Here is a 104736-nt window from a genome sequence, read left to right on the forward strand (position 1 = left end):
CATTTCCGGGTAGGGGTGCGTGTGAGGTGCACACGCACCCTACCCGCGCTGCCATTTGCGGCTGCCAATCACCCGGTCCGGGATGTTGATTACTTGCTGGCGCCCAGTGATTGCCTTGTATCTCCGACGGGGAGGAGAACTGTTTGTAAACAGAACAGTTCTCCTCCCTGTCAGTTCGTGCACACTGCTTTGCATGGCTGTGCACAGCACAGCCATACAAAGCAGTGTGCTTACAGTAAACCACACAGACACATCGCCCCATTGTGTTTTAACACACCCAGCACACAGCTAACCCTTTGATCTCACTTCATGTTAACTCCTTCCTGCCCAGTGCCATTAGTACAGTGTCAGGGTTTTTTTTAGCACTGATCACTGTATTGGTGTCACTGGGGATGTCAGTGGCACCAAGTCAATACCCCCCAGTGTCAGAATGCCCGCCGCAGTCCTGCAGTCCTGCTATAAGTCGCTGATCGCCACCATTACTAGTAAAAATAAAAAGTACAAAAAAATTCCAGCGTATATATACCTCCATTTGTAAACGCTCTAGCTGTCACATAAACCAATTAATTTACACGTATTAGGATTTTTTTTTAGCAAAGACCTTTAGCAGAATACATTTTGGCCTAAATTTATGAGGAAATTTGATTTTTGACTGGACATGTTTAGTAGCAAAAAGTCAAAAATATAGTTTTTTTCTCAAAATTGTCAGAATTTTTTTTTTATAGCATAAAAAATAAAAAATGCAGAGGTGATCAAATACCACCGAAAGAAAGCTCTATTAGTGGGAAAAAAGGATGTAAATTTCATTTGGGTGCAGTGTTGCATGACCGCGCAATTGTCAGTTAAAGTAACGCAGCAACGTAATGCAAAAAAATGGCCTGGTCAGGAAGGGGGGTAAATCCTCTGGAGGGCAAGTGGTTAAAAGACAGCAGTGTGATCTGCAGTTAAGTCTGTGGAATCTTGTCAGTTGCTAAATATCTTAGAAAATGGCACATTGATTTCATCGGGTCATGGTACATATCTGTTATTTGTTCTAGCATTATATAACCTCATTAAATTGTGTATTTTCATGTTTGCCCAGTTTCTGTTCAAGCTCCATTCAAAGGGGGAAGCTCCACTTGTCTGCCTCTTCCCTCCTCCACTGCCACATTTGGCACTTTTTAGGGGGGGGGGCGGGTACCTGTTTTTGACAGGTACCCGGTTTTAACAGGTACCTACCCCCACTTCCAAGCTTAAAGTTCAGCCACCCTCCTCCCCCCTGCAGTCTTCTGGGATACTTCACAAGTCCCAGAAGACTGCAGGACCAATCTCAAGGCGCAGCACGACTCGTGCTTTCAGTTTCCCTCACGGGTGACGATGGCTCTGGATCCCTGGACAGGTAAGTGTCCTTATATTAAAAGTCAGCAGCTACAGTATTTGTAGCTGCTGACTTTTAATCTTTTTGGGGGAGCCTGGACCTCCTTTAAGGCCCAACTCTAAGCACATGAACCCACCCAGAGTAAAGCAGTTAAAGTGTACAAGCCATTAACACAAAAGCACCCCACAGATGTGTCTTCGCCTCCTGCTCCTGCTGGCCATTTAAAAAATGAAGCCTGAGACAGTGCATTTTGTGAATGGCTATTAGGAGCAGGAGGCAGAGACATGACCATAGCATTCGAGTCTATGATACGGGCCAGAAGCTTGAGTTGTACTAATCCTGGTTTCTAAACAGACAGATTTTCCAGATGTAGAATAAAGCCAGCATCACGGGGGTTGCTTTTGTGGCAACAGATTTATAACTACTTTAATCCAGGTTACATTATTCTATTTGTATGATTTTTATTATTACAATAATCTGCCAAATCTCCTACAATTAAATGATAACTCCCTCAACACCATTCACATGGTTTCTTGGCAAGCAGCAATTGTAGATCTGGTTCTGGAGAGTCCCCTCTGCATAGCCAATAATATTATCTTACAACAACATATTGGATTTTAATAGTATATATCAATATTCAGCTAGTATGAGAAATTAGAACCCGTTAGCTCTTTTGTGATAATCAGGGAGCTCAGTATTGTGCAGTTTTGAATTCCTAATATTTGACTTTACTTTTGTCTACAGGCATACAAGAGCAATGAGTATTGAGCCCAGTTAAAAAAAACAAAACATAAAGTTGATTTTTTAGAACACAGTTAGACCTTTGGGACAAAAGATAAAAAAACAACAGTTTATACTTTTGCAAAACTCTATCTTTGTACATTTTAGCCATACTGTGTTGTTTGAGCAATTAAAGGAAACCTGCCATGACAGAAATATGGAGTCTGCCATCGCTGAATGGTCCTTCTGAAAATGCTAGCCTCCTGGCTGTGATGATGTTCCTCATGCTTCAATATTCCTAACCAGTGACCATGAACAAGAATGCAGGTTAGGACTTCTGACATTTCTTTGACATTCATATTCTACAGAATTATTGACTTTTTTTATTGTGCTGGGCAGCACTTCCTTATTTCTCACCTAGTAGAGAATGATGTTGCGCACGCACTCACAGATGTGCTGTAAGGCTGTGGTAGGCTTTGGGGCCTGGCATAAACCTTTGCCACATCAGCACGTGTGTGGTTTTCCATGTAAAAGAATGCAAGAACAGTGATTTGAAAGAGGTCCAATACACCTTTTTCTTCTCATGCATTAGCAAAGCTTGGTTCATGCTTAGATCCAATGCTGGGCTCTGCCAGGTTCCAAAGGTCAGCCAATGCCCTTCAGCACATCTGCTAACATGGCAGACAATCAGAAATGGTGGCACTGGTGGAGGGGCAGAGCCACAATCAAGGGGACTAAAGTTCCTCTTTAAGCCAGTGGATTAGCATAGCAGACACACAACTAGCATGGTTTATGTCACTTGTCTCCAGACTCATGGAGAGACAGAAATAATTGTGGGTCCCAATATAACCCATAATGGATTTGGTAATTCAAAGTCTAATGATGGATTTCCATTATTAATACAATTGATATAAGCTGGGGCACTCCGGTATTCTCATACTGATCTTTATACACAATTGGCAACTAATGTGGCACCTCCACTAGCTATGTTTTGGCATTGTGAATACACCAAAACTGCATTTATAGATGTATCTAAATTTGACCATCAATGGAATAAAACTTGGTTGGATCAGTAGAGACTGGCTGAAATTCGATCCATGTGAGGGTATCCTTGTTTGACAGAAGTTGATCACTGTAAATGTTGGAAAACTTTTGTTCTTCAGCTGCAGCCTGTAGGCAGATGCAGTCTCTTTTCTCCACTGCAGGTGGTGCTCAACCGCAGTGGCATTGGAGAGGGACATGCTCCTCAATGATTTTCTGGGTCACTGGGGAAGAGATCTGGTTGAATGCTGCCACCCCATGTGACTCCGATGGCCATTTTGGGGCAGGCAGAGTCTATTGAAGACCTTGATTCCCAGGTTTGGTGCACATTTCACAAGTGGACAGTGTAAGGACAGGTCACCAATCTGTCAGGGAAAGTGAACAGCTGTAGGTAAAGGTTCCAGTTGAGCAGAGACTGGATAGGGACAAACTATGCTTCTGGGATTCCTCCCATTTGGGCAGAGACTGGCCAACCCTCATTCCACCCTCAGGGACAGATGCTGTCAGCACATCTGAGACTCAACTATGGCCAGTTTAAGACTTGTCAAGACTCCATATAGGGCCTACATGATGCTAAAAGTAAAACTTCCATGTAGATATACAGTTGTGTTCAAAATAATAGCAGTCAGACATCACTAACTTGATCAATCACTGTTTTTGGTAGAAATGATATTTCTACATGGCAAATAATTTACTAGCAGGTGTAGTAGAGTAATAGAAATCCAACAGACCCAACAGTCATGACATGCATGCTGCTGATTCTGTGTAATTGAATCACTCATTGAAAGGGGCATGTTCAAAATAATAGCAGTGTGGAGTTCTATTAGTGAGGTCATTCATTCTTTGAAAAACAGGTGGCAATTATTGCCCTTATTTAACCGTTTCAATACCGTGCAATTTTACACCTTCCTGCCCAGGCCATTTTTCAGGTTTCAGCGCTCTCACACTTTGAATGACAATTGCGCGGTCATACAACACTGTACCCAAACTAAAATTTTATTATTTTCTTCACACAACTAGAGCTTTCTTTTGGTGGTATTTAATCACCGCTGGGGTTTTTATTTTTTGCTAAATTAACAAACAAAGACCAAAAATTTTGAAAAAAAAACATTTTTCTTTGTTTCTGTTATAAAAGTTTACAAATAAATAATTGTTCTTCATAAATTTAGGCCGAGATGTATTCTGCTACATGTCTTTGGTGAAAATAACCCAAATTAGGATGTATTTTTTAGTTTGTAGGAAAGTTATAGAGTTCACAAACTATGGTATAGATCTGAATATTGATCAATCCTGAAGTACTGACAGCCAATCTAATTTCTTGAGGTCCAAGAATGTCAGAATAGTACAGATATCCCCAAATGACCCCTTTTTGCAGAGTAGACAGTCCGACGTACTTCATAAGAGGCATCGCGAGTTTTTTGAAGTTGTATTTTTTTGTCATAATTTTTCGGAAAATGAAAAAATGTAAAAAATTATTTTCACTATTTTTTTTTTTACATACTGTCACCAGTGCAGTACAGCGTCATCATATAACTGGCTTTTTTTTCATATTTTACTATGACCAAAGTAGTACAATGTTACCATAGTAACATTGTACTACTTTGGGGAAGTGATCAGTATTTTTTTTTTTTTTTTACACAATTCGCTTATAGCAAAGAATTACTTTGCTATAAGCAAGCATTTACCTGAATGAAATCGATTCATTCAGCTTTTTTTTTTTTTTTTGTGCTTAGCTGTGATTTGGTCACAGCTAATCACATGACATGTGCATGTGATTAGCTGTGACCATTCACAGCTAGGCACTAGTATACAATGGATGGCATCATGAATGAAGCCATCCATTGTATACAACTGTCATGTGACCTGCTGTGATTGGTCACAGCAGGTCACATGGTACCAGCAATGGGAGCCGGTACTCGGATCTGTCATCGGCCGTGTTCGAGGTGCATGGCCGGTGTCAGATCGCACTGCTGCGCCGCTCTGCATTAGCGCAAACGGCACATGTGCGGGAGCACGCCAAATGGTGTGCACCCGGAGTGGAGAGACACTTCTGAAGCCGCCAAACAGCCATTGGCCGGGCGGCTAATGGTTAAGGAAGGAAGGCAGCAAATGTTGTACATGCTGGTTACAGTGCATTTCTCTCTGAAATTCTGAGGAAAATGGGTCGTTACAGACATTGTTCAGAAGAGCAGCGTATCTTGATTAAAAAGTTGATTGGAGAGGGGAAAACATATAAAGAAGTGCAGAAAATGATAGGCTGCTCAGCTAAAATGCTCACAAATGCTTTAAAATGGCAACCAAAACCTGAAAGACGTGGAAGAAAGTGAAAAACTACCATTCGAATGGATAGAAGAATAGCCAAAATGGCAAGGACTCAGCCAACAATCAGCTCCAGGAAGATCAAAGAAGGTCTAAAGTTACCTATGAGTACTGTTACAATTAGAAGACGCCTATGTGAAGCCAAGCTATCTGCAAGAAGCCCCCGCAAAGTCCCACTGTTGAATAAAAGACATATGCTGAAGAGGTTACAATTTGCCAAAGAGCACATTGACTGGCCTAAATAGAAATGGCGCAACATTTTGTGGACTGATGAAAGTAAGATTGTTCTTTTTGGGTCTAGTGGCCGGAGACAGTTTGTCAGACGACCCCCAAACACTGAATTCAAGCCACAGTACACTGTGAAGACAGTGAAGCACGGTTGCGCAAGCATCATGATATGGGGATGTTTCTCATACTACGGTATTGGGCCTATTTATCGCATACCAATGATCATGGATCAGTTTGAATACTTGGAGAGGTCATGCTGCCTTATGCTGAAGAGGAAATGCCCTTGAAATGGGTGTTCCAACAAGACAACGACCCCAAACACACCAGTAAACGTGCAACATCTTGGTTCCAGACCAACAAGATTGACGTTCTGGAGTGGCCAGCCCAATCTCCCGATCTTAATCCAATAGAAAACTTGTGGGGTGACATCAAAAATGCAGTTTCTGAGGCAAAACCAAGAAATAGAGAAGAACTGTGGAATGTAGTCCAATCATCCTGGGCTGTTCACAGGTGCCAGAAGTTGGTTGACTCCATGCAACACAGATGTACAGCAGTTCTCAGAAACAGTGCTTATACAACTAAATATTCATTAAGGGATTCAAAGGAAATTTCAAAATATTCAAACATTAGTGTTTCCAATGCATTTGTGTGTATGGAAATAAAAGCTATTAGAAGGATTTTGAGCTTTATTCACTTTTTTCAACATACTGCTATTATTTTGAACACAACTGTATAAACAGAAATTAAAGAAGCTTTGTAATCATCAATACATCATTACATTTTTTTTTAATTCAAGCAGTGTAAATACCTGAAATTTACTTGATACCAACCTTTTGTAATCTGCACAGCAGATCTCAGAGAAGGGGAGGCAAAGCAACGCAAGATGCCAAATAGGTATGAAACAGTGCAAGAAGCATGCAGAGTAACAGAGAGACAAGCTCCCATTTTCCAGTCCCAGAGTGGATACGGGGAGGAGACCTGTAAGTGAAACTGAAACTGCACCAGAGAAATATCAGGTCCTCTCCCTCACCAGAGCAGGGCTGTGTAGTATAAATCTCAGGCAGGGGCGGACTGACCATTTGGAAACTCGGGCACTGCCCGAGGGCCCGGGTCAGTAAGGGGCCCCATAAGATGCCCCTGGTACCTTTTTCATAGGCTTTTTGAGTTTGGGCAAGGACACAGGGGCCCCATGATCCCCTATTGCCCGGGGGCCCCATGAGTTGTCAGTCCACCCCTGATCTCAGGTATTGATGAACAGATATGCAAACCTAATAGGAAAATATATAATTTATGTATTTCATCTATGCACTTAGTTGTTTGCTTGAAATTCAGTTTTAAGCCCTGCTTCACACTGATGTGGTGCGGAATTCACAGCATTTTCTGTGCATTAGAATTGCACCCTGTTCATGCGAACCGCTGCGGGTGTGTATGTTAAGTTAACAACACCCTGAAAGCAGTCCGCAAAATGTGCAGAATTGGATCACATAGGTGTGAATACCCATGTGATCCGATTCTAGTGCGGACCCAAGAAAGGGTTCTGCACCTTTTTGGTGTGGGTGCAGTGTGACTAGAGCCATACAAAATGTGATTTGCACAGGAATGCGGTGCGGTTCCTGTGCGATATACCGCACCGCTTGTATGTGAACCCAGGCTAAATGTTCATTCTGCCTTGAATAGGTTTAAATAGTTCTGGATGAAGCCATGCTAAATACTGCATTTATATAAGCAGAAATCTTAGCATAAATATGGAAGATGTTTGTTTTATATTTGTGGAAAATACAATGTATACAAGGACTATCAATAACATGGATATGTCAGTTTTTCCTTGCTCTTAAATAATATATAATTCAAGTGTCACAGACAAAATATAGAATAAACATTTAATTTACTCAAGTACAAAGTTAAGAAAATCTACAAACCAACATTTATAAATATAGCGTAGTTATCAAAATGAATACGATGTTCAGGTCAACACATATACACACAAAATTTGCCATCATGACATATTCCATTTCTTGTACATGTATTCAATTAACATATTATTATTATTATTGTGTTTAATATTAATCAGATTAGCAGAAAAATGTTGTATTTTCTGTAGAGGTTAATTATATTGATGACTATTAATGATGAAGAAGAACAGTAGTGATAAAAAAAGATTATTTTGCTATGGTGTGAATGACTGCGCTATTCTGGACAAATGTCCCAGATAAACATGAAATGTTGTTGTATTATAAAAATCCAGAGCATACTATTTGTTTTTAATGAGAGCACCAGTCTAGGTTTTAGGAAGCCGATAGGCATACCACTCATAAATATTTTATAGTACAGGAAGTCCAGAGAACACTTTGCAAAGTTGGCCATGGGTCTTTGTTAGTTTCACATTTCCATTGCAGGAAATAAGAAGATATGTTTGTGTAACTTAATCTTACATTGCTTAGCACTTGTGTGTTCTGAACGTCCATGGCTATGTCAGTAAGGGGAACAATAAACAAAATTAATAACATTTTTTTCTGGATGTGCAAAATGTCAACTGTTTTTATGTCTAAAGCCACATATGTATATATATACAGAATATATGCGTGCACACACACTTAGAGATGTATACAAATCATCTGCTTCCATTGTGGCTGCTTTGAACGTGAAGACTCTCAATTGCAAAACCTTGCCTCTTCCATTGTGCAGATCTGAATAGCCTAATGCATGACTTATGCAAACATGATCTTTTTTGGCCTTCAGACTGTATGCTGAAAGAAACAATTAAAAAGAAATCATTAAGAGACATTTACAGCCTGAATACATTAACTAAGGTCATAACACTTACAAAATTGCTATCCTTTTGCTAGATGTTTTAATAATGAAGTGATCACAGCACTCCACATAAATAGGAAAGGTTTGCTGTAAGTTGAATGGCTTTAAAAAATTTTCCCTGTGTTTTAATTGCATTGAAGATATTAAACTACAAATATAATCTCATGAACATTATATTGTAAATTTACAGATGATAAAATTGACAATAAGCCTATCATTACTATTCTCTCTTTGATTCCAGGCTCCTACAATCAAATTAAACGGGGCATACTCAGGCATGTTTTAGTATCTGCACATACTCCTATTGCTAGGTACAGGTGCAGCATGGAACCTCCACCGTTTTTGGAGTTGGTGTGGGAAATTGACTTGCTGGACCAGCTCTGAAAGGTAGCCAATCAGCTTCTAACTCCAATAAATAAATAACAAGCTATATAGTGAGCGCTCAGAATATGTAGCAGCTATTGCACTAAAGGTGACCATAATACCTCCATAGTAACATCAAAATTCAAAGAAGTGCAGCGCTTAAGATAAGTTCCATCAATAAATATATAAAAGTTCAACGAATAGCAATAGACCCTTATAAGGCTGGTATCTCAGTACTTCAAATGCTGGTATAAACAGCTGACCAAAATAGCAGAAATGCGCACTCACCGGAAGCGCATATTAACAGCGCATGTAGTAGAGGGGAGGCCTCCCCTCTGATGATGTGCTTTTAGCATGAAAGGCCTTAGGAAGGAGGAGCTGTACAGAGCGTGATGTTTTATGCCACTGGAGCCACGAGGAGGCTCGGCGGCCATCTTTAAAGGGGTCAGTATTGCAATTTTTTGTAACTGATATATGATGCATACTGCCCTATGTTTGTTTTATGCTTCAATAAATTTTTCTGAAATACTACACCATTGGGCACCTGTTCTTTGAGCTCCTATGCGAGCTATTACATCTGCAGGAAATCCCTGTGATATCCAGTATCCAGAGAGGGGAGCCCTTTCCAAAGCAGAATACCTGTCCATCCTAAGGGGGACCTCTGGACCAGGGAGATTCTCACTACTCTCCAAGGCTTGATGATCAGAGAGGCAGCCCACCACCTATCATTTATTACTACATGCACTGTTAATATGCGCTTCCGGTGAGTGCGCATTTCTGCTATTTTGGTCGGCTGTTTATACCAGCATTTGTTAGTACTGAGATACCTGCCTTATAAGGGTCTATTGCTATTCGTTGAACTTTTATATATTTATTGATGGAACTTATCTTAAGCGCTGCACTTCTTTCAATTTTGAAGCTTCTACCTCCAGCTTGTTCAATAAAGCTTTGACAGAATACCCTGGGAGCTGATTGGTTTCTATGTAGAACTGCACCAGATCTTGCACTCTCCAGCTTTAGTAAATCAACTCAGATAGATCAAATGGCATTAATACTCTCACAAGGCAGATATACAATAGACAAATATAATATTTCTTCGTCCATCTGGCCTAATTCAGACGCTCTGTGAATTTTCTCTGATACCGTATCTATGAACATACCTAGTTCAATTCACTTTCAATTGAATGGATACCTTAGAGCAGGGGTATCCAAACTTCCTAAAGAAAGGGCCAGTTTACTGTCCTTCCAACTTTAGTATGGCCGAACTGTGGTCAACAGCAGTAGCAAATATCCTGGTGTCAGTGGGAGTAAACAATACCCCATGTTTGATATTAGAGGGAGGAATAGTGCCCCATCATTGGTGTCAGTGTAAGGAATAGCGCCCCATTATTGGTGTCAGTGGGAGGAATAGTGCCCCATCATTGGTGTTGGTGGGAGGAATAGTGCCCCATCATTGGTGTCAGTGGGAGGATTAGTGCCCCATCATTGGTGTCAGTGGGAGGAATAGTGCCCCATCATTGGTGTCAGTGGGAAGAATAATGCCCTATCATTGGTGCCAGTGGAAGGAATAGTGCCCCATCTTTGGTGTAAATGGGAGGAATAGTGCCCCATCATTGGCATCAGTAGGAGGAATAGTGCCCCATCATTGGTGTCAGTGGGAGTAATAGTGCCCCATCATTGGCATCAGTAGGAGGAATAGTACCTCATCATTGGTGTCAGTGAGAGTAATAGTGCCTCATCATTGTGTTAGTGGGAGCAATAGTGCGTCATCATTGGTGTCAGTGGAAGGAATAGTGCCCCATCATTGTTGTCAGTGGGATGAATAGTGGCTCATTATTGGTGTCAGTGGCAGGAACTATGCCCCAAGGGCCAGGTAAAAGCAAGCAAAGGGCCACTTCTGGCCCTCTGGCTGCAGTTAGGAGACCCATGCCTTAGAGACTGACATGATTAAACGTGTAGTTTGTTTAGTTCTGAATCGAATTTCGGACACATTTTTCATTATCTGAAGGTTTGGATGTATCCAAATTTCTGAATTACAATAGTAATGAATCTGAAATAGCAAAACTAAATTTCATCCAACATTCAGATTCAAATTTGAAAACAATTTTGAATATTGCCAATTTCCTTCAAAGAATGTGTGTATTAGTGTTAGAATATACTGTAGATGTCTTCAGAAATTTGAATTGCGAAAAGAATAGAATTAGAATAGAATAAAACAGAATAGAAAAGAATATTAAAGAATAGAATAGAATAGAAAATGAAAGAATAAAATAGAATACAAAATGAAATAACAGAATAAAATAGAATAGAAAATAAAGGAATAGAATAGAAAAAATAGAATACATTTGAATAGAATAGAATAGGATAAAATAGAGATTAAAGGAATAGAATAGAAAGAAATAGAATAGAATGAAACAGAATAGAATATAAAAGAATAGAATATAATACAACAGAAAGTAAAGGAAACGAATACAATAGAAAATAAGGGAATAGAAAGTAATAGAATAGAATACTAAATAAACAAATAGAAAATAATAAAGCCGTAAAGCAGATCAGAATAGAATAGAAAATAAAATTCAAATTCAAATATTGCTGATTTCCTTCACATATTGTGTTTACAAGTGTTAGAATACAACCGTCTTCCGAAATTCAAATTTCAAAAAGCATAAAATAGAATAAAATTGAATAGAATAGAAAATAAATGAAAAGAATAGAATAAATAGAATAGAGCAGAATAGATTAGAATAGAATAGAAAATAACAGAATAGAATAGAAAAGAATAGAATAGCAAAAACAACAGAATAAAATATAATAGAAATAAGATAACTGTCTTCCAAAATTCGAAGAGAATAAATTCAAATTTGAATACAATAGATTAGAATAGAAAAGAATAGAATAGAGCAGAATAGAAGAGAAGAGAAAAATAAAATAGTAGGATAGGAAAGAATAGAATAGAATAGAATAGAAAAAAAACAATAGAATAGAATAAATTAGAATATAACTATCTTCTGAAATTCAATGCTCAATGCTGATTCAAATTTTTCGAATAAGGTCGATTTGAATTCCCCCTTACAACCCATTCATTCTCTGATACCTTGATCTTATTCACTACCCTGATATATCTCTTCCTCTAGATTTTACCTTCAGATTTGATCCTCAAAGTTCTGATCCTTTACTGTCATGTGACTCTCAATGCATAATAACTCATTACGTATGGAGCATAGCAGATGTATTTAAGAAATTATTCTAGAAACGATAATCAAGATGAAAACCCTCAAATGTCAAACTCTACTGACATCTATGTGCATCCATTAACAATGGTGATCCACTACTTGTAGAATTGTTGTAATGACCTTCCCCACCAGGGGCTGACTGACCATTTGGAAATTCGGGCACTGCCCGAGGGCCTGGAGCCAGTAGGGGGCCCCATGAGATGCCCCTGGTACCTTTTTCATAGGCTTTTTTGAGTTTGGGCAAGGACACAGGGGCCCCATGATCCCCTATTGCCTGGGGGCCCCATGAGTTGTCAGTCCGCCCCTGTTCCCCACTCTACACAATATTCAGTGTACCCAATGTAATCTGTTGGATTTGCATGTACTACCTGCTTGAGAGATACTCTTACCCTAGGTTCACACCTAAGCGTTTTCTGCAGCGTTTTGCAGTACAGTCCATTTAACATGATTTCCTATGGGACACGTTCACATTTCCGCGTTTTAACCTGGTGCGTTTTTTGGAAAGGGTCAGTGACTTTTTTGAATGCAAAATGTTGCGTTTTTGGTTCTATAGACTTCAATGGGAACGCTACAGAAAAGCATGTATTGCTTTTTTGCTGCATTTTGTGTTTAAAATCTGCCTAGCAACAAGAAAAATGGAAAAAAAAAGCAAAACGTGGCAAAAAACGCAAGTGAAAATAACAGCTTAAACACAATCTTCTGAACTATGCAGATATAACAAAAACTAAATACACAAATGGAAACTCAGATTGAATTTTAAACGAGAAAAAAAACATATGTGTGCCCAGTATTAGCTATTAGTAACATGTAGCCTGGCTTATAGCTAGGATATTTGATGGCTGCAGATTCAACACTCGCCTAACAGAACATTTTCAGTTCAAGCTGTGATAGAAAACATGTAAAGAATCAAAGTTAGTATAATTTATTTAATCTGGGTCTAAGAGAGATATAATAGTTCACTAGGAATGATGCAGACCTCTAGCACACCAATAATGCTGAAGCCACAGAATTATGTGCTTAAAGGGTAACTCCACTTTTGTGGGAAGAAAATACAGTAAATAATAAAAAATATAGCATATACAATTACAACACAAGTCACATTGTAATTGAACATTAATAAAAATTGCCTTTCCTTTTCAATCTGCAGCACTGTAATTTGCTGTGAAATGCAATGCAGTATGAAAACCTGGAGGCCTTCTGTACACATTTAGTGTATGGAACACCCCCAGAAATATAACTTCTTGGTTGTCTGTTTAGCTCACTGATTTCTCCCAGAAGTCGGCACAAATATACAAGTCAAATCTTAGGCATCCTCTAAAACAAAAATGTCAGTTTTGGTGTGATGCTCCTAAAGGGTTAATCGTTCTAAAGGGATGCAGACCCTGTCATTTTCCTCATTAGTGCGCAGCAGGTTCATCAGCTGATCACTAGGTGACTTTGTCATTCAGAATAAGCATCCAAAAAACATAGAAGAGCAAACAGATTTTTCTTCATAGAAGAAACAGGTAGGACTTTGCAACAAAGCTTGTTAAAATCCTTGCAATGTACATAGATCGCCCAGAGGGGAATATTTTTTTCTCAGCAAACGTGAAATTAAGATGTGCAAGCAGAATTTAGCAGTATTCCTAAACCTTTGAGGAAAGTTAGGAGCACATTTTGGACAGAGAGGATGATGCATGAAAAAGGCCATCTACCACCCCCAAACAGGGGAAGCCACACGTCACCCACATATAATGCCATTCTAACATTTTTCAGTGAAGAGCTATTCACCCCGAGGTCATCACAGAGGACAAGGGGGCACTCTTTACATCTGGAGGAAAAGAAATGTAATCTCCAAACATGGAAAGGTTTCTTCACAGCGGGGCCGGATCTAGCCTATCTGGTCTGGGGGTGCAGTGAAAAAAAGTCAGGGGTCAAAATGCCAATACTGTGTGTGAATCACTGAGTCTGTCACACAGTGTCATGACCTGGGAAACACTAGTATGTATCAGGCTGACACAGAACCTGCCCTCCTTATATCAGATGTCCCTCTGAGAGTTCCTCTTTAAATCAGGAGTCCTCATCAGAGGCCTCCTTTACATTGAGTTCCCATCAGGTATCCCCATGAGAGTGCCTCCATCAGAGTCCCCCTTACATCAACTGTCCCCAACAGAGTGCCCCCTTACATCAGGTGTCCCCATCAGAGTGGCCCTTTACATCAGGTGTCCCATCAGAGTCCCCATAAAAGTGCCCCCTTACATCAGGTACCCTATCAGAGATCCCATCAGAGTGCCCCCTTACATCAGGTGTCCCCATCAGAGTGCTCCCCTTACATGGATTGTACCTATCTGTGTGCCTCCTTACATCAACTGTCTGCATCAGATTGGATCATGGATTAGTGGATGCATTTTCAGAGACCTGGGGGGGCACAGCTAAAATCTGTGTGGGCACAGCCTACCCCAGCACCCCCCTAGATCCGGCCCTGCTTCACAGTGAGAGCTGTGAAAATGTGGAATAGACTCCCTCAAGAGTTGGTTCTGGCCAGCTCAGTGGATTGCTTTAAAAAAGGCCTGGATTCTTTCTTAGATACACCAAATATAACTGGATACTAACATTTATAGGTAATGGTGATCCAGGGAATATCCAATTGCCTCTTGGGGGATCAGGAAGAAATTTTTTCCTCTGCAGGAGCAAATTGGATCATGCTTTGTTGGTTTTTTTGCCTTCCTCTGGATCAACTGTGGGTATAGGATTATAACTTTTTTTTTTAACGGTTGAACTGGATGGACTTTTGTCTTTTTTCAGCCTGACTAGACTATGTAACTATGTATGTAACATCTCTATCCTGAAAATCTTTCATAATGATTAACACCATCAGCAATGTGACTAACGGTTAACACCTGTTCCAGACTTCATGACACTGTGTTGGCTATATAAGTTAGAGCTGTGTGATTTCAAACTTTCACACCCCTTCCATGTTCTTCAACAATCAACATCTGCTTTGACACATTTCATGACACCATGGCGAATTGATTAACGTGATGTATCCATGTGGCTGGGGTATGTCTGTCAGGGATTGCCGCGGCGCTGGTCCCGGCGCATGCGCATTAGGCCTTCTCATACAGGGATGCGGGCGCTAGGTCCCGGCCCGCCGCGGCGACGGAGTTCGCGCATGCGCACTGGCGTTCACGGGTGCGCGCCTGGAACCAATGACAGCGCAGAGCGCGATATTTAAATCGCCCTGTGCTGTCACTGGTTGCCGAATGGTCTTCCTGCAATTCCTGTTCCCTGAAACCTGTGACTGTGAGTACTATTGACCCGGATTGTCTGACCTTTGCTGCCTTCTCCTGTCCTGACCCTTGGCTTGCCTGACCTCGCTCCTGAATGTCCCTATTTAGATCTGATCTCCTGTTATTGACCTGGCGTGTGACCCGACCATTCTTTGCCTGCTGCTTTGTACCGCACCGGCCCCCCGGCTACCGACTTGGCTTGTCTGACCTAGCTTTAGCTCATCCATCTCACTGGGACCCCCCGGTCCTCTCACATCAGACTCTTACTCTGCGGGAGCCTCTGGCGGACTCTTCTACCACCGGTGGGTATACCCGGTAGGCGCGACCTGGTCTCGGAGCGCTCCAAGTCCATCCCCACCATCAGGGGCCCTGGTGAACAAGTGCTCCGGAACTTAGACTCCGCGCTCTGGGGAAGCCTGACCAGTGGGTTGCTAGAGGTGCTGTCAGGTGGTCCGTTACAATGTCCTTGGCACTCATTAGAAGCGAAGAAGCCTCTTGGATTAGTGGTAGAAAAAAAAAATCCAACATTACAGAAGCCCAGCTGAAAGTGACTAACTCATACACATCTGATATAAAAGGTAATTAACCCCTTGGTGCCAGCGCCTCCCAGCCCTTTAAGGAGTTTGTGATGCTGGGAGGCGGGGTGGGGTTTAGGGTCATGTAACTGCCATGATTGGCTGTAACAGCGGTCACAAGATTGGAAAGGTCCAGATTCCAAGTAGTGATTGGGACCTTTCCATGAGGCACCGGTAAACGTGCTAGGGGCATGCAGGGCACGCTCTCGGCACGTCTGTTTACTTTTGGTACACAAATATGCGGCCGCGCAGCATCAAGGCCCTGCCGCCCAAAAGGTGTACAGGTTAAATGACAAAAAGAAAACTGTAAGCTGTTTGTTTTTCATGCGGAGCTGCACCAGATGTTGCACTCTATAGTTTTAGTAAATGAACCCCACTGTATATTTATCCTTGTCATTTAGAGCATGCATAAAATAAAATACATGTGGTTAGCTTGGAATAAAAGGCTATTAATCTCTGTTAGTTAAGCCAGCTATACATGGATCGAAATTCAGCCAGTTCAGCAGTCGAACATTCAAACCTAACAAAAGTTCGACCGCAAACTTCGAACAGGGACAATTCGCTCTGGGTATGTGGTAAAATACCACACAGCTACTAAAATACAGCATATTATTTATATTTATATTTTTAAGTAATACAGTATTTTAGTAGTGAAAACATTATTTACTGTTTTAGCTGTCAGCAGGGTTCCCCGCTGACAGCTGAATATAAAAAGAATTGCAGGCATTGCCCAGCAATTCATTTTTGTGTTTTAAAAACGGCATGGGGTCCCCCCCATTCATGCCAAGGCCTTCGGGTCTGGTATGGATTTTGAGGAGAACCCCCAAGCAAAAATTTAAAAAATTGGCATGGAGGTCCCCTCCAAAATCTTTACCAGACCCTTATATGAGCATGCAGCCTGGCAGGTCCAGAAACGGGTTGGGCAAGCAAGTGCCTCCCTCCTCCTGAACTATACCAGGCCACATGCCCTCAACATGGAGTGTGCTTTGGGGCATGGGGGCTCCCCCTAAAACACCTTGTCCCTGTGTTGATGGGGACAAGGTCTCTTCCCCACAATGTGGCCGGTGGTTGTGGGGGTCTTTAGGCAAAGGGATTATCGGAATCTGGAAGCCCCCTTTAACAAGGGGGCCCCAGATCCCGCCCCCCCATGTGTATGGGGTACATGGTATCGCTACTCATTCACAAAAAAAAAGTGTAGTGTAAAAAATTACAGAAGACAGTCTTTGAAAAGTCCTTTATTAAAAACAAAAATAAAAAACATTTCCCCCAAACTAACATCAATCACAATCCCCACCGCCAAACGCTGAGCCAAAAAAAAGAAAAGAAAAACTGCTCCGCTCTTGATGCTGGCTCCCGCCGTCTGACAGTTGCGCCGGGATGACAGTTCTGACAAATACTGTGATGACATCACAAGGGGGCAGGGCCACTCCACCCTCTTGTGACATCATCATGTGTTGTGATTGGCCAAAGCATTGCACCTGACCTGTGGTCAGGTGCATTGCATTGGCCAATCACAATGCACTGTCAGGGCGTGACGGGCGAACAGCTTGCTAAAAAGCCCTTCTGGTTCGTGTGGTCATCGAACACACGAACAGCCGATGTTCAAGTCGAACTTATGTTCGACTCGAACATCTAGCCCAACCCTATTCAGCAGAGACTGTACGAATTTCATAATGTCGATCCATGTATGGACAGGGAGGTTGTACAAAAGTCAACCTACTGATCAACTTCTGTACAGGCACCCTGTTGGATTTTCCCTACTCAGTCAGCGTTAGAGACTATAGCCTGCAATGTAGATCAATGTAATCTGCTGGCTGGAAGGTCTCCCTTCTGTTGGAATACAATAGCTCAGTAGGGAGAATTCCCCCATCCAGCTCGAATGTTTGGATAGGGGAATCAAGTCAGTTTTTTTGTTCAACCCACTGGTTGAATGAAAAAACTGACTAATCAATGGGCTGCCTTAGTCCCCTGAATACAATTGTCTCTTTTGTCTAATCCAGGGGTCCTCTGACTTTTTAAACAAAGGGCAAGGTCACTGCTCATTTCATTGTTTGGTGATCAGACCTTATTTAGTAGGAGTAAGAAAATATGTCTTATTAACTGGCATCCATTTTACATAATGCCTCCATTTCTAGATGTGTGAAGTTAGTTTTGCTTGTAACTTCTCCCTCGTTTGCTGAGAATAGTTTCATTTCACTGTAAACGGAACTACCTTATATGGTATCCCTCAGATATTTGCCGTTTCTGTTCTTCACGTAACTATATTGATAAGAATGGAATGTTTCACTGGTCATCCTAAGATTAAGCAACGCCTACTGAGTTCTGTATAACAGTTCTTGTCATGCATTCAACTTTCAGAGATTTAACTTGCACACTTTGGTGTCTAGAGCTTTATTTCTCCCAGGTCTGGTGGGGAAAATATTCGAGGACATTTTTTAGGCTGCAGATAGAAATTGATCTTTTCAGTATCAGGAAAAAAAATGCACGTGTGTGGAAGGTCAACAGAAGTTAAAAAAAAGGCTGTTGCATCAGTCATTAATGACAGTACAAAATGTCCCAGTGTTGCTGATCAGTGGGAGTAAAAAATGATGCTGCATCAGTGGTTAATAGGTGTAATAAATGCCCTGCGTCGATGACCAGCGGAAGGCGTGAATGTCCCCGTACAGGGCTGGTGCTAGACTATTTTGCGCCCTAGTCAAGACCATCTACTTGTGCCCCTCCTTCCCAAATTTTTTTTAAAAACAGTAGAAAATATTAAATCAACAAAACATGAAACTGCTACATTTTTTTTAATTTGCAAAAATAAGTGCCATAAGATGCCACCAGCACCAATATTACAGACAAAATCAGTGTCATGTACGGACTGTATCTGTGGCTATCAGTGCAGGGTGACAGTTGCAGGGAGTGGAGGATGATGGATCCACACTCTGACAGATCCCAGGCTGGAATTCCTCAGGCAATGGGGGGAGATAAAACGCTGTGACAGCAGGAAGCTTAGCTCACACACACAGAGAACACCTGAACTGAGCAATTCCACACAGTGACAGATCCAGCACAACACATCACCACCAACACCAGCACAGATCAGCAGGCCCAGCAGGCACTAGAAGAGCAGGCCTTTCGATCATGATGATGTCATCACTCACTGACACATTGCACATGTGATGGATGGCCAGCTGGCAGGGTGACACTCACACAAACATGAGACTTCAGAGTCAGATATTACCTTCCTCCGCAGGCACAGCTCCTCCTCCACCGATGAAATGGCTTGTAGCAAGGGACTTAGTCTGAGAGGAATACTGGAAGGAACAGCAGCTCAGCTGTTACACTGGCCCCAGACAGAGAGAGTGCCAGCATGTGCTGTGCCCAGGTGCCCCTAGGTGGCAGTGTGCCCTAAGTGACCGCCTAGTTTGTCTAGTGAAAGCACCGACCCTGTCCCCGTGTCAGTGGTCAGTAGGAGTAATGTTCCTGAAAGCCCTGCAAGTGGCCCTGCAAGTTCAGTCCTGTCTATGGCTACCAGCAGACCGTAACTGCAGATCAGAATTTGGGGACCACTGTTTTAATCACTGGCCAACTTGAAAAGTATACAGCAAATCAGAACATGCCTTTGGTGTCTTCCGTAAATGTAACCAAGAAGCTGATATACCTATTACATAACTTGCCATAGTCTGGTAAAATAATCCCAGTTACAGCACAGAAAATGTAAGACCTAATGATCTGTATTGCAACATATTATTCATATTCACCACTCTCACAAATTCTTACATATTATTGCAGTCATATAATGTTTTTATTTATGGCTCTGCTCCTGTTTAAGCATGCAGTGTAATCCAATGAGCCTGTATCTAGATCTAGATAGAGGAACATCTATTTTGAGTCCCATAACTTTTACAGGACACGGTGACAGTCGTGATGTCATATTAAAGCGGAACTTCACTCTCTCAATCAACACTGACTATTTTGATTCCTTATGCTGCTAGCATTAGTAAACAGATCGGAAATTATATCATATTTACTTGTTTTACATTTTTTCTTTACATTTCTTTAGTTACTTCCTGGTTTACAGGCAGAGGCAAATGATGTCATACATCCCAGGAGTCTTCAGGAGGGGAAGAGGGTTTTCTCAAATAAACACACGCAGGCCTGCATGCCTGAGCTAAGGGCATATGGATTCCAGGATGTAAATGCCACATGAATCATCTGCCCTTACCCAAGAAGGCTATGACCAGAAGTGCTATGTGTGTTTTTTTTCAAAGTGATTACAAAATAAAATAAAGCAAAGAGACATTAATGGAAGTTTGCTTTGAATATAGAAAATTAATTAAATGTGCTCAGATGTGAATTAAATGTGCTCTGCATTTTGCCCCGCCCACTGGGGCTTGGTCACAGAGGTACCTCTGTGACCAAGCCCCCGGTGGGTGGGGCTAAATACATCAGAAGGTGTGGCCAGTACGCAGCTGAGGCCATTCCTCAACATTGGACTCCTGGGTTCGGTTGAGCAGCGTCCATCCTTTCATTTGTATCAGGTGAATGGGATGTCCCTTTCTTTAGTATGATTATGTCCCATTCAGGTCTTAGGAAATTAGTGCACAGGTATCTGCAGCCCAAGACTAGACTTTTACCGGTAGGTGGCCGCAGCTGTTGGTTGAGGTAAGTATAGGCTTGTGGGGAGGAGGGTACAAGTAGCAGTATTGAGGAGGATAAGGAGGGGGACTGGGAGATTTTTTTAATGGGTGAACCTACACTTTAATTGTTAACTGAGCTTTATAAAAGAGCTTGATACACAGTTGAAAAACATATAAATAATCTGTTTTGGCTACAAAAAGAATTGTAATTCTCTTTAGAATGATAGTAAAGCTTTTAATTTTATTTTCCTAAAATACCAAACATGTCATACTTACCTGCCTGATCCCCCTCTGGCACTGTTTGCTCTTCCTCCTTGCAGAGTGCCCCCTTAGCAAGCAGCCATCCAGAGACGGCTCTGTGTGTCCATTGACACACAGGACACGGCTCGGCCCCACCCCCGACTCAATGCTCACTGACTGTGATTGACAGCAACAGGAGCCAATGGCTTCTGCTGCTACCTCTCTGTACAATGAGGAGAGAGTCGACAGAGCCACTCACTGCACATCGCTAGATCGAGATTGGGCTCAGGTAGCTTTTAGGGAGGGACAGCACTCTGAAGGTTCTTTATCTTAATGCGATAAGGTAAAAAACCTCCAGGCTTTTGAACCACTTTAACCACTCTCATTTTTCCCAAACTCAATGCTGTGCTGCATAGATAGCTGAATATCATTACCTTTCTATGTTACTGATAAGCAATATAACTTGATCACCTACCTACTCATAAAACTCACAGTGCTCTCTTCCCTCTCTCATTCTGTGTTATTAAAAATGTCTCCCCAAGTGGGTGCATAAGTACAGTCGTCAGGACTCTCCTCTGTGCCTCAGATGTTCTGACACTGGTAATTTGAAACACGTGCTTTGGTGGTGTCCCAAATTGTTTAGATACTGGCATGATGTTGTGGATCTCATTAATCTCACTTTTGTTACATGTATTGAATTAGACTCAATGATTTGCAATGATTTGCAACTTGGGCTTGTTGGAAATACCTACAGTAAGGAATACCATTTACCATAAGTAGCCGTAAGTAGATTATTGTATTTAGCCTGGAAACTTATATCCATGAAATGGCTCTCATTTACCCCTCTGACAGTTGCCCACTGGATTAGGGTAGTTAATGCTACACTCAGTTTAGAGAAGATGACTTACAAAAAAAGGGGTTGTCTGAACAAGTTTGATAAAATGTGGGAGGCTTGGATGTGAACCCCTAGTGTACATAAAGCAGCCTTTCAGTACAATAGACTGTTGCCTTGATGTAGCCAAGCGGCTTTCCTTAGTCTGTGTTCTTTCTGAGGTATAGTCAACCCTTTATTTGGTCACCATTTTATCTCCTCTACTTTTTGAGGACACAGCCACAGCCTAATATTATCTACTGGTTAGGTTTATGTCTTATGCACTCATGCACGGTGATAAATTGTTTACTATGTTTGGGAGTTTTCTCCCTTAATGCTATTCTTTTATTTATTTTTTTCATTTCCTCTTTTCCTGTTTTTTTTTTATAATTGTTTCTGCACTTAAAGACATACACGTGGGAATGTTTTTATACACATCTTGAGGTGTAATGTTTGCACTGTAATATGTGACACCGATACTTGAAGTTTCAAGTCTTGTGCTATATTGCCTTACTACACCATATGATATTTTGTATGCTTTTTACTCTATGTGAATCCCTTTTTTGTGTGCTGTAAACAAAAATTCAATTTTTAATAAAAATGATCTGATTAAACAATATTAAAAAATTTATTTAACAAATACATAATTGGGTTAGAGGAAACTCTCTTAGCTGATAGATACATTTCTGCCAGAAATGATTCCCTTTTACTTCCATTCCTGTCGACACAGCATAAATTGAGAGAAAAACTCTCAAAAAAAATTTTCTGAGAGTCTCAGAAAAACTCTCAGAAAAATTTCCCCCTCTAATCTTGTCCTGGTGACAACTCAGAATTTTTAATTTTCTCTAATTTTTTCCATCCTGCTGACAGCTCTTAACTGGGACGCATATAGAGGGTAAATCTCCCTAATAGGGACACAGGTAGCATTAAACACCTTTCCACACTTTGTACTTTCATAGGCCATCCAGAACTAATAAATAAAAAGTTTAGATAGACTTTAAATATCAGTTTTTAGTGGACTGTCTGTAGTCTGTATTAGTAGAAAATTTTAGAAAACAATTATTTATAAACCTTATATTTAAACATACATAAAAATGAAAAAACATTTCCTTATGTCAATACCAACCAGCTGGATTCTATGACGTGTAGTTGCTATACTGTTTCGTAATTGCTTTTTTTTAATCCAATATTTTTTATTTGAAACGCCAAAGAAAAGAACTGTATAGCAAGCAGTTTAAATTCTGTAAACATCATTATTGATCATCCTAATAGAATGCTAGGCATTTAACATCAGTAATACTAAGGGTCATGACACATAGAAAGAAAATCTTGTTGCTACAGACACTAAGTGCGCTGTTATCTATTTTATCTTAGACAATTTAGTCATCCTATTGTTATGCACATGTGGTATTGCAATGGTTGGACATTGTCCCAACACAGCTAAAGCATAGGCCATTGTGATATTATACTTTACGTTTGGTGTGTAGGCTTGTGGAACTAAGGGTATTAGTGGGGATTAACCCCTTGTTTATTTCACTGCAATTGTCTATTTGGCAAATGAGTAGGGGGCAGGAGTGTACTGGAGTCAGGGGCGGACTGACAACTCATGGGGCCCCCGGGCAATAGGGGATCATGGGGCCCCTGTGTCCTTGCCCAAACTAAAAAAAGCCTATGAAAAAGGTACCAGGGGCATCTCATGGGGCCCCCTACTGACCACGGGCCCTCGGACAGTGCCCGAGTTTCCAAATGGTCAGTCCGCCCCTGACTGGAGTTTAGCCATTCTGCCCAGGGTTTGTAGAATTTTTGAGGGAACACTCTGTGCTGTTATGTAAGTTTTCCCCTCTCCAAGATGGAAGTGACAAATTTTTTTCCACTGAATAAAGATGGCACGGTAAAAAGAGAGAGAACCATTTTTGCTAAAACAGTTAATCTTGTAACAGGTAGTTTCAAGGATTCAAGAACAATTGATTCAGGACGGATACCCAAAATGGCTATAAGAGGGTCTAATGGTAATAAATATAATATATTCAAAGTTGTAAAAATGGTTTCCCAGTTTATCTGTCTTGTAGAACAGCAAAGAATGGGCTACTTTTAACATTACATTATGTGATTGTATTTGTAATGCATGGCAAAGCTGTAGGTATTGGAAATTGTATGCTTAGTAAAATAATTCTTCCTCTAAGGCTTGGTGAGTTTTCAGGGTATCTCCCTGGTAAAGCTGGTGTAAAAAGTAAATATTCACTTTTTTCAGTACTGAAAGCAACTTAGCTTTATGAATTCTGGAACATGTATTTCATTTCAGATTGGTGTAAATTGTTTGTGGCCCATATGTTTGATATTAGTCTTTGCAGTAGGCCATAGTTTGCATTAAAGACTGTTGTGAGCCTTTTGAAAATGCCCTGCCTCTAAAAGTGATAGACATCATAGACACATAGCATAAGCACACTTAGAATTACACCCTAAACATCATTCTGCTATGCCTCCTGAGTATGGGGATACCACATGTGTGAGTCATTTTCACAGCCTAGATGCATAGAAGGGCCCAAAATCCAAGGAGCACCGTCAAGCTTTCAAGGAGCATAAATTGTGCTAATCTAATTTCCTGACTACCTATCGCATTTTTGAAAGCCCTGGAGCACAAAGACAGTGGAAACACCCACAAAATGACCCAATTTTGGAAAGTAAATGCTCCAAGGTATTTTCTAAGAGGTTAGTCTTTTGATAATGTAATTTTTGCCACTTTTTGGAAAATGCAGGAAAGAAAATGAAAATAATTTTTTTTACACAAAGTGGTCAGTTAATAAGATATTTCTAATACACAAGCATACTTATAATTACACATTCTGCTACTCCTCCCAAGTATGGAGATACCACATGTGTGAGACTTTTTCACAGCTTAGCCACACAGAGTGGCCCAAAATCCAAGGAGCAACTTCAGGCTTTCTAGGGTCACCAGTTCAGCTCAGGAGAAGGCAAAGACATCATCAGCAAACAGACAAAGGATTGGTCCATGCAACATTCAGAAACATGGTCAATAAACAGGCCAGGATTAGTGCATGCTGTGGCTGCGATGCTTTTCTTCACAGCTGTGGCAGGAATTATACCCTCTGAATTCCCGCTGATTGTGACCCATTCAAGGGAATAGGGCTGCTTGTACAGGGACCAACGGGTTAAAGCAGATGGCGAAGAGGCAATACAGTGCCTCCTCAATGCCTGTCAAATGCTCTTTGAAGAGCGATCTAAATATGGATGGCTCTTCAGAGAGAACTGCATATGTGAACAAATTCTTATGGTGACACTGTGACTGTTGTGTCAGTGATCAGGTACAGTGTAAGTGGTGTGGCAATGATCAAGGACACTGTAACTAATGTGGCAATGATTGTAAATGCATCTGACTGCATCAAGGCTCAGACATCTGTCCCTATCTGCAGCTAACTGCTCTGTGTGTGGCTACATGTGAATAGCAGTGGCCGCTGATCGCATAACCCAGTCATTTCAGCATCAAGAATCTGCAGATTCTTGCCACAGGAATCCGGCAGCCTCACCAACCCAGCCATATGAAAGGGGCCTAACTGTTGTGGCAGGGACACTGCGACTGGTATGGCTAGTCGACACTGAGTGGGTGGTGGTGATTAGGGAGTGGTGACAGTATGTAAAAAAAATATATAATTTTTTTTTTCTTAAAATCTCTATTCTTTTTACAAATTTTTTTACATACTGTCACCAGAGCAAAGCAGTGTCATCATAGTGTACTACTCTTGGAAGGTGACCAGGATTTTTTTTTTACACTGTGATTGCTTGATACAGTGATGATCACTGTAACAGTAATCATTTTAATAGGCATGAAAGGCTTTCATTCACAACACTTGTTTTTTACTATTGAGATGCTGTAATTGGTCATAGCGATCACATGCTACAGGAGCTTCTGTTATTGGCCCTGTATACCATGTGATCACTGTAACCAATCACAGCATGACAATAGTAGATAATGAATAACCAATGGTTGCCATTCATGACAATTATTTACTTGGTGAGTATGTAATCACTGTGATTGGTCACAGCAATCACATGGTAACTGTGATGATCACAGTGTCCTAGTATCGAACGCTCAGTTAGGCACATGCCTGGGAGGACGTCATCTGACATCCACCTGGGATAGAAAAGTTCCCATCATTTTTACTATAGGTGAAGCAGGAAGTGGTTAATGCAACATGCTGAGGTGACAGCCAACTGCTTGGTTTTGCAGTTGTATTTTAGAAAAAAAAAGCATACAGGAGGCATCAGAATTGCCTCCTAAACTGACAGCAGCTGCTAAGCTGCGCTCTTAAAAGAGATCAGCTCTTAAAAGAGATCAGCTCTTAAAAGCGAATCTCTTTTCATGCTTTTCAGAACTAGTGTGCACCTAGCCTGTAAATGTTTACTCTCACCAGCCACTTTATTAGGTACACCTATTCAACTGCTTTGCAACACAAATTGCTAATCAGCCAATCAGCAACTCAAAATCCCAGTAGATCAGCAGTTTTTGAAATACTCAGACCAGCCTGTCTGGCACCAACAATCATGCCATGTTCACAGTCACTTAAATCCCCTTTCTTCTCCATTCTGGTGCTCGGTTTCAAATTCAGCAACTCACCAGATCTAGATGCCTAAATGCTGCCATGTGATTGGCTGATTAGAAATTTGTGTTTCCAAACAATTGAACAGATGTACCTAATTAAGTCATCGGTGAGTGTCTGTTAAGCTGTATGACTGGATGGGGCATGAGCTGTGTCACTTGTACATAGATAGTTCATTTGATGTGGGCTCATGCACACAACACATATTGAAATTCTTGACATTTAAAATATCATGATGGCAGATGCAGTGTAGTGTGTAATGTTGTAATGTGCTGTGTTGTGCCATGCTGTTGATGTAGCAGTTTGTTGTTGCCTTTATCATTGGTATTTCTTTGGAATAACAGACTTCTTACAAATAGCACCACACATGTTACAATCTGATTGTACAATCTATTTTAGATTTTAGAATTATGTAATGCATGGTCCTGAATGATTGGATACAGATTAATTGGATGGTTTAGGTAGGTGATCATATTACATAGCTTTGGTAAATTTAAAGTTGATTGCACAAAGATTATATGGTCAGATTGTATTGTGTATGGTGACCCCAAATATACTGTAGTTAATCCATCAGTGTGACTGTACCCTGAAAGATAAATTAAAGCTGAACTGAAATAGAAATTTTAAATTGCTGGTAAATATATTTCAGTAACAAGCCTGCTTCAAGCATATAATTTATTCAAAAGTGACAGTCAGTCAACCGTCTTCAGAATGAAGGGTTTATGAGAGAGAGAACACCCTGCACCTAAGTACACTTTTGTAATTGTTACCACTATCTTTTCATTAAAGTTATTCTATGTTTTAGGCTTTGAGGTCTTAGCAGGCAGCATAGTTTGAAACACATGACTATTCCCACACAGCCGGAATCAGCAAATTCATTTATTTGATCCTCACACCATTAAATATTAGAAAGAAGAAATTGAAAGCCATTTTTTATACAGTTACAATAAAAATAACACATACCGTCGTAAAATGAACAACACAGTACGTTGCGATAACTGCTAGACCAATGATTATTGACGCAATCGCAACATACATGGCATTACGTCCCAACCTCCTCGATCCTTCGATATCTCCATCATTATAGCTGTTTAAGGCCTGCAGTAGTAAAATGTACAAAATTAGTTTATCTTTTTATATCAGAATGTGTTTTTTTTCTTAATAACTAGGATATAATTTTGTCATACTTTTTTCCTGTTAGTACAGAAAAAAAAAATAAAAATAATATTTTAGTGGCACGTAAATTTTTATTAATATTATTACAGAGACTTATATAGCTCCATCAATTTACGCAGCGTTTTACATGTGTGTATATATACATATTTATTTTGTACATTCACATCAGTCCCTAACCATCAAGGGGTGTACAATCTAAGGTCCCTAACTCAGTGGTGTATATACCACAAGGCATTTGCCTAGGGTGGCATTTTTCAGGGGGGCAGCACTGCCCCTTGGAAGAAGGGACGGAAGAAGGGACACTCCAGGCATGGGGACCTGGTGGTTTCCGAGAGATGCTGAGGGTTTCATGACCATGTATGCACAGCCCAACTCTCGTTCCCGGGGATGTCCGGAGATGTGAAGGTGTCTCTCTCACCATGGAGGATGGTGGCTAGCTGGCAGTGGTAGGCTCTCTCGGGTGGGAGGCAGGGGTGTTGTTGGTCAATGTCAGGCTCTCTCTGTGGGGGGTGCCGGTTTTTGTGTTGCCTAGGGCAGCACAACTCCTAAATACACCCGTGCCCTAACTCACATTCATACATACACATACTAATGAATTGCATAACTTTATTTAAAGGATAACACTACTTTCAAACAAAGTAAAGTGGCTATATAGTCAAGGCACAGCGGCTAAATGGTTAGCACTTCCACCAGCAGCACTAGGGTCATTGGTTTGAATCCCAACCATGGCACCACCTGCCTGGAGTTTGCTTGTTGTGCCTGTGTGGGTTTCCTCCAGGTACTCCAGTTTCCTCCCACACCTCAAAGACATGCTGGTAGCTAAATTGTCCCTAGTATGTGTATGTATGAATGTGAGTTAGAGACCTTAGAATGTATGCCCCTTGAGGGTTAGGGACTGATGTGAATATATATATATATACATATATATATACACATGTGAAGTGCTGCATAAATTGATATATATATACACACATGTGAAGTGCTGCATAAATTGATGGTGCTATGTACCTATAATAGTAGGTATCTGTAATAAAATAAAAAATATATTCAGTATATGTATTTCCACATAGTATTTTAATTATTTCTAACCCACACCTATTAATCTGAATGATCCTAAAGTTTGTAAACTAACTTTGTGGAGTTATACTATACTATACTCAGACAAAAAAAATTAACAACCCCCCCCCAAAAGAAAACAAAACAAAAACAAAAACACAACGGACAGACTCGATGGATCACTCGGTCATTTTCTGCTGTCCCTCTTCTAAGTTCCCCACACATTTACTTCCTTGTGAACCATAATCACTATGCCCTGTGAGTAGACCCTGCTGTGTCACACATTTCACAGAGCCTGCCTTCTGAACTACAGAGGTGCTGAGCGGAGGAGCTTCAGGAGGCGGAGTCAGTACAGGAATTACAGTTTGCAGGCAGCAAGGTACTATGGGATTAGTAATCCTTAGAAATGGAATGTAAACAGAGGAAAAGCTGCAGAGCATGTAGGGAGTCCAGGCAGTTGTGGAATGAGATGTCTAGTAGGCAGGTGGAACTCATGACATGAAAGGAAATTTTTCAAGTAAGCTCATAGTGGATTGTCAAAAATAACTATTGTTTGTATTACTATTACAATGCTGATGTTTTATTATGAAAATGTATGCTGTGATCATAGAACTCCTTTAAAGGGCAACTGGAGTTTTGTAGTTTTAACTTATTTTAATAGTTAAAATATTTTGTATATTTTAACTTATGCACCCCCCACCACCATCAAAGATCTATACCCACCCTATACTGCTTATGCTCCTATCCAGGGGCGGACTGACCATTTGGAAACTCGGCACTGCCCGAGGGCCTGAGGTCAGTAGGGGGCCCCATGAGATGCCCCTGGTACTTTTTTCATAGGCTTTTTTGAGTTTGGGCAAGGACACAGGGGCCCCATGATCCCCTATTGCCCGGGGGCCCCATGAGTTGTCAGTCCGCCCCTGCTCCTATCTGCCCATCTGTGCAGAATTTACACAGGATCTCTAAGCTCTGAAAAGCAGGGGGCATGGAGCCAAAGTTACATCAGTGAGGGGAGCTCTCAGAACTGATTGGAGGGAAGAGACACACTCCTTTTCACGCAGCACATAAGAACAGGGATAAGACTTGTCAATCACGACTATACCCTCTCCTGTCACCATTTTTCCCTTGGTGTCAGGAAAACCCATCAGAAGTAACTCATGCAGATAGCAGAGCAATGAGGCAGCAGACAGAAATGACAGTGCTCTGGAATGAGACAAGCACACACTATAGAGGGATATGCTTTCTTCATATTTCATGTCTGAGGTTTACAACCACTTTAAAGGATAGTAAAGAACCACTTTAACAGAATGTAAAGAATCTGTATTTTCTTTATTTTTTTTATAGTCAGAAAGTGCATTTTAATCACGTACTGTATGTATGAAATATTCTCTAAAATATCATAGTCTTGTATCTAGCCAGACGTTTGAACCCAGGCTCCTTTTCACATACTCCAGTGTCTCATTATCAGGGTGTTGTAAAAAGCATACTGTTTACAATATTTCTTTCTGAATGATTTACTAAAGGAGAAGACACTGTGAATGTTCCCTTAGCTTCGTGAACATAGTGAAACTATATTAATCAAAATCATCCAATCAGATGCAAGCAAAAAAAACAGTTTTTTTTTACTTTCTCTTGCACTCCAGACTCTGGGGTGGATCCCGACTTTAAAGTCGGGATCTTTCCCCAGCCTGGACTGGCTGAGTGATGTCAGCTGACAACCCCAATGAGAAAAAAAAAACTTTATTCCTTCAGGTTACTCTCACACACAAAAACACTTGGGTATTTGTACAGGCAGCTGCAGTGCCACTTCTGGAATATGTGGCCTTGCTTCCAGTGAACCTGTGTCTAGACTATGCACACTTATGTATTTTCATATTCAGAAAAGGTGCTTTAAAACAAGCCCTTTTTCACCTTCCTATCTATAGACATCGTGCTGAAATTTTTCCATAAGATTTACAACAGATGCACTAAAATCTTAGTTTTTGTGTAATAATTTCTTTTGCAGCAGAATGCTCTTAAAGTGTTACTAAACCCAGTTCCCTGCATTCACTATATCTGGTCTCCCACAGTACACACAACATGGAAACGCAATTATTTTACTAAATATAAACTGCTAAATACCTTTTCTCATCAGAAGTTAGAGCAGTCTTGTGGCTTCAATCAGTGTTCAGCCAAGCACTATCTAAAGCTTGTAGGTGTTTTCTTTCTGCTCTAGGAAGATGCAAAATCCCTAATCTCAGCAGTATATAGCAGTCTTGTGACTTCTATCAGTGTCCAGCAGAGCATTGGTTAAAGCTTGTAGGAGGAGTTTTATTCTATCCTGATTGTCCAATGAGGCTGCTTAACCCCTGACTCTCTGTCTGGACAGTGCTGATTGGACCTGTGCTGATCACATGCACTCTCCCAAGAAAAAAAAACGCTCTAGCAATACACACCAAACTGAGCATGTGCATCTGGCCCCCAAGGTTCTGTTCTATCAGCAGCTGGATTGGGGACAGTAGAGAAAGAGGAGGATCCCAAAAGACAGGATTAAACATCCTTTTCACACAAGGCAAAGGAATCACCCCTTAGGTTCCACAGTGAGTATAACAAGCATGCTTTACTGCATATATAGACTGATTTTACTGTTGTGGGTTTAGTATCATTTTAAGCTATTGAAAACCAATTGGTGGTCTTATAAGTGATCTTTGATGATCTTTGAGAATGAATCACTTGACATTACAAGCGGCTAGAAAAGTCAGGTATGCTGCAAGAATATGTCAATAATTTCATCTGCATCTTCTGCACACAGCACACTTTAACTGGGCCAAAAGGTTCCATGCCAGGGCCCTTTCTGTGCTGAGTTTTATTCCATGTCTGCAAGGGTTTCCCCTGTGTGCATTGGTCTCTACCCAGATACACAGTTGTAGGTTAATCAGTTTTCTAAGTGTGATGGCCATAGAGCAGGCGTTAGATTGTAAAGTCCACAGGTCAATGATTGATGGGAATCATTCTTGTACTTTGTAAAGCACTGCATAATATCATGATGTTATAAAGATCTAGGTAAATAAAGTAAGTAGGCAAAGAGTTGACTATTGGATACATCAAGGATCTGCCTGGTAGGTGTAGACAATCACAATTCTATCTTTTCCTATACAGTATAAGGCAGCTCAGTTCATATATATATATAGGTATTGGCTGTATATATAGTGAAGAAACTAGTTTAAATACAAAGCAAGAAAAAAAAATAAAATAAAAATATGCATTCAAAATACGTATGTATAAATATATGTAACACCCCGATGATGTGCTAATTCAGATGGATTAAAAGAGTTGCTCTGCTCTTTATGGGATTTTCAACTCCATTGAACATTTTATGAATTATTCATTTTAAATTTATTTATTTTTATTAATTAATAATGATTATTTTTACCAATTAATATCAATTATTTTTTAGATTATTTATTTAATTTATTTTTTTTTATGTATATTAATGAGTTGCACATTTTTATATATTTTTATATTTGGAGAAATTAAGGGTAATTATTTATAAATTGTAGTATTATTTGTTAAAAATTTATTTTATTTATTTATTCAAGGTTCTAATTTAAGGGCGCAGCACCATTATCCTTTTTAATTTGTTACTTTTTGTATATCCAATGAGAATATAGCTAGGAGCTTGCGAACTTACCCTAGAACCTAGATTTATAGTGGCTCATAGGATATTTTTACCTTATGTGCTCTGCTGTTTACCTCTCGAGCCATGCTTGTGTTTTTGTGGACCATGTTGTACGTCTTGAGTCTACCAATAATGTTCTAAGCGAGCATGTAGGCTGCATGTAAGAATGTATTGATTCAGTTTTATGTGACTGTCTGAGCCAATACAGCGTGTTGTATCAGTGAGACTATGGACTATGGATAGCTTGATCACTGACGAAATGCTGGCACAGCCTGTGAGAGCTGGAGATCGATATAAGCATTGGGGGTGTACGGTATAACATATGGACCAGTCATAGTTTCTGGCTGCTAGAAATGAAATAAATGCCTAATTGACTTGTCCAAACTACTGTTCTATTTGTAGCATTTGACATTTAACACTACAGATGGACTGGACAGTTTGTTATACATTCTTGTGTACAATTTTCCACATTGACCTACATCTATCTGTATTAGTTTACATTATGGTTTACGTATATCTTTTGCAGCAATAGATGTAAAAGACACAATGTACATTCTTCAAGTCTTTTTTCCAAGAGAGATGAACTACTATAAATTGGCTACTTTGCTTACTTATTTCAAGGGATATAGAATTCTAATTCTTGAAGTGGGATTATTTGTTTACAGACAATGTCATGTTTTTAAACACTTGCTCTGCAGAGGATTTACCGCCCTTCTTGACCAGGCCATTTTTTGTGATACATCGCTACGTTACTTTAACTGACAATTGTGCGGTCATGCAACACTGCACCCAAATGAAATTTATGTCCTTTTTGTCCTCACAAATTATTTTTCACACAAATAGAGCTTTCTTTTGGTGGTATTTGTGCGTTTTTTATTTTTTGCGCTATAAAAAAAAGGCTGACAATTTTGAGAAAAAAAAACTATATTTTGGACTATTTGCTATCAAACATGTCCAGTAAAAAAAATGTAAAAATCAAATTTCGTAATAAATTTTGGCCAAAATGCATTCTGCGACATGTCTTTGCTAAAAAAACCCCCAATACGTGTAAATTAATTGGTTTACGTGAAAGTTATAGCGTTTACAAATGGCGGGAAAGATACTGGGATTTTTCATTTTTTTTATACTAATAATGGCGGTGATCAGCGACTTATGGTGGCAATCAGCTACTTATGGCGGGACTGCGGGACTGCGGCGGACATTCTGACACTGGGGGGGAACTGACTTGGGGTCACTGACATCCCCAGTGACACCAATACAGTGATCAGTGCAAAAAAAAAAAAACACTGACACTGTATTAATGGAACTGGAGAGGAAGGGGTTAACGTTTTTATTTACTGAAAGGGTTAACTGTGTGAGGGGAGTGTTTTACTAGGGGTCGGGGGTGTGTGCTGCACGGGGGGGGGGGGGGGGGGCAAGCTGATCTGGAGAGATAAACTCTTCTCTCAGCATGTCAGGAGCTGTCAGGAGCTGACAGGGAACTGACAGAAAGCAGAGCTACTGCAGCCCTGCTCTCTGTCAGTGATTTCCGCTAATCGACAGGACACAGCCGATAACGACCGGCTGTGACCTGGCGATTGACATCCACGGCCGTGATCGGTGGGACAGGTAGGGCGGTGGTGCGCCTCGCGCGCGCCCCCTACCTGTTTTGCAAACACACTTTTTAAAACGTGGTTTTGCCCAGCCGTGCCGCCCTGCCGCCGTATTTCTACAGTGGCTGGGCGGCATGTGGTTAATAGCAAAAAGTCAAAAATATTGTTTTTTTTTTCTCAAAATTGGCGGTCTTTTTTTTTATACTGCAAAAAATTTAAAATGCACAGGTAATCAAATACCACCGAAAGAAAGCTCAACTCGTGGGAAAAAAGGATGTAAATCTCATTTGGGTGCACAATTGTCAGTTAAAAAAACAGAGTGCCATAACACAAAACATGGCCTGGTCAGAAAGGGGGGGGGGGTAAATCCTCAGGAGGGAAAGTGGTTAAACATGTCCAGTAAAAAAATTAAAAAAAATCAAATTTCATCATAAATTTAGGCCAAAATGTATTCTGCTACATGTCTTTGCTAAAAAAAATCCCAATACGTGTACATTTATTGCTTTATGTGAAAGTTACATGGAATTTTTTTTTCTACTAGTAATGGCGGCAATCAGAAACTTATAGCGGGACTGCGGTGGGCATTCTGACACTAGGAGGGAACTGACTAACTGCCACTGACATCCTCAGTGACACTAATACAGTGATCAGTGCTAATAAAAAGCACTGACACTGTACTCATGACACTGAGCAAGAAGGGGTTAACATCTAGGGCAATCAAAGGGTTAACTGTGTGCTGTTTTACTGTGTGCTCTGTGTGTTTTACTGTGTAAGCACGCTGCTTTGTATTGCTCTGCTATGCAAAGCAATACAAAGCAGCATGCTGGAGCTGACAAAGGAGAGATCTGTATTGTTTGCATACAGACCTCTCTCTCGTCCTCAGCGATTGCCGGGTGCTGGCGGGGAATCTCCGGCTGGGACACAGTGATCAACAGCTGAAGGGTAGGGCGTGAGCGCACACTCTACCACGTATATATATATATATATATATATGTGATTTTGCGCAGCCCTGTCACCCTGTAGCAGTAGTTCTGCTATAGGACGGTCGGGTTGTGGTTAAATGGTTTGGGGGGGGGGGAGCTCCTAATGTCCTGTAGTGAGCAGACAACAAACTCTGGGAAATTCATAAAGAGTGTCTAAGATACTCTTTAGAATTCTGATTTGCCTCCGAAAAAAAAATGTTGGTGTGGGTGACAGATTGGTACAACGTACATGATAGTGGAGCATGCCACCCTATACAGACACTCTATCTTCAGTGCAACATCAGGTCCACTCCTGTTATTGGCTACTGGCTATAGAATCTGCCCACTGCTGTCAAATTCCAAGCAAGAGCAGACCTGATAGGGAACTATTGTCTCAACTTCCCCATTAGGCTCAACCCACCGCAGCACCACTGATTGATAGAAGGCTTTTGACTGTGAAGAACAGCATCCTTAATAACCAGCAACAGGGAGACGGTAGCAGTGGCAAATATTCTACTCTGCTACACTGTATACAGGGACAGACATTCTGCCTGTCTCTGTACATCAAGTTAGAGTAAGTCTTAATGATCTCCAGTTTTGTTATCTGTGAACTGGAGGTAATTCATTTTTATTTTGGTGCATTATTAGTACCACTTTGTAAAAGTAGCACTATTAAAAACTAACTGAATCTGCTGCACGTGACAATAAAGTTACTGGGCGGAAGGGATTTTTTATTCTGGCACAGGCCATTTTATAGGGCCATAGTGCCAGAATACTGTTGGTAGTATCAATGTTGCACTGAAATCTCAAACAATGTTTTAAACTCTTTGAAGAACTACAGAACACCCCTATATGTTATGAGAATTAGGGAGAGGGTGTGCTGCCCTGTAGTTCTAACACATTTCCTGATTGTGGGTAACAATGCTGTTCCTTCATTGATACAGTACAGGGAGTGAGTGAATGAATTAATAAATGAGTAAGGACAGTAAGTGTTGTACTGGTGGGATAACCAGGAAAAATAAAAGGAAACAGCCTTGCAAAAGAGAACTAATTCAGGCACCTCATCTAAGGATGGTGAGCTGCAATATACAGTATTAAAGCGATACTAAAGGTTCTTTTTTTTTTTTAATACCAAACATGTCTATACTTACCTGCTCTGTGCAGTGGTTTTGCACAGAGCAGCCTGGATTCTCCTCTTCTCAGGTCCCCTGACGGTGCTCCTGGCTCCTTCTTTCTGTTGGGTGCCCCCATAGCAAGCAGCTTACAATGGGGGCACCCGAGCAGGCATGTTCCTGAGCCACTGCTCCGTGTGTCCATTCACACATGGAGCTGCGGCTTGGCCTCGCACCTTTTGTGTCCTCATTGGCTGACTGGCTGTGATTGACAGCAGCAGGAGCCAATGGCTCCTGCTTGCTGTCTCAGCCAATGAGGAAGAAGAGACCCGGGACAGCCGAGACTGTCGTGCACATCACTGGTTTGTGATAGGGCTCAGGTAAGTATTGAGCGGGCTGGCGGCACTGATGCAAAACAGAAGGTTTTTTACCATTAACATAGAATGCATGAAGGTAAAAAACCTTGAACCTTTACAACCACTTTAAGCTGAATAAACTGATTAAACTGCAAGACTGAGAGAAAGAAAAAAAAAGAAAACTAAATCAAACAGGGGCACTGAGGACACTTTTAAAAAGATAATAGCTAGCATCTTGTCTTGTTTTAGGCTAGTTAACATACAGTACTGTATATGCAGGTGCAAGAATGGGTATATAACGCACACATTCCCTCACCCTCAGGCAAAACGTGCTGCTTCCACGCCTCTCCACGCATCTAAAATGCAGTGAATTTTCGAGTACGGGAAACATAATGGTGCAAAAGCAATTGATAAATAGTGCTGGACCATTTGCCTGCATTTCCTGCAGGCACAGAAATCCATTCGAGTGAAAGGGCTGCTGTGCCCCTGCTAATGCGGTTTGCAACAACTGCATATGTGAACCTAGGCTTAGGCAGAGTTTCTACTTTTATAGGGGTGAAATGAAGCATAGTTTAAATTTAATAAACTGCAAGCAGAATAGATCTCAATGTTAAATACCATTTATGTGGGGAGAAGAAGTAATTCTAGAAGTTGGAAGTCAAGTGAAAACTGTAAAGATAACAGAACAAGACTAAAGGGTGTATTAAAAAAAACACAGCATAGCAGTTCACCCAGTGAGAATCATGCACATTTGCTCTATGTGAGTGGGGCAAAAAACTAACATTATTAGGCTCTTTCCTATGCTGGGCAAATGTTTTTAATTGATTTAAAATGCAAAATGCTGCACTTGGCCACTAGATGGTGCTAAGTATAATTTCCCATTTGTCCAGCACAGGATATAGCCCATTAATATTTGTTTTTTGCCCCATTTGCACAGAATGAACGTACATACACTTTCACTGGGCAAACTGCAATGCACATTTTTAAAAATACATTCCTATGTAGTCTATCATTTTTAATACACATTTTTGCCTAAATATAAACCCATGGTTGGACCTCAAACCAGGTTGGACTTCACACTAATCTTTCTTTTATCTCCAATACATGGGTGATGGGGGATTAGTAATATACAGAAAGAGGATTACATAATTTGTGTTTTCAGTTCAGCTGACAGGAAATCGCATGGGCACTGCATTTCTGGCCAGATTACCAGGTATTTTCTATAAATGATATTAGCCTGAAATACTAAACTGCTGCAGTCACCACATATAAGGACTGATCAGTTGCAATATATTACATTTTTGTTCTTGGGTTTAGATATCCTTTAAAGGATTAATAAAGTATGATTAAAAAAACAAATTACAGAATTACATTTTTTTCAACAAAACAAAACACCCTCTGCCCCCCCCCCCCAAAAAAACCCAACAACAACAAAACAGTCTATAGAGAAAATATGTCAAATGTAAATGATTTTTTACACTTTCTTAGTAAATTATGGCAAACCTGTAGCAAAATAAATGAAAATCCTGAAGTAGAAATTGGAACAATTCTACCAGGGGTGGACTGACAACTCATGGGGCCCCCGGGCAATAGGGGATCATGGGGCCCCTGTGTCCTTGCCCAAACTCAAAAAAGCCTATGAAAAAGGTACCAGGGGCATCTCATGGGGCCCACTACTGACCCCGGGCCCTTGAGTTTCCAAATAGTCAGTCCACCTCTGTATTCTACAGATGTCCACTGTTCAGTGTTTTGTACAACAGTATGTTTTACTTAGAATCTAGCATTAAGAATCTAGCATTAAGGACAAAATTACTAGAAAAAGAACAGTTTATACATTTATCAAAACAATGCAGATAATTATTTTAGGATTATATTTTCAGTATTTATAAACCACTGACTATTGGTGTGGTGCTATTTTTAAAGCAATGAACTTGCTTATTCAAGTTTAGAAGTGTTAAGGGCATAAATTGTCATACGGTGTGCTGACATGTGAGCAGGTTGGATGTAAAGTGGTAATATCATTGAGGAGAGGGAGTTACATAATCCTCACTAAAAAAGATATTTTTTCCAGTGATTAGAATAGAAGAGATATTAAAGCTAAATGGCAAGTAGATATAAAAGATACAATTTAATGCAGTTATACTTTTTAATAAAAAAAATTAAATGCATTTTGAATACAAGTATCCTCAATTTCCTGTAATCCCCTTTGGATTATTTATTTCAGGTACTTATATAGCGCTGTCAATTTACACCGTGCTTTACATATATATTGTACATTCACATCAGTCCCTAACCCTCAAGGGGTGTACAAGCTAAGGTCCCTAACATGCATTCATACATACATGGGCCAATTTACACAGGATCCAATTACCTCCCAGCATGTCTTTGGAGTGTGGGAGGAAACTGGCATACCTAGAGGAAACCCACTCAGGCACAGGGAGAACATGCAAACTCCAGGCAGGTGGTGCTGTGGTTGGGATTACAAACCAATGACCCTTATACTGCCAGGCAGAAGTGTTAACCATTTAGCCACTGTGCTGCCCAGTAGAACACAAACTGAGAAATGGAGGACCAGGAGTAGGCGCATATGAGACACATGTACGGATATCGAAATTGTTAACAGGTAAAGATAGATGACTTCTTGCGTTTTCTGTTTCAATAATTTTTATTGAGTAGTAGCATAGAGACATTCAAATATGGTGGAGGAGAAATTCCTCAACAGTAAGTAGCTTTCAATAACCTGAGTATGGTTAGAACATCTTATTTCCTAGAATATTCCTAAGTAATATATATAGAGATATCATAATCGTCTAATTAGCAAACATTTCAAGCATTTAGATAGCTGGTACACCTCTCCTTAAGACAGGAAAAGTGTCTCAATTAAAGGGGGGAGTTAGGGGAAGGAGAGGGCTAAGAGGCAGGAGGGAGCATGGAAAAGGAGAGGGGAAATATGCTATTAAGAAGGTAGAGGCAAATTAATATCCAGCTACACAGAAAAAAATTGTCAAATTTGCTTCAGGCTCCGTTTGGTGTGGGCAGGTAACAGGTGTATATAAACATAAACCAAATTGTAGATAGTGTATCATGACAGTGAGATGCATCTATCATCTAGTAACCAATTGGACCAATGTTTAGCAAATATGTCTCCTGGTAAATGTGTTTTAGCAAAAAAGGAATTCCATGTAACAGTTATCATTAATTGTGGAAATAATGTTTGAGGTTGTCAGGGGAAGAGGGTCCTTCCATGCACGTGCTATGGACAAACATGCTGCAATCAGTATGTGTGTGATAATAGGGTGAAATTTAGAAGGCCAGGCAGAGAAGCCCAAACCAAAGAGAGCCATTTGCAGTGTCAGAGTATGGGCAATTTAGGTAATTTCACAAAGAAGTGTAGAGATGTTTCTCCAACAGTTGGTAATAAAAGGACAGTCCCACCAGATGTGGAAGATAGTTCCATCATTATTGCAGTACCTACAGCACTTAGGGGAGTGAGATGGGAATATGTGAGTAAGCCTTACGGGTGTATAGTGCCACCTGTAGTAAATCTTCATTAGAGTTTCCCAATGAGTCACATTTTTAGAAAAAAAGGGCAGGGGCCTGTAAGGCTTGATACCATAAATCAGGGGATACCTTGATTTGTAGGCTTGACTCCCAGGAGACCATGTATGTTGGTTTTGGATCAGAGGCTGGGGGGGGATATGATATTATAGATGTACAAGATCTCTTTAGAACTGGCAGCACAGTAGCTAAATGGTTAGCACTTCCGCCTGGCAGTATAAGGGTCGTTGGTTCGAATCCCAACCACGGCACCACCTGCCTGGAGTTTGCATGTTGTGCCTGTGTGGCTTTCCTCCAGGTACTCCAGTTTCCTCCCACACTCCAAAAGACATGCTGGTAGGTGAATTGGCTCCTGCCTAAATTGGCCCTAGTATATGAATGTGAGTTAGGGACCTTAGATTGTACACCCCTTGAGGGTTAGGGACTGATGTGAATATACAATATATATGTAAAAGTGCTGTGTAAATTGACAGCACTATATAAGCACCTGAAATAAATAAATAATTTGGGGGATGTCTAGATAAAGAAAGAGAGCAGATCTTTGGAAATAGTATCTGTGATTATGGATACAGATGATATGATATGATGTATTCTGAGGTATATGTAAAAGTCTATATTGGAGAAATGATATAAGGCTGAATGTTGCTGAAAACATCTAAGGTTTTGGTGATGGAATAAGTCTCCAATTTTCTGGATACCAGCCAAGAACCAGTGAAACAGAGGGAGATCTTCTTGCTTTTTCACTGCCCAGTCACAAATGGGCAGGAAAAAAAACTGGCTTTGCTGTATGGCAGAGCCATTTAAATCTCAGTACTGGATGGCCAAAACTACAAATGCTTTAGCAGGCAATTCTTATATGTACAGTATATGTGTAAAGATTTTAACGCAAAACCGCACTCTCTCAATCAACACTGACTATTTGTATTCCTTATGATGCTAGCATTAGTAAATACATGGTCAGATATATTATATTTACTTGTTTTAAACTTTTTTTTTTACATTTCTTCAGTTTCTTCCTGGTGTGCAGGCCTAAGCGAATGATGTCATACATCCCAGAAGTCTTAGGAGGGGAGGAGGGTTTTTCTCAGCTAAGTACACCCTCCTGCCTGCAGGCCTGAGTTAAGGGCAGACTGATTGCAAGCTACATGAACCATCTGCCTTTACTCAAGATGGACGTAGCTTGAAATGCTGGGGGAATGTTTTTCAAAATGATTTCTCAACAAAAAAAATGTAAACCTGGATGGATGGTTAGGTTTGCTTTAAACCACTTGACCAGGCCATTTTTTTGCTTTTTAACACTGCACTATTTAACTGGCAATTACGCTGTCATGCAATGCAGTACCCAAATTAAATTTATATAATGTTTACACCCAAATAGAGCTTTCTTTTGTTGGTATTTAATCACCACTGGTTATATAAATTTAAAAAAAATGACATTTTGAAAAAAAACCCAATATGTTTACTTTCTGCTATAAAACATATCCAATAAAAACATTCTAATTCTCATATATTTAGGCCAAAATGTATTCTGCTACATGTCTTTGGTAAAAAAAAAAAATCCCAATACGTGAATATTAACCACTTGACCTCCAGAGGATTTACCCCCCTTAATGACCAGGCCTCTTTTTGCTATTCGGCGCTGCACTAATTCAAATGATAATTGCGCGGTCATGCAACGCTGCACCCAAACAAAATTTACGTCCTTTTTTTCACACAAATAGAGCTTTCTTTCGGTGGTATTTGATCACCTGTGCGCTTTTTATTTTTCACGCCATAAACATAAAAAGGCCAAAAATTTTGAAGAAAAACAATATTTTTTACTTTCAGCTATAAAAAATATATAGTAAACTCAAAGTTGGTTATAAATTTAGGCCAAAATGTATTCTGCTACATGTTTTTGGTAAAAAAAATCCCAATAAGTGTATATAGATTGCTTTGTGTGAAAGTTATAGCGTCTACAAACTATGGTATAGATACTGCAATTTACGCCATTTTTTTGCTATACAGCGCTGCGCTAGTTTAATGGACAATTGCGCGGTCATGCAATATGGTACATAAATGAAATTTACATACTTTTTTTTCCCACAAATTGAGCTTTCTTTCGGTGGTATTTGATCGCCTGTGCGGTTTTTATTTTTTGCACTATAAAAAAAAAGGCTGACAATTTTGAGGAAAAAAAAACAATATTTTGGACTTTTTGCTATAAAACATGTCCAGTAAAAAAAAAAATGTAAAAATCAAATTTAGTCATAAATTTCTGCCAAAATGCATTCTGCGACATGTCTTTGCTAAAACAAAAACTCAATACGTGTAAATTAATTGGTTTACGTGAAAGTTATAGCGTTTACAAATGGCGGGAAAGATACTGGGATTTTTAGTTTTTTTTTATACTAATAATGGCGGCAATCAGAGACTTATGGTGGCGATCAGGGACTTATGGCGGCGATCAGCGACTTATGGCGGGACTGTGGGACTGCGGCGGACATTCTGACATTGGGGGGTACTGACTTGGGGTCACTGACATCCCCAGTGACACCAATACAGTGATCAGTGCAAAAAACAAAAACACTGACACTGTACTAATGGCACTGGGGAGGAAGGGGTTAAGTTTATTTTTCAGGGAAGGGTTATCTGTGGGAGGGGAGTGTTTTACTAGGGGGCGGGGGTGTGTACTGCAGGGGACACCACTGATCGGGAGAGAGAAACTCTTCTGTCTTGTTCAGCTTGTCCTGGAGCTGTCAGGGAACTGACAGAAAGCACAGCTACTGCAGCTGTGCTCTCTGTCAGCTATTGCCGCCGATCGCCGGGACATAGCCGTAACGATCGGCTGTGACCCGGCGACTGACATCCGTGGCTGTGATCGGCGGGACAGGTAGGGCGGCGGCGCGCCTCGCGCGCGCCCCCTACCTGTTTACAAAACACACTTTTTTTTGGTTTTGCCTGCCCGTGCCGCCCTGCCGCCGTAATTCTACAGTGGCTGGGCGGCATGTGGTTAATTTTTTTGTGTGAAAATTATAGCGTCTACAAACTATGGTACATACAGTATACTGGAATGTTTATTTATTTATTATACTAGTAATAGCAGTGATCAGCCACTTATAGTGGGAGTGTGATTGTGCAGCGGGCACTAACTGACTAGGTTCTCTGTGTAGGTGCGCTACCCTATTTCATAATCAGATATGAGAATTACTTCACAGATATACCATCAAAACATTAATTCCTTTACATATGTCAACAAAAGTTATTCAATATAAAGTGTATCAATAATAACAATAGAAATACTGTATGTATCTATACATGAGAATCCAAAACAGTGCTCAGTGTAAAGGTACTCAGTCCATATATATCCAAGTATCTCTGGTGAAAAAGCTTCTCAACATTCAAGCGTTGTCCCAGTTAATCCATCACCACAATTACTGAACCAGTTGATCCCAAAACAATCAATATGTGCTTGGATGTATGTTTTTATGCAACACTGGTCATGCTGTCATGCACTAGGTAAGAAGTAAGCTTCTTCCTCCAACAGTTGCCACAATAGAATATCCCTCCAAAGAGAAACCAAAGCAGCCGCAAATTATTTATTTATTATTTATTACAGATACTTATACGCCATCAATTTACGCAGCGCTTTACATATATATTGTACATTCACATCAGTCCCTAACCCTCAAGGGGCGTACAATCTACGGCAACTGACCTATCTGCATGTTTTTGGAGTGTGGGAAATAGTGTTATACCTTAAAAACGTCTTTTATTAAAACAGACAGGTATGTACAAAGTCAACAGGTACAAGAGCACACAGCAGATACAAACTCTGAGATCCCAGTCTCAGCATACATGCAATGTCACCAGCTAAGCTTTGCCATGTGACATCACAGTGCTAGGCCCCACTGACTAACTAGCTTGTGTGCTCCCTGAACACGGAAGAGGGTTTCGATGTACAGGTAAGTGATTGTGCCATACGAGCACCCCTCCCGAAGTAAAAGTACTCTCAGATGCTGTGTAGTTCAGCTTTAACTGTCTGTAGTCTAGCGTTAACTTATGACTGTCAAGAACCTGTTCCAGACTTTTTGGCTGTACTCATTTTACATATGCAGTGTACATGTGCATTACATTATGGCAATCCAAGGGTCAAAAGAAGTAAAAGCTGCACAGATGCCCAATTAAGAAAAAATGAATGTGGCAGTTTTGCAAAAATATACCCTACACTTGAATTAAAATATGTTTTAGAATCTAATGATCAATGCTTCCCCATATTTTTTCCCCTCTACTTTTTAATTGTTAGACTGACCACCATTCATGCAGGTTTTTTTAAGGCTCACTCCTAGACCCAGTGTTCATAGTTTGTTCTCAAACTATACTAACAAATTGTACACTGTTATTCCTAGATTGTTTCATTGGCCAAATATTGCAGCCACTCTACTGTTAACCGTATTCTTGTATTAAAAAAAAAAATAATAAAAAAGGGCATTGCTAGAAACGTGCGTGGAGGTGATAAAGGGAGTGGTAACAAGTATTACTGTTTCAACAGTTTGAATAACACTTGCACATAAAAAGAAGTAGAATCCTGAAGAGTTGCTTTATAGGGTAAAAGTATTAGATTCTAGGGTTGTACAGGGGAAGCATCCAGCTCTCATCTTTTGCAAATTTCCATGATGGCTTCTTGTTCCCACTCCCAGGTATGTTGGGGGGAGGGGTGGGGTAGTGTTTGTCTCTTTTAGGTATCCAAAATTCCAACCTGACAGCATCAAAATCTGCAGGCAGTGCAACGTGCAGATGTCACTTCATTGGCCACTTTTTTTTACTCAAATTGACCTCTTTTGGTCCAATATCATAAAAACATATGATCCGATCCAGCTATGTGCATGAGAGTATCTGCTATAGCCGCTGTCTCCCTCCTCATTGGGCAGATTGATAGCAGCTCCCGCTGCAGTCAATCACATGCTGTGTCAAGGGGGGGGGGGTGGCAGGGCTGAGCCGTCCATTCTCTGTCAATGGAAACAGACAGTGTGGCTTGCTCGTGAACCCGCACGGGTGCCCCCATAGAAAGTGGCTCTTCATGGGGGCACCCACCAAAGAGCAGGGACCTGGAGCACTGGTGGGAGACCCCAGAAGAGGAGGATCGGGGCTGCTCTGTGCAAAAGCATTGCACAGGTACACAGAGCAGGTACGTATAATATGTTTATTATTTTAATTTAAAAAAAACAAAACAAAAAACAAAGGTTTGATATCACTTTAAGTAACGGGTCTCTAGAATAAAACATTAAAAGTGCTGCTTTTAAAAGAAAGAAATAATACCTTACATTTCCTGCTGTCTGCACCAATGACTTCCATTCTCTTGAGGAGCTAAAATTGAGTCTTCAGTTGTGTGGTTCTCCATTAAGCACTGTGGCTTCATCCACCCCCATCCTCTATGTCTCTACTCTGTCTTGCAGTTTCATTGGGCATGATACACAGAGGGGGACCAGGCACCTGAAGCTCTGAAGATTGTTCTGCTGCAGTAGCTTCTCAAGAGAGCAAGGACTAGTGACAGGCCATTTGAGCATGTTGGAATATAGTGCTTATGTACAGTATTTTATGCAACAACTACTTCAGTATTTAGTAGAGATATATTCTTTTACCAGTAGATGGCAGTGTTTACAAGTGTGTAGCTGCATGTATGGCACTGTAAACTGTATTTCTTTTCTCTGAATAAAGTTTTCTGTTTGCAATGAAGCAGCAGAAAAGCACGTGTGGACTGTGCGCCGTCTGTTCTGTAGGGCTATATACAGAATTTCTAACAGGTTATTGGTCCAGAAGCACAGAAATTCCAGTCATAGACAGCTACAGCAAACAAGTTCAAGATACAGCAACAGAAAGAAGACTGCAACATAATTAAATAAAATGGCCAGTAATGCAGCTACAACAAAGCTTTCATTTGCAAATCTGACAAACCAGAGCTACCAGTCTTGCAAATTCATGATGTAAATGCTGCTAATAAGAGAAGGTAAGTAGAAATGTAATAAATTAAGTCAGGCCAGAACACCCTTCAGATGAGTGGATAGAGAAAGTTTAGAAAGCTCAGAGCACAATCTCTCTTAGCATAAAAGATGATCAAATCATACATATATGTAAGTAGGTGTGAAACTGCTAAAGAAATATGGGAAGAATTACAAAAGATGCATGAAAGAGCTAATCTCAGCAATAAACTGAATTTGACTAGGAAGCTATACCAAACCAAACTGATGAAAGACCAGGATATGCAGGAATACATAGGGCACACCTTGGAAATGTTTGTACTCCTGAGAGATAGGAGAAGAAATAAAAGATTTTCATGTTGCAGCACTATTACTTAGTGGTTTACCAGAAAGTTATGAAACGCTTGTCACAGCACTTAATGCATGTCCAGATGACGAACTTACTGTACATTGAAATATGTCACGGCCAAGCTTGTGGATGAATATAAGCCTAAGAAAGCATAAATAGCTATGGTATTTCTATCGCAGACTCTGCTTTAAAGAAAACAGGAATGAAAACAGTAACATGCAACAATAAACACGTGAATGCTTTTGTGCAAGAAACAAGGCCATTTAAAAGCAGATTGCAGAATCTAGGAAGCTAGAATGCAAAAACAAACTAAATTACAAGAGGTCAAATGTGTGAAGGAAAAAACTGATTTTCTTCAGATAATGAATATATTTTTCAATGCAAAAGTTGCACCTCATCTTTGCAGGCATGATGTGTTGATTCAGGAGCTAAGAGTCACATGACAAATGACAGAAATGTTTATATTCACCTTGACCAGAGTAAAACAGAAAAAATCACCACAGCTAATGGGCAACTAATAGAATCAGAAGGGATAGGAGATGGTTTTCTTTACTGTCCTATTTCCCAGAGTGTCACCAGAAAGATACCTGTGAAAAATGTTCTGTATGTCTTTGCTCTTGAAACTAATCGTTTGTCAGTGAAGAAGCTCACAAAACAAGGCAATGTAGTAACCTTCCAAGGAGACAGTTGTGCCATCACAAAAGGGGATATCTTACTTGCAAAGGCTAAAATTACAGATGAGATGTGGTTAACACTGCCAAAGAGGAAAAACTACAGTGACACATGGCATAAATGACTGGGGAACAGAAGTCTTGAGATAATAAATAAATTAACTGAGAATGACTATGCAAATGACTAAAAATGAGTCTATGTTATCAAATAATGAAATGCACCAGCTGTATAAAAGGAAAAAATGACACGAAAAGAGCTCCCAAAGCAGAGTAACAGCAGAGCTAAAAAATCCTCTGGACTTAATTCAGATCTTTGAGGTCCAATGGAAAAATTTACTCTAGGAAAGAAGAGGTCTTTTCTTACTTTTATAGATGATTACTTCAGGTATACTACATAATATCTGTTACACAACAAAAGTGAAGTACCAGAGAGAGTTGAACAGTATTTGGCTCAAGTAAGCAACAGATTTTGCAAAATGCAGAGTGTATTGCGCACAGACAATTGAACTGAATATACAGGTGATAACACATGGGCGATTCTCAGAAAGCATGGCATAATATTTCAAATTATTGTACCATACAACCCAGAACAATACAGGGTTGCAAAAAGAATGAACCGTACTCTATGTGAGAGTGGAAAAACCATGCTGTTTGATGCAGATATACCAACCACACACTGGGGGGAGGCAATTATGACCACATGCTATCTCCAAAATCGACTACCAGGTAAATCAACTGAGAAAACTCAATATGAACTGTGGAATGTAAAAGCCCCGAATTTGATCCATCTTAAAATTTTTAGAAGCAAAACCTATGTGCACATCCCAAAAGAAAAACATACAAAATTGGATGCTTGCAAAAAGGAAGGTTTACTTGTGGGGTACAGTGAATCTCAAAAGGGATACAGAAGTCTACACCAAGAAACAAACAAGCTAACCATCAGTAGAAGTGTAATTGTCGATGAAACTTCAGTGTGTTCAAAATTTCATGAACTAACACAACCGCTTCAAACTGAGGGAAATTCCACATCAGTGTCACATAAAGATAAGCAACAAAGTGACACAGAAATAGAAATGAACGCAGACAATCCAAATACTGTAAAAGAAAGAAACCAGGCCACATGAGTTTTAAATCAAGAAATCCACCAGAAGCAATAAAGGCATCCCAGCCAAACGTCTGTCCAATGATGCTAGTGTAGCATTAAAACCAGAGCCAGATTAATGGGATGAAATACAGACTTCCAACCCATGAGAAACAAAAATGAATAAGAAAAAAAAAATGGATCAGAGTTGCTGATGAAGAGATTACATTTCTTATTGAACTGAAAAAGATTTATAGTACTCAGTTTGGAAATGGGACTAATATAAGGAGTAGTTGTTGAGTTGGAGTGTTGGAATACAGTGTTCATGTATTTTATGCAACAACTACATCAGTATTCAGTAGAAATATATTCTTCAACCAGTAGATGGCAGTGTTTATAAATTATATAAGTTTGTAGATGCATCTATTATTATCTATTTTCTCTGAATAAAGTTTCCTGTTTGCAGTGAAGAAGCAGAAAAGCACATGCTTACTGTGCACTATGTGTGTTCTTTAGGGCTACATACAGAATTTCTAAGAGAGCATTGATCTTTTTCTTTACAGGAAGAACTTATTTTCAAGGTTTTAACTAGCGGTAAAGTCATTTTAATTCTGGCACCTTCCTGCATAATGAAGAATTGCGGGCAGAGTAAAAGGCCAGTTAAAAGAATGTCTTGTTAAAAAGGTTATATTTTAGTAAGAGCTACAATCCACAGATAGTAATTGGATATGGGGCTTAAAGAAGAGGTCGAAGTTGTGCATGACATCTAGAACACAGGTATGGGAGGTAAAATAATGGTGTGCTGTTCTGCCATATGAAAAAACAGTTATGTGGCCATAAATTATGCTGTAAGGTAGAGAAAAGGCTAGCATTGTGATTGTTGACAGATAGAAATATCTTAAATTTACAGAGCTAAATAAACTTTATATTATTAGACCATATAGTATACAGTGTACCTTTACTTTGTGAAAAATATAATAAAAAAGAGGAGTGTGCCTGGCTTACAAATTGTAAAGTAAATGTATATTAAACTTGAATGGTAACTAAATCCAAGAACAAAAATGTGATATAGAGCAGCATACTGGTCCTGAGTTGTAGCGACTGTGTTATTTTTCTTTTTCAGGCAAATAAAACTTTCAGCAAGCACAGAAAATACCCATTGAGCTTGCCAGAAATGCAATATCCTTTCTACTTAACCACATCCCGCCGCCCTATAGCCCTATAGCTGATATACTGCTACAAGGCGGCAGGGGTGTGCAAAATCACGTAAATATACGTGATTTGGCTTTTCCGGGTAGGGGGTGCGCGCACGCCCTACCCGCACCACCATTCACGCCCGTGGCTGTCAAGCACCGCCGGGTCTTGGTCTGTGATTACCCGCCGGCGCCCGGAGATTACCGAGGATCTCCGACAGGAAGGAGGACTGCTTTATTTACTAACCGCCCTCCTATCTGTCGGCTTGGGCACACTGCTGTGGATGGCTGTGCACAGCACAGCCATCCAAAGCAGTGTGCTTACAGTGAAGCATCAACACACGGCCCCCCCCCCCAGTAAAACACTCCCAGCACACAGTTAACCCTTTGATCACCCCTCATGTTAACCCCTTCCTGTCCAGTGCCATTATTACAGCGTCAGTGCTTTTTGTTTAGCACTGATCTCTGTATTGGTGTCACTGGGGATGTCAGTGACACCAAGTCAGTTCCCCCCAGTGTTGGAATGCCCGCAGTCCCACTATAAGTCGCTGATCGCCGCCATTATTAGTAAAAAAAAAAAAAAAATTCCAGTATATATACCGCCATTTGTAAACGCTATAACTTTCATGTAAACCATGTAAACCAATTAATTTATTGGGATTTTTTTTTAGCAAAGACATGTAGCAGAATACATTTTGGACTAAATTTATGACAAAATTAGATTTTTTAAAATTTTTTATTGGACATGCTCAATAGCAAGAAGTCAAAAATATTGTTTTTTTTTTCAAAATTGTCGGTATTTTTTTTTTATAGCACAAAAAAATAAAAACTCGCACAGGCCATCAAATACCACCAAAAGAAAGCTCTATTGATGGGAAAAAAGTAAATTTCTTTTGGGTGCAGCGTTGCACGACCGTGCAATTGTCAGTTAAAGTAACATAGTGCTGTAATGCAAAAAATGGCCTGGTTAGGAAGGGGGGTAAATCCTCAGGAAGGCATGTGGTTAATGAAGTTTTTATTTATTTATTTCAGGTACTTATATAGCGCCGTCATTTTATGCAGTGCTTTACATATATATATATATATATTGTACATTCACATCAGTCCCTAACCCTCAAGGGGTGTACAATCTAAAGTCCCTAACTCACATTCATACATACACATACTAGGGACAATTTTTAGACAGGAGCCAATTAACCTACCAGCATGCCTTTGAAGTGTGGGAGGAAACTGGAGTACCCAGAGGAAACCCACGCAGTCACAGGGAGAGCATGCAAACTCCAAGCAGGTGGTGCCATGGCTGGGATTCAAACCAACGACCCTAGTACTGCCAGGTGGAAGTGCTAACCACTTAGCCAGTGTGCTGCCCTAAAGCTCTTCTTTAAGGTAGGCTTAGAGAGAGTATTATCTATTTGTCTATATATTATGTGCAGAAAAGTATATGTAATGGAAGAGTTTCATTTTTGTAGAAATTAGAGCTGGGAAAGATGGGGGGGGGGGGGGGATTTATGCAGAGATGTAAGCTGGGAAGTGGGGGGAAATGTGTGCAAGTGAGAGATTTGGAAAAGGAGGGGGACATTTGTTCACAGATGATATCTGGGAAAGGGGGGGATTTGTACAGACATGAGAGCTGGGAAAGGGTGGGGGTGTTGTGCAGAGGTGAGAGCTGGGAAGGGGAGAGAGATCTGTGCAGATGAAAGAGCTGGGAAAGAGGGGAGATTTATGCAGAGATAAAAGCTGGTAAGGTGGGAGAAATGTGTGCAGATGACAGTGCTGGGAAGGAAGGGGGAACTCGTACAGAGGTGAGAGCTGAGAAAGGAGGGGGATTTGTGCAGAGATGAGATCTGGGAAGGGGGAAAGATTTGTGCAGATGAGAGACCTGGGAAGAGGAGGAGAGGAAATTTGTGCAGATGAGAGAGCTGAGAAAGGGGGGGGATTTATGCAGAGATGAAAGGTGGGAAGGGGGGATAGATTTGTACGGATGAGAGAGTTGGGGGGGGGGGATTTGTACAGACATGAGAGCTGGGAAAGGGGGGGGGGGGTTGTGCAGATGAGAGAGGTGGGAAAGAGGGGGGATTTATGCAGAGGTAAAAGCTGGTAAGGTGGGAGAAATTTGTGTAGATGAGAGAGCTGGGAAGGGAGGGGAAAAATATGTGCAGAGATAATAGTTGGGAAAGGGTGGGGGGATTTGTACAGAGGTGAGAGCTGGGAAAGGAGGGGGATTTGTGCAGAGATGAGAGCTGGGAAAGGGGAGAGTTTTGTGCAGATGAGAGAGCTGGGAAGGGGGAAGGGAATTTGTGCAGATGAGAGAGCTGAGAAAGGGGGGGGGATTTATGCAGAGATGAAAGCCGGGAAGGGGAGCGATATTTGTGCGGATGAGAGAGTTGGGAGGGGGGGGGGGATTTGTGCAGAGATAAGAGCGTGAAAGGGGGTAATTTTTGCAAGGATGACAGCTGGAAAGGGGGGGGGGGGGTTGTGGAGGTGAGAAAGCTGGGAAGGGAGAAAATTGGTGCAGAGATGAGAGGTGTGAAGGGGGGGGAGGCATTTATGCATTTAATGTACAGCAGTACAGAGTGCACTGGCAATCAGTATGTAATATACAAGCTAGTATAAAGAGAGCAGTGGTCACGGTTATGTAATGTATAGCACAGTATACAGGGTAGTGATCAGGAGAGTGCATCATACACTACAGCATGCAGATTGCAGCAGACAGGATTATGTACATAAATTACACAATACATACTCCTGACCATACTTTCTATGCAGTGTTGTGTGGCACATATATTTCACTGTTGTATCCTACATGTTTATGGCCGCTGCATCCCTGCACTATATATGCTATATTGTAATTACACACTGCTGACCAAACTGTTTATTGTCTCAACAGTTTCCAGTTGTTAAATAGTCTTTGCCCAATAGCAGAAATACTGCTACAGGGTGGCAGAGCTGCATGAAATCATGTACAGTATATATACGTGATTTTGTATTCCCGGGTAGGGAGCAGGTGTGCCCTACCTGCACCGCCATTGCCAGCCTCTGCTGTCGATCATAGGGTCCTGGACAGTGATTCCCTACAGTCACCTGTCGATCACCGAGCATCACTGATGGGGAAGAGATTTCTATGTAAACAATACAGATCTCTCCCCTGTCAGCTCATTCACACTGCTTTGTATGGCTCTGCATAGCAGAGTCATACAAAGCAGTGTGCTTACACAGTGAAACACTCACACACAGCACACAGTAAAACAACACAGAGTTAACCCTTTGATCGCCCCAGATGTTAACCCCTTCCTGCCCAGCGTCATTAGTACAGTGTCAATGCTGTTTATTAGCACTGATCACTTTATTGGTGTCATTGGGGATGTCAGTGACAGTTAGTCAGTTGCCTCCCAGTGTCAGAATGCCTGCCGCAGTCCCGTTATAAGTCGATGATCTCCGTCATTACTAGTATTAAAAAAATAAAATTGCAGTATATATATATATATATACCGCCATTTGTGGATGCTATAACTTTCATGTAAAACAATTATTTACACGTATTGGGATTTTTTTTTGTAGCAAAGACATTTAGCAGAATACATTTTGGCCAAAATTTATGACGAAATTTTATTTTTTAAATTTTTTTACTGGACATGTTTAATAGCCAAAAGTCAAAAATATTGTTTTTTTTAATCAAAATTGTCTGCCTTTTTTTGTTTACAGCGCAAAAAATAAAAAATGCACAGGCGATCAAATATCACCAAAAGAAAGCTCCATTTGTGGGAAAAAGGGACAAATTTCATTTGGGTGCAGCATTGCATGACCGCGCAATTGTCAGTTAAAGTAACGCAGCGCCGTATTGCAAAAAATGGCCTGGTCAGGAAGGGGAGGACATCCTCTGGAGGGCAAGTGGTTAAAATGCAAGGCACTGTATACTTTTTTTGTTTTGCTCTGTTTTTTTTTTAACTTTATTGAAGTTTCACAAAGTGACAGTGAAAAGCATTGATGGATGGAGACTTCAGAAAAGCTGACATGTCAGTTACTCACAACTCTCCACTTGGCAACCCTCTGTTTCATTGTAATATGATCGGGGTGCATACATTTTGCTTTTTGCACATATTTTCTGTATGCCCGTGCAGAGACCTGAGCTTTTCAAGTGCAGAAAAATGCAGGTCTCTGCACAGAGTGTGAACAAGCCCTGGAACATTATGTTCTTATGGAAGGACTGACAGTTAAATAAGGTGTAGTTTAGCAGTTTAGCAAAGGCATTTCAGTGAAAAACTCTCTAGTAAAGTGAACAGTAGGTGCTCCACTAGGTCACTGTATAAGATTGGATTCTGGCCAGGTGGGTTTGAATGCAAAGGGAATTTGTTTTCTGGTTGAATGATATTATGTAACAGAGATAAATGAAATGGTATATGGGTACAGCACATTTTCTTTCAGTACAAGAGGCTCTCTATTTCACAAAATAGCTTTTGCTCGTTGGTTAAATTAATAATATTTTGATGGATGAATCATTTGTTAAAGTTTAAATAGAATGTCAGTGTATGCCCACCAGTGGAAAAATAGTCACCGATGCAGCAAAAGAGGTGAATTCTGCCTGACTTGCGGTAATGAGAGTGAGTTTTAATTGCACATTATTAGGAGATTAATCTTAAAAATGAAATCTTGTTGACCTGCCACACAGGAAATTTTTAATTACCTAGAAGCTTAATGATCTTGTTTAGTTGTGAAGTTCTTTACATTAATTATAATGTATAAACTTCACAGTGCTACTTGCAGTCATATATTTTACAAGATAATAACCAGTCCTCCCAAGATATATATATATATACATATATATTTATATATATATATATATATATATATATATGTGTGTGTGTGTATGTGTATATATATCTATCTATATATATATCTATATATATATATAGATATATATATAGATATATATTTCTTTTACGGCTGTATATATATATATATATTTCTTTTACGGCTGTGGGAAATCTTTATATAACCCGAGAGGTATCAGTAAATATGAAGAAGACACAAGATATATGAGAAAAATCTTATCTGAGTTTTTTTTTTATACCAGAAACCTAACTTGGCAGCCATTTATTTCTAGCATTTGGCAGAAGAGCTTTTTTTCTCTGAAACTGACACTGAACTGCCAGAAAACAGCTAAATACACTGCTGAAATATACATGTAAGCTGTCTACCTGCCCACAAAAAAAAGTAATTATGTCCATCCAGTCCAATTTTTACACAGCTCTGCCACATATCACGTTCCTGTCTAGCAGATCTGATTTATCTCTGCTGCAGTTAAGTAACACTTTCAGGTCTCCCGCCTCCCCCTTCATCTGTGTATGGACGATAAAAAAACCAAAACAGCACACTAATGAACTCATCTGTATGTCACTCTGCTTTCTCCTATCAGTATGCTCCTTTTTAGCATATAAGTATTGCAACACAACTGTCTCCCTGTGTTCTTCCCCTCTCCTAGTCTGGGTTTTGCTGTACAGGTATTGAGGCAGACTAATAATACTTCAAATTCAGGTGCTTACCCTGCTAACATTAAAAAAATTACATTTTATGATGTCTGCTGGATGCTGCTTCCCATTTTGCACATTAAGGGCCAGTTCACACTACATGCATTTCTGCATCCAAAACGCACAGAAAGTAGGTTATATGGTTGTCAATGTCCTAGTTCCCATCAGGGATTGCAGTTCCAGTGCGTTCCAGTTGCAGAAAAAAGTAGGCTGCATTTTTCCTGCACAGAACTGCACTGGAACATGGTAAAACACATGCAAAATGTGCTGTAATGAACCAAAACACTCCAATAACGCACTTGAATGCACATGTCCCTACTTAAATTGAAGAAAAAGAGATGGGGAAAAAAATGAACTGGAAAGTATCAAAAACGTCCCAGATCGCCCCAAAAAGCGTCAAAAACACGCATGCAGTAATGCATTTGAAATGCATCTGGACTGCGTTTCTATGGTGTAAACTGGCCCTAAATGACAAACTCAACGGTGCTATTTTTTGCATGCACTTTAGAGATGTGAAAGTCTTTGACAGATTTGTAGTTGGTAGTAGTAGATGATTTCTACCTTTACTGTTAGGGCCACAGATTAAAGGAAGATCATAGCGGCCACTGCAGCCATTAGCTTGTTTAACCCTTCGGTTGCCATGACATCTAGGTTGCATAGACAGCATACAGACAGGAGTCCAAGATGTAATTGATATGAGCTGCTCTAGTCTGCTTAGCCTCCCTAAACCCCGTTTTAGATAATTAGCACTGTTAGAAGAATAAGAGTAATATTTATTAAATGTGAAATCTAATTTTCTGTAATTTTAGACTTTTGCCAAAAAATCTCTTAGTTGGCCTAAACTCTGTTCTTTGAAAAATAAACCTGAAAACCATAGTTACAGTTAAGCCAAACTTTGGAGACGTTTGGGAATATGAATATGAAATTAATTTTTTTTCTCTTGTGCTGCTTCCCCCCAGTCTTTGGTAATGTTCACATATGTAGCATGGGGCTCCCAAGCTACAGTTCAACCCCATTCTAGAACCCCACAGCAGGAGTAATATGTAGTAATATGCATGAACACCTCAGCATACAAAAAAAATATCCCGATCATTAGTCACACTGCATTTTTAGCAAAGTCGGTGCGCCCACACCTCTGCACTGGCAGATACATAAAGGCATAGGGTCAAACTGAAAAAGATGTAACCTCAATGTATAACCTCCTAATAGGTTTGTACCAATTTGTCTTTTATAAGTTTAACTGCTCCCTTTTCTATCTCAGTTGTATTTGTTTTAAAGTGTCGTAAGTGAATATATTTTCATATCTTCAGAGCACAGACTAATGACATTCCCACAGAAACATTAATAAAAGGGGAGATAAAGGAAACTGAGAGTGTTGCCCCCAGCAAGAAAAAGTAAAATCAAATATGACATATCTGATGTAGTTTGCCAGTAACATTAGCACAGCAGTCTTTATATTTCTGAGTACTTTCTGTAACTTAGTTATTTTATCTGTTAAATAGAAATAAAGATAGAATAGGTAGGCGCTATATATATATGGGTGTATATATATATATATATATATATATATATATACCAAAATCAGAAAACAGTATAGAAGGGATGTGTATATACAAATAATCCCTATAACTAATCACTAATCACTCTATATAGCGTAAGGCCCCCAAAACCTGGGCCAACTGTTGTGACCCTAGACAAATCTGGGTTTATTTGCTAAAGCTGGAGAGTCCAAAATCAGACTCCCTTCTGCATAGAAACCAATCAGCTTCCAGGTTTCATTGCCAAAGCTTCATTGAACAAGCTGAGGTTAGAAGCTGATTGGTTTCTATGCAGAAGGGAGTCTGATTTTGGACTCTCCAGCTTTAGTAAATAAACCCCATCTTGTCTCAGTGTTGTTCTAGTCTAATCTGTTGATCCTGCTGTTAAAGTGGAACTAAACTATCCTATCATTTTCAACCAAGAAGGCTGCCATCTTAGGCTCTGCTTGATCTTCAACTGCCATGATGCTATACATGTGATCAGTTATGACACCATACATTTCATTGTTTGACAGCTTGGTTGAGAGCACAAGCAAATGTGACACTTACATTCCCCGAACATACCAAGAATGTAACTGTTTTTTGATGGGTTTAGATCTGCTTTAATTTTCAATTTCCTATAACAAAGCAAGCAAACGTGGCAAATTGATGGTGGAGATAAACCATTTAACACTTTCAGGGGTGCTTGCAATGATTAGCTTTTATTCATCTAAGTAAAACTTTTATCCCAAAAGGAAAAGAAAGTTTCTATAAATACTTATAATGTGTTTGCTAAAGTTAGGCTTTAATCTGTTACTTCTGTAAAGTCCATTTAAATCTATTAGTGCATCTAACATAACCCTCTCCGGACAATGCTGCTGTCTAAGGGTGTCTCCTTTTTGTTCTTTCATAGATAAAGGAGACACCCTAATTATTATTATTATTTATTATACAGGATTTATATAGCGCCAACAGTTTGCGCAGCACTTTACAAAATGAATGCTGACCTATACTTGTAGAACATTCATACAAGAAAGTATAAAAATCACTTGTCCAATCGTTCAATGGTGCCTTCATGTACTCAGCTGATTTCAAATGACTTTTCATTCAAGTACCATGTCAATATCTTGATTTTTGTAGAATAAACATTTCACTTGTTTAACTTTGACAAGTTCATGTGCATAAGACTAGTTAGTTGTGTTCTTGGCTGGGAGTGAATTGAACGTTTAAAATTTTTTTATTTCCTTTAGATTCGACAAGATATTTCCATCCTTGTCCTTTTTGCTCGCATTGGTCGAAACAGATTTTCAGATTGCCCTCTTCAAACTCTTAGTTAATCAAACAAACATTATGAAAACAGTTATTTTTAATGAAATTCTACAGGTGTAAGGCCAGCTTAAGACAGGAGGTGTTTTACTGGCTGGATCACCAGGTGAAATTAAAGGGGAAAACCCTAAAAAACAGAAAACTATTGCAGCCACCACATCTAAGGATTGGGAAACTGCAAAATGTAAAATTTAAAATTTTGGTTTTAGTTGGCTTTAAGAATAAATCTGATTGTTATCAGCAACCATCTTAGGTTTTCTTTGCTTTAGTTTTCATTAACTACCCAGCAGTTGTCGCTGCAGGTCAGTCATTTTCTTAATGACAGCCGCTGCTCACATGATGATGTACTTCTAATGCGTAATTGGTATTTCTGGAAGAGATAATATACAACCATTTGTAGAATTGTAAATTACTTCAAGATTGCCCATTACTTTACCACCAACACTCATGCCCTGTCTAATGGACAAATGTCCTTCTGGAGATTAATAGTCTTAATAACTTTAATATCAAGGACACTTTGCCTTTATTTTATGGCCGCCACTTAATATTTTTTACAATCAGTATAAAGCATATTGAGAATCGCTTTAACTCCTATTCACATAAATTGGATATTAGACAGGAAAGACATTAGCAAACCATTATCATATTAGCATTATTTAATTATATTAAAGCTACATGAATGCCATTATGAGATATACATAAATTCTGCAGCTACAAAATGTACATCAGGCAATAAATAGCGATAACAGTCAAGGATTTATCCTCACTGATCTTTCCACGGTGGTACTGCTAGCTTTGACTTGGACTCTCTTCTGTCACATACTGGACCTTCTATATTTGTAAAATGAGTCAACGGACAGGAGATAAATCACAAATAGCTTTAAATTACAAGTTTGTTATTTTTTTTTTAATTCTATTTAACACAAGGTTTATATAAACTGTCCAAATATAATCATAATATATATATATATTTATATATATATATATATATATATATATAAAAATGATATTATTTTTAAAATGAATGCAATGTTTAAAGTGTAGCAACCCATATCACCCAGTAAGCAACTCATATCACCCAGTAAGCAACCCATATCACCCAGTAAGCAATCCATATCACCCAATAAGCAATCCATATCACCCAATAAGCAATCCATATCACCCAGTAGACCGATTAAAGATGGCATCTAATTGGTTGCCGGGAGTTACTGCACTTTGCACATCATCACTGCTCTGTGTGCTCCTTAGCAAACAGGCTGGCGTGCCTAATTCCTGGAGCATCCATTATCAAAAAAGTAAATGTTTATTACTTACCATTATAGAGAAAACAAATGCAACAATGTTTATAGGATATGCAGGGCAGAAACAGGCGAATATCGATAAGATCAAGTAATTGCTGGGCATGGGAGGTGGCGCGGATTCATTGTCAATGTTAGTCTCTGGGCTCTCTTCTAAAGCCCTTTTGATTTCTGGACTGGAAGGAGTTTGAGACATGGAAAATTCAGTGCACAGAAAGGGGTCTATCCAGAAAGGTTCAGCTGTCTTCTTTGAGGCTGAGGGGCGGCTATGAAACCCAAGTTGGGATTTAAGGAAGAAGTGATCTCATCTCGGCTGATGCCTGATCAGCAACGGTGCAGCAGCCAGGGTGCTAGTGAAAGAAGGCAGACACAAAGACTTGCATATAGTCCTCAGATGTGAAATGCAGATCTCTATCCTTGTCTCTTAAAACTTGGTACTGCTATTTGATGCCTAGTGCAGACCAGTTTTATCTTGGACAGAGCTATTGCTGTTTATCATGTGTGGGGAACTTCCCTGATGACCTGGAAATCCCTTTTTAAAACACAGCTATGATAAATAACTAAAACTAACAAGCATTATAGGACTTTTAATTACATAGTTACATAGTTAGTCTGGCTGAAAAAAGACAAAAGTCCATCCAATTAATATCTCACAGTCACATAGGTTGCAGTGCAGCACTACCATAAATTCCCAGATATAATGCAGTAAATTTGCTAAAGGCAAATAGACTGATCACTTTGTAAGGAATTTGCCTTAGAGATTAGTGAATGAGGTGAAGCTCTGCTGGCTTCCATCATCCAATCGTGTGCAAGCAAAATGCTGTTTTTTATTTTCTTTAAACATGATTGGGTATTTGCATACTGAAACTTCACATGGAATTGGCAGCAGTTGGGTACCTTGCTATCCTAACTGTAGTCCATGCATACCATGGAGGCTCCATAAGATGCTGCAAGAGAAAGGAGTCACCCTGAAAAAAGAAACCTGGGAAAACAGTCATGTGGTGGGCTTTTGCACCTCTTGTCTGCACATACTTGAATAAATAAACCTTTATTCTTTAAACAAACACAGAGCTTGGTAATAATGCACTAGATACGGTTCATTATAGGTAATACACAGAAAAGGGAGGAAGCAAGGGGGTTAACGTAAAAGTCAGATACAGTGGCAAGATGGAGATGAGGGAGTTAACGCGCAGATGTGCAGAATAAGAGAGGAGAAGGGGTTAATTCACAAGTCACTTACAGAGACAGGCTGGAGATCAGATGTGTAGAGGGGGAGTGGTGAAAGGGTTGAAAACCTCACAATTAGTAATAATTAATGACTGGATTAGCATCTGCTGCTAATGCATTAATGCATTTCCCATTTATTGGTTACTACTATTACCCTCCTTCCTCTGTTGTAATGGAGAGGGGAGGATTCAACAATCTAAACAGCAGTGTGTTTACCTTTGTGGTCCCTGTGATTGGTCATCACAGTGATCACATGATACAGAGCCACTTGGACCAGCTCTCTCAGTGAACCAAGCCACCTGAGAACAACTCAGTTCACAGCTATTAACAGGTGCAATGGCCACCTGAGTATGAATTCTCCAGCTCCATTGGTAATTGCACTGGGGAAATAACAGTTCTACCATTCATAAACATACCGCTGAAGTGTAGAGGTTAAAATGCTTCTAAAGGCTCAAGGTTTTTTACCTTCATGTATTCTATGCATGAAGGTAAAAAACCTTCTGTGTGCAGTGGCCCCCTCAGCCCCCCCAAACCTTACCTGAGCCCCCTCCAATCCAGCGACGTTCACAATAGCTTCGGCTGTATGGGGACTCTCTCTCCTTACTGGCTGAGACAGCAGTGGGAGCCCATTGGCTCCCACTGTTGTCAATCACAGCCAGTGAGCCAATAAAGAGAGAGTGGGAGGGCAGGGCCAAGCCACGGCTCTATGTGTCTATGTGTCTAAGCAGTCCCTGGGAGCACTGATTGAGGAGGAGGGGGAGCCAGAGTGCTGGCGGGGGTCCTGAAAAGAGCAGGATTGAGGCAGCTGTGTGCAAAACTACTGTACATAGCAGGTAAGTATGAAATGTTATTTTATTTAAAAAAAAACAAACAAAGCTTTAATATCACTTTCACCACTTGCACTCCGGAGGATTTACCCCACTTAATGACAAGGTCTCTTTTTGCTACTCGACGCTGCACTAATTCAACTGATAATTGCGCGGTCATGCAATGCTGCACCCAAACGAAATTTACGTCCTTTTTTTCACACAAATAGAGCTTTCTTTTGGTGGTATTTGATCACCTCTGCGGTTTTTATTTTTCACGTTATAAATAAAAAAAGACCAAAAATTTTGAAGAAAACAATATTTTTTACTTTCAGCTATAAAAAATATATAGTAAACTCAAAGTTAGTTATAAATTTAGGCCAAAATGTATTCTGCTCCATGTTTTTGGTAAAAAAAATCCCAATAAGTGTGTATTAATTGCTTTGTGTGAAAGTTATAGCATCTACAAACTATGGTATAGATACTGCAATTTACGCCATTTCTTTGCTATACAACGCTGCGCTAGTTTAACGGACAATTGTGCGATCATGCAATACGGTACATAAATTAAATGTATGTCCTTTTTTTCACACAAATAGAGCTTTCTTTCGGTGGTATTTAATCACCTGTGCACTTTTTCTTTTTGACGCTATAAACGAATACATTTTTGAAGAAAAATTTTAAAAAAACAATATTTTCTTATTTTAGTCATAAAAAATATCCAAAAAAACTAAAATTTCATCATACATTTAGGCCAAAATGTATTCTGCTACATGCTTTTGGTTAACAAAATCCCAGTAAGTGTATATTTATTGCTTTGTGTGAAAGTTATAGTGTCTACAAACTATGGTATAGATAATGGAATTTACACAGCTTTTACTTTCTGACTGCTCATCACATTTCTTGAGGTGCTAAAATACCAGGATAGAACAAACACCCTCAAATGATGATTTTTGGAAAGTAGACACTCTAAGCTATCTGCTGAGAGGCATATTGAGTCCATGGAAGAGGCTGAATCTATGCGGCTAATTAGCCGTTTAATCACTTTTTTGTGTGGTGGAAGGGGGTCTCTTCCGCCACCTTCAGCCACCTTCCCCGGCTCTCCCATCCCACCAGGATTCCACCAGCTGACCATAGAGATGATCAAGGACCAGAACATCCCTGATTATCTCTATGGTCTAAGAAACTCGAAGTTGGCTAATGTAAACAGTTTGTTACCAGCCTGTGAAAGCATCAGATCAAACCGATCTGGGTTTGATCTGATGCTTTGAAGGGCAGAGGAGAAATCTGGCATCTAAAACATGTGGACAATATATACTGTATATAATTTATCTTTTCACCAGATGGATCATAAGTCTCCTTTAACCGAGGTTTCCAGTTTCTCCAGAGTGCTACAGCTGAAATTTAAATTGACACATACGTTGGGAGAGTGAGAGAATTGACCCTTAAACCCCCTGTTTCCATACAAATGAGGTTTCAATCAGAAACTTTCTTTAGAAACATAGCACTCTGGGAAATTATTAAAATGTCATTAATAACCACTTCAATACTTATACCACCTTCCTGCCCAGGCCAATTGTCAGGTTTCAGCTCTCTCACACTTTAAATGACAATTGCACAGACATGCAACACTGTACCCAAACTAAATTTTTATAATTTTGTTCACACAAATAGAGCTTTCTTTGGTGGTATTTAATCATCACGGGGGTTTTTATTTTTGTGCTAATTTTGAAAAAAAAAAACATGTTTTTCTTTGTTTCTGTTATAAAAGTTTGCAAATAAATAATTGTTCTTCCTAAATTTAGGCCAAGATGTATTCTGCTACATGTCTTTGATGAAAATAACCCAAATCAGTATTTATTATTTAGTCTGTAGGAAAGTTATCCCCCAAATGACTCCTTTTTGCAAAGTAGACAGTCTAACGTATTTCATAAGAGACATGGCGCGTTTTTTGAAGTTGTAATTTCTTTTGTCATAATTTTTTGGAAAATTAAAAAATTTAAAAACTTTTCACTCATTTTTGTTTTACATACTGTCACCAGTACAGTACAGTGTCCTCATATAACTGGTGTGTTGGTGATCAGGGACACTGACTGGCTAATCACATGACACAGATGGGCTGTGATTGGTCCAGCTTGTGCATGTGATCACTGTGACCATTCACAGCTAGACACACTTGTATACAATGGATGGCATGAAAGGAAGTCATCCATTGTATACAACTGTCATGTGACCTGCTCTGATTGGTCACAGCAGGTCACATGGTACTGGCAACGGGGCCGGTACACAGATCTGTCATCGGCTGTGTCCGAGGTACACAGCCGGAGACAGATCTAGCCACAGCGCGGCCCTGAGGGCACACGAAAGGCGCGATCCGGGAAGGACGTCATATGACGAGAGAGTCCCACCCGGACAGCTGTTATTTTACTATTGGCTGGGCAGGAAGTGGTTAAGTGTTTGTTTGTAATGCATAAAATATACTGTAAACTCACCAGAGCACTACATCATGCACAACTGGGAATAATAGAGTCACTTTATAATCAGTGAAAGATTTGATGTTTATTTGAACTCTGATCACATCCATTTGAACTTTCACTTTCTCCATATATTATCATCAGAACAATTCTTTTTACGCACATATTTGGATTAATAATTGGACGGCCTTTTTGATTTATTTTATCCTTGGTATTTTTAATGCTGCACAATTATCTTATTTATTTCTCTGAAGGCATATGGTTTTCCTTTTAGTGCATTAGCTGCTTCTTTTATTAAGCACTCGCTTAATATATATATATATAAGTCTTTATATAAATATAAATGGCTAAATACCTTTTCTCATCAGCAGTTAGAGCAGTCTTGTGACTTCTATCAGTGTCCAGCTGAGCGCTGGTTTAAGCTTATAGGAGGTGTTTCCATTCTACTCTGACTGCCCTATGAGATTGCATAACCCTTGACTCTCTGTCTGGACAGTGCTGATTGGCCCTGTGCTGATCACATTCACCCTCTCAAGAAAAAGCTATCTAGTAGTACACACCAAACTGAGCATGTGCAGAGAGTCCCAGAGGCTGTGTTCTTTCAGGAAATGAATGGTGAATGTGGAAGAAGGGGAGGATCAGAGAAAAGAGGATCAAACATTCCTTTTTGCAAAATGTGGAGGATTAACCCCTTAGATTCCACAGGGGTTCTGCTTTAAGGAGTTTTGGTGCACTTTCAGAAAGTGCACCAAACCCGCAAGATATAATAGAAGTCTATAGCTAAGCACAGAAAATCCTCAAGATATAATGGAAGTCTATGGCTAAGTGCAGCAAACCCACAGTAAAGCTGCAGGTACACTGCACTGTACCCACGGTGTGGGTAAACTACAGAGCATCAGTGTGAAAGCAGTCGTATACTATTATGCCCAGTGTATTGCTTCACACTGACCTGAAGATCTCTTCTTTCCTGCTGCTGGCACCACTCTGGAGATGGCTAACTGTGATTAGAGGTGGAGTGCAGTTGGTATCAGTCCGCATGAGACAGGAGCCAACACTACAGAGGAGGCATTGGCTTATGTGGCTCTTGCTTCCTACTAGAGCTACAACTTTACAATTAGTCTCTCTGCATTACTCTCTATTTGATACTCTGGGATGGTGGGTCAGCAAGTCCAGACCGAGATCTACTGGTTGATCGTGCTCTACTGGTTGCTGACCCCTGCCCTAGGCAACAGGGATCTGTGACTAACGACAACAGTTCTGAAGTCTCCTGATGTCAGTTCTCTTCTTGATTGGAAATATCAAAGGGCATAGGTCATTTTCAGCAACCATTTCTGCAATCCATTATGATACAGTGCTGCATTTGTGTTATCTTCACAAGCACACAGATGTTTTATGTTTATATTGCCTAGGCAGCCTCCCCTTTAATGCCTAATGGGACCTCCTCCACTCCCAAGACCCAGAGTAGCTGCATGGACTACAATGGCTATGTTACATCACTGAGGCTGGCCCAATACTTTTGACAATATAGTGTACTTGTGCAAATGCTCTGATACCTGAAACCAATACCTTTGCTGTGCAATTTGAGCCCATACAAAATGGATGGGCTCAAATCGCATTGCATGTGATTTGAACTGAAATTGTACTACTTCAGCTAAAGTAGCAGTGCGATTCTGATCCAAATCACTTGCAGTTTCCTTGCAGGTGTAGTGCAAGTTGAGCTAGTCATTTTGTATTGCACCATACCCATAGGGAATCCGCATGTGATTTGGACAGGGGTATGGGCTCAAATTGCATCTCAAAGGTTCCGGTAATCAGTATCGGCAAGTACTTGAGCACAAGTATCGGTACTTGTACTCGCCAATAAAAAAACCATATCTGTGCAACCCTACTTATAGTGGTAGCTTGATGATGAATTCTATGGTTTCTGTGCTGAAACTATATCTCCATTGGCTGGCAAATCCATCTGTCCTGGTTGTTGATCAATGCACCAGCCCGTGATGATTTCATAGTACTGGTGCTGGCATGGACCCCATTGCCAGAGCCTGTGGCATGGGTAAGTAACCAGTGACAGCACCCACTGGCCACCAGTGTATGGCAGTCAGTGGTAAAGTCACCCTGTGCATTGGTGGTCAGTGGTTACTTACCGGACCACTAGTCCCATGCCTCTACCTCTGTCTAAAGAGTGACAGAAATATCTCTTCTTAAATATACTAAATATCCTGCCACTCCCCATTGCCATGTCTGCAGTGAAAGCAACCTATGCCTTGTCTCAGGCATTGTCGCAAGGAGGGAGCAGAATAGGCAATGATTATGCAAATAGTGGCTTTGCATAGCTGATTTGAGAGGGCCCCAGTGGCTTTGTAGTTAAAGATGTCTACTGGTATGTGCTGAGAGCTAATGTTGTAAGCTACATTTTCCTGCCCTTAGTTTTGAAAATGTGTTTTATCCACAGATTCACTTGTAAGTGCGTTGTTGTATAAAAAAAAATCTACATTATTACATGATACTGTTTTGCAAATACATGGCCTTTAAAATGTTTGCAGTGTTGTGTCAGATTCCCATGAAGCAAATAGTAATTTACTGACATCTTGTGGTGACAGATTTAATTCAGCATCTATTACAAAAATATATTTCCACAGTCTGCTTTAGCAACAAGTCACATGGAAATACCTGCAGCACATGGTGTAAAGGGTGGCTGCTATTTTTTAAACAGCACATAATGTATCATGACCCTTATGTTTGGACACTCAATAAAATTGATTGATACATTTCTATATTTGTGTACCAATTCAGCTGTTTTAGATAAACACAAAGGCAATAAAATTATTTATTTATTGATTTGGAGGGACAGTCCAAGGCTTTGAATTTTGTTCCTGGAAATGTTCGTCTATTTACATTTCCTTTTGTTACGGCATATCTCATGCTTGTGAAAAGAAAGAAAGAAAGAAAGAAAGAAAGAAAGAAAAGGTGAGCGCTACCATTAGTCCTGTGTCATGCCAACAGTAAAGCATCCTGAAACCGTTCATGTGTGGGGTTACTTCTCAGTAGTGGAGTGGATTCACTCACAATTTTGCCATGAATAAAGAATGGTGGAAAAACCTCCGAGAGCAACTTCTCTCATTCATCCAAGAACAGTTTGGTGATGAACAATGCCTTTCCCAGCATGATGGAGCACCTTGCCATAAAGCAAAAGTGATAACTAAGTGGCTTGGGGAACTAAACATCGAAATTTTGGGTCCATGGCCAAGAAACTCCCCAGACCTTAATCCCATTGAGAACTTGTGGTCAATCCTCAAGAGGCAGGTGAACAAAAAAACTCCCATACAAATTCTGACAAACTCCAACCATTGATTACGCAAGAATGGTCTGCCATCAGTCAAGTTGTGGCCCAAAAGTTGATTGACCGCATGCTAGGACGAATTGCAGAGGTCTTGAAAAAGTGGGTCAACACTGCAAATATTGACTCTTTGCATGAACATAATGTAATTGTCAATAAAAGCCTTTGACACTTATGAAATGCTTGTAATTATACTTCAGTATACCATAGTAACATTTGACAAAAAGATCTAAAAACACTGAAGCAGCAGACTTTGTGAAAATTAATCTTTGTGTCATTCTCAAAACTTTTAGCCAGGGTTATACACTAGCTATATGTTTGTTTTAGCTCAAGGACTTCCTTTCCCCCTTATATTGAACTGTATTGTTGCTGTATTGTCTCCCGTTATATTGTAAAGCACTGAGCAAACTGTTGGCGCTATATAAATCCTGTATAATAATAATAATAATGACTTAAAAAGAATTGAGGCCAGAGGCACAAAGGTCAGCAATGGTAGCTTCTGTATTTCTCTCAGTAGAGGTTTTCTTTAATGCTTAACTCACAATAAAAATAAATATGAAATGCCTTCAACACTACATTTCCCCAATGAAGAATCAGTAGCACTTCAACAGCTGGAGGGCCTGCTCTAGAGGGATCCCGACTTTAATGGGATCAACCCAGATTCCTGACTGGCTGTTGGCTCAGCCTCTCAGCATGCCGCCTCCTCCACAGCCCAGAGCTCCAGTAGGCACTGAAGGGGCAGAGTAGAGAGCCAGTGACTGACAGTCACTGACTCTCTGCTCACTGAAGATCGAGAACTGAGTGATCAGTGATCTTCGGCCACTTGATTCTCAGGTTTAAAGGAGACAGATGCAGAATTGTACTGATGCTGCATCCACCTACGTGAGAACAAAAGTTTGTACACTTTTCTTTTAAAGAGGTTTTGTAAGTTGAACTTGTGGTCACATTTGTTTATGTCACTGTATAACTTTTGAATTGTACATAAAATACATGATTACACAAATTATTTTTTTAAAATCCAAACAACTTTTTCTGTCAAAATAATAGAGAAGATGGAACTGTACTTACAGAATCCACAATAACATTACTACATCAGCAGGATTACACATAAATAGAGCAATGTGGATACACAGATCCCGTAATGGACAGAATAAAAGAAATAATAGAAATAATAATCAAACAAAACAGAGACCACAAGGATCTAAAACATTCTTGACAATACCTTGCTTTTTCCGTTTTACTTTTTATTCCTTCCCATCCAGAGGTAAACAGAAATGGGGGAAAGGAACAAAGCCTAAAACATGCCTTCAAACAATAAAAAAAACCACATCAACAATAACCTCTGGTTCACCCGAGACGTCTCATCAGAAAAAATGGGAGATGGAAATGACCTCCCCCAAGGGGAGGAGTGGAGCCACACACCTGATATAAAATGTCACACCTGCAAAAGTCGGTCCACTATCAATTGAGGAGGGGCGAGCCGAGGTGTATCCAGCCAACCCTGCTATACCCGCTGGAATTTACGATAAGCATTGTGATGTTGGTACGTGAGTTTCTCCCGCGGGAGTAAAGAATTAACATAATCTATCCATTGCTTACTAGTCAGGGGAACCAATGATAACCAGTACCTTGCTATCAACTCCCCAGCCAGGTATAAAAGTCTAGATACCACATTATACATTCCTAGTTGGAACACTTCTTGGTCCAGTGCCCCCAGCAGACAATGCAAGGCATCCTGGGGAACATTATATTGCGATACTAGAGAAATAAATTGGAGAACCTCACTCCAATATCTATGTAACATGGGGCAATGCCAGAGCATATGAATGAAATCGCCCTGTTGGACCCTACACCTTGTACAATCGGGTGAATCACGCCTGCCTCACCGATACAGTTGCACAGAGATCCTATAAGCCCGATGGAGAAAAAACAATTGAGACAATTTATGAGAGGGAGAAAGAGAAGTCACCAGAACAGATTCCATGGCAGCATCCCAGACATCTCCAGCAAACTCTCCAATATCTCAGGACCACTGCTCCCTACCCCAGAGACTAGCTTGATCCTGTACTGTGGACAACAGCTGGGAGTATACCCGAGAAATCATGCCCTTCTTATGGGTTGCCTGAGTTGCATCCTTAAGAAAAACTGAGTCTGTCAATGTGAGATTAGAGAGCGAAGACTGAGCCTGTATCGCATGGCGTAGCTGAAGATAATGATAAAAATGCTTATGTGTAAATGTAAATTCCATTTGCAGTTGTGAAAAGGATTGCCCCCGAATACAGCTGAGATACAAATTTCAGGCCTCGATCCCTCCAGTTGTGAAAACTCTCCAGTTTAGCCAGTTCTATATATTGCAGATTATTCCACAAGGGAGTACAGGAAAGAAATCCGGTAATATGAAAGGACACTTTTACCATACTCCAAACGTGCCTCAAGAGGTCAGCGGTTGCTGCCGTGGATGGAAGGATCGGTAGAGCCATCTCAAGATGAGAAAGAGCTGAAATGGCGGAATCAGGAAGGGAAATCAAACTTATAATGGGATCAGTATTATCAGGTGAATCCCAGCCAACCAGTTGCTGCAATTGGGCCGCCAAAAAATAAAGTCTGGGGTCAGGAACCACCAGCCCCCCCGACTCCTTGCCATATTGCAACGTAGACAATTTTATCCTAGCCGCCTGTTTTAAAAGATTGATTTATTACATTACTTAGTGTTGGATACCTTAAACGTCTGCTAATTGGATGGCGGTGGACTGGACCCCCAATTGTCAAGGGTTTATCGAGTAAAGTAAGCATAACTGTGTGCTAACCCATACCCCAGAATAACAAATTAGTGATTATTTATTATTGTTAACCGCTTTCCCACCGCCCTATAGCAGAAATACTACTACAATGTGGCAGGGGTGTGCAAAATCATGTACATATACATGATTTTGCATTTCCGGGAAGGGGGCTCACACGCCCTACCCTTGGCGCTATTTGCAGCCTCAGCTGTCAATCACCGGGTCCCGGTCAGTGATTACACACTAGCACTCGGTGATCGCTTAGTATTACCGATGGGGGGAGAGAACAGTATGTATGCATAGCAGAGTCATAAAAAGCAGTGTGCTTACAGTTCAAAACACACATATTACTGTGATACAGCACACAGCACACAGTAAACCCTTTGATCGCCCCACATGTTAACCAATTCCTGCCCAGTGCCATTAGTACAGTGTCAGTGCTTTGTATTAGCACTGATCACTGTATTGGTGTCATTGGGGATGTCAGTGATACCAAGTCAGTTCCCCCCAGTGTCAGAATGCCTGCTGCAGTCCTGCTATAAGTCACTGATCGCTGTCATTACTAGTAAAATAAAAAAATATTTGAGTATCTATACTGCCATTTGTAAACGTTATAATTTACATGTATTGAGATTTTTTTTTAGCAAAGACATATAGCAGAATGCATTTTGGCCTAAATTTATGATGAAATTTGATTTTTAAAATTTTTTTACTGGACAAGTTTAATAGCAAAAAGTCAAAAATATTGTTTTTTTTAAAATTGCCTTTTTTTTTTGTTCATAGCGAAAAAAATTAAAAAAGCATAGGCAATCAAATACCACTGAAAGAAATCTCTGTTTTCGTGGGAAAAAAGGACATCAATTTCATTTGGGTGCAGCATTGCATGACCGTGCAATTGTCAGTAAAGTAACGCAGCGCTGTAACGCAAAAAGTGGCCTGGTCAGGAAGGGGGGTAAATCCTCAGGAGGGCAAGTGGTTAATGTGCGCTCAGATAGACTTTAAGCATCTATGCCATTTATGTGATTGGTTATATTTTTATACATTCATTTTTCGATTATTTTTAAGAGAGACATTAGATAGTATGGGAGTGATGTGTGCATGCTTTGAGGGGAGGGCACCATTAGAGAGGAAGAGATTGAAGATGTGAGTGAGGGAGCATAGGATAGAAGAAAAGGGTGACCGTAGTAGTTGTGAGGGGACAGGATCCAGGGGGCAGGTAGTGAGACGGGCTTCTGAGAAAACCTTAGTGACCTCTTTGGTAGTAGCAAGGTCAAAAGAGGAAAGTGTTGAGGGAGGTTTAGTATGCTAAGGTATGCTAAGTGGGATAGATGTCTGTGTAGCAGAAATGCCCCTACGAATTGCATCAATCTTGTTTTTGAAATGATTGGCAATCTTGTAAGCAGTGAGTGAATTACTGGGTGGAGGTGGAGAAAGTAGAGAGTTAACAGTAGAGAAGAGATGACGAGGATTGGATGACAAAGTATTAATAAGAGTGACAAAGTAGGCTTGCTTGGCAGCATGAAGGGAGGAATTGTATGTTAAGAAAGCAGATTTATATCGGGTGAATGTTTGTTGGGATTTGGTTTTATGCCACAATCTCCAGTGCACGACTATGTCGCCTAAGATTTCTGGTGTCGTCAGTCTGCCAAGGTTGTAATGCTCGTGGCCTGATTCTTTGTGTAGTTAGAGGAGCAAGTGCGTCTAATGTGGATGAAAGCGAACTGTTGTAGACAGCAGTGGCCAGGTCAGGGCAGGACAGGGGATAGATTCTGTCATAGAGTTGGTCAGTTGCAGAGTGGAAAGGAGCAGGGTTCAAGTTGTGAAGGTTTCTGCGGGTAATTGTTTGCTGCTTGGAGGGATATTTGTTTGAAGATGAAGACACTGTGAAGGTGATGAGATTGTGATCAGAGAGAAGAAAGGGGGTGTTTGTGAGGTTGTAGGGAGTGCAAAGATGGGAGAAAACAAGGTCTAAGTTACATTGTGTTCAGGCAAAAGATGAGGTTAGGTTGAAGAGTTGGGATGTAGCTGGATTGTTAACATTAATGGGGATGTTAATAATAATGAGTAAACACCCAAATAAAAATACATTATTATTATTATTAATAATAATATTATTAAAAAAAAAAAGTTATTTTATAACTTTTTTTAGGTGGTTAAGGTTATGGGTTAATGATTATTAATTTATTATTACAAGTATTTATGTATGATTATTTTTATTTATTTGTGTATTTATTTTACATGTATTTATTATTATTATTATTATTATTATTATTAATAATATAATAATAATAAAAAATAATATATTGTTTAAGGTTTAGGGGGTTAAGGTTAGGGGTTAATTATTATTTATTTATTATTACATAGTATTTATTTATGATTATTTTTATTTACTTGTGTAGTTATTTTACATTTATTTATTAATTTATTATTATTATTATTATTATTATTATTATTACCCTAACAATAAATAAATATTAAATTAATAAAATAATTAATACATTATTAATATTATATTAATATAATAATAATAATAATAATAATAAAAAAAAAGAAATAAAAGCTGATGGAAAAGCTGAAGCAGAAAAACCTAGCAACAAATGATGCAATAGATGATATTTTTCTCTATTGGCTAACAAAAAAAATGCCAAAGCTCAAAACGGCTGAAAACGCTGTATGAAAATGTGCAAAAACATTTAAAATATGCATGAAAAATCATGCAAAAAATGTTGAAAAACGCTATGTTCAAACTGACCTTAATGCACTGTTTAATTGGGCAACTATGTGGCAAATGAGGTTTAATATTGATAAATGTAAGGTTCTGCACTTGGGGGCTAAGAATATGCATGCATCATACATGCTAGGGGGGGTACAACTGGGGGAATCAATGGTGGAGAAGGATCTGGGAATTCTGGTAGATCACAAGCTGCGGTTTCTACAGTGAGAAAAATCCTCTCGTGTTAAAAGAGGTATAGACTCCAGAGAAAGAGAGATATCATATTACCCCTGTACAAATCATTAGTAAGACCTCATCTGGAATATGCAGTTAAATTGTGGGCACCAATTCACAAAAAGAACATTGGGGAACTGGAGAAAGTACAGAGAAGGACAGCCAAACTGATACAAGGCATGGAGGAGATCAGCTATGAGGAAAGATTAGAGGAACTGAATGTATTCTCTTGAGAAGAGGAGATTAAGGGGGGATATGATCAACATGTATAAATACATCAGTGGTTCACATAGTGAACTCGGTGTAGAGCTATTCACCCTGAGGTCATCACAGATGACAAGGGGGCACTCTTTACATCTGGAGGAAAAGAAATTTAATCTCCAAACAAGGAAAGGTTTCTTCACAGTAAGAGCTGTGAAAATGTGGAATAGACTGCCTCAAGAGTTGGTTCTGGCCAGCTCAGCGGATTGCTTCAAAAAAGGCCTGGATTCTTTCTTGGATAAACAGAATATAACTGGATACTAACATTTATAGGTAACGTTGAGCCAAGGAATATCCGATTGCCTCTCGGGGTGTTAGGAATGGACTGGCCAGCAATGGTGGGACTCACCTGCCTTTTGATCTGCAGTACCAGGGCTGGCCAGCGGGTGCTCCCAGCAATCAGAGACTCAACCTTTCAGCCAGCTAACACCTGGAACTGATGATGCTGGGGTATTTAAGGGATGGCCAGACCCACAGACTCTGCCTTGGTGTTGTGTTTGTCCTGGGCCCTGTATCTGTCCTGCATCCTGTTTCTGTCCCTCTGCCTGACCCTCTGTACTACGCTGCTTGTTACCTGTTTTGATCTCTGGCTTGTGACCCTGACCATCCCTCTGCCTGACCCTCTGTACTACGCTGCTTGCTACCTGCTGAACCTGGCCTGTGACCCCGACCATTCTCTGCTTGCTCCCCCTGTACCTACCTGCCCAATTGATATTGACCTGGCCTGCCTGACGACGCTTGCTTGTATGTACTGTTATCTGTGGGTGGTTTGGTTTGTTTGCACTGTATTATGTTTAGTATTGCACTGCGTTTATGTTTGTATGGTTAGTGTTAATAAATTGTATTGTTTATCACATATCTGAAGTCTGCGTTTCCCTGCGTCAGTCACACACCTCTGGTCACACCTGGGAGCCCTGACATTACACCAAGGCCAATCCTGACCAGAAGTGGCTGCACAGGGAAGCCATCTTGGCTTGTTGATGGGAAGGATGGATCTTGATGAGGTTGAATATTTATATCTGCTAGTGTTTGATGACAGGGAGTATGCTTATCAAACTCTGAAGGAGTATACCCGGGATGAACTGCTAGAATGTATACGGCTCGCTCATGTTCTAGTAGATCAGGGCACAGAGTTCTCTGAGGTGCAGCCTTTGATTGAGGTTTGTGCTGAGTTGGTTTCATCTGGTTCCCCCGAATGCAGGGATGAATTTTTGCCACCATTTAGTGCAGACCAGGTAGAGTCCCTGGTGTGGTTATTAGAGGATGATGTGGGTTACTTTCTGGAGCGTTATTCCACATGTTCACCACAGACACTAAGAGATTGTATAAACGCAGTACAGTCATTGACCAGACAGGCTTTGTGTAAGCTCAGCTTTGTTCAACCCCTACTGCAGACATGGATAGACTTGTTGCACCCAGCCTCAGTCAGCTTACAAAGACCCAGTCCTGCTTCTAATCTATTTCCTCAAAACTCTATTCCTGCATTCCCAACAGCTCCTCCTGCCCTGCTATCTACCGCATGTCAGTACCCTGTTCCCACTCACTGCACCTATCCTGCCTTTAACCCTGTAAAAGAGCCCTCTGTAGCAACCGCTCCCTCTCCTGTTCCATCCTCCAGTTCTTCTCTGTCTCCAGCTGCTCCATTCGTTTGCAGACCTGCGTTTACTTGCAGTGCTCCAGTAGTTAAAACCAGAGAAAAGCGAAAATTCTTTCCAACCAATACCATCCTGCCAGTATCCAAACCGGTGAGCCTGCCTTCCGTGGTTCAGCCTGAAGCCTCTACTCAGCCTGAAGCCTCTACTCAGCCTGATGCCTCTACTCAGCCTGATGCCTCTACTCAGCCTGATGCCTCTACTCAGCCTGATGCCTCTCTTCAGCCTAATGCCGGTACGCAGCCTGATGCCTCTCTTCAGCCTGATGCCTGTATGCAGCCTGATGCCTCTCTTCAGCCTGATGCCTCTACTCGGCCTGAAGCCTCTACTCGGCCTGATGCCTCTACTCGGCCTGATGCCTCTACTCGGCCTGATGCCTCTACTCGGCCTGAAGCCTCTACTCGGCCTGATGCCTCTACTCGGCCTGAAGCCTCTACTCGGCCTGATGCCTCTACTCGGCCTGAATCCTCTACTCGGCCTGATGCCTCTACTCGGCCTGAAGCCTCTACTCGGCCTGATGCCTCTACTCGGCCTGATGCCTCTACTCGGCCTGAAGCCTCTACTCGGCCTGAAGCCTCTACTCGGCCTGGAGCCTCTACTCAGCCGGACGCCGGCATTCAGCCTGATGCCTCTACCCAGCATGATGAACTGATCCAGCCTGACGATCCTATTAGGCCAGTTGACTCGATGCCCGCTGTTGATCCAGAGGATCCGGTACCTGATCCGGTGCCCGCTGTCGAGCCAAATGACCTGATGCCTGGTGACCCAGTGCCCGCTGTCATACCTGGTGACCCGATGCCCGCTGTCGAGCCAGACAATCCGGTACCTGATGACCCGGTGCTCACTGTCGTGCCTGTTGACTCGGAGCCCACTGCCTTGCCAGATGACGCGGTGCCCGCTGTCGAGCCAAATGACCTGATGCCTGGTGACCCAGTGCCCGCTGTCCAGCCAGACGATCCAATGTCTGACCCAGTGCCCGCGGTCATACCAGTTGACTCGGAGCCCACTGCCTTGCCAGATGACGCGGTGCCCGCTGTCGAGCCAAATGACCTGATGCCTGGTGACCCGATGCCCGCTGTCCAGCCAGACGATCCAATGTCTGACCCAGTGCCAGCGGTCATCCCAGTTGACTCGGAGCCCACGGTTGTGCCTGGTGACTCGGTGCCCGCCGCCCCGCCTGGGGGCCTGAGACCTGTCGTTCCGCCTGGGGGTCCGGCGCCCGCCGCTCCGCCTGAGGGTCCGAGACCTGTCGCTCCGCCTGGGGGTCCGGCGCCCGCCGCTCCGCTTGAGGGCCCGAGACCTGTCGCTCCTCCTGGGGGTCCGGCGCCCGCCGCTCCGCCTGAGGGCCCGAGACCTGTCGCTCCGCCTGGGGGTCCGGCGCCCGCCGCTCCGCCTGAGGGCCCGAGACCTGTCGCTCCGCCTGGGGGTCCGGCGCCCGCCGCTCCGCCTGAGGGCCCGAGACCTGTCGCTCCGCCTGGGGGTCCGGCGCCCGCCGCTCCGCCTGAGGGCCCGAGACCTGTCGCTCCACCTGGGGGTCCGGCGCCCGCCGCTCCGCCTGAGGGCCCGAGACCTGTCGCTCCATCTGGGGGTCCGGCGCCCGCCGCTCCGCCTGAGGGCCCGAGACCTGTCGCTCCATCTGGGGGTCCGGCGCCCGCCGCTCCGCCTGAGGGCCCGAGACCTGTCGCTCCATCTGGGGGTCCGGCGCCCGCCGCTCCGCCTGAGGGCCCGAGACCTGTCGCTCCTCCTGGGGGTCCGGCGCCCGCCGCTCCGCCTGAGGGCCCGAGACCTGTCGCTCCGCCTGGGGGTCCGGCGCCCGCCGCTCCGCCTGAGGGCCCGAGACCTGTCGCTCCATCTGGGGGTCCGGCGCCCGCCGCTCCGCATGAGGGCCCGAGACCTGTCGCTCCATCTGGGGGTCCGGCGCCCGCCGCTCCGCCTGGGGGCACGATGCCTGTCGCCCCGCCTGGGGGCACGATGCCTGTCGCCCCGCCTGGGGGCACGATGCCTGTTGCCCCGCCTGGGGGCACGATGCCTGTCGCCCCGCCTGGGGGCCCGATGCCTGTCGTCCCTCCTGGGGGCCCGGCGCCCGCCGCCCCGCCTGGGGGCCCGATGCCTGTCGCCCCGCCTGGGGGCCCGATGCCTGTCGCCCCGCCTGGGGGCCCGACGCCTGTCGCCCCTCCTGGGGGCCCGGCGCCCGCCGCCCCGCCTGGGGGCCCGACGCCGGTCGCCCCGTCCGGGGGCCCGGTGCCTGCTGCTCCGCCCGGGGGCCCGGTGCCTGCTGCTCCGCCCGGGGGCCCGGTGCCTGCTGCTCCGCCCGGGGGCCCGGTGCCTGCTGCTCCGCCTGGGGGCCCGATGCCTGCTGCCCCGCCCGGGGGCCCGATGCCTGCTGCCCCGCCCGGGGGCCCGATGCCTGCTGCCCCGCCCGGGGGCCCGGTGCCTGTCGCCCCGCCCGGGGGCCCGGTGCCTGTCGCCCCGCCCGGGGGCCCGGTGCCTGTCGCCCCGCCCGGGGGCCCGGTGCCTGCTGCTCCGCCCGGGGGCCCGGTGCCTGCTGCTCCGCCCGGGGGCCCGGTGCCTGCTGCTCCGCCCGGTGGCCCGCTGCCTGCTGCTTCGCCTGGTAATCCGATGTGCCTCTGCCCGGAGTCCTGCCCGATGTGCCTCTGCCCGGAGTCCTGCCCGATGTGCCTCTGCCCGGAGTCCTGCCCGATGTGCCTCTGCCCGGAGTCCTGCCCGATGTGCCTCTGCCCGGAGTCCTGCCCGATGTGCCTCTGCCCGGAGTCCTGCCCGATGTGCCTCTGCCCGATGTGCCTCTGCCCGGTGTGCCTCTGCCCGGTGTGCCTCTGCCCGGAGTCCTGCCCGATGTGCCTCTGCCCGATGTGCCTCTGCCCGGAGTCCTGCCCGATGTGCCTCTGCCTGATGTGCCTCTGCCCGGTGTGCCTCTGCCCGGTGTGCCTCTGCCCGGTGTGCCTCTGCCCGGAGTCCAGCCCGGTGTGCCGCTGCCCGGAGTCCTGCCCGGTGTGCCAGTCTTTGATATCCCGCCAGTTACCAGACCCGGGCGGTGGAACATTTTGCCCAGCTAGGACTGTTTGGAGCGTCCTGAGGCCGCTCCTTGGGGGGGGGGTACTGTTAGGAATGGACTGGCCAGCAATGGTGGGACTCACCTGCCTTTTGATCTGCAGTACCAGGGCTGGCCAGCGGGTGCTCCCAGCAATCAGAGACTCAACCTTTCAGCCAGCTAACACCTGGAACTGATGATGCTGGGGTATTTAAGGGATGGCCAGACCCACAGACTCTGCCTTGGTGTTGTGTTTGTCCTGGGCCCTGTATCTGTCCTGCATCCTGTTTCTGTCCCTCTGCCTGACCCTCTGTACTACGCTGCTTGTTACCTGTTTTGATCTCTGGCTTGTGACCCTGACCATCCCTCTGCCTGACCCTCTGTACTACGCTGCTTGCTACCTGCTGAACCTGGCCTGTGACCCCGACCATTCTCTGCTTGCTCCCCCTGTACCTACCTGCCCAATTGATATTGACCCGGCCTGCCTGACGACGCTTGCTTGTATGTACTGTTATCTGTGGGTGGTTTGGTTTGTTTGCACTGTATTATGTTTAGTATTGCACTGCGTTTATGTTTGTATGGTTAGTGTTAATAAATTGTATTGTTTATCACATATCTGAAGTCTGCGTTTCCCTGCATCAGTCACACACCTCTGGTCACACCTGGGAGCCCTGACACGGGGAATCAGGAAGGAATTTTTTAACTGCAGGAGCAAATTGGATCATGCTTTGCTGGGTGTTTTTGCCTTCCTCTGGATCATCTGTGGGTATAGGATTATAACTTTTTTTAATGGTTGAACTGGATGGACTTTTGTCTTTTTTCAGCCAGACTAACTATATAACTATGAATGGAGCCTTAAACCAGCTTTGCAGCTTTGCATGGCATGGGAAATGTTTAAAACTGTTATCAGCTTTTCATTACTGCCTGTTTCTAGATGAAAGTTTTCATTTCACTTGCAGTGACAAGAGACCGGAAGTAAAGGAAATGTCCACAATGGAGTCACTGAGCGCATAAAGATACTGACTCTTGGCCTTTCTATTTAACAACAGAGTAGTGATAGGTATTGCTATTTTAATAAATGTAAAGGAAAGGAAATGAAACAGGTTTGAGCTCTTCAAAGAATGGAAATGGGGAAAAGTTAAAAGGGTTATATTTGCAAACATAATTAATTTCCTTGGACATATTAAAGTAGCTAATGTGTTTAAACATGCACTCATCCTATAAATGATATCTCTAGGCTGTAATTTCACTGAGCTATTTCAAATCCTTGGTTGGTAGTACAGTAGGACATTCATCTTGAGAAAATCTATATTACCATTATTTATACGGCAAATTATATTTTCTAAAATAAATCAATAAAAAAGAAGACTTTCTCAAGCTCTCTGTAGTACTGTAGTCAAGTACTTTTCTATGGTGGGCAGCATCTGCTGTATACATTATCCACTAGATGGCAGTATGATCATGCATATGAAGTCCTGGATGTGGTTGGTTGGTAGAGGATTAGTATTATAATGTTTTTATGGATGCTGTTTCTTTTATTTTCGGGACATAAATGTATTTTTTCTCCAAAGGAAGATTCATCTTATTCTTCAGGTCAAGCAATACTAGTGTTGTAGGAAAATGCCACCTCTATGAAACCTGATTTTAGCAAGGATCGGATGGAAGCCTAATAAATAACATAATAATCTAAAATGATATCCTACTCAACTAAAATGTAGGAGAGGAAAATCTATGGATGTATTAATATTCACCAAATACACGCCGGATGAATTGCACAGTTTTCTAGTTCAGCAAATTGTGCTAATGATAATTAAAGGGTACCATGCGCAAAAGTTTCTGATTTCTCTTTTGCAAAAATTGAGTCTCTTTTTTACTCAGATCCACAGTTCAGTGTGTGCTTACTGAACTCCCAGTAGGCTGTGATAAGGGCCACTGGCTTACATCTGTTATATCTGCAGATAAAAACTCCCACACACAAAGAGAGATTTGCTGCAGTTTTTTTTACCGCAGGTTGAAGAGAAGAATATCGCACAACTGTACATTTAACACTGCGCAATAGTTTGACCTTGCGTACAAGGGCGCTCAGAGGGGTGGGCACTGACAGCTGACAGCAAGTTGATACTATATCTTCCAACAAAGGGCCCCAGTGCACAGAGTTGCAGAGTTGCAGGACACACAGGGGAGATTTACTAAGGCTTGGTTCACATATGTGCAGGTGCCGCCACTGCGGATCCGCACGAAAATCCGTGCAGCTGCACCACCCGCACAGAGGAATGCGGACCCACAAGCGGGTGCCATTAGTTCTAATGGCACGCCGCCAACACTGGAAAATGCAACTGTACTGGGAACCAAGGTTCCCATGCCGGCTGTGTTTTCTGAAGAATTGCAGGGACTTCTTCCCTGCGTGTCACAAGGCACGGGAGTACATTCAAATTAATGGGCTCTCGTGCCCGCACAAAACGTGGTCCGCATGGCCGCATATATGTGAACCAGGGCTGAACGGGTGCTCTCAGAATCTGATGCAGCCATGCATGGTAGCCAATCAGCTTCGAACTTCAGCTTGTTCAATTAAGCTTTGACAATAAAATCTGGAAGCTGATTGTTTTCATTGCAGAGCTGCAATATACAGTTTTAGTGATTAACCCCCACACACTTTTATGTAGGTTGGACAAGCTTGTAGGGAGTTTTTTTAGAAGGTTAGGAAAATCTCTCTGCGCATTAATGAGCTCCAATTGGAAAAGGTGCACATGGTCAACCTATACTAGGTGAAAAACAAAACAGGTAATGCTGCAGAATAGTTATTGATTAAAATTGCAGGTAACTTTCACATGTCTACTTTTACTATAGATATTCAGATTTAGTCATGTGCATGCTGGAAATTTTCACTTAGTTTCAGATACATTCGTTCATTAAAGAATTTAGTTTCGTTATGTTGAATCGATTCGTTTTCAGAATTTGTTTCATATCTTCAGCATTCGTTTCTTAGATTCGTTGGTCTGGGAGGATTAGAAAAATGTTGCAATTTTTTCAGACTATTGTTATACTGTATATTAGTTTTCAGTTTCCATATTTCGGGTGGATTCGTTATTCATATGTTGAAACTATTCAATATTTTCAGATGCAACAAAAGAAATATAAGGGTTCATGTACACGGGGAGTTTGGAACACTCTTCTGAATGATGGAAACTGACTGCTGGGAAACGTAGGTTAAAAAGTGGCAGTTTAGCCGCGTTTTCATACCGTGTTTATGCACGTTTATGTGCGTTTGTGTTTAGAAGCGTTTTTAAAAGATAACCTCAAGAGACCTTCCCAAATGCCCAGAATGCACTGAAAAAGAGTAAAAAAACGAACTATTTCAGACATTTTGAGATGAATAGAGAGAGCAGAAGCAGAGAGAACAGTATGTGTTGAGATTAGCTGTCTTTTCTGGTTGTATTCACTATGGATCTCATCATGAGCATAATGCAGCACGTTCTACCATATTTTCCTTCATGCAAATCCTGGAACTGACTGCGCTGGTGTACTATGTCCATTTAAATAGATGGAAAATGCTTTGCATGCATTTCTCATTATGAAAAAGGCTCTGGACATGGAACAGTTAAAAAACACTGCTAAACGCAAACACTTATAAACAAGCGTTTACACGAGTTTACATGCGTTTGAAACACCGGTAAAATCTACTTCTGAACGCAAGTTTGGTGCTTTCAAAAAAACGACTGTAAACTCAACTGCCTGTAAATGACATAGTGTACATGGACACACAGGAAAACATTAGGGAGAGTTCAGGGGCTGCTGAAAAAAACGCTGAACGGCTCCTGAACGTCAGTTTAGGAGCTGCAGTGTACATGAGCTATAATGCTAGATTCTGCGGCCCCAAACTTTTCAAACTTAAGACTTGCATTAGACTATGGAACTGAACTGACCGACTGTGACAATTACAAATTCAATTTAAATTACAACTTTACTCGAATCCGAATTATAGATCAAATTGGAAATTTGAATTTTTTCCCCCATGGGCCCAAACTATTATCTCATCATTTTACGTCATGCAAACTAAACAAATGCATTCGTGAATTTTGTTCTAACTTTTTTTTGGATTCGTTGACATTCATTGCTATGTCCATTCAGAGATTTGGATACATCCTGAATTTCCAGAAATCAAATTTTCACCTAAAAATAGATTCATAGCAAAATGAAACGCACATTTCTATTCAACTTCACAAACAGGGAAATCAGTAATTGCCCCATCTAAATTGCTTTTATAATGTTGGCAGTTGTGTGTGCATTCTGGTCACAGTTTTTGGATGACAATTGCCCGATCCGGTGATAGCAATCTAGGGGAGAGTATGAGGAGCTTAGAAGATCTTGTTTTTATCTCTGTTGTTTTCCACAAGATAAGCTGGTACTGGACGTATCTGGCAGTTTACTCACTTGCAAGGTGCATATTAGAACTGGTCTTTTTTTGTGGCATTGTTCCGGTAAAGGCTTCTTTCCGGGCCACTCCACCATGCAGCTCATTTGTGTTTGAGTATCTTCGTATTGTAATCCTTAAAAACAACCACACCATCTTTTTTCAGAGCAACCTGTATTTCTCCTGAGGTTATCTGTGGATTATCTTTGCATCCCAAACAATTCTTCTGGCAGTTGTGGCTGCAATCTTTCTTGGTCTACCTGACCTTGGCTTAGTATCAAGAGATCCCTGAAATTTACACTTCTTAATGAGAGATTGAACAGTACTGATTGGCATATCCAAGGCTTTGGATAACTTTGTATATCCTTTTCATCTTGATAAAGTTCCATTACATTGCTATGTAGGTCTTTTGACAATTCTTTTCTGCTCAGTATCTAGGCTGCACTGTGCATTTAGTGCGGTTAGTGATACCTAACAAATTCATTGACTATTTATACACAGACACTAATTGCAATTTAAAAAGCCACAGATGTGGGAAATTAACTATTAATTAGCATTTAAACCAGTGTATTTCACCTTGTGTGTCTGTACCAAGGCCAAACATTCCAGGGTATCTCCAATTTTGATCAGGGCCATTTGGGAGATTTCTGTTATCATTATGATTTAAAAAAGAGACAAATAACTATGTGATAATAAGGACTTCATATGATCACTATTCTTAACCCCTTCACGCCTAAGGGTAAAACAAATCTAAATGCCTAAGCACAATTCTGCAACGCTGACATGTGTTAGTAAAACCGTACATATCATCACAACTACTTTGTACATCCAGGTGAATTATACCACGTTTTTTTTCAGGACAAATTGAGCTTTCATTTGGTGGTAAATGGTAATGGATGTCTCCTGATTTTTTTTATTATCAAAGGAAAACTGGCCCAAAATAGTAAAAAAAAATATTTTTTTTATTTAGCTGTGTGTTTCTTGTTACTACTATAACCTACCACCAAAGTACAATCCAAAATAAATTCTCCAGCTCTTGAAGATCACAGCGATACCATATACGTGTATCTTATTTGTTGTTTGTACCTGTAGTACATCCCAGAAACAATAGTGCGCATTTTGTCTTTTATTTTTTGTACCTAAAACACACTGACATTGACATTAACCACTTGAGCTCCAGAGGATTTACCCCCCTTAATGACCAGGCCTCTTTTTGCTACTTGGCGCTGCACTAATTCAACTGATAATTGTGCGGTCATGCAATGCTGCACCTAAACGAAATTTACGTCCTTTTTTTCACACAAATAGAGCTTTCTTTCAGTGGTATTTGACCACCTGTGCGCTTTTTATTTTTTACGCTATAAACAAAAAAAGACCAAATATTTTGAAGAAAAACAATATTTTTTACTTTCAGCTATAAAAAATATATAGTAAACTCAAAGTTGGTTATAAATTTAGGCCAAAATGTATTCTGCTACATGTTTTTGGTAAAAAAAATCCCAATAAGCGTCTATTGATTGCTTTGTGTGAAAGTTATAGCGTCTACAAACTATGGTATAGATACTGCAATTTACGACATTTTTTTGCTATACAGCGCTGCGCTAGTTTAACGGACAATTGCGCGGTCATGCAATATTGTACATAAATGAAATTTATGTCATTTTTTTAACACAAATAGAGCATTCTTTTGGTGGTATTTGATCACCTGTGCACTTTTTATTTTTGGCGCTATAACCAGAAAATTTTTGAAGAAAAATTTTTTTTTTTGAAAAAAACAATATTTTCTCATTTTGATCATAAAAAATATCTAAAAAAACTAAAATGTCATCATATATTTAGGCCAAAATGTATTCTGCTACATGTTTTTGGTTAAAAAAATCCCAATAAGTGTATATTGATTGCTTTTTGTGAAAGTTATAGCGTATACAAACTATGGTATAGATAATGGAATTTACACAGCTTTTACTTTCTGACTGCCCATCACATTTCTTGAGGTGCTAAAATACCAGAATAGTACAAACACCCTCAAATGACCCCTTTTCGGAAATTAGACACCCTAAGCTATCTGCTGAGAGGCATATTGAGTCCATGGAAGATTTATTTTTTTCCACAAGTTTCTGGAGAATGACAAAATCTTTTTTTTTCTTTTTTTTTTACACGAAGTTGTCATTTAAATGATTTCTTTCTCGCACAAGCCATGGGTATATGTGGAATTACACCCCAAAATACATTCTGCTACTTCTACTGAGTATGGGGATACCACATGTGTGAGACTTTTTGGGAGCCTAGCCACATACAGGAGCCTGAAATCCAATGACCACTTTGAAAGCCTGAAGGTGCGTAACTTCCTCATTACACTTCCTCACTACCTATCACAGTTTCGAAGGCCCTGACATGCCAGGATAGCCCCAAACCCCCCCAAATGACCCCTTTCTGGAAAGTAGACACCCCAAGGAATTTAAAAAGAGGCATGGTGAGTATTTTGCAGATCTCATTTTTTCTCACAAGGTTTTGAAATATAAAAAAAGAACAGAAAAAATATGTTTTTGTTTTTTTTCTTCATATTCCAAAAACTTGTGGCAACAAATGAGATCTTCAAAATACTTACCATGCCTCTTATCAAATTCCTTGGGGTGTCTACTTTCCAAAAAGGGGTAATTTGGGGGGGTTAGGTGCTATCCTGGCATTTCAGGGCCTCCGAAACTGTGATAGGTAGTCTGGAAGTGTAATGAGGAAATAAAGCCCTTTAAAAGCCTGAAGGTGCTTATTGGATTTTGGGGTCCTGTACTTGGCTAGACTGCCAAAACGTCTCTCACATGTGGTACCCCCATACTCAGAAGAAGTAGCAAAATGTAATTTGGGGAGTAATTCCACATATAACCATGGCATGTGTGAGCAGTAAATAATTTAAGTGACAATTTTGTGTAAAAAAAAAAAAAAAAAATATTTTTGTCATTTTCCAAAAACTTGTGGTAAAAAAATAAATTCTTCTATTGATTCAACATTCCTCTTAGCAAATAGTTTGGGGTGACTTCTTTCCAAAAAGGGGTCATTTTGGGGGGTGGGGGCGTTTTATGCCCAGCATTAGAAGTTTATGCCACACTTCATTCACTCTTCTAACCACCTGAAGACCAAGCCTTTTTGTTCACATGAAAACAATTAGTATTTTTTGCTAGGAAATTAATTTAAACCCCCAAACATTATATATTTTTTTAAAGCAGGCACCCTAGTGAATAAAATGGTGGGTACTACAATTTTTTATGGCACATAGTACTCGCGCAGCGATTTTTCAAATGCAATTTTTAAAAAAAAAATACACTTTTTTTACTTTTAATGCAAAAAAACACAATATATTGGCCAATTATTTGTTAAAATATAAAAGATAATGGTATGCCGAGTAAATAGATACCAAACATGACATGCTTTAAAACTGCGCATGCCACGTTCAATGGCGACAAACTGCAAACATTTTTAATATCCATAGGCAGCGCTTTAATAGCCTTTAAAAGCCACCATTTTAGATTTACAGAGGAGGTCTACTGTTAGAATTACTGCCCTTGATCTGACGTTCACGGCAATACCTCACATGCATGGTTCAACCTCTGTTTACATAACGGCACAGAGTCAAGGCTTGTGCACACAGGTGTGCACACATGGGAGGGGCAATTTTTTTTTTTTTTTTTTTTTTTTTATAGTTATTTTGATTTTTTTAAAATTATTTTTACATTGTACCATTCATTTTTTTTTTTTTAATCACTTTTAATGCTATAACAGGGAATGTAAATAACCCCTATAACTTCAATGGGCATTGTCACATATTCTTTTTTGAGAAATCTGGGGTCTATCAGACTCTAGATATCTCCTCTGCTCTTACATTATCTAATCAAACCAAAATCGGTGTGATCAGATGCTTTCCCAATTTACAAATGGCGCTGTTTATATACTGCGAAACTGAAGTGATGAAATGCTTGTAGCTTCCGAATTCTTAGACTATAGAGATGATTGGCATCATTCTGGTGTCCAATCAGCTCTATGGTCAGCTGGCAGAAACACCGGCTGCATTCTCAGGTTCCCCCGATGGCACGAAACTGCCCGAGAAGGCCGTGGAAGGCAGCGGGGGAGGGGGGACATAATCTTCCACTGCTTGTAAAAGCAATCTTGCAGCTAATTAGCCACTAGGATTGCTTTTACGTGAAAGTCGATCACCGGCTGAAAAAAACGATACCAGGATGATGCCTGCAGCTGTAGGCATCATCCTGGTATAACCATTCAAATCCAGTGATGTACCAGTACGTCGCTGGTCCTTGTTGGGTATATATGCTATGTTCTTTTTTTTTTGTATGCAGCCTGTGGACTGAATGAAAAAATGAGAAGAAATCTCTGCCAGAAAAAGTGTGTGGTATGCCCACCATTAGAATATACCGCCCTGCATCCACCCACTTCTAATGGTGGGCACACATTAGGTCACACTTTGCCACAAGTGCCAGTTCCAAGATTGAATAAATGTCTAAATAGTGGCAGGCTTGAATAAAAATTGTCCACGTATAAGTGGTACCCCATATGGAGAAATGATGACACCAAGTCCCAAACTGCTCCCCATGTAGTCTGGGCATCCGGGGGGCTCCACGTGACTATCTTTTCCCTCGTAAATCCAAAACTTATAAGTATAGCCTGTTGCCCTCTCACAGGTCTTCTACATCTTGACCCCATATCTGGCACGCTTGCAGGGGAGAAATTGTTTGAATGCAAGGCGGCCAGAAAAATTAATAAGGGACTCATCAACGCAGATGTTTTGCTGGGGAGTATAGACATCTGCAAACTTTAGGGTAAGGTGATTTGCGAGGGGCTGAATTTTGTGGAGCCGGTCAAATTCAGGGTTACCCCGAGGATGACAGAGTGTATTGTCGCTGAAATGCATAAAACACATTATACTCTCATATCTATGCCTGGCCATGGCAGCAGAGAACACGGCATATGATGAATGGGGTCTGCGGACCAATACAACCGCAATTCATTTCTTTTAGTAATGCCCATGTTGAGGGTTAGGCCCAAAAAAAATTTAAATTTGAAAACCGTAATGAGTTTCCATGCGAATGGTCTGGCAAGGTTTGAATTTGGGTTGGCGGCGATAAATTGTTGTGCATATAGACTGCTTTGATCCACAATCAACGCATACAGATATTCCGTGAAAAACAGCTCCAAAAATCAAGGAGGTTTGTGAAAGACCAGGATGTACTAGACCGCTGGTACTCGCCAGTTCACCAAAAGGTAGAGCTGCACTAGTGCTGGCACTCTGCTGCATATGAGAGTCATCAAAATTTACCGACAAGTGCTAACAGAGATCAGGCCTGATTCTGGGAACACTGCGGTTTTGTGTGCAATGAATCAAGTGACAGTGATCTACTGACACTGCACTTGCTGGGGGAGAAGGGGGGGTAAGCGTAGGGGCTTAACGCAGGTGTTGGCAGGTGCAGGGGCTGATCCCGCTAACGCTGCGTTTTTGCGGACGCTATACTAATGTGAACGCTGGTATAGTGCTGACCTGATCAAAGATATTGACCCATTCAGACACTATACTAGCAATGGAGGTTTATTGTACATGGGCGTGCTCCTGGCAATCAAGGGGTTAAATGTGATGACTGGTGTACTGTCGGGCAATATGACGCTATCTGGGAGGGGTGTGAAAACCACGGGAGCGTGAATTACGTATATATATATGTGATTTTGCGTACCCATGCCGCCCTGTAGCAGTATTTCTGCTGTAGGGTGGTAAGGAAGCGGTTACAGAAGAGATTTGTGTTATGGCGCTGCGTTACTTTAACTGACAATTGCGCGGTCATGCAACACTGCACCCAAATTAAATTTACATCCTTTCTTTCCCACAAATTGAGCTTTCTTTCGGTGGTATTTGATCGCCTGTGCGTTTTTAATTTTTTGCGCTATAAAAAAAAAAGGCTGACAATTTTGAGACAAAAAAACAATATTTTGGACTTTTTGCTATAAAACATGTCCAGTAAAAAAAATTAAAAAATCAAATTTTGGCACAAATTTCATCCAAAATGCATTCTGCGACATGTCTCTGCTAAAAAAATCCCAATACGTGTAAATTAATTGGTTTACATGAAAGTTATAGCGTTTACAAATGGCGGGAAAGATACTGGGATTTTTATTTTATTTATACTAATAATGGTGGCGATCAGCGACATATTGCGGAGATCAGCGACATATGACGGCGACCAGCGACTTATGGCGGGACTGCGGGACTGTGGCGGACATTTTGACACTGGGGGGGAACTGACTTGGGGTCACTGACATCCCCAGTGACACCAATACAGTGATCAGTGAAAAAAAAACCCACTGAAACTGTACAAATGGCAATGGGGAGGAAGGGGTTAACATTTTTAGTGTTCACTGTGTGAGTGTTTTACTAGGGGGAGGGGGTGTGTGCTGGAGGGGGGGGAGGGAGGGGGGAGCTGATCGAGGCAGAGAAACCCTCTGCAGCTTGTCACGAGCTGAGCAACTGACAGATAACAAGGCTGTGTGTAAACAATGCAGCTGTGTTATCTGTCAGTAATCACAGCTCATCCCGGCCAAAAAGCCGGTAATCACTGGCCGTGACCCGGCGGCTGGGACCCGCTGATGACACCCGCGGGACAGGTAGGGCGTGCACGCGCCTTGCGTGCGCCCCCTACCTGTTTTGCAGAACCGCGTTTTAAAATGTGGTTTTGCCTGTGAGTGCCGCCCTGCCACCGTATATCTACAGTGGCTGGGCGGCAAGTGGTTAACACTAACTGACACTGATACCGATTAAAAAAAAAAAAAAAAAAATCCTGACCTTTGACCCTGACCTTTTGACCTTGACTTTTGACCCTAACCTTGACCCAAACAATAACCCTGGCACTGAACTAGATCACACCTTGATCTAGGTATTTTTTCTTTATTTTTTCAATATTTATGTATTGATTTTTTTTTTATTTTTTACAAACATTTTTTTTTTTCTCTCTATGCCAGGAGTTAGAGAGATACAATGTATCTCTCTTCTCCATTCATAGAGAGAGAAAAAAACAAGGGGGCTGGGCTGCACAGTGACTGATCATTGTGATAGCCAATCACAGCGATCATGTGACCCGGAATCGGGAGTTCCGGGTCCTGATCGTTAGAATGGGACACAGGTCTCTCAGTGACACCGCGGTCTTTGTGCTGGGAGCGTGCAGTGTGGCGTGCTCCCAGCACAAAGACAGGTATGCAAATATGTGACCCCATGGAAAAAAGCTCAGTTCCGTGAGGCTGCATATTTGTGTGACGTCGGTGTCAAGGGGTTAAATTAAAGACAATTTTTTTACATGATCAATCATATTTTCAATATCAATGTCAAAATTTCACGATTTCTGCCAGGGTATGCAAACTTTTGAGCACAACTGTATATAAACAAAAAAATATCGAAAATTTAAAAAAAAAAACCCAAAACAATATTTTCTATTTTCTGTTATAAAACAAATCCAATAGAAAAAAAATTGAAAGATCTAATTTCTTCATAAATTTAAGCCAAAATGTTTTCTGCTACATGTGTTTGGTAAAAGAAAAATCCCAGTAAGTGCATATTTATTGGTTTGTGGGAATAGCATTCACAAACTATGGTATATATATTTGAAAATTGACCAATCCAGATATACTGATGGTCTTAAGGCCTTTAAAATAGTAGTACAGTACAAATACCCCCAAATGACCCCTTTCTGGAAAGCAGACAATCTGAGGTTTTCAGTAAGAGCCATGTTAAGTTTTTTGAAGTTGTAATTTTTTTGTCACAATTTTTTGGAAAATGAAGAAATTAAATAAAATGTGTTTTATCCCCACAATTTTCTTTTACATACTATCACCAGTGCAGTACTGCGTCATCATATGACTGGTGTGATAAGGGACTGGTGACAGTATGTTAAAAAAAAAAGGACCTCTAAAACTTAAATAATTTTTTATTCAATTTTTTTATACAGTGTTTATAGTTTTTTGTTATTTTTTTTACATACTTTCTTTAGAGTAGTTCAATTTCACCATAGTAACACTGTAGTACTCTGGGGGGTGATTGGGTTTTTTTTTGGGGTTTTTTTTTACACTTCAATTGCTGTTACAATGAAAATCATTTTACCAGCAATGCTTTAAACTGTCATAAATTAGTTTCAGTCATGACAGCTGTGATTACTGGTGATCTGTGATTGGCTACAGCTAATCACATGGCTCAGGGTGCTGCGAATGGCCCTGGTATCATGTGATAGCTGTGGGCCAATCCTGATTGTGCCTGCACAGGCCACTCTGCCACAATTTATGTTCTGTGGTGGGTTGGCAAGTGGTTACGATCTTACAGACGTAGATCACCTCTATATATGCAATAGTTACAATAACATTTTCTCTCTTTATATTAAAATCTTGCTTAGTGTGAAATTTGTATATTTAACATAATCGGTAAGCAGTGAAATAATTAAATACAGTGACTGTAACTTGCAGTGAGTTTGCTAAACTAGTGCAAAGTTTGAAACAATAATGACAGAGTATATATACACTACATAGTTAACCACTTTATGCCGGCCGCACACAAATGTGCTGCCTCCCGGCGTCTGGGTCTAGACGCCGAGTGGCCGCACATTTGCGTTCATGTAAGTAAAAACATATGTGCTGAGAGCGTGCGCCCTGCACGCTCCCAGCACACATGTCCGGTACTCACGGAAAGGTCCCGGTCTGCTCTTTCGATCGGTACCTTTCCCGATCATGTGACCGCCGTGACGACGAGTCACGGCGGTCACATGATCCCTAAACCACGCCCCACCCGCCTCCTGGCGTTTGAAACTCTTAAAGGGCTGGGAGGCGCCGGCGGGAAGGGGTTAAACAACCGATTATTAAAGCTGCACAAACATGGATTCTTCACAGAAATGTATCTGTGTTTCAATCAGGGTAACATATGACTGCATTTCATAGTCTCTATAAGACACTATAACACCAGAGAGTCAAGCTGAGAATCACTAGTCTGGTAACCTTACAGCTACTTGCAATTATCCTCATAAACGCCATCCCCCACTGTGAGGTCTGGGTACATAGGCCCAAGGACAAAGGGCCACCCCACTGGAACTGGAGTACTCTGGTAACAATTGAGGAGAGGCTCCCCAAAGTAACTGGGTCTTCCAGAGACGTTGTGTGCTATTAGGCTACTTCCAGACTGCCCGCACATTGGTTCTTACAGTGAACTGCTCACCTAGCTGCAACTTGCCCAACTATCTTTACTTCATCAGGAGTGGCCTCCCTGTTGAGAGAGGGAAACTGGAATTTTTTTTCTTGGGTATATCCAGGAACATAGGGAGTTATGGAAAATGGAGGAAAAGGAATCTGTACCTGAGCATGGTGAGTAAATGGCCACTCCACTACATACACATATATACATCCATACACTCCACTTCATACACATGCCGTATAACTTTTCTTTAGTTTTATTATTTGTAATGTACAGTGCTGAGCGAACCATTGGCGCTTTATAAATACTGTATAATAATAATAATAATTAGCCTCTTTTGTGCATGCTTCTTATTTCACACTTCTGCAGGGGAAGACAGGAAAAAAATAATTCAAGAGTTTAGATTGGTCATATAATGAACACATTAGAAATCAGATTTTCTATAAACCAAGCAATCTGAATATAAAAGTGGTTGTAAACCCTCATATATACCAGTGAAGTGACTAGTCTCTGGTGATACACAGAGATGAAACAAATCCTCTTACATAAGTTGTACCTGTTTATCTTCAGTCGTCTGTCCCCTACATCCACTCAAAGTGCAGCATTTACACAGGATTTCTCAGCTCTGAAAAATGGGACAGAGAGCTGAAGTTATATCAGTAAGGAGACCTCTGAGAGCTGATTGGAGGAAAGAGACACACCAACTTCACACAGCAAACATGAGCAGAGCTGAGGCTATCAGGAAAACTTGTCAGAAGTGACTCATGTTTATAATGACACTAGGCTTAGTTATTGAGGCAAGCACAGGGGCGGACTGACAATTTGGAAACTCAGGCACTGCCCGAGGGTCCGGGGTCAGTAGGGGGCCCCATGAGATGCCCCTGGTACCTTTTTCATAGGCTTTTTTGAGTTTGGGCAAGGACACAGGGGCCCCGTGATCCCCTATTGCCCGGGGGCCCCATGAGTTGTTAGTCCGCCCCTGGGCAAGCACACACTATAGAGCAGGCATCACTAAATGGCGGACCGCGGTCCGAATACGGATTGAGTGACAGTCCTGCCTGGACCGCGGCCATACCACTTAGCAGCCTGAGTGGACTCCTCTCCTCCCGCCACTGCAGTTGTTAGTAATCGGGAGGAATGGCAGGGTGGACTGTTGTTCTTTATGTGCTCTTCTGCCGTGGCCATCGTCACTGCTGCTGTTGAATTTCAGCAGGGTAGAGGGCAGGATGAATGGAAGGAAGGACTCCTCATCTGAATGTACCGGCTTGCCATCGCTGAACTCAGAGCAGGGAGGAGGGCGGAAAACACTGCAGGTCTACAGGGGCGCAGGGAAGGGGAGCCAACCTTTCATGCGGGTCACTTACTTTTTACCAGGAAGAGTTGGGCAGCTCCCACCCTCAGTGGAAACCTTCTATGCCTCCCATCCTCCTCCCTGCTCTGAGTTCAGCGGCAGCAAGCTGGTACATTCAGAAGAGGAGTCCATCCTTCCATTCCTCCTGCCCTCCTCCCTGCACTGAGTTCAGTGGTGATGATGGCAAGCCAGTACAATTAGAAGAGGAGTCCTTCCTTTCAATCCTCCCGCCCTCTTCCATGCTGTAATTTTAACAGCTGCAGCGACGTTGATGGCGGCGGCAGATGAGTACATATAGAACAGGAATCCACCTCGCCATTCCTCCCGCCCTCCACAATGTATTAAGGTATGGTAATAGAGGGGAAATCTTCCAATAGGCAAACTAGTTGTGGTGACCCGGGCGGCCCAAGACATTGCTTTAATTTGCAGGGATTTCATCTCACTTCCTGTTGTGGCTATGGGACAGGAAGTGAAGGTAAATCACCCCATTGGGACACAGATGGCAAAAATAAGTCTTACAAGGGTTATAATCCTCCCTTACTCTATCCAAAATGAAACAAAAAGAGTTTTGTCTATAGTTCTACTTTAATAGAACAAGCTGAAGTTAGAAGCTTATTAGCTACCATGCACAGCTGCACCAGAGTGCTCCATTTTAAGTACATCTACCCCAATGTGTTAAGAGGTAAAGTGAAATTTGAATTCTGTTTTTATAATGCCGGGTTGGTGGAAGCAAGACCACCCACATGCTTTCAGAACAGTCCTCTTATATACACCAGTCCCTCTGGCAGAGTTGCTATATTACCAGACCATATTCCTGTTGTCATTAAGTGTTATACTGTATTTAGTGTTACTTTTTGTTTTGTTATACCACAAGTTGCCATTGAGGGATAAAGACATTATGTTACTTCCATAAGGATACAGGATAAAAACTCCTTACAGCACATATTAGGAGACTGTCAATACAGCAAAACACTTTAAATGGAAAGATTTATTGAATTTATTATTTATTTAAAAAAAAAAAAATCTTGGTAGAAGTATTCAAAGAACCCGAGAATGATAATGTATTTGTTTGAAAGCTTTTTGCATGTTAGCTTGTATCCATCAAATGACATTAAACATAATGCACGATAAAGTGGCCTTACATGACTATTATTATACTGGAAAATCTAGCATGAGAGGCCACTTTAGCATGTTTTCAATGCTATCACAGCTTAAGGAATTAGGGTCATTAGGGCATTTAAAACACTAGTAGATTTTTGAACAAACATTCATACTAATATTTATATGCAAATTCTTAGCACATTCAATGACCTGATTAATGTTGTTCAAAAGTACTTAAATATGTAGTTCTATTTTGACATTCAGCTTTAAAATGAATGGAGTTTCTGAAATGAAAACAACATATACTGTAAAAAATTTGTTCAAGGAAAAATTTCCATCCTACTTCTTTCTCATCATTGTAGCTAGGGATGAGCGAATCGAACCTGGCGAAGTGGAATTCGTTTAGAATATTAGGAAAAATTTGATTTGCGTCGAATCCGAATATTAGCAAACTTCGGATGCACGAATCAAATTTTCCCCGATCCGCCGATTTTCATCCCTTCTACAGCCGGCAAAAAGTGTCCCTGCAGAGAGCTCCGCTATTTCTGACAGTTCTCTGACAGTTCCTTCACATTTACAGCAGTTGAAACATTGTATCTATTTGTTTCCATTTAGGATACAGATGTTTTTATTCGGAAACAAATAGATACAATGTTTCAACCGCTGTAAATGTGAAGGAACTGTCAGAGAACTGTCAGAAATAGCAGAGCTCTCTGCAGATACACTTTTTGCTGGAATGGAATTCTTCTTCATCCTCATCCTACTTCTTCTTCTTCTTCTTCTTCATCCTCATCCTACTTCTTCTTCTTCTTCTTCTTCTTCTTCATCCTCATCCTTCTTCTTCTTCTTCTTCATCCTCATCCTACTTCTTCTTCTTCTTCTTCATCCTCATCCTACTTCTTCTTCTTCTTCTTCTTCTTTTCATTCTTCTTCTTCTTTTCATTCTTCTTCTTCTTTTCATTCTTCTTCTTCTTTTCATTCTTCTTTTCATTCTTCTTCTTCTTTTCATTCTTCTTCTTCTTCTTTTCATTCTTCTTTTCATTCGTCTTCTTCTTCTTTTCATTCTTCTTTTCATTCTTCTTCTTCTTTTCATTCTTCTTTTCATTCTTCTTCTTCTTTTTTTCATTCTTCTTCTGCTTCTTTTCATCCTTCTTCTTCTTCTTTTCATTCTTCTTTTCATTCTTCTTCTTCTTCTTTTCATTCTTCTTCTTCTTCTTTTCATTCTTCTTCTTCTTCTTTTCATTCTTCTTTTCATTCTTCTTCTTCTTCTTTTCATTCTTCTTTTCATTCTTCTTTTCATTCTTCTTTTTCTTCTTTTCATTCTTCTTTTTCTTCTTTTCATTCTTCTTCTTCTTCTTTTCATTCTTCTTCTTTTCATTCTTCTTCTTCTTCTTTTCATTCTTCTTCTTCTTCTTTTCATTCTTCTTCTACTTCTTTTCATTCTTCTTCTTCTTCTTCTCATTCTTCTTCTTCTTCTTCATCTTCTTCTTCATCTTCTTCGTCGTGCCCCGTGACTGCCCAAATGAGTGAAGTGTGCGGTGATTCTAAGATCGACGGCACTCATCTGCATGTCATACTGACTGACAGTATTATTTCTCTTCCCCAGCAGACTCCAAGGGCATTTAAATTAAAGGTACAGTGTTCTGCACTAATATAAAGGCTCTCTGAAGCCTAGAAACCCTTTTAATAAGTTAAATTCGCAGCGAATAAATTCGCATCGAATCTAATTTATTCCGCAAATTCGGCGAATCAGCCGAATCGAATTTTTGAATAATTCGCTCATCTCTAATTGTAGCCAAAAATAAATGTTGATTTGATCCCACTAACAATTAGAAAATCAATGAATGTTCTTAAAATGAAAATTTGTGAATGAGATGTTTATGGCCAGCTTTGCAGTGGTTTATAAAGCTTTAAGACCTGATGTGGGTAGAAGAGAGTCAAACAATTTGTGATAACTGGAGCACCTGGTAAAGCCCCCATGGGGAGAATATACAAAGTCCATGATGACAATGTTCTGGATGAGAATTGAAACTAGGTCAACAGAGTCACAATTTGAAAAGAAATTTATACTTTGAAAGGAACTTGTATTGATCTGCGTGTTTTCTTGATACCATCTGTTTTCTTGAAAGCACAAACTATTGTACTGAAGTGCTGTGCGTTTTTAAACGCCTTTTTCTCTTTTACCTAAATGAAATATTTTGCTGTCAAGAAAAGTTCCTCAACAATGACAGCGTAGAGCGGCTTATCTACTACAGGATCTTCTAGTCAGCAAAGACTGAGATTATTGAACTAGCAGTGGTTGCTATGGTATTAAACTTGCAATACCGAGTCTTTTATTAGATACCACGAAAGGTTCGGAAGCTGTCCATTCTCTTTACAATCGCTGGGGAATCAAGTTCAAATCCCACCTTGTCTCCTGAACACGGTTGAACTCATAAAAGCTCTGATTATTAGAAGAGAAAATAGAATTTATGAAATGAACAGCAAAAACGAGATTCCAATAAAGTTCCATCAAATACTAATAAATAGTTACATGTATGACGAATGTAACTTTATCTAATATTTCTTGAACATTTATCCATTTAAAGTAACAATGAACCACTCTTATTTGTAATTTTTGGCCTTTACCTAGTCCATTGAAAGTATTTTGTTATACCTGTTCAAAATGCCTGTTGTCAATATCAATGTCAAGTTCGATATACCTGTACCTGTGAACAATTCATATTTCCTGAAATATCTCAATCAGTCTACAGTAAGTAGCTGTGATAGTTGTTGCATTAGAATACAGAATTATTAGTGTCTATGTTTTTGATATTAGGACAGTAGGAGGGTTTGAATAGTTTATCAAAAGACAACTGGGTAGGGTGACATCACTTGGTCCTTAAAAATGGTGTGCTTTATCAACTCACAATAGGACTTAGGAGCTGAGTGCATTTCTGGCAGATCAGCAGAAATATTGCAGGGTTCTTAAAGGTTTTGCTGCCACCGATGTATGCCATGCAGCCGCTGGATCACTTCCAAGGATCCTGCATGATCCCCTTGCCATGGCGGCTGCCACCGGGTACAGAGGTGACAGACCGGTGAATGGATCTTCTAGCTAGTAAGAACCCAGAAGCGACGTGTATTACAACACTTGTGGTTTTACCTGTCACTTTTTCTGGCTAATGTGGAGTGAAGGGGAGTGCAGGGGATACATCAGGAGTCCAGATTAAAGGGAACCTGTTGCTATAAATATACTATCACATAATGGGCTATGGAGATTGAGAGGGTACAGGAGTTCTGCTTCCTAAGAACAATAATTAGGGTGGACAGGGCATATTTCTCATCTGGTGGGCAAGGCATCAGAGACTGTATTTTTTGAGGAAGCGGTGGAAGGCAGGCTTTTCAGAGCAGGTCCTTAATAGCTTTATAGAAGCTGTTTACTGAGTATTGAGGAATTGGGGGAGGGGAGGTACCTTTTCAGAGTGATAAATCTATTGAAAGATACTTCACATCCTGGTAATGTTCTGTATACATTGCTACCTTCTGGTAGGCAGTATAGGAGTATTTGCTCAGGTATCACCAGGTTGCGGAATAGTTTCTTTCTTTGATCTGCACAGCTCTTGAACTCTAGAGGTGTTGTAGAATAAACTGATTGGGAGTTATTTATTAATTTTGAAATGCGTGCTGTTTTGGTTAAGCGTTTTTATGTTGGGTGTGGAATTCTTTTTTTTACCAGTTTTCCATCCGACCTATTGCCAATGACAGGCGAACGGGAACTCTCCCATCTTGGGTGGATGTCATATGACGTCCTCTCAGTCAAAAAAAAAAAATTAAACATTTTTTTTTCTGCATATTGTCACCAGTCAGTGTACGTGATCACCGCCACGTTATATAATGACACTGTACTACACTGGTGACAGTATGTTAAAAAAAATGTGAAAAAACAAGTTTTAAAAATTTCTTCATATTCCAAAGAATTAAGTCCAAAAATTTTGACACACCTCTTACGAAGTACCTTGGCAGTCTACTTTCCAAAAAGGTGTCATTTGGGGGGTGTTTGTACTGTCCTGGCGTTTATGAGCCTCAAGAAATGAAATAGGCCATCAGTACATCAGGATCAATTTTCAGATATATAGCCCATGGTTTGTGGACTCTATAACTTTCCTACAGACTAAATATTATACACTAATTTGAGTTATTTTTACCAAAGAAACACAGCAGAATACATTTTGGCCTAATTTATTTGCAAAATGTTATAACAGAAAAAAAGAAAAACATGTTTTTTTTTAAATTTTTTATTTAGCTTTTTGTTATTTAGCATTTTTTAATTAAAATTTTAATTTATTTAGCAAAAAAATCTAGTGGGGATTAAATACCACCAAAGGAAAACTCTACTTGTATGAAAAAATGATAAAAAATTAATATGGGTACCGTGTTGCGTATCTGCGCAATTGTCATTCAAAGTTTGACAGTGCTGAAAGCTGAAAATTTGCCTAGACAGAAATCGGGTGAAAGCTCCCAGTATTGAAGTGGTTAAATACCACCAAAAGAAAACTCTGTCTAAAAAAAAGATAAAAATTTAATTTGGGTACAGTGTTGCATGAGTAATTGTCATTCAAAGTGTGACAGTGCTGAAAGCCCGGGGCAGGAAGGGGTTGAAAGTGTCCAGTATAGAAATGCTTAATGTGCGGGAGCTACATCTCTGTTTCATTTTATAATTGTTGTAAAATGAAAATACATTTTTTAATCTGATTCCTATTTCTATTGGTTTCCTAGGTGATAACAAGTTAAGGAAAGAAAAAAAAACCTTTAAAATTAAAGTTATACCCAAGTACCCTATTTTTCGCTCCATAAGACGCACCTGACCATAAGACGCACCTAGGTTTTAGAGGAGGAAAACAAGAAAAAAAAAATTCTGAACTAATGGACTGCAGACATAGTACAGGAGATGACCAGAGACTGCAGACATAGTACAGGAGGTGACCAGAGACTGCGGACACAGTACTGGGATGACCAGAGACTGCGGACACAGTACAGGGATGACCAGAGACTGCGGACACAGTACAGGAGATGACCAGAGACTGCGGACATAGTACAGGAGATGACCAGAGACAGCGGACACAGTACAGGGGATGACCAGAGACTGCGGACACAGTACAGGAGATGACCAGAGACTGCGGACAGTACAGGAGATGACCAGAGACTGCGGACAGCACAGGAGATGACCAGAGACTGCGGACAGCACAGGAGATGACCAGAGACTGCGGACAGCACAGGGATGACCAGAGACTGCGGACAGCACAGGGATGACCAGAGACTGCGGACAGCACAGGGATGACCAGAGACTGGGGATAGTACAGGGGATGACTGCTGACCTTTGGGGAGGGGGGGAGCGGGTACCTGAATTTGACAGGTACCCGCTCTTACTTCCGCGGAGTTGTTCTTTCATCTTACCTGTTCCTCTATCCAGCCGCGCGCTGTCTTCCCGTCTTCTGTAATGGCGCTCAGCATGACAGCCGGGTGCCCAGTGCGCATGAGCGAGAAGCACTTGCGCTTTGCGATTGGTCCGGCGGTTTCTGGGATCTGTCATGTGTCCCAGGTGCCGCCTTACCATTCACAAAAAGCACCGCTTCTTGCGCATGCGCACTTGGCACCCGGCTGTCATGCCCACACTACAGAAGCCGGGAAGACAGCGCGCCGCTGGATAGAGGAACAGGTAAGATGAAAGAACAACTCCACGGAAGTGGGAGCGGGTACCTGTCAAATTCAGGTACCCGCTCCCCCTCCCTCCCCAAAGGTCAGCAGTCATCTCTATAAGGTCCCGCTGCAGAGCTGAGCGGCTGGCCCGGTATTCTGACACGGCGGCGGTGGAAATACCGGACCGGCCGCTCCATATTCGCTCCATAAGACGCACTGACATTTTCCCCCCTTTTTTGGGGGGAAAAAAAGTGCGTCTTATGGAGCGAAAAATACGGTACTTAAAACCCTCCCAAACAATTCTGACTCTTCCCCCCTGCCCCCACAGATACACGCATATGTACATAAATGCACACAGGAGGACATCTACTGTATGTACAATAATATTGTTTGTGTTTCACAAGTTAAATATCACCATGCACGCAGGAATGAGAGCCACAAATCTAAAGCCATTGGGGACGGTTAACTCTAAACCAATGACCTGAAAGGTTTTAAAGCATCATCTATGGGCAATTTTGGGTACTGAAAACTTCACCATTTCACAGGCAATTTAAAGTGTTGACATGCTGTCAAAAAATGTGTAATATATTGCACTTATGTGCACTAAAATGAACTTTGTGTATTTTTTTCATGTACATTTGCACTTGATAAACTGTTGAACTAATATCATATGACATAAAAATTGGAACTACCACCATTTTATTCTCCAGGGTCTCAGCTTTTAGAAAATATATACTCTTTGGATATTTTAACTAATCTTTAGGCCTAAAATAATTATTTTAATGTGTGCAAAAAAACACAAGAACAGCTTGGCAGTGAAAGGTTTAAAGGATAAAACATGGGAACATGTACATATATGGTAGAGATGTTCTTCACACTTTTTCTTTTTTATTTGGCCTCAAATACACTTTAATCAATAATATTTTGTTGCTATTTAAAGAACAATTCCAATTCTTCTGATCTTGTGATCTGTGGATCATGTGGTCAAATAGAGTGTAGGATGTTAATTACAGTCACTTCCACATTACACATTCCACATTCCACGTTACTCTCTATCAGCCTTTTAAAACCAGGGTTCCTTCAAAGGTTGCTAGGGGCTCGGTGAACAATTTATAACCAATGTAAGTTACCAGTGACAACAATTATCCTTTCAGCTCTCTATAGGGGGACATTCTCACTTCACACGCACCAGAAATCTTTTTTTTCTCATTCACCACCAATGTAAGAAGCATTCTTTCCATTGACTACCTGTGTAATGAAGCCCTTCTCCACTGACCACTAACTTAAAGGGGTCATTTTCCACTGACCACCAAAGTAGTGTAGCACTTAAAGTGTTACTAAACCCCGGACCCAGAATTCAGTATATCTGATCTCCCACAGTACACAGAACATGGAAGTGCAGTTACTTTAGTAAATATAAACTGCTAAATAACTTTTCTCATCAGCAGTTAGAGCACTGCTGTGACTTCAGTGTCCAGCCGAGCACTGGTTAAAGCTTGGAGGAGTTTTCATTCTGCTCTAGGAGGATGCAGGACCTTTGACCTTTGTCTGGACAGTGCTGATTGGCCCACATTCCACTCTCCCAAGAAAAAAAACCCTTTCTAGCTATACACACCAAACTGAGCATGTGCAGAGAGACTCCACACAATACGTCTTATCAGGAGATAAGAGGGGGACACTGGTAGGAGGGGAGGATCAGAGAAGTCAGGATCAAACAGCCGTTTTACACATTGCGGAGGATTAACACCTTAGGTTCCACAGGGAGTATAACAAGCATTCTTTACTGCATATACAGACTAATTTTACTGTTGTGGGTTTAGTAACACTTTAAACTGACCACCAATGTGAAGGAGCACTACAAAGTTCACTGTGTGTAATTCACTTCAGTTTTTTAGTCTTAATTAAAGTAAAATAAAGCTGGCCATACATTATATAAGTTTCTTATTCAATTTCCTTTGGATTTACCTTCAACTATATAGTGCAAGAGCCTGCCTGATTGCATACAAATTGAAAGTATTCAGGTTTGAACTCATATTATATGGTTTTGGTAAAGCTAAAGGAAAATTGTACAAGAAAATTGTATAATGTATATGTAATGTATATCCAGTCTAAGACCGGCAATAGACAGAGCAATTTTCAGGAAAGAAAATTGCTCAATTCCCCCATCAACACAGTCAATGTTGATGGTGGAATCCCTCCTGCAGAGCCAGATCCCACCACGCCCCTGCCAGGAGGACACAGTGATTACCGCTAGTGGCTAGAAAAAAACTGAATGTAAAATCTGACAGACTGTTTGATCCAAGTTGACCAATCAACCAACTTGGGTACATTCTGCCGGCCCATACATGGTTCGAATCTCAGCTGGTCCCTGCTGAACTGGCCAAGATTTGAACTGTCAATGACTGTCTTAAGAATAACAGGGCTTTAAATATGGCACTGGAGAAACAAAAAACACAATAACATACTCTACATAAGTATATGCTTGTTCAAATGATAGTTGTCTGATAAACATGTTTGATTGTTGTTACTAATTAGGACTGATACACTGGGGTTTATTTACTAAAGCTGGAGAGTCCAAAATCAGACTCTCTTCTGCATAGAAACCAATCAGCTTCCAGGTTTCATTGCCAAAGCTTCATTGAACAAGCTGAGGTTAGAAGCTGATTAGTTTCTTTGCAGAAGGGAGTCTGATTTTGGACTCTCCAGCTTTAGTAAATAAACCCCACTATGTCTGTGATGACCTATTATACACTATATTGCCAAAAGTATTGGGACGCCTGCATTTACACATACATGAACTTTAATAGCATCCCAGTGTTAGTCCGAAGGGTTCAATATTGAGTTGGCCCACCCTTTGCAGCTATAACAGCTTCAACTCTTCTGGGAAGGCTGTCCACAAGTTTAGGAGTGTGTCTATGGCAATGTTTGACCATTCTTCCAGAGATTAGGCACGGATGTCGGACAAGAAGGCCTGGCTAGCAGGATCCGCTCTAATTCATGCCAAAGGTGTTCTATTGGGCTGAGGTCAGGACTCTGTGCAGGCCAGTCAAGTTCCTCCACCCAAAATTCGCTCATCCATGTCTTTATGGACCTTGCTTTGTGCACTGGTGCGCATTCATGTTGGTACAGAAAGGGGCCATCCCCAAACTGTTCCGACAAAGTTGGGAGCATGAAATTGTCCAAAATGTCTTGGTATGCTGGCACCTTAAGAGTTCCCTTCACTGGAACTAAGGTGCCAAGCCCAACCCCTGAAACACAAACCCACACCATAATTCCTCCTCCACCAAACTTTACACTTGGCACAATGCAGTCAGATAAGTACTATTGTCCTGGCAATCGGCAAACTCAGACACCTCCATCGAAATCCAGTGGCGGCGTGCTTTACACCACTGCATTCTACGTTTTGCATTGCACTTGGTGATGTAAGAATTGGATGCAGCTGCTCGGCCATGTAAACCCATTCTATAAAGCTCTCTACACATTGTTGTTGTGCTAATCTGAAGGCCACATGAAGTTTGGAGGTCTTTAGCTATTGACTCTGCAGACAGTTGGCGACTTCTGTGCACTGTGCGCTTCAGCATGCGCTGACCCCTCTCTGTCATTTTACGTGGCCTGCCACTTAGTGGCTGAGTTGCTTTTGTTCCCAGTTGCTTCCACTTTGTTATAATACCACTAACAGTTGACTGTGGAATATTTAGTAGCAGGGAAATTTCACAGATGGACTTATTGCACAGGTGGCAAACTATCACTGAACTCCTGAGAGCGCCCCATTCTTTCACAAATGTCTGTAGAAGCAGTCTGCATGCCTAGGGGCTTGATTTTATACACCTGTGGCCATGGAGGTGGTTGGAACATCTGAATCCAATGATTTAGAGGGGTGCCCCAATACTTTTGGCAATATAGTGTATATCTCTATCTTAGATGTAGTGCCTACATGACTGTATTTATGCCAAGTGCCTGAGTGCTCGATTTTTTGTTTCTCCAGAACTGTATTTAAAACATTGTTATTCTTATAATTCTTCAATTTACGTATAATGATCATAGAACTGTGAGAATAAACTCACTTTATGTAATATCTTTATTTCTTTTGGATGTTATTTGTGTTATTTCATTATAATTACTGAAAGTAATTTTGTCATAAAGAGCAGCACTTGGGTGTCAAATATGCTGTATATGCCACAGTTTTTATTCTTTAATTGATTCTTATGTTCACAACTTACTGATCATGGTAATGTCCTGTGTTGTACAGATATGTAATAAATATTAGCAGGGGCTCACTGAGACCTAAATTTTATTTTAAGGGTTTATCCATGTAAAAAGGTCGAGAAAGGCTGCTGTAAGTGCTGGACAGGTATCTGGCAGGATGAGTATGACAAATGGACCCATAGGTCATGTTTTAGTGTAGTATTTTTAGGCCACATTCAGATGGGTGCTGCACAGACATAAACTCATGTCTAAACTTGACAGGCATACAAGTATCAAATTTTGCAATGTGGATGTATTTATGCATCCATTTCTGTAGACTGCCTGTTTGCAGCTTGGGGCAGATGCAGACACAAAAACAAATTCCTGTGCATGCAGTACAGGTGCTAGCATCCATCTGATGGAGGCCTAAATTGTTCTTTTTAATGTGATTTAGGTACCATGCAAAATGTACATTGAAGCAGTATTATACTAATTTTAAAGTCCAACTTTAGCCAATTTTTTTTCGATAACATGAGGAAGGTTTTGAATCTCTGTCAGATATTTTCTCATTTTCTGTCCTGGTGACAGAGGTCAAGGGAACAGGTATTGATGCTGGAATACATTGTTCATGTATTTTGCGCAACAACTACATTAGCCAGTAGATAGCAGTGTTTAAAAGTTTGTAGCTGCAACTATGATTATACTTTATGTCTTCTTCCTGAAAAAAGTTCCTGTTTCCTGTTTGTAGAGAAGCAGCAGAAAAACACACAAGGACTGTGTGCACTCTCTGTTCTATAGGGCTATATAAGGAATCTGTAACAGGTTATGAGCCCAGACACCCAATCATAGCCAGTGACAGCAAAAGAAGTGCACGATACAGAAACAGAAAGAAGATTGCAACAGAATAAAAGAACACAGCCACAACAAAGCTTTTTTTTGCAAACCTAACAAACCAAAACTACCAGTCTTGGAAATTCAAAATGAAAATGCTGCTAACAAAGAGAAGGTATGTGGAAATGTATCAATAAACACCATCTCTCTTAGCACAATCTCTCTTAGCATAGAAGACGTTCAAATCTTACATACAGGTGAAACTCAAAAAAAAAATTAGAATATCATGCAAAAGTTCATTTATTTCAGTAATGCAACTTAAAAGGTGAAACTAATATATGAGATAGACTCATTACATGCAAAGCAAGATAGTTCAAGTCGTGATTTGTCATAATTGTGATGATTATGGCTTACAGCTCATGAAAACCCCAAATCCACAATCTCAGAAAATTAGAATATTACATGCAATCAATAAAACAAGGATTGTACATAGAACAAAATCGGACCTCTGAAAAGTATAAGCATGCATATGTACTCAATACTTGGTTTGGGCCCCTTTTGCAGCAATTACTGCCTCAATGCGGCATGGCATGGAAGCTATTAGCCTGTGGCACTGCTGAGGTGTTATGGAAGACCAGGATGCTTCAATAGCGGCCTTCAGCTCTTCTGCATTGTTCGGTCTCATGTCTCTCATCTTTCTCTTGGCAATGTCCAATAGATTCTCTATAGGGTTCAGGTCAGGCGAGTTTGCTGGCCAATCAAGCAGAGTAATC

At 41.1% G+C, this 104736-nt stretch overlaps 1 protein-coding gene across 1 annotated transcript; it reads right to left on the bottom strand.

The window, feature by feature from the left end:
• Positions 1-7531: 7531 nt before the first annotated feature.
• LOC149455087 (transmembrane protein 233-like) lies at positions 7532-59088 on the bottom strand. Its single transcript, XM_089686657.1, has 3 exons — positions 58672-59088; positions 27232-27366; positions 7532-8412 (listed from the first exon to the last, which is right to left on the bottom strand). Exons 1-3 carry the CDS (start codon positions 58849-58851, stop codon positions 8401-8403), a joined length of 327 nt encoding a protein of 108 aa, XP_089542783.1. The 5' UTR covers positions 58852-59088; the 3' UTR covers positions 7532-8400.
• Positions 59089-104736: the final 45648 nt, after the last annotated feature.

Source organism: Staurois parvus, unplaced genomic scaffold (assembly GCF_062004578.1).
Source record: "Staurois parvus isolate SC_StPar_1 unplaced genomic scaffold, SC_StPar_1.0 ptg000404l, whole genome shotgun sequence".
Lineage (NCBI taxonomy): Eukaryota > Metazoa > Chordata > Amphibia > Anura > Ranidae > Staurois > Staurois parvus.

Bases quoted from the DNA above. Each gene is read 5' to 3' on its own strand.
- LOC149455087 (XM_089686657.1), bottom strand. From the start codon at position 58,851: ATGTCTCAAACTCCTTCCAGTCCAGAAATCAAAAGGGCTTTAGAAGAG. The intron at 27,367-58,671 runs GTAAGTAATAAA...TTACTACTGCAG, and splicing joins CATTTGTTTTCTCTATAATG to GCCTTAAACAGCTATAATGA.